Genomic DNA, 144,179 nt, shown 5'->3' with positions numbered 1-144,179 from the left:
AGAGAGCAAAGCCTAATGGGAAGGGGGACAGATATTAAATTCTTTCTATAGCTACAGTGATTTTTTAAAAGAAAACCAATCCAAAAGTACAAACTGTAAATCTTTAGAAGCCAAACATACAGTTTGAACTGCATCTATTCATTCATTTATTTATTCAACAAATATTCATTGTGCTTCTCTGGACCAGTGCTCCTCTGGGTACCAGGGTTGGCACAGATAAAAACACAGTAAGTCAATGTTCTCATGGCCTATTTTCTCCATAAAACTAGCCACTTTCAAACACACATTACAATCTATTTATTTATTATGTTTATTGATTGTTGTCTGTTTTCCCTTAACAGAATGCATCTTCCATGAGGATACAAAATTTTCTGTTTTGGTCTCTAAGGTACCCCAAGCACCTAGAACAGTGCTTGGAGCACTTTAGGGTTTTGATAAACATTTGTTGAAAAAATGAATCATGGAGTTTACTTTATATTGGAGGACAACATAGGTTTTTAAAATGAAATAATATCCAGGAATATATGCAGGGTAAAATCATAAATTTTCTATGTCTTCTTTCTCTAAATACAACAGTGATAATTCTTAATTACCACTGAACCTTACAAGGACACTCTAAGTTTTAAGCAGGATGTGCAAATACTTTGGAACCCTGGGGAGAGTGTGGACCCTTAAATAAATATAAGAAAGCTTTATAATATGTTTCTGAATTTCTTCTGTTTCAATATATTAAGGAGGTAAATCTGCATGTATATTTATCATTTTTAGTGTGACTTCAGCGTTTCAATAAAGGTTATACGTAACTCAATGATGAAGCATCCTTCCCTCACTGCCACTGAAAAACCCACACTAGCCAATATTTTCCTAAGTTTTAGTACTGTATTATTTTACATATTTTATTCCTCTGTTCCTCTTCCCTCTCTCATCAACCCTTTCATTTATGTTTAAACAACTCTATTTAGATATAATTCACAAACCATACAATTCACTCATTTAAAGTCTACACTTAAATGGTTTTTAGTGTATTCACAGATATGTGCAACCTTCACTACAGTCAATTTTATGCCATTTTTATCACATCAACAAGAAACTCCATATGGTTACAGTCTCTAGATACCACCCTCATATCCACCCATTCCCTCCTCAGTCTTAAGCAAACACTAATCCAATTTCTGTTTCCATAGATTTCCATATTCTGGGCTTTCATATGAATGGATCAACTGATGTGGTCTTTTGTAAGTGACTTCTTTCACTTGGCATGTTTTCAAGGTTTATCCAAATTATAGCATGTATTAGTCTCCATTGTATTGGCTGAAATAATATTCCATTGTATGAATATACCACATTTTGTTTATTCATTTACTGATAGACATTTGAGTTATTTCCACCTCTGGGCTATTATGAATAATGCTGCTATGCACATTTGTGTTTAAGTTTTTCCGTGGACATATGTCTTCTTTTCTCTTATATACCTAGGATTAGAATTGCTCAGGCATATGGTAACTCTATGTTTAATTATGCCAGGAACTGCCAGACTGTTTTCCAAAGCAGTGGAATCATGTTACATTCCCACTGGTGGTGTATGAGGGTTCCAATTTCTCTACATCTTCAGCAACACTTCTTGTCATTATTTACCGTTTTTATTCTAGCCATCCCAGTCAGTGTGAAGTAACATCTGCTTTTGGTTTAATTTGCATTTCCCTGATGACTAATGGTGTAAATCATCTTTCCATGTGCTTACTGGCCATCTGAATATCTTTTTAGAGAAAAGTCTATTAAGACCCTTTGCCCACTTTCTAATCAGGTTATTTTACTTTTACATTGAGTCGTAAAGAACTCACAAAGAACTTGTATCTTTACATTCTAGATACAATTTCATTATCAGATGTATGATTTGCAAATATTTTCTCCCATTCTGTGAGTTGTCTTTCACTTTCCTGATTGTGTCCTGTAATGCATTAAAGTTTTTAATTTTGACAAAGTCCAATTAATCTATTTTTTCTTTTGTTGTCCATGGTTTTGGTGCCATATATAAGAATGACATGTCAAATTCAAGGTCATGAAGATATACTATGCTTTCTTCTAACAATTTTATCATTTTAGCTCTTATATCTAGGTCTTTCATCTATTTTGAGCTGTTTTTTTTTGTTTTGTTTTGTTTTTTTTTAATGGTGTTAGGTAAGAGTCCGACCTATTCTTTCATATGTAGTTATCCAGTGGTATCAGCACTATTTGTTGAGAAGATTCTTATCTTCCCATTGAATGGTCATAACACCCTTGTCATAAATCAGTTGACCATAGGTGTATGCATCTATTTCTGGACTCTCCATTCTGTTCTATTGTCCATATATCTATTGTTTTGCCAGTCTTCATTACCATTGTTTATGGTATGTTTTGAAGTTGGGAAGTGTGAGTTCTCCTATTTTATTCTTTTTCAGGATTTTTCCAGCTATTTTTGGTTCCTTGCAATTATACATGAATTTTACAATCAGCTTGTCAATTTCTACAAAAAAAAAAAAAAAAAAAAAAAAAAATCCACAGGGATTCTGATTAGGAGTAGTGTTGAATCTGTAGATCAGTTTGTGGAATATTGCCATCTTAACAATATTAAATCTTCTGATGCATGAATATGGGTTGATTTCCATCTATCTAGGTCTTTAGTATCTATGTAGTTTCCAGGGTATAAATGCCACACTTCTTTTGCTAAATTTGTTCCTAAATATTTTAATATTTTATTCTTTTTTATGCACGGGATTGTTTCCTTTTCTTTTCTTTTTTTTTGTCTTTAGAGACAGGGTCTCCTCCTTTGTTGCCCAGGCTGGTCTTCAACTTCTGGGGTCAAGCAATCCTCCTGCCTCAGCCTCCCAAAGTGCTAAGATTGCAGGCATGAGCCACCGGACTCAGCCAGTATTGTTTTCTTAGTTTCCTTTTTGGAGCATTCATTGTCTGTGTATAAAAATACAATTAATTTGTATCCTGCAAATTTGCTGAACTTGTTCACTAGTTCTAATCATTTTGGGTGGGTTTCTTAAGATTTTCTATATACAAGACTATGTTATCTACTAATATAAATAGTTTTACTTCTTCCTTTCCAATCTGAATATCCTTTATTTCCTTTTATTGCCTAACTGCCCTGGTTAGAACCTCCAATACAATATTAAATAGAAGTGGTAAGAGTAGACATTCTTCTCTTGTTCCTGACCTTGGGGAGAAAGTCACCACTCTTTTACCATTAAGTATAATGTTAGCTATATAATAATGCCAGGTTTTTGTAGATGCCCTTTATCTGGTTGAAAAAATTTTCTTCTGTTTCTCATTGTTGATAGTTTTTACATCATGGAATGGTGTTAAATTTTGTCAAATATTCTTTCTGTATTCATTGAGATGATTGTGTTTTTTTGTGTTTTTATTCTATTAATATGTTGTATTACATTACTGTACTTATCTTGCATTCTTGGGATAAATCTCACTTGGTCATGTATATAATTTATATGTTTCCAAATTCTTTTAGTTAATATTTTGTTGAGAATTTTTGCATCTATATTCATAAGAAATTGGTCTATAGTTTTCTTGGGATGTCTTTTTCTGGTTTGGATATCAGAGCAATACAGGAAACATAAAACGAAGTGGGAAATGTTTCCTCATCTATTTTCTTGAAGAGTTTTGGAGAATTGACATTAATTCTTCTTAAAATTTTAAATGTCTGGTAGAATTGAGCAGTGATGCCATCTGGGTCTGGGCTTTTCTTTGTGGTCCTTTTTTTCCTGAACTCAATCTTTTCACTTATTATATGTCTCTTCAAATATCTATTTTTGAGTTTATTTTCAATAGTTTGAGTCTTTCTAGGAACTTGTCCATTTCATCTGTTATTTAACTTTTAGGCTGACAACTATTTATGGTATTTCTTTATAAACCTTTTCATCTCTGTAAAGTCAATACAGTAGGAATGATCCTACTTTTATTACTGATTCTAATTTCAGGCATCTCCCTTTTATCCTAGTCAATGTAGCTAAAGATTTGTACACTTTGTTGATTGTTTCGAATAATAAATTTTAGTTCTATTGATTTTTCTTTATTGTTTTTCTATTATCTATTTCATTAATTTTCACTCTGATTTTTATTATTTTCTCTCTTCTGCTTGTTTAGATTTAGTTTGCACTTCTCTTTCTATTTCCTTAAAATGGAATGTTAAGTTATTAGTTTGAGTTCCTTCTTTCTTAATCTAGTCACTTACAGCTATAAACTTCCCTCTAAGCACTGCTTTTCTGCATCTTGGCATGTTGTATCTTTATTTTTATTAATCTCAAAGTATTTTCAGATCTCCTCTTTGATTTCTTCTATGACCCATTGGTTATTTAGGTGTGTGTTAAGTTCCACATATTCATAGGTTTTCAATTTTTAAAATAAAAAAAATTTAAAATTTAAATATGTTTTCATTAGTTATTTACTTATTTATTTTAGAGACATGGTCTTGCTCTGCTGCCCAATCTGGGGTGCAGGGGTGGTACCATCATAGCTCACTGCATCCCTCGAACTCCTGGGCTCAAGCAATCCTCCCACCTCAACCTCCTAAGTAGCTGCTACCACAGATACTCACCACCATGCCTGGCTAATTTTTTAAAAAATGTTTAGAGATGAAGTTTTACTATATTGCCCAGACTGGTCTCAAACTCCCGGCTTCAGGCCATCCTCCCACCTCAGCCTCCCAAATAGTGGGATTATAGGCATGAGCCACCATGACAGGCTGAGGCTTTTTCCAGTATCGATTTCTAATCTCATTCCCTTGGTGGGAGAAGGTACTTTGTGAGATTTCAGTCCTTTTTAATTCATTGAGATTTGCTTTATGATCTAGCTTACATTCTATCTTGAAAATGTTCCCTGTGCATGTTAGAAGAATGTATATTCTGTTGTTAGGTAGAGTGTTCTATGGATGGCTAGGTCAGGTTGGCTTATCATGTTGTTCAAGTCATCTATTTTCTTTTTGATCTTCTGCATAGTTGTTCTACTCATTATTGAAAGAGGAGTATTAAAGTTTTCAATTCGTATTGTTGGTCTATTTCTCCATCCTCTGATTATTTTTGCTTCATATATTTTGGTACTCTGTTATTAGGTACATATATGTTTATAGTAGTTAAATCTTCCTAGTATATTGATCCTTTTATCATTGTAAAATATCCCTCTTTATCTCTAGTAACACTTTTTTTTTAATGTCGATTTTGTCTGATATTAATATAGCCACTACAGCTTTTTTGTGGTTGCTATTTGCATGATATATATTTTTGCATTCTTTTACTTTCAATGTATTTGTATCTAATGTGTCTCCTGTAGGCAGCTTATAGTCAGATCACATTTTTTATAGTCTACCAATCTCTGCCTTTTGATGCAATTGTTTCATTCATCCATATTTAATGCTATTATTGATACACAATCATGTGCTGCACAATGACATTTTTGGTCAATGACAGACAACATATATGACAGTTATTTCACAAGATTATAATGGAGCTAAAAAATATTCCTAACACCTACTGACATCATAGTGACTGTAATGTTGTGTGTGTTATACTTTTATATGACTGGTATCATAGTAGTTTACTCCAGCATTACCACAAACACGTAAGGAATGCCTTGTGCATTGCATGTTTTTGGTGATGCTGGAGTAAACTACTGTGATATAATAAATGACTATGTTATTGGTTACTATACGATACTTTTATTTATTTATTTTATTTTATTTGTTTATTTATTTTTGCTCTCTTGCCCAGACTGGAGTACAATGGTGTGATCTTGGCTCACTGCAACCTCTGCCTCCGGGGCTCAAGCGATTCTCCTGCCTCAGCCTCTCGAGTAACTGGGATTACAGGTGCCCGCCACCACACCCAGCTAATTTTTTGTATTTCTAGTAGAGATGGGGTTTCACCATGTTGGCCAGGCTGGTCTCAAACTCCTGGCCTCAGGTGATTCGCCCACCTTGGCCTCCCAAACTGCTGGGATTATAGGTGTGAGACACCATGCCAGCTATACTATACTTTTTAATCTTTAGAGTGTATTTCTACATATAAAAAAGTTTACTGTAAAACAGCATGTCATGTCATGCCAGTAGCAGTCTTATCCATCTCGTATTTACCTCATCTTTTGCTTGTACCATTTTCTCTTGTGCTTGATTTAATCTTGTGTTGTTTTGTTCATTATGACTCCTAAGTATACAAAAATCATGAATAATGTTGCCATTAAGAGGCCACATTGAATGACTGACCTGGAAACAAAACTAAAAGTGATTAAAGACTATGAAGGTAGAAAATCAGTGAAGATTATTTCTCACCAATCAGGCATGTCCTATTCCACCGTAGCCAACATTTTGAAGAACAAGAACAAAGCATTAAAGGCTGTTAAAGGATCTGCTTAATCAAAGCTAATGAGACTAACGAAATTTGAGATGATCCTATATCAGATATGGAGAAAGTTCTAATGTCTTAGATTAAAGATAAGATACAGAAGTATACTCCTCTCAGTACCATGATAATCATAACCAAAGCAAAAAGTTTGTCCGTGATATTGGAAGAAAAGACTGGACCCGACTATGACATTGAATTTACTGCTAGCTCGGGATTTTAAATGACTCAAGAATTATTATTCATTACATAATGTGAAAGTGAGTGGTGAGTCTGTGAGTGCGATATGAAGGCAGCTGAAGAATTTTTGGAACTCTAGATAAGCTGATTGCAGAAGAAAATTACTTGCCAGAGCAAATCTCTGATATGGATGAAATCTCCCTATTCTGCACACAAATGCCTGAAGATACTTTCATTCATAAGGAAGCCAAGTCAACGCCAGGTTCAAGTCTTTTAAGGACAGGATCATAGTCTTGTCTGGGGGCAATGTTGCAGGCTACAGATTGAAACCCTTTGTGATCTGTCATACTGAGAGCTCCAGGGCCTTCAAGTATATTAAAAAGCACACCCTGCCAGTGCACTACAGGAGCAGTAAGAGGTCACAGATGACTCAGTTCCTTTTCTAAGATGCCATCTTAAATTGCTGTGCCAGCAAAATGGAAAAGTACTGTCTGAAAAACAACATAACTTTCAAATTTTACTTACTGTTGATAATGCTTTTGCACATTCTCCTCTTATTAGTGATCTTTATTCCAATATCAAAGTAGTGTTTCTCCCTACAAACACCACCTCTTTGATCCAGTTAAAGGATTGAGAAAGTACAATGGCTTTTAAGGCTTTCTACCTGAGGAGGACCTTTACTCAGGCTATTGCTGTAACTGAAGAAGACATTGATGCAATTCTGGAATAATTACATCTATGACTGTATCAAGAACCTTGCTTCGGTTTAGGGTGATGTCACCAAGGAGTGTATAAATGGTACCTGGAAGAAGACATTCAAAAGGTTCAACCATGACATCAAAGGATTTGCAAAGGATGAGGAGGTTACAAAAATCAACAAGGCTGTGGTTGAGATGACAAATAACTTAAACATGGGTGTGTGTGAGGATGATATTGAAGGGCTCCTAGAGATGATTCATGAGGAATTGACCAACAGGAAGTTGTTGGAACTGCAAGAGGAACAGAGAGCTGAAGAAGAGGCAAGAGGAAAGATAATTACAGGAGAAGTAAAAGAACCCTCAAAAAATTTATAGTGAAAGCTTTAGCAGAAGCTTTTGCAGACCCCAACAAGCTCCTTAAAAAACTGAAAACATGAACCCCAACACTGAAAGGTTTTCATTAATAAAGCGAAATGTTCATAGTGTGTTATCTGTTTACAAGCAAATCTATGATGAAAAAAAAGAAACAAACCAAGCAAATCACCATGGCCATATTTCTGAAAAGAGTGACACCTTCTCAAGAAGAGCCTCATGAGGTCTTTCAGGATTAGAAGGCATTATCGTCATAGGAGATGGCAGTTCCATGCCTGTTATTGCCCCTGAAGACCTCCCAGTGGCACAAGATGTGGAGGTGGAAGACAATGACATTGATAATCTTGACTCTGTATAGGCCTAGGGTAATATGAATGTTTGTGTCTTAGTTTTTAACAAAAAAAATTTTTAAAGTTAAAAAAGGTTTAGTGAAAAAATTATTCCAGAGTAAGCATATAAAGAAAGAAAATATTTTTGTACAGCTATACAACATGTGTTTTAAGCTAAGTGTTATTATAAAAGTCAAAAAAATTTAAACAGTGTACAAGTTTGTAAACTCAAAAAGTTACAGTAAACTAAGTTTTATTTATTGTTAAAGAAAATTTTAAAATAAATTTAGTGTAGCCTAAGCATACAGAGTTGATAAAGTCTACAGTAATATATAGTAACGTCCCAGGCCTTCACATTCACTACCATTCACACCGTGACTCATCCAGAGCAACTTGCAATCCTGCAAGCTGTTGTGTGTAGATACACAAATGCTCATATCATGTTACAACAGCCTACAGTATTCAGTATAGTAACATGTTGTACAGGTGTGTAGCCTAATAGCAATAGGCTATGCCCTATAGCCTAGTATGTAGTAGCCATCTAGGTTTGTGTAAGTACACTCTATGACATTTGCACAATGAATCACCTAATAACAAATTTCTCAGAATGTTGCTAAGCAATGCATGACTGTAGTTGGATTTGTGTCTGCCATTTTACATTTTGCTTTCTGTGATGGTTAATTTTAGGTTTCAATTTTACTGGATTAAGGAATTCCTAGAGAGATTGTAAAGTATTCTTTGGGGTGTGTCTGTGAGACTGGCATGTGAATCTGAGTGGACACGTGGAAAAGATCCACCCCAATGTGGCAGACACCATCCAATCAACTGGCAGCCCCCATAGAACAAAAATATGAAAGGTGAATTTGTCTCTTCTGGAGCTGGGACAGACTTTCTCCTCCTGTCTTTGGACATCAGAACCCCAGGATCTTCAGTCTTGGAACTCTAGGACTTAAACCAGCACCCCACCCTGCTGCCACCCCAGGTTCTCAGGCCTTCGACTCCGATTGAGAACTGAGCCATCAACTTCCTAATTCCAAGGCTTTTGGAACTGGACTGAGCCACGCTACCAGCATCCCAGGGTCCCCAGCTTGCCCATAGCCTGTTGTGGGACTTCTCAGCCTCCATAGTTGTTTGAGCCAGTTCCCCTAATAAATCCTCTCTCATATGTCTCTATCTCTATCTATATCTCTATCTATATACTATTGGTCCTGTCTCTCTGGAGAACGCTGACTAATACACTTCTATGTGTCTTATACCTTTTTGTTCTCTTCATTGTTCACTAAATTCTATTGCATGAAATGGATATTTTCTAATGTAGCATTCTAATTTCTTTAATAATTTTTTACTATTTAGTATGCTTTATTTTAATAGTTGCTCTAGGGTTTACCAATTACATCTTAACTCATCAAAATCACCTTCAATATTAAGCTAGCTTAATTATAGTGATTACATAAAAAACTTTACTGATACATAGCTCTGTTTACTTTTTCCCTTTTTGTAGTACTATTATTATACATATTACATCTAATAATGTTACAGACCAAAAAGATACAGTGTTATAATTATTACTTTATCATCTGTACTCATTTCCTTGGCCAATAGAGCTTCGATCCCCTTCATCTCTTTGTGCTGTGATTAGCAAATATATTATGCTTATGTTACATTTCTACATGTCAGAGGCCCAGCAATACATTCTTTACATATTATTTATGCAATTGCTTTTTACATTCATTAAGAAAGGGACAAGAATGTGCATTTATACTATTTTTTGTGCTTATGTAATTACCTTTACTGGTACTCTCTGTTTTTCTATTCAAATTACCATCTGGGGTCACTTGCTTTATGCCTGAAAAACTTCCTTTAGCATGTTTTGCAAGGTAGGTATGCTGGCAACAAATTCAGTTTTCTTATCTTTGGAAGTCTGTATTTCTCCTTCACTTAAAATAGTTTGGAGGTACATGCTTATTGGTTAAAAGGGTTTTGTTTTCCCTTGAGCACTTTGAATATACCATTCCACTGTCTTCTGATCACCATTGTTTTGACTTACAAATTGAGTGTTAATCTTATTGAGCCTTTTTTTTTTTTTTTTAATAAGGAATGAGATGTTCTTTTGCTGCTTTCAAGATTTTCTCCTTGTCTTTGACTTTTATCATCTTTAGTATGATATATCTGTTTGTGTATTTCTTTGTGTTTATCCTATTTGAAGTTCATTGAGCTTCCTGGCTATATAGGTTATTGTTTTTCAATAAAATTGGGAGGTTTCCAGCCGTTATTCATTTGAATTTTTTTCCTCTCTTCTCCCTCTCTTCTCCCTCTGATATTCCCATTTTGCATATATTGGTGCATTTAATGGTGTCTTATATTTATCTAAGGCTCTGTTAATTTCTATTCATCTTTTTTCTCTCTGTTCTCCAGCTTACTTAATCTTTATTGATCTATCTTCAAATTTGAAAATTCTTCTGCCAGTTCAAATCTACTGCTCAGCCCTTGATGTTGAATTTTTTTATTTCAATCACTAAATTACTCAATTCTAGAATTTTAATTTGGTTCATTTTATTTTTAAGAGAGGTAGTCTCATTTTGTTGCCTAGGCTGGAGTGTAGTGGTGTGATCATAGCTCACTGCAGCCTCACACTCCTGGGCTCAGGCAATCCTCCCACCTCAGCCTCCCAAGTAGCTGGGACTACAGCTGCATTCCGCCATGTTGGGCTAATTTTTTTTTTTTTTTTTTTTTTTTTTGTAGAAATGGGGTTTACTGTGTTGCCCGGGCTGATACTGAACTCCTGATTTCAAGCAATCCTTCTTCCTTGTCTTCCCAAAGTGCTGGGATTATAGGCATGAGTCACCACACTCAGCCTTTGGATCTTTTTTACAATTTCTATCTCTTCTTTAATAGTCTCTATCTGATGTCATCATGTCATCATATCTTCCTTTACCTCTTTAATCATGCTTTTGTTAAGTTCTATGAACATGTTTTCTATAGGACACAATAAATTTACTCCTCCTCAAAAGTTTAGCCTGTTAACTACCTTGTTCTTTGTTCTCAAACTCAACTTTCTTGTTCTCCATGCCTCCTTGCCCCTAGTTACCGTAAACAACTTTCCAATCAGTTCTAATCAATAACTCACATCTGTTCCCTTGGTTACCTGCTCTGCACCCATTCCTCCCACCAAAACTGCAAGTCCCACCACTGTAACTCACATTCCCCTTCCCTTCCTTATTTGGGAAAATACTCAGAAATAGCCAGTCGGGTCAGTTTAAATTGTGTGGTCCGACCCCTGTCAATGGGGGAGTGGCACAGAGGTAGGGATTGCATTAGGAATAAAAACCCCTGCTTTCCTCTGTTCAGTGTGCTCTTGCGATTGTGATTGACACAAGCAGCACCCTTCTGCATTAGTAAGTTGCCTTGCTGAGAAAACTTTTGCCTGAGTGCTGGTTTCACTTTGCAGCACTGAGCATTTATCTCCAACAAACATGGGGGCTCGTCCAGGATTCCCATTCTCCCCCAGGAAGGGGGTCTCCGGTCACCTCTCGTGAGAAGACACATCCCACTGTCTTGTTGCAGTGTCCTCAGGGTGAGGGATTGGGACCCACCCAGTGCGATGAATAAACCCGGACTCTCAGCAATGCAGGGAGAAAAAGGCTTGCAACAGCACAGAGAACAGGTAACTGCACAAACTAAGGTAAGAAATGTCGCTGGAGTGACAAAGTATTTCCTTGGTGGTCAGGATACTTTGGAGGTTGAAAGTGTGTGTGAATGGTCACAAGCACTACTGCTTGTAGTGCTGCTTATGTGGATTGTACTAAGCACTATTGCTTTGCAGAGTGAGTGGTTCCTATCTGTGGTTCCGAGGTTACCTCATATGGCTTAAGGAGGATCCTGCTGTGGGGTTTATACTGGCACACCAATTCTAAGAGGGACCTAAATTCCCTTCAGGGAAGTCACCAGAGTGGACAAAGTGAAAGAAGGGTACAAGGAGGCTCCAGCAGGTGGGGCTAAAGGATAGGCAAGAAGTCTCTAATACAAGTGACCAAGCCTCAATAAGCCTCCAGAGAAGGATAGGCAAGAAATCTGTAATATGAGGGATTGAGCCTAATTAGGACTCCACATGAGAAATATCCCAAGCAAGACAGAGAGTAAAAGAGAGAAAGATAGCAATAAAGATATTCCCCCTGATAGTCCCCTAGGTCTCATGTTAAAATACTGGAAAGATAATGAGAGAACTAAACATAAGAAAAAGCAACAAATGATAAAACATTCTGTTTTATTTGGACTCAGGGACCCATCCTCAAATCCTCAATCTTCTGGCCAATGTTTAGGTCAAATGAGGATGTGGTGTGTCAACTTCTGATTTAATATGTAAATGATAAAAGTCTGGTTTCTCAAGAAGAACTGGACTATGCTCTTTGTTTGGAGTCAGGGACCTGTTCTCCTTTTTCCCTTAAAGACAACTAGGGAAAAACTCAATCTTAAATCTCAAAATGAAGAGTCAGAAAAGCCAGTTCCCATGCCTAAAGACTCCAGCACATGGGATCCCCTAGACCATCTTCCCCTACTCAGTGCCCCTAACCCTTCCTGTCAGGCAGCTGCTGCCATCCCGGATCCCACTCCAGATCCTTCCCCTGCTCATGTTATGCCTCCTCCTTATAATCCTGATTCTTAGTAATCATCCCATGAGCCTGTTACTTCTCAGCCCAAGTACCCTTCCCTAAAAGTACTCCAATGTGATATAGAACCATGGAGAAAGGCTATCCAAAATTTCCCATTTCCCTCCACACCTAAGGAGTCAGCCCCAACTGTCTTCCCCTTAAAGGAGGCACCACAAGGAGGGGGAGCTATTGGCATTGTGAATGCTCCCTTAACCAGCTTGGAGGTCCAAAGTTTTAAAAAGGAACTTAAGCTATTGTGTGATGACCCTTATGGGTGGCAGATCAAGTTGATCAATTATTGGGACCTCAATTATACACTTGTGTTGAGTTAATTTCCATCCTAGGAATCCTCTTTTGGGGGGAAGAAAGAAGTATGATCCATAGACCTGCTATAGCAATTTGAGAACGTGAACACCCTCCCAGTCAAAACGTTCCTACTGCAGATCAAAAGTTTCCCGCCCAAGACCCCCAGTGGAACAATAACAACATGGCTCACCAGGAAAATATGCAAGACCTAAGGAACACGATAATAAAGGGAATTAAGGAATCAGTACCCCAAACCCAAAAGCTCTCTAAAGCACTTGATATACAATATGAAAAAGATGAGGGGCCTATGAAATTTCTGGACAGACTAAAGGGCCAAATGAGACAATATGCAGGCCTAAATTTAGAAGATCCCATTGGACAGGGAATGTTAAAGCTCCATTTTGTCACTAAAAGTTGGCCAGATATTTCATTACAATAATTAGAAAATTGGGAAAACCAACCTCTGAGTGAACTTCTTAGGGAAGCTCCAAAAGTGTATGTAAAGAGAGACAAAGAAAAGTAAAAACAAAAGGCAAAATTCATCTTATCCACTTTCCAGCAGGTGGCTCCAAACACACACATTTCTAAACAAAGTTTCCAGGGGGCCAGAAACTATAAAGGGTCCAGACTGCTGTTTAAAGGACCCAAGCCTCCCTCTAGAGGACCCAGTCCCTCATCTACCAGACCCTCTAAAGAATATTGGGGCTGGGGGGCAAACTTAAAGAATCCCAGGACTGTGAGAGAGGAAAGACAGGATAGGTGCTACAAATGCAGAAGAACAGGCCACTTCAAGAGAGCATGTTCTGAATTGGAAAGGGAGAAAGAAGCCCTTCCACTCATGACTTTTGAGGAAGAATAGGGGAGTCAGGGGCTCTGTCTCTTTTGCTTCGAATCCCACCAGGAGCCCTTGATAAATTTAGCGGTGGGACCCAAACATGAGCTTATCACCTTTTTAGTCGATTCAGGAGTAGCTCGCTTCTCCATTTGTTTCCCTCCACCTAACATTGCTTGCTCTTCAGAAGAACTTTTAGTATCTGGGGTAAAAGGAGAAGATTTAAGGCAAGAATCTTAGAAAGTACAGAAGTTAAATACCAAGATCAATTGACTCATATCAAATTTTTATTGATTCCTGAGGCAGGACCTAATCTACTGGGAAGAGACTTAATGCTAAAATTAGGCATAGGCCTACAAGTTTGCCCTAAAGGACTTCCTACCTCATTAAACCCACTCACCACTGCAGATGAAAAATACAGTAATCCCCATGTCTGGTCAAGGGAGGGAAACCTAGGGAAACTCCGAATCCTTCCAAACCACATCAAGCTGAAAACTGCCAGGGAAGTAGTGAGGAGGAAAAATACCCCATTCCCCTAGAGGGCAGAATAGGGTTAAAGCCTATCATTGAAAGTCTTATTAAATATGGACTCCCTTATACCCTGTATGTCCCCTTATAATACTCCAATATTGCCAGTCAAGAAAGCAGATCGGTCATATCGACTGGTGCAAGATCTTAGAGCCATCAATCAAATAGTCCAGACTACCCATCCTGTTGTCCTCAACCCATACACCATTCTCAGCATAATTTCATGTAATCATCAGTGGTTTACAGTAATAGACTTAAAGGATGCCTTCTGGGCATGCCTCTTGGCTGAAGACAGCCAAGACATATTTGGAGTGGGAGGATCCTTATTTAGGGAAAAAACAACAGTATCAATAGAATTCAAGGGTTCACAGACTCCCTAAACCTTTTTTCTCCAAATCTTAGAACAAGTGTTAGAAACAGTTGTCATCCCAAAGCAGATATGCCTGCTCCAGTATGTGGATGATATTCTTATATCTGGTGAAGATGTAAAGAAAGTAGCTGGTTTCTCTACACATATTCTTAACCATCTGGAGTTTGAGGGGCTATGGATCTCAAAGGGAAAGCTTCAGTATGTGGAGCCTGAAGTTAATATTTAAGGCCATCAGTGTAGGTAAGTGAAGGATAGGGCCTGAGTGAGTTGAAGGCATTGTGTCCTTATCCCTGCCTCAAACTAAGCAAGAACTCAGAAAATTTCTAGGATTAGTTGGATATTGCCACTTATGTATTGACTCATATGCCCCAAAAAGTAAACTTTTATATGAAAAGCTTACCTACTGGAAGCCAGACCATCTTCTGTGGACTTCTAAGGAAGTTGAGCAGGTTGAAGAGCTGAAATACAGACTCATAACCACCCCTGTTTTAGCCTTACCTTCCCTAAAGAGCCATTTCATCTTTTTGTTAACGTAAATAATAGGGTAGCTTTAGGGGTGCTTACTCAAGAACACAGTGGCTGCTGGCAGCCCATAGCCTTCCTATCAAAAGTTTTACACCCAGTTACCTGTGGATGGCCTTAATGCATTCAATCTGTTGCAGCTACAGAAGTATTAGTTGAAGAAACCAGAAAATTAACCTTTGGGGGAAAATTAACTGTAAGCACACCCCACCAAGTTACAGTTACTTTAAATCAAAAAGCAGGAAGGTGGCTCACTGACCCCAGAATCTTGAAATATTGAAATTGAATCTTGAAAAATTGAAATATGAGGCTATCGTACTAGAAAAAGATGACTTAACCTTAACTACTGATAATTCACTCAACCCAGCAGGTTTCTTGACAGGAGACCCAAATCTAAAAAGAGAACACCTATGTTTAGATTCCATTGACTACCAAATGAAGGTCAGGCTAGATCTAAGAGAGACGCCTTTCAAAATGGGGTGATGCTTATTTATAGATGATTCCTCCCAAGTAATCAAAGGAGAAAGGCATAATGAGTATTCAGTAATTGATGGAGAAACTCTTGAAGAAATAGAGTCAGGAAGGTTGCCCAAAGTTGATCTGCCCAAGCTTGTGAACTATTTGCACTCAACCAGGCCTTAAAACACTTATAGAACAAGGAAGAAACTCTTTATACTGATTCTAAGTACGCCTTTGGAGTAGGACATACATTTGGAAAAATTTGGCCTGAGCAAGGTCTTATTAATATTAAAGGCCAAAATCTTGCCCATGAAGATCTAATCATCCACGTTTTAAACAATCTCCAGTTGCCAGAAGAAATAGCCATTGTACATGTACCCAGACACCAAAAAGACTTTTCCTTTACAAGTTGTAGAAATAACCTTGCAAATCAAGTAGCTAAGCAGGCTGCTGTTTCATCTGAAACACCTATCTTTCACTTAACTCCTTGTCTTCCTCCCCCTGCTGCAATCTCTATCTTCTCTGCTGCAGAAAAGGAAAAATTAATTAGAATAGGAGCCAAAGAAAACTCAGAAGGAAAATGGGTGTTACCAGACCAATGAGAAATACTATCCAAACCCATCATGAGAGAAATCCTGTCCCATCTGCATCAAGGGACCCATTGGGGACCCCAAGCTATGTGTGATGCAGTTCTCCGGGTTTATGGGTGTTTAGGAATTTATACTGTAGCCAAACAGGTAAAAGATAGTTGCTTCATATGTAAAAAAAAAACCAACAAACAAGTTTAAAGAAATCACCCCTTGTGGGGAGGGATCCAGGGCTAAGATCATTCCAAAGTGTTCAAATTGACTACACTGAAATGCCCCCAATCAGTCGCCTAAAGTACTTATTAGTAATAGTAGATCACCTCACTCATTGGGTTGAAGCCATTCCCTTTTCAAATGCAATGGCCAACAATGTAGTTAAAACATTAATTGAAAAGATAGTGTCCAGGTTTGGACTAATAGCAAATATTGATTCAGAAATGGAACCCATTTCACAGCGCATATCATTAAAAAGCTATCCCAAGCCCTAGACGTTAAATGGGAATATCATACTCCTTGGCATCCACCTTCATCAGGAAGAGTAGAAAGGATGAATCAGACCTTAAAGAACCACTTAACCAAATTAGTTCTAGAGACTCAGTTGCCATGGACCAAATGTCTTCTTATTGCCTTAGTAAGAATCCAAGCTGTTCCTTGGAAAGATATTGGCCTTTCTCCTTATGAGATGCTCTGTGGATTGCCTTATTTACACTCCGCTGCTGACATTCCTACATTTGAAACAAAAGATCAGTTCCTCAGGAATTATATACCTGGTGTCTCCTCTACTTTCTCTTTTTTTAAAACCAAAGGTCTCCTAGCACAGGCGCTGCCCCTGGAGTTCCCAGTACATCAACATCAGCCTGGGGATGGATCACGTCCTCATCAAAAGCTGGAAAGAAGATAAACTTGAGCCGGCCTGGGAAGGGCTTTACCTGGTGCTTCTAACCACTGAAACCACAGTCCCAACAGCAGAAAAAGGATGGACCCATCACATCTGAATCAAGAAAGCACCACCACCTCTGCAGTCATGGGTTATTGGCCCAGGGAAAATCCCTTCAAACTAAAGCTAAGAAAAGTTTAACTCTCTTTCATCTATTCCATTACTCTTTCTTCTTTTCTCAGTCTATTGCCAACCACCTTGTTATCAACGTAACTAAAGCGATTTCACTCCAAATTATTACATTTGATGCTTGTTTAGCCATACCCTGTAGAGATCTTCAAAGTCAAAGGCAACTCTCAGCCTCAGAAAAGTATCCCTGCCCCTTTAAATTAAGAGGCTCCCCCTACCAAGACCCTTGCTTTTTAACAAATACAGAGAAACAGGTCTGCCATAGCTGGAATGATGTTCTGCGGACAACCAAATATCAAGACTAAACCTCATTGACAGGTGGTTGTGTATCCTTAAAACCATACATTCACTTTACTAAAGAAAGCACCCCCACCCCAGTTGCTAGTGTAACCAATGTAATCCAGTGCAAATTTCTATTCTCACTTCTACCTCTACTGATCCTAGACCTACTTTGAGCCGCTTCTACGGCATGGGAGCCAACTTGGCTGGCACAGACCTCATAGGGTCTTTCAAAATCCCTCATTGTCTTCACCCCCTTCCCTCTCTTCTCCTTCTAAGCCTTCTTCTAATCAAACTGCCATCCCCTCTATACCCAATGATAAGACTAAAGTAGATATTGTAGAAGTAAATGATCTAAGGCAAACTTTAGCAATTGAAACAGGATATCAAGATGCAAATGCCTGGTTGGAATGGATCAAATATTCCATCCACATGCTAAACAAAAGCAATTGTTATGCTTGTGTGCATGGCTGGCCAGAGGCCCAGATTGTACCCTTTCCACTCAGATGGTCCCCCCAGCTGACCGCACATGGGCTGCATGAAGCTCTCTTCCAGGATTATACAGCTTGGGGCAATAAATAATGCCAAGTTCTCTCTTTCTGCTCTATCCTGAAGTCCAACACCCTTCAGGTCAGCCCCTGAAGGCCATCCAGCTTCCATCTCCCAATGTCAATTTCACTTGGTGTCTCTCACGACAAGGGGAAAACTTGGCATTCCTCGGAAGCTTAACAGGATGCAATGAGCTTAAGCCCTTCCAGAAGCTTACCCGTCAGTCCACCCTTAGCTATCCTTGAGCAGATGTACGGTGGTACTGTGGCAGACCCTTACTGGACACTTGCCAAGTAACTGGAGTGGTACTTGTGCTCTTGTCTAATTGACTACCCCTTTCACTACGGCTGCAAGACAAGTAAGCAGTGAGGCTATGATTCCTTTCCATTTACCAAACCACCTTTCTAGCCATCCTGTAAAAGGGTTATCAACTCCAGAATTTTTAGCTAATTCATTGGATAAAGAGGTATGTCCCTGTAAGGCCCTTGTTATGCTCCCATCGGGGGCAGTATTGTTTGGGATGATGGCATAACCTTGAGCTTTAATTATGACGCAAACCGCACCTTTTTCAGCTAACATCATGTCTAGGGCCATTCTTTTTTCCCAAACCATCTGGCTAGTAGGCCCTAACTAGTCAGCTATTACTTTGACAGCATCTCTAGTGTAATTAACAAATCATTGCTGGTTATAATAGATGTAATTTATCCAATTTACATTTTTATTAATAGTTACACATTAAAATATTGATTCAAATCCTGCAGCTATTTGGTCTGGGTTTTGAATTTATCAGGTACTCCCTATGGGACTCCAATTGCATCTAAATAAACTTGAGAGTCAAAAGACTCATAAGGGGGTTCTCCTATTGTACAGTGTTGTGCTTTTTCTTTTTCTGGTAGATGAAATGCCAGGGTGAAAGGGGTAGGCAGCCGTAGTAGGTGTACTAATTCTTGTTGGGTGTTGTGTCATACCATGCATCAGTGGGCTAGTACAAAGGCTTATAGAAACAGCACTTACTAAAACCTCCCTTAGCTCTCCTCCACCTTATTCAGATAAGCTTTTCCTTTTAGAGGATCAAGTTGAACAGCAAAACCAAGACATGTTAAAAAGGTTTAAAGAGGAAGGACTATAAAAATTAAGAGGGGGGAAATTGTAGGATACAATAAGTTTATTCCTCTTCAAATATTTAGCGTGTTAAATACCTTGTTCTTTGTTCTCAAACTCAACTTTCTTGTTCTCCATGCCTCCTTGCCCCTAGTTACTGTAAATAACCTTCCCCTCACTTCTAATCAATAACTCACATCTGTTCCCTTGGCTACCTGCTCTACACCCATTCCTCCCACAGAAACTGCATGTCCCACCACTGTAACTGACATCTCCCTTCCCTTCCTTATTTGGGAAAATATTCACAAATAGCCAATCAGGTCAGTTTAGATTGTGCAGTCCAACCCTAGACCATGGGGGAGTGACACAGAGGTAGGTATTGCATTAAGAATAAAAACCCCTGCTTTCCTTTATCCAGTGTGCTCTTGCAATCGTGATTGATGCGAGTAGCACCTTCTGCTAAGTAAGTTGCCTTGCTGAGAAAACTTTTGTCTGAGTGCTGGTTTCACTTTGTGGCACCAAGCATTTATCTCCACCATTTTTGGTGGCTATTTTGAAATATTTTCCTGTTAAATATGACATCTGGTTGCTCTCATAGGCAGTTTTGTGTTGCCTGCTTTTTTCCTGTGTATGGGTCAGTCACACTTTCCTGTTTCTTTGCATAATTTTTTGTTGTAAATGGGACATTTTAGATAATATATTGTATTAGCTCATTTGCGTTACTCTAAAGGAATACCTGAGGGTGGGTAATTTATAAAGAAAAGAGGTTTGTTTGGCTTACCATTCTACAGGCTGTATAAGAAGCATGGCATGAGCATCTACTTCTGCTTAGGGCCTCAGAAAGGGGAAGAAGGCATGTCACATGTGAGAAAGGAAGAGGTGAGAGAAGGAAGGGTATGGCTCTTTTCAACTATCAGTTCTTAAATGAACTAATAGAGTGATAACCCACTTATTACAAAGAGAAAGGGACCATGCCATTCATGAGGGATCTACCCCCAACACCCAAGCACCTCTTAGTAAGCCAAAATTCCAACAACACTGGGGATCAAGTTTTAACATAAGATTTGGAGGGGACAAACATCCAAACTACGTCACATTCTGTAGCAGTTCTGAGCACTAGACTTCCCTCTCCTGGGCTATTATTATTTGCTTTTTTTTTTTTTCTTTACCAGCTGGGTTATTTTACTGAAGTTTTATGTGCACACGCACACACACGTTAAGCCACTGATGTTGCTCCTCAGGGAGGCATGGCTTTGGGGATGGCTACAGTAACCCTGGGATAATAATAGGATTGGTAGGACTCTTTTTCTTTCCTTCCCTGACCACACCCACCTATTGAACTCCACTAATTGCTGGCTGATTGCTTTATTGTTTTAAAAAGTACCCTGAGGGCATAAATAGCTTTACAAACTAATTCACCCTAAATTGTGGTCCCTTTGAAGGAATGATTTTTGTGGTCAGTGCTTGATAATTGTTTTCACCCTATGAGGGCTCCTTCCAGCTGTCATATTCTGGTTCTCTCCTAGGCAACCCACAGTCTAGGCTCTATCTTCATTAACTTCACAAATGTGCCTCCAAGTGCCTTTCACCACAGTCTTCACTGCTCTTGAGAGTGCCCTTTGGCTTGTGCTCTCCACAGTGTGTTGCAAATGAAGTCAGTTTCCTTGGGAAGAGATTGAGAGTTATTTGTTTTATAGCTTGCTCTTTCCCCAGGCAAAATCTCTAAGCCAGGGTTCTAGAGCTTGGGGTGAAGACAAAGACAAGTTGCTTTCTGAGTGACAGCTGTGCTCTAGGATCTGAGTGCTTGGTGGAGGGCAGATGCCACAGCCTGAGCTTGTTTTTAGTGGCATGGAACCACCGCCTCATGAACTGCAGCAAGAGTGACTGGGGCCCCAGTGCTTTTAATGTGCCTGTCCAAGGTACAGTCTCCACTCCATAACTGGGGGATAGGAGGAAGGGAGCCCCCATTCTGACTGAACACACCCACTACTTAACCTCAGCAACAGATAGCTGTGGACAAGATGAGAAAGGCTGAAGTCCTGCTCCTCCAGGGAAGAAAGCCCTTTCCACTGGGAGCTAGAGGGAGAGGGATCCCGGTCTTCTTGGCTACAGCAACATGATGCTAAGTCTATGCCTCATTAAGCTGGGAAAGGGGAAGGAGAGTAGTCTTGGTTCAAATACCAGAGACTCTCACATTTCTTACCAAATTATTGTTGTAGGCTTTTATTTATTTATTTATTTTTTTGAGACGGAGTCGCGCTCTGTCGCTCAGGCTGGAGTGCAGTGGCCGGATCTCAGCTCACTGCAAGCTCCGCCTCCCGGGTTTACGCCATTCTCCTGCCTCAGCCTCCTGAGTATCTGGGACTACAGGCGCCCGCCACCACGCCCGGCTAATTTTTTGTATTTTTAGTAGAGATGGGTTTTCACTGTGTTAGCCAGGATGGTCTCGATCTCCTGACCTCATGATCCACCTACCTTGGCCTCCCAAAGTGCTCGGATTACAGGAGTGAGCCACCGCGCCGCACCGGCCTTTGTTTTTTGACAGTCTTACTCTGTCTCCCAGGCTGGAGTGCAGTGGCGCGATCTCAGCTCACTACAAGCTCCGCCTCCCGGATTCAAGCCATTCTACTGCCTCAGCCTCCCAAGTAGAGTAGCTGGGACTACAGATGCCCTCTACCACGCCCAGCTAATTTTCTTTGTATTTTTAGTAGTGATGGGGTTTCACCATGTTAACCAGGATGGTCTCAATCTCCTGACCTCATGATCTGCCTGCCTCGGCTTCCCAAAGTGTTGGGATTATTTCTTCATTTGCTGTTTGCCTTTAGGACCATTTCCAGAGGCTTTGAGTTAGTTTGCTTTCAATAATTTTCACTAGTTTCTCTGTGGAGCAGGCTGGCAAAGTTCCTCACACAGTAATGCAGGAAGTTCAGCAACTCTTCATTTTAATGGATTTATTCATTGCTAAATTACAGCAGAATGGCTATGGAGTATATGTCATTAATGCCAAATGGATTTGCAGCAACTAGTGGCAGAGTATGGAATCTCCAACTAATAATAACAAGATGCTTATGGTGAAATGGTGATTTGCTGTGGTGAGATCACAGGCACTAAGAGAAAACAGCCCATAGAAGGTTTGGGTTTGTCAGTAATAGGATAGACACTATACAGTAACATAAATGATTAAATATCAGAAACTCAACCTGTGGTATACAGACTTTGAAGAAGCTGTAAACCAATTAGTCTTTTTATCTTTCAGTAACAGCCTGGAAAACTGGATTTTAATTCAAACTCAGCCTGACTTCTGAGCTACGCAGAATAAGAGACGTTGGTGATATAAAATGGGAAAACAGTTGATTAAGTCTCATCTGAGTTTTAAGAGCTAAATGCTTGGAAAAGATCTAGTCATTTGCAATAATCACGTTTACATCTATCTTGATGAAAATGGGGTAATGCTGAAACTCAGAATGACGCTCAGCTCTGGAAGGTATTTCATATTGTACAAAATCTTCCGAGAGGTGCTCAGCAGAGCAACTGCTTAATCATGAATATTAAGAACACAGAATTCTTTTGTTGCAATTGTACCTTTTTTTTTTAATTGACAAAGAGAGTCAAACTCTGTAAAATATTTGAAGAGATTTATTCTGAGCCAAATATAAGTGACCATGGCCTGTGACACAGCCCTCAGGGGATCCTGAGAACATATGCCCAAGGTGGTTAGGATACAGCTTGGTTTTATATATTTCAGAGAGGCATGAGACATCAATCAAATACATTTAAGAATGACATTGGTTTGGTTCAGAAAGGTGGGACAACTCAAAGCAGGGAATTCCAGGCTATAGGTAAATTTAAACATTTGCAGTTGACAATTGGAAGAGTTTATCTGAAGACCTGGGATTAATGGAAAGGAATATTCAGGTTAAGACAAAGGATTGTAGGGATCAAGTTTTAGTGTACAGAGGAGTCTCTCAGATAGCAGACTTCAGAGAGACAGCAGGTTGTAAAATGTTTCTTATGGGACTTAAAAGGGTGCCAGCCTCTTAGCTGATTATCTCCTGGATCTGGAAAGAAAGGGAAGAAAACAAAGGGGAAAGCGGATTCTCCAGAGAATGTGGATTTTTCCCCACAAGAGACTTTGCAGGGCAATTTCAAGGTATGGCAAGGAAATATATTTTGGGGTTAAATATTTTTTCCTTGTCTCATAACGTTATGACAAAGTCAGACTGAAAAGTAAGTCACAGTATATAGGGTCAAATAAAACCTATCTGATAAGAATTTATGGTTCATAGGGCATGACTCCCTAGACCCCTTAGGTAGGAATTTGGGCAAGACAAAAAAAAAAAAAAAAAAAATCAGAGCTTAGACCTCACTTTGATGCTAAAACCCAAGAATCACCAGTGAATTTTAAATAAAAAAAGCTATGATTTCTAAAGATGTTTCAGGAGGAAGAGAAATGTAGTGTGCTCAAATACATATTCTTTGACTTTCAACACTAGGATGCTTTTCTCTCTCTTGATGTACTTAAAATCATTTCCATAATACTTTCATATCTTCTAAGCAGAATATATGAGAACAGTAGGGGATCCCAGCATTTACTTCATTGGGTTAGAACTAAGATTTCTCACCCTGGTTCCCGTGGTTACTATAGAGGCTCACTCTCCCCAGAGAATAACTCCCCCTACATCTGCGTCCAGAGCCAGCATGAAATAGTATCAACCTAGTCGGCTCCCATTTTGTAAATCACCTTTTGAGCCCTTTCTTGGGCTCAATTTATAAACACCATATTAGTTTTCCTTGCATGTACAAATCAAGTAATAATAATGTCAATGAAGTCATATACATGCTTATTATGTACTAGAATCTGTTCTAAATGCTTCATGTATATTAATACATTAATCATCACAACTACCTATGAGGTATGTGAGGCACAAAGAGGTTAATAAATTTCTCAAGGTGACACAGCTGGCAAACAGCAGAGCTGAATAAGCATAGAGTGGTTCAAACAATAAAGTCAGCATGGCTTTAGGGTGTCTCTCTCTTTCTTTTTCTCTCCCCATACCAGTTGTCCATATTCATGTACAGGCATATAAGGATGGTGTTACTACTGTGGCCAGATAAAAGTAATGCACTGAATTGATTACAAAAGATTTGCATGGGCATCTTAGCATTGCAAGATGGGCTTAAGGCTGGGATAGCTGGACCAGCAAATAGAACCAGATACTCAGATGTGTTCTGACATTTCTACTCAAAAGCAACTTTAAATCATTTACCAGGAATGATCCAAAGTCATTTATACATGACCAATAAAAACAAAAATTTGAAACTCTACCCCAACACACATACCACTCCCCAACTCCATTCAAAGTCACCAATTTCCAGTTCAGAAAAACAATCAAACCCCAAAGCAACTGTATCGGCACCAAGACCTAATCAAGAAGATTCGCTGTGTAAAGAAATGATCAATCATCTGTCAAGAATCAGTACTTATGAATGTGGGAAACATCATTTAATTGGCCATTTGGAGTTACAGTCCTGGCAGCACCTGGAATTATCCTTCATATAATTTAATTAACAATAAGCTCTTGGAGGAGCAAAGATCACATCTCACAAGTCTTTGTATATCTCTTAGTGTCTGACACACAGTAGGTAATCAAGAAAGATTTATTAACTTGAGTTGAAGCCCTAAATAATATAAAATGTTACAGAAGTACATCATGTGCCATTTGTGATTATATTCACATTGAAGATCTCATAATTGCATAATTTGGGGAAATCACTTCCTCTCTCTGCACCTTTATTTTCTCACCAGGAAAATGAAGAATTGGATTGTAGGATCTCTAGGGATTTCTTCTGGCTCTGAAAGCCTAAAATTCAGATCAGCAGTCTATGTCCCAACATGGGGAAGATTGAATGTCAAGGTCATGTTCTTATTTGTCTTAAGATCTGAGTTAAGCCTTATCTCTGAAGTAGAAGGTAGCAGGGATGTGGTAGCTGACTTATCAACAGTGAGATTTATACATTTTTCCTTATTACAAACCACAAGCCGATCAATGAGGCAATGTCTATATATATGTAGTGAAGAATGGAAACCCCTGAGCTGTGAAGCCCAATCCTGTGCAGTGTATGCTTTTTGGACCTCCAGTTAAAAAGAAAGGAGAAAAACTCATATCCTCCAGTAGAGGGAGCCAGATTTAAACATTAATCGGACCACAGTTTATTCCATGGCACTGTCTGCCGGATCTAGAAAGAGAAAACTTGTATTTTGATACGGAATCCTTATTTCTGGGTCTTACATAAGTTAAAACTCTTTATGAGACCAACACTAATTCTCCAAAAGCTTTTTCTCAGTAAGAGATATTTTTCTTTATCCTTCTCTATTCATTTCATCAGAAGTGGTAGCAGTGTTAATAAATTTTTTAGCCTATGGGTATGTGAGTTCAAATTCAAATAAAACATACAGCTCTCTGAAGGTGTTACTACAGCTTAGTTATTTCTTAAAGTGGGGATATTTTTATTAGTTCTTCATTGTGCATTGCTTACAGGTCAAGAGAAAAGTCCATTAAGAATAGCATTTTGATTGAGACCAACCTAGGCAAGATGGCGGAACCCCATCTCTACGAAAAGTACAAAATCATGCCTGGGCGAGGTGGCTCACGCCTGTAATCCCAGCACTTTGGGAGGCCGAGGCAGGCAAATCACCTGAGGCCAGGAGTTCGAGACCAGCTTGGCAAACATTGTGAAACCCCATCTCCACTAAAATACAAAAATTAGCTGGGCATGGTGGTGCATGCCTGTGGTCCCAGCTACTAGGGAGGTTTAGGTGGGAGGATCACTTGAGCCCAGGAGGCAGAGGTTACAGTGAGCCAATATCACACCCCTGCAATCCAGCCTGGGCAATGAGCAAGGTCTCTGTCTTTTAAAAAAAAAAAAAAGCATTTCGTGTTGATTATGAGAGAAAACAGCTTATGGACTGTAGGCTTCATTCCCGTGTATAAGGAAGTTTATACACTTTTAAATAATGAGGACTCATCTCTTGGGAACTCTTATGAGTTGAATTGTGTCCCCTATGTCCCCTCTAAAAGTCATATGTTGAAGTCCTAACCCCCAATGCCTTGAAATGTGACCTTATTTGGAAATAGGGTCTTGGAGATGTAACTAGGTAAAGACAAGTTCATACGAAGTGGGGAGGATCCCTAATCCAATGTGACTTGTGTCCTTACAACAAGGGGGAATTTGGGCATGGACACGCGCACAGGGAGAATGTCATGTGAAGAGGAAGGCAGAGATCAGGGTGATGCCACACACCACCAAAAGCTCAAGAGAGGCATGGAACAGAGTCAACAGAGTCTTCCTCACACCATCAGCAAAAAAACCCTGCTGACAGCTGGATCTCAAACTTCTGGCCTCCAGAACTGTGAGACAAATTTCTGTTAAGTCGCTTGCTTTGTGGCACTTTGTTATAGTAGCCGTAGCAAACTAAACCAGGAAATTATTTCATTCTTTTGTAGTGTTTAGAATAAACGTATTCTTTCTAAATGTCATTTCCAGTTTCTTTTCATTTTAATTTTTTAAACAAAAAAGACTTTTAATATTTCAAAGAAATATAAAGGCATTGTAGAAGCTAGAAAATGCAGATAAACAAGAAAATTAAAATATCATGTTCCCACAAACCAGACAGTAGCCCTTTAAAAGCTTATTACACATCCTTTCAGGTCTTCATATGTTTATAAGCAAAAATGATATTTTTGTCAAAATTCTATTGCACATAATGTTTTACATTCTGCTTTACTCACTGATGATCTACATCTTTCCACATCAATAAATTTTCATTTTGCTCATACCTAGTCCATAGTCTAATAACTTCAGTAGTCACAGAATTCTTTTACAATTGCTTTGCCAAACAACAATGTGATCCAGGCTTCCTCTTCTAATCTAGCAGAATTCCTTTTTGTCCTTCTAAACCTCACTGACTTGTTAAATAAACTGGCCAATTGTCCTACAAAATGTCCCATCTTCTCAATGTGTCTGGCTGTTTCCTTGTGGTACCTTTTAGTTTACTGTTATATCCTTAGTATTTCCTATAAACTAGAAGAACTAACAGCTTAAGGTATTCAAGTTAAACATTTAGCTAGACTATATCATAGGTGATATTACATAATCTCACATCAAACATTTTCAAGTGGTAGTCTGGTAAAATCCTCAAAATAGAATGCTGTTAATTAGAATGTAATATATTTACATATATTATGTAAATTCATTTTCTCTAAGGCAGGAAGTAGTGAAAAATGTTTTCTGAATATGATCATATCTCATGCAATAGCAATCTCCTATTAATTTGCTTTCCACAAGGGAAGATGTGAAATATGTATTCCTAAACACAAATCAAAGTCACCTATTGAAGTTTTCTAAGAATTTTCAAAGACTTCCTTGACCTCATCCATTTTATTAACTTTCAATTCAGTCTACTTCAGCAAAACATCATTCATGTATTCATTCACTGATCAACTATTTATTGAGCATCTACCACATGTCATACTCTATCCTACCTACTGGGGATACGAAAGCAGAATGCTCATGTCCTCATGGAATTTATATGCCCCATTCTATTTATAAGTCAGAACTGGCCCAGCCTAAAATCTTAAACTTGGTTTACATGCTGTCTCATCACAGGCTCACATCCTCTTGGTTTTCTCACTTCCTCACTTCTCTGAATCTCATAATTCCACCTCACTAGGACCTACAGTCCCTTGGCCACTCTACATACCCAGAGTTGACCAGGCTTTCCTTCTTATGGAGTTGGACCCATGGATAGTGAAGCACTTGAGCTACCCTCTGACAGCTCCAACTCTTCAGCACTTTATTCTACACAGCCTTGTCCACAATGATCTTCTCACTACACTTACTCCTCATTAGTAAGTAGGAGATACAGATTAGTAGGAGATACAGACCTCCCTATGTATCTACCAAGAGAACTCTCATAGCTCCAAATCATCCTACTGGGCTTCATTCCCATTATGTCCAACTACCTGCTAGATGTCCCCACCTGGATGTTCCAAAGTTAACATATTCCAAACGGAACTCTTCTTCCTTCCCATCCCCAATTTTCCTTCAGTGTTCTTTATCATTATTCATGGTACCATTGATGTCATCACAGGCACCGACCGGGCCCCTCCCCATCTAATTAGTCACTGAGACCTGCCCAGTCTTAGGCTCAAACATCTGTCTGCTGCTCTGTCTATGCTGCCGCCATCTCTCTCACACTCTTATGGTAGCATCCTTGCTGTTCTTCCTACTTCCAGCCCTCTTTCCTTCAAGTATTCCTCTACACCACCTTTGAGTTATCTTTCTAATCATAGTTCTGTCATGTTACTCAACTTCTTAAAGCTCATCACCTCCTGGGTAAGTCTTTCTGTCTTTCTTCACAGCCTTTCACAATCTGGCTCTTGCCTTCATCTATGACCTCAGCTCCCCCTACTCCCTGCCATGCTCCCAAACTTCAGGAACTTTCCAAAATGTACCCTGCCTCTGCAACCTTTCTCTAGCCATGACCTCTGTCTGCAATTCCCTCCTCATCTCCTCTTGTCCCCCTGTACCCACACCCACTTCCTTTTTGCCTAATATGTACTCTTTGTTTTTCATGTATTAACTCCAGTGTCTTTCTTTACTGAGAACGCTTCTCTGATTTTCCCCAAGAAACTGAAGCACATTTCTAGAATCCCCCTGCATCTGCACACATATGCATTGTAACAATATACCATATTACAGTTTTCGGTTTGTCGGTCTGTTTCCCATATAATCTGTTGTTTTAGAGACAGGCCAATCCTTTCCTGGTGCCAGTCCTGGGTGTTTAATAAGTACTTGTGGAATGAGGGAATAAATAAATGGACAACATACTTTTCTAATAGCAACACAGCACTGCGAGGTCCTCAACTGTGAAAAGTGTTTACTATCCAAAACCCATTTGCAGACCATACTTAAATCAATGTCAAAAAGCACATTTGTTTTCTTTTTTTGTTGTTGTTGAGGCAGAGTCTCATTCTGTCGCCCAGGCTGGAGTGCAGTGGCACAATCTCGGCTCACTGCAAGCTCTGCCTCCTGTGTTCACACCATTCTCCTGCCTCAGCCTCCCTAGTACCTGGGACTTCAGGCGCCCGCCACCACGCCCAGCTTTATTTTTTATTTTTTATTTTTTTTTTTTGTATTTTTAGTAGAGAGAGGGTTTCACCGTGTTAGCCAGGATGGTCTCGATCTCCTGACCTCGTAATCTGCCTGCCTCGGCCTCCCAAAGTGCTGGGATTATAGGTGTGAGCCACCGCGCCCGGACAAAAATCACATTTGTTTTCTTTAATAAACTATCTTTTCAAAGCATAATACACATATGGAAAAGTGAACAAATCATGAGCTTACAGTCCAATAAATTTTTACAAAATGAACATAGAGTGGTAACTACCACCTAGTCCAAGAAAAAGAGCAGTATCTCGCTGAAGCAGCCCTAGTGGCTCTCCCAGTCATACCTTCCAAAGATAATCATCATTTCAAACTCTAACATTCTAGATTAGTTTCACCTTAATCATATGCTTTGAACTTTTTTTTTTTTTTTTTTTTTTTTGAGATGGAGTTTCACTCTGTCGCCTAGGCTGGAGTGCAGTGGCAAGATCTCAGCTCACTGCAACCTCCGCCCCCCAGGTTCAAGCGATTCTCCTGCCTCAGCTTCCTGAATAGCTGGGGTTACAGGCACCTGCCACCACGCCCGGCTAATTTTTTTTGTATTTTTAGTAGAGATGGGGTTTCACCATGTTGGCCAGGATGATCTTAAACTCCTGACCTCGTGATCTGCCTACCTCAGCCTCCCAAAGTGCTGGGATTACAGGTGTGAGCCACTGTGCCCTGCTTTGAACTTTTAATAGATGAAATCACATAGTAATTTTTGCACCTGTGGACTCCAACGACCACTTGGCTTTTGTTTCCTACCAGATTTTTTTTTAGAACTGTTAATGTTACTGAATTTATATAGAAGTATATCCACCATGTAAAAAACAAGATATTTCATGCAAGTAGATTAATTTATAGAAAAACAAGTTTCACATCACAAGGTTGGGCTATCAATATCAGATATCACATCTCTGTAACAATTTCTCAGGCAAATCTTCAGGTACCAGCATTTATCACAAACATTTTTTAATGTTTAAATAAGCTTTCAATTTTAGAATGGTTTGAGATTTCCTGAACAGTTGTGAAGATAGTACAGAATTTCCATATAGCCCTCACCCAGTTTTCCCTAGGTATTCTTGAATTGCTCTTAAGAGATGCCTAAGACTGGGTAATTTACAAAGAAAAGAAGTTTAATTAGCTCACGGTTATGCAGGCTGCCCAGGAAGCTTGGTGGCATCTGCCTGGCTTCTGGGGAGGCCTCAGGAAACTTAAAATCGTAGCAGAAGGCGAAAGGCGAGCTGGCACCTCACATGACTGGAGCAGGAAGCAGAAGGGGTGGGGAGACGCTGCACACTCTTAAACAACCAGATCTCGTGAGAACTCACTCACTCAGCATTGAGAGGGGAGACAATCTGCTTATTCTCTACTCAGAAAAACTCCCCCCTACCCTAGGACTTCAGTTAAGGTAAGCCCATCTTCGGAGAAACCCAGGATTCTTTAATATGCCATCTGTTTGGCTATCTCATAAGTTTCTCCACCTGATTTCTCTGAAGTGCGAGGCATTAAATCTGCCTCCACATTCACTTCATTTTCTTTATTTGTCTTATTGTGTTTTTCACCTACCCATTTCCTTGAGTTTTTTTCTCTTCCTTCACAGCCACTTTCTTGCAATTATTCAATAAAAACCAGAAATGCCAACAGCTTCATTTTCTACCTTCCTGTTTTATAAAAGAACTTTATGTACACTCTGCTGGACTTTAAACGATGTATAGAAAGAGGCATCTTTAAAAGAAATACTTTTTACTTTTTGGTTTCCCCATGTTATTTTCTTCAGTTGGCTTCAATAGAAAAATGTTTCAGATTTCAATATTTGCTTGGGTTTTTAGAAATATTTCTTTGAGATACTTTAAATTTTAAAAAACCACTATATAGGCTGTGCAGTTTTTTTTTTAAGTCATGACTAAGGGCTTTTCTGTGATCAATTCTTGGGTTTCACAAAAACAGCCTAGTCACCTTGTTAATGATCAGTGTCATATCAACTATCTTGTCAATATACTGCCTGAATTAAGTCTATTGGGAGTTCGAATAAATTTTTAATAAAAATGTTAATCAAATGCATCCAAAGAATACAATATTGAAAAATACTTTCACTTTAATTCATTCCTTATCTCTCCTCATTTTCCAATTACAATGTAATTTTCTCCTCTTCCAAATCTCTAACTTTGCTTCAGGTGATCCCATTCTATTTGTTTTCCTACTTAGTGATTCCACCTACTTCTATAGACTTAAATTAAGTTTAATTACGTTTATGTTACATTACATAAAAATGCAAATTTTTCCTGATAGTTCTTGAGATTAAGAACCTATTGCATAGAATCTTATGTTCTCATAAATGAACACTTATTAGGCACCTATGTGAATCCAACACATTAATTATTATGGTAAAAGGTCTCTTATAAAGACTTTAGCCTACTCTTACCCTATAGAATAAAATAATTATAACCTACAAATACTCAATTCTGTCTACATTAAAATGATAGGTGAAACTATAGACCGTAAGTTCTATTGGTACTTAATGAAAGCCTTACAGGAAAATGTAACATAAGTAGCTCTGAGAATTTAAAGTAGAGGGAGTTAGCCATTCCTCTTTGTTAGAAAGATAAGGAAGAGACTATAGAATATGTAAATGCCAATCACAATAACTGTTAAGATAAATTTATACTGTATTTCATCATCATGAAGTTGGGGTTCTGTCTAAATCTGTTTACTGAAAGAGGTATTTAGAATTTTTTTTCTTATCAGTAGAACTGGGATTTTATAAAATCTACTTCACTTGTGTATGCGGTACTTAGTAGCCACTCAACAAATACTTATTTTGTCTTTCATCCTTATTTAGAAATTGCTTAGATTAATGTTTTCCCTAATGTTTTCCATGAAATACTAATATTTTGGGATATATTTATAGATATCTCCTGCAAGAAGAAATGATTCTTTGATGAAATAAGCCTGGGAAATGCTGGATTAAATAGAGTTTAACTGCTTTCTGTTCTACAGAATTTCTCAGGGTCTTTAGTATTCGAATATGCAGGGTTTGTTCTGATAGGTGCTCTGGTTGGCCAGCAATCATTACTTTAAGGAGGATTTTAGTCAGTTCCATGGATACTCTGGCAAACTCAGGTTTTCCATACAGAACATAACACTTTCTTAGGCCAATTTTGCCAACTCCTCCAATTTCACAAGATTACCATTGAAGCCCTTAGTAGGACAAATGTGCTAAATATCAGAATATTTTTAAACAAGGTCATCCCGATCATACAGATTGAATTTTTATCAATTACCCAAGCATTCACTCATATTAATATATGATTATGACAAACATATTGATACCAACCCTTCAGCATTTCTGAGTGCTCACTGTGTATTAGACATTGGTAACCCCCAGATGAGCAGATACAGTCTCTACTCTTCAAGAACTCATGTTTTGTGAAACTGCCATTTGACAAACTGGTTTCAATCGAAACAATGAAAAATAATAAATATTGGCAAGGATATGGAAAAACTGTAACCTTCATACATTGCTGGTAGAAATGTAAAATGGTGCAGCTACTTTAGAAAATAGTTTGGTAGTTCCTGAAAAAGTTAAACATAGAGTTACCATATGACACAGCAATTCTACTTCTACGTCTGTATTAGTCAGGGTTCCCTGGACTGATAGAACTAATAGGATAGATGTACGATAGATGTATATATAAAAGGGAGTTTATTAGGAGAATTGACTCACACAATCACAAGGTGACAAGGTGAAGTCCCATAATAGGCGGTCTGCAAGCTGAGGAGCAAGGAAGTCAGTCTGAATCCCAAACCCTCAAAAGTAGGGAAGCCATCAGTGCAGCCTTCAGTCTGTGATCAAAGGTCCAAGAATCCCAAAGCTGAAGGACTTGGAATCTGATATTTGAGGACAGGAAACATCCAGTATGGGAGAAAGATGTAGACCAGAAGACTAAGCCAGCCTAGTCTTTCCACATTCCTCTGCCTTTTATCCTGGCTGTGATGATAGCTGATGAGATGGTGCCCACCCAGATTGAGGGTGAGTATGGCTCTCCCAGTCCACTGACTCAAATGTTAATCTCCTTTGGCAACACCCTCACAGACACACCCAGGAACAATACTTTGCATCCTTCAATCCAATCAAGTTGACACTCAGTATTAACCATCACAACGTCCAAGAGAGATGCATGCAAAAACTCATACATGAATGTTCATAGGTGGAAAAAGCCCAAATGTCCATCAACTAATGAATGGATAAATTGTGGTATATCTAGACAATGGAATATTATTCATCCAAAAAGGAATGAAGTGCTGATACATGTTACAATATGGATGAACCTTGAAAACCCTATAGAAAGTGAAAGAAACCAGTCACAAAAGACCACATATTATAAGAGTCTACTTACAGAAAAAATCTAAACTAGGTAAATCTGCAGAGGCAGAAAGTAGTTTCTTGGTTGCTTAGGACTGTGGGAGTTGGGAGGGAATGCGGAATGACCGCCAATGGATATGGGTTTCTTTCAGGAGTGATAAAAATGTTCTAAAATTGATTGTGGTGGTAATAGCAGAATTCTGTGAATATACTAAGAACCATTGAATTATATGCTTTAATGGAGTGAATTGTATAGTATGTGAATCATATCCCAATGAAGCTGTTAAACTTTTTTTTAAAGTTATGGTCTTAATATTTGGAACAACAATTTACTGTGTTAGGTTTTGTTTGGATTTTCCGCTTTGGTTTACAATGGCTGTCTCGTGCTTGTTCTCTGCTATTTGGAGTGAGCTTTCAGCTATCTGCAAACTTCCCTGCTGCTCTCTCTGAAATAAAGTTAGCTTCTGATCCGTACATCTTTAAGAAAGAATTTTCCCGCTGTTCTGTTCTTGGCAGTGGCTGTGCCAGGCACTTCCATGGCCTCTCCCAGCCTGCCACCTACATTCTATGTCCCACAAAAAGACTTCACCATTTTTTCTTAGCGTTTTCACAAATCTGGAATTTGTCTGTACCTCTGGAGCACTGGTGTCCATGGAGTGACTTTCCTTTATAAACAAACCACTGAGCTGGCTTGGCCCTGCCTCTTGTCTTGATCTGCCAGTGTCATATCCTAGGGGTTGGGCCTGGTACCCTCACTTCTTACCTCATCTCAAATGCATTCCTAATATAAACCAGTTGAGCTGAGGTTTCTCTATTCTATATTTATAAAGCAAAGTCCTTGACCCAGTCCCCATCTCTATGTTCATGGGGAAAACTCCTGCAGTAACCTTTATTTCAGTGCATCATTTTCCTTGGCTAGTTTAAATACAATATCTCTTATTTCATTCTCCTTCTAACCCAAACCCAAACTGATTTCTAAGGTGATCCCTGATAGCAGACCCAGTCGTTTATACAAAATGTCATGTTAGTCATCGTGACAGTATAACATTTCTGCTAAAGTAAGTGAATCTTATTTTATGTTCTAGGCACTAGGCAGTGTTCAAAGGTAATGATGTGGCCATTAAAACTTCTTCTCCACAAAAAGAAATTATTAAATGATGAATGGCTTGACATCCAGATTTGCATACTTCAAATAGCTCTTTACCCCAGATATGTTAGTGTTAGGAATGATTAAACTTGGATGCATAGTATGTGGAAGGAAAGGTAATCCTAGGTAGATATCTACTAGAATAAGTACTACATATGAATTAACATTTATATAGACTATATTATACTTAATGTATATGTAATATACATAATTATGCATATATAATATACATATTTGTGTGCATATGGACACATTGTAAAGCAGTGGGAAATTATAGTAAAATTCTTCTAGCACATGCTTACCTGGTATATCACATTTTCTATATTAATTATCATTTCTCCCATAAAAAAGCTTATAGTCTTTTTCATATCTTGTGAATCCAGCATTAGAGGCAGTGTTCAATTAGCATTTATCAAGAAATGCTAGTTCATGAATTTATTTTTTAAAGAAAAATAAGTAAATGAAGCCCAAGTTGACCAAATAATTAAATACAGTCTCAGAAGAAATAAAAGTTTTCAAATGCATCTCAAAGATGCATCAGAATCTGCTACTCCTATAACCCTGGGCAACAGCAGTGAACTGAATTCTGTTCTCCCCAAATTTATATGTCAAAGCTCTTACTCCCAACGTGGCTATCTGAAGATAGGGTCTTTAGGAGGTAATTCAGGTTAAATGAGGATATAAGAGTTGGGGTCTAATCAAATAAAACTGTAGCCTTACAAGAAGAGGAAGCGAAAGAGGTCTGCCACCCCCATCCCCCTCCCGCCATGCAAGAACAGGGCAAGAAGGTAACAATCTTAGCAATTGTTTTGACTCACCTTCCTATTTTACAGAAATTTATTTTTGCATGGTTTTGGAGGGTGAAAAGTCCAAGATCAAGGTTCTGGCAGAGTTTTGTTTCTGGTGAGGGCTCTCTTCCTGGCTTGCAGACTACTATCTTCTTTGTCGTTTAAGCCACCCAGTCTATGGTATTTTGTTACGGTAGACCCAGTTGACTAATACAGCAGCCTACTTAAACATCCATGGACCTCTGTTTGCTCTGTTACTTAAACATCCATGGACCAATGTGAGGGTAAGTCAAAACAATGGCTAAGATTTCTTCCAAATCTAACACTAGATGACTAGATTTCCCATCAAACCCCTAGAGTTTCACAAAGATTCTATCTGCACCTCTGCTATCCATATATTCTAAAGGTTTTAACTTGAATATGGAAAAATGTCATGCAAAATAAATAATCCACAATGAAACTACTAGCTACCACAGATAAATAAAAATTTATAGATACTGATTTCCCCGTCAAAAAATATCACATACATACTCAACATTTTTATAGGGCCAGTGTTGCCTAAACTTTGACCATTTAAGTTTTATGTCAACCTATATATTTATTCACTTAAAATTTTGTCTTCAGTGGAATTTAAGTTGGCCTACTTTTTTATAATTTGCCATACCCTAAGCAATCATAAGCTTGATTGTGCTAGTTTTATGTGTGGTTTTTTTTTTGTTTTTTTTTTGAGATGGAGTCTCGCTCTGTCGCCCAAACTGGAGTGCAGTGGCCGGATCTCAGCCCACTGCAAGCTTCGCCTTTCGGGTTCACGCCATTCTCCTGCCTCAGCCTCCCGAGTAGCTGGGACTATAGGCGCCCGCCACCTCGCCCGGCTAGTTTTTTGTATTTTTTAGTAGAGACAGGGTTTCACCGGGTTAGCCAGGATGGTCTCGATCTCCTGACCTTGTGATCTGCCCATCTCGGCCTCCCAAAGTGCTGGGATTACAGGCTTGAGCCACCGCGCCCGGCCATTATGTGTTTTTTCTAATAATTATTAAAAGAAATACATAATCCATAAAATAATGTTTCACTAAATACCATCTAGAAATGTGTAGTGTACTCTCAGCAAGAAACACACTGAAATTTGGAAAATACCAGAGTAGCTTATGAAAATAAGGATATAAACACTGGTCCAGAAAATAAGACTTTGTGCTTAAAGGAATCTACTATACTAATACTTCCATTGCATTTATTAAGATAGAAAATCAGCAACTGCTACATCCATTTTTCATTAGTCAGAGATGCTGATTCTATACATTATTTTTAAATGGGCGTGATAGGACCACCAGTCAAGGGATAGAGTTTCCATTTTACATCTGAATTAGCATAAATCCCACTCTCATCATGCCAAGTGTTGATGCCAAATCTTTTAGAACCATTTAGATCCGTGAACTGAGAACGGCATTTTCTGTGGACTATGGAATAATCATCTCGACAGGGATAAGCCTATGGGGGGAAAAAAAGAGAAATAGTATTTAATAACCGAAATATGTAAAAAGAAGTAATCTTCAAAAGTTTATCTTTTATATATTATTCTTATGATCAAAGGTTAATTTTTAACAATTGATTAATTTGTTCTCTCAAATAGCAAATGTTTCAATTTTAAAAATGGCTATTGCATTCATAATTACTTCAAATCCCAAAAAAAGAACATAGTTCATGGTTGTTTATAAAACTAAAAAGTCACTACACATGTAAAATTTTTCTAAACCACAAATACACAGTATAAAGAACAATTTAAGTTTTATGATCATATATATAAGACCAAAACAATTATAATTTAATACAATTCAACACCTTTCAAAAAATATAACCATTGCAAAGAATAATATCTTGGGTTATATCTTTAATAATTGTTACCAAGTCTTACTTCCCATGGCAATGATAAATGCCAAGCTCTGATACATTCCGGTAAGAATTTACCTCAACATAAGCCAGTGTAGTGTTTAAGATGTTTATACTTAGGCCACTTCAGAAAAGCTTCATTGTAATAAAACAAGATATTATCATTGAGTATTTCCCAAAGGAAATATTGATTCTTTCTGATTACACCAAGGGTAATGGCAGGCATGGAACATAAAGCCTTTTAACTGATTATCTAATTTCTGCTTTAAATTGGCTCTAATTTTAAAGCACTAGGACATTATTGAAATTAAATCACGAAAGCTATAAAACAATGAAAGAACACCAAAATAGTTATAATCTTAGATTGGTTTTGTCAAAAATAATTGAAAAATGTAATCATATGTTCAACCTTAATAGTGTCCATGTATTTACTGAGTGCCTTTTGTGGGTTAGGCACAAGTATTTGAGTGTTTGTATTTTTTAATCTGTAACTGGGCTGTAAGGTATGAATTATTACACCCACTTTACACATAGAAATGATGATTTACTTAAAATTTCAGGAGAGAATTTAAAGAAAGTCAGAATAAACGACTAAGCCAGGACTACAAATTAGATCTATCTGACTATAAAACTCATTATCCCTCCAGAACCCTAACAAAACCTTTATCAATTAACAGATGAAAATAAATATAAACTATAAAATTGTAGAGCTATATAATATCTGTGTCACTGTTCTATGTAGTTTGGGCTTTTGCTTTTGTCATTCGGGCTATTTCTTCAGGTGTTATGGTTGGTTGCTTGGTGGGTAGGTCAAATAGAGGTCTTTTAAATGAGATTTGAGCATCACTGGCCCAAAATGTCCCCTCGAAGGCAGGTGAGATCTTCTCATTCCCATCCCTGCTGCAGTCAAACTGAAGAGAGCTTCAAACACAGCATCGATGTGTTCCTTTAGTATTTCATAGGCAGAGAGAAGGATTTTTATGAGGTGAGTGACAAGATGAAATGTGCTGTTCTAGGAAAGTGATTCTGGTAGCAGAAGCACTAAAGACTAGAGGAGGAAAAAACTGGATTCTGGAACTGTGATTAGAATTGGATCTCAGTCATTCAAATGTCATCAATTACATGAATAAACAAACGTAGTCTAGACATACAATGAAATATTATTTGTCAACAAAAGGAATAAAATACTGATACATGCTACAGAATTGAAAGACCCTGAAAACATATGCTAAGAAGTGAAACCACATATTGTACAATCTTTTGTATTAAGTGTGTAGAGCAAGCAAATTCACAGAGACAGAAAAGTAGACTAGTGATTGCCAGGGAGTGGCATGATGGGAAGGAATGGGGAGTGACTGTTAATAGGTATTGAGTTTCCTGCGGTACAAAAATGTGAAATTGATTGTGGTGATGATTGTACAATCCCATAAATATACTAAAAAATCACTGAATTATACACTTTAAAAGGGTGAGTGTTATAGTATGTGAAATTTTATCTCAGTGAAGCTGTTATTAAAAAAGAATGGACCAGGCACAGTGGCTCACTCCTGTAATCCCAACACTTTGGAAGGCCAAGCTGTGAGGATCACTTGAGGCCAGGGGTTTGAGACCAGCCTGGGCAACACAGTGAGACCATGTCTCTATAAAATATAAAATTAGCTGGGCATAATGACATGTTCTTGTAGTCCCAACTACGCGGAATGCTGAGGTGTGAGGATCACTTAAGCCTAGGAAGCTGAGACTGCAGTGAGCCATGATCGTGCCACTGCTCTCCAGCCTGGGCAACAGAGCAAGACCCTGTCTCAAAAGAAAAAAAAAAAAAAAGAATGCATTGGAAGTAGCAATTCTGACATTAGAAAAACTAGTTAAGAGACTGTTGCCTGTTAATCCATGTTAGTTACATTGGGTTCCTCTTACTCTCAGTGCTGTGCTGGTAAACCAGCTCTAAAAAATTAAAATTGTAATATTTGCCAATTTCTGTGGCATAAATACTCCTACTAAGGCTAACTTCAAGTTACCAGAGTGAGGTCAGTGAACACTGAAGAAGAGGTGAGCATAGTTAGCTCATGCCAACTGTTAAGAGCTGGCTCCAACTCGCCCCTGAGTCCACTTCTCCCATTTCCCAGGGTGTAGCAGGGGTGCGCTTTGAGTAGGATTGATCCCAGTCCCGGGTCTAGCAGCAGAATCTAATTGGCTAAAGACAATCAGAACAGTGGCATCTCCTTCTCAATGACAGTGATAGGTTCAGTGTTAGGCATGTGACTTAAATTGGTCCAAATAGATTAAAGCCCAAGACTTCTGTTCAATGGTTTATGTGAAAGAAGTTCTCTTCCACAATTGGACATAAATGAAGAAGCATCTATCCCAGGGTGCTGTTTGCAGCTCTCCTACAACCAATCTAGCATGAAACCAACACCATAAAACTCACATCTGATAGTCAGTAAGAAACACAATGGCATTACTATATCAATCCTTTCCTGAAGTCTGACTTTTTAGAACATGGAAGCCAGTAAGTTGCTTTTATAGTCTGACCCAGTTTGAGCTGGATTTTGTACATCTTATTAAAAGCATCCTAACATACACCTGAATAATCTACAATATTGGAACACCGAGGTATTTGGAATCAGAGCAAATAAATGGGTCAAAACCAAGGGAGCAGGGCATATATGAAAAGTAGGAGTGAAGGAAAACAGGAAATTTGTGACAAAACATACAACTAGGAATCAGAAACATGCAAACATGAAATAGGAAAACAAGGCAGGCATTCAAAAATTAGAATAACTTGCTAGAAACCTAGAGGGTATAATTATTCTAAGAAAGCAGAGCAAGTATGCTTTTCAAAGTTTAATACAAAAAGCATGGAACAGAATAGAAAAAAAAAAGGTACACCAAGAACAACCTCAAAAAACCTTAATATTGATTGCAGCTCAGAACCAAGGCAAAACTGATATCATGGGAACCCTGGACAATAAAGTTGTTTGGTATACCACTCAAGCCAATAAAGGGGGTAATAAGTGGAAAATTATTCATGTGTTTTCCTCTTTCCATGTATATAACCACTCATTCGTACTTTGTCTCAGAAAAACACCAACCAAAGAGCAAAATCATACCAGCTTCTAACATACCTAGTAGGATTTTTCAGCAAGACAATATCCTTGTAATCCAACTCACAGTTTTGAGGACTTTAGAATGTCAATGATCAAACCTGGGAGATTATAGAGTTCTCCAAATGGGTAGAGAAAATATCTTTTGCTATGAAAGCTTAGAGAAGAGCTGAAATGAAGAGAAGGAAGATAGGGAAGAACCTATCTAGGGAATTGTGAGAATTAAAAAACAAAGGGGAAAGGAGAGCAGAACGAGCCCACTTTATGTCCCAATTTTCCCATCCCTGGGCTTTAATCAGGCAAAGTCCCTTTGACCTGAATAGTGAATGGTACACTAGACAAATGAGAATGATGGCAAAAAACACACAGGAGCTTCCTTGTCCCCATTTCTGTTGGAAACTCTTGAAATAGATCAACTCTCAGATGGCCCTTTCCTTTCACTAGCATGGTCAGGTAGAGGGAACCACTAAGATTCATCAATCCTGAGCCACTTTTGTTTTCCTGTGGCATGGATGAGATCCTAAGGTAGCTGCAAGTCTGCAGAGGAGGATACTAACAGGGGCTACAGAGCCGACCACTGGAGCTGGGGCTGCGTAAGAGTCACAGAAGGTGTCTGTGGGGTGTACAGTGTCTATGGGAATGGAAATGAGGCTGAGTCATCCCAACCAAGCCCAGGGATAGAGAGAAAAAGACTGCCAGTTACAATGTCCATAAAGTTTGGCCACTAATGCTAGCAAAGTAAAGAGCAACCAGGTAGACTAGGGATATCACCTCAGAGAACAGAACAGGCAGAAAATACCACATGTAAAACCCTACTCCTCCCTTCTGGCATCAGGATGCTAAGTCACATCCTTCTCTCCATGTATCTGGATGCCATTGTAGGGAAAGCTGCATTCTTGTTGCTGCAAACAACCCACTCTGTTCATACTAGTGTAAAACAATAGCCATTTCACTATGCCTCCAGATTCTTTGGGTCAGGAATTTGGACAGGATATGGCAAAGGCAGCCCTCTGCTCTGCAATGTTCAGGGTCTCAGCTGATTCATAGAAAGAAGACAGATTCATAGAAGACATGAAAGTTGGAAGTGAGTTGAGGGTAGAGGTTGTACACATCTCATTCCTTTTGGTCACCGATGCTGGCTGGCTGCTGGGACCTTGGCTGGGGCTATTGGTTGGAACAGCTGCATGGGTCCTCTGCCTGGCTTCCTCACAGCACAGTGACTGGCTCCTGAGAATGAGCATCCCACAAAGTGAAACAAGAGGAAGGTGTATTGCTCTTTAGCACCTAGCCTTGAAAGTCACATAGCATCCATGCCACCATAGTCACAGTTCACCACAATTCTCTCTGAGGGGGTAATTTAGACTCTGCTTCTCAGTTGGAGGAGTGTCAAAATCACATTGTAAGAGCATGTGGGAGAGGAGCACATGTTGTGACCAATTTTGGAAAATACATTTTTCTCCTCTTTTCAGGGAGAAAAGAGTATGGTGTATTGGGGTCCCCAAGACCACCTCAGGTATGATGATCTAGGAGTACTCACAGTTGTGTGTGTATATGCACACACACCTATATACAGACACTACTAAACTTGCAATGCAGTTACATCTTAATAAACCCATCTAAGTAAAAAAAAATCATAAGGTGAAATGCATTTAATACCAATAAACGCATCATAAAGTCAAAAAAGTGTAAGTTGAACGATTGTAAGTCAGGGACCACCTGTATAGTTGCACTCATGGTTATGATTTATTACATAAAAATGATACAAAGCAAAATCAGCAAAGGCTATGGGCTGACATCCACAGGAAGCCAGGTGCAAATTTCCAAGAGTCCTCTCCCAGTGGAGTCACACAGGATGAGTGTAAATCCCCCAACAGTGAGTTGTGCCATGCTGTCTGCTGGGAAAGCTAATTGCAGACTCAGTGCCCAAAGTTTTTACTGGGAGCTGGGTCATGTAGGCAGCCTCTGCCTAGCATGTCCCAAAATTTCAGACTCCCAGAAGGAAACAGGTGTTCAGCATAAACCATATTTTTGCACAAACATTTTAGCCACAATGGGTCATTCTTACCCTGAAAGCCAAGTTTCTAGATGCCAATCAAGGGCCAACATTCTAAGTAGGCTTTGAAAGGATAGTAGTCTCAGTTCTGCTGTGTTAGCTCTTCTCTGCACACACAGGATGGGAGAGAGAGGATCTCTGAGAAGGTGAGCGTTTTCTTCAGGAGGGATTAAACACTTTCTATAGAAAGCAGAACTATTTAAATTATGGAATCAGACTAAGCATTAAATGGATTGAAGAGTTTATGTTTTCCCACTGGTGGTGGGCTCCAGAAGAAGGTCAATTATCAGTTAGATAAATTTCCTCTGCATATGTGAGTTACAGACAGTTATGTTTTCCACACCCTAACATAATTGGTAAATCTCTTTTCAACATTTATTTAGTGGGAATGGGAAGAAAGTGCGTATTGAAATAGATTTGTGAATTACTATATGTTGCTGTTGGCTAGGTCACTATTCGGTGCTACACACACAGAGTTGTGACAGAGTTTATTTAAGGAAGGACAAGCATTGCAAGCTTTTTCTGAGTTCTTCAAGTAGATGAGGGTAACTAGAAGAATTTGTCTAATGTGTGGAATGGGTGGGCATTAGTGCACAAAGGCTGATGCAGAATGAGAATGAAAGAGTCATTTCACAGGAAGAACGTAAAGGATTTACACAACTAACTGGGAATAAAGAACCAAAGATGATTCATAGCTTCAAGCCTGGAAGGCTGGGAGAGTTGTAATAACACTGAAAAGAATTAGAAAGACATGGGGGTGGGGATGATTTGTTTTAGGGGGAAATGATGAGTCACATTTTAGACATTTTTAATTTAAGATGACATCAGTAAAAATGTTTCTTTGGAAGGTAGTGCTGTGGGACAGATGGCCTGGAGAGAAGTCAGTGCCCTATGCACAGCAGTGATCACTGGCAGGGAAAAAATAGCTATAAAGAACATTATCGGGACCATGGATGATATTTAACATAGACTGTGGGTTATATAATGGCACTGTATCAATTTTCCTGAAATTGAAAACTGTACCATAGCTACTCGTCCTTATTTTTAGGAGATGCACATTGAACTGTTTAGGGGCAAAAGGGCACGATGTCTCCAGCCTACCTTCATATGGTAAACAGCTATCAACTCTGCAAAGAATATATGGAAGCTCCTTGTGCAATTTTTGAAACTTTCCTGTAAGTTTGAAATTATACAACAATTAAAAGTTACCCCCCAACCCCCACCCAATGATGACTGGTACAGAGACATGGCAATGGATGAATTCGCTGAGATTGCATAAAATGAGAGGTGCAGGGATCTGGGGCCCAAATGATTGGATGCCCATGATTGGGTCCGTAAAGAAGCCATGAAGGACAGAGAAGGAGAGATAAGGAGAGAGTGTTGCAATGTCATAGGCTCTGAAGAGGGAGGGAGGCTGAAGAATGTGGTGGTAACCAGCAATTGGTAAGCTCCAAAGAAGCCTAACCCAGAGTAGCACCTGACAAAACACAACAATATCAATTAACCTCTAGCCACCCTTGAGGGTGCATTTTCAGTGAAGGGTTGAGGGAGTCCCATAAAACATGCTGGTAGAAGGAGGAAAAGAAAGAGCATCAGCGAAAGGAATGCTGTAGGCAAAACAGGTCCTGCTAAAACAGGAAGCACTGGAGTTGCAGCAAAAGAATCACCATAGGGGAAAACTGGCCTTTAGAAAATTGGTTAAGAAAGCATTCTTCTTTCTTTTCTTCTTGTTCTCTTCCTTCTCTTTTTTCTTTCACAGATCATGGCAAGGCAGGTTAGGATGTTAAAGGAGGGTCCTCTTAGTGAGTGGTTCCCCCAACCCACCTTCCCTCATGGTTTTACCACTTACATCAGTAAAATGCATTAATGGATCATTTTTTTTTCTTTGTTTTTGAGACAGAGTTCATGTTGCCCAGGCTGGAGTGCAATGGCACGATCTTGGCTCACCGCAACCTCCGCCTCCCAGGTTCAAGCAATTCTCCTGCCTCAGTCTCCTGAGTAGCTGGGATTACAGGCATGCACCACCACGCCTGGCTAATTTTGTATTTTTAGTAGAGATGGGGTTTCTCCCTGTTGAGGCTGGTCTTGAACTCCTGACTTCAGGTGGTCCACCTGCCTCAGCCTCCCAAACTGTTGGGATTACAGGCGTGAGCCACCACGCCTGGCCTAATTTATCTTAAACGATGGGCTGTCCCGGTATCCACTCCACCTCCACCCCCATTGCCTCTTGTGTGCTCTATCCTTACTCTAAGCACCATTATCTCCTGCACCTTTTTTCGGAATAAAATGATACTGCTACTTCTTAGTCAACTGTACAGCCAGTCCTTAGCCAATTTTTTCCAATCTTCTGGTAGGTTATTCCCTGGTTCTATTCATTCATATAGGATTTCATCCTTTTTCTTTAGGACCTCTCATTTCTGATAGTTTTATTTTTCAAGGTCATTTTCAGTTTTAGGACTGCCTTCTGGAACATAGTAACTCTGCCTAATATAATATTACAAGATAATTTGGAAGCATAGTCTCAATTCCTTCATCCAGATCGTTCATAAAAATGCATAATGAGTTATGTTTCCTGGCCAAATTAGTCAGTGCAAACTAACCTTGCATCCACCATGAAAGATAGCTATTAGCCACCTGGCACTGGTACAGCAAAGACCATTCTTCTCTAGTATGCCTATAAGGATGCTCATTTTGAGTATTCCATTTACCCTTAAAATGCTATTTGAGTTAGTAAGCTTATTTATGTGAATGTCACATTGGATGGAATGAAAATAGATATAAAAGTAAATTGTTGTGATATTTTGTTTCATTATTTCCAGCACGCATCATGTATAAAAGTCTTTACCAATTACACGCACTTGACTGAAGACCTGCCTTTCTCTAATAGGTTGTCTTGTAAGCACACGTGCAGAATGGTGGGAGGAAAAAAAGAACTACCCTACAGTCAAACCTACCTCATCTACCCTGGGGACCAATGGGGGATGGGTATCTCAGGCAGATTCCCTCATTCATTTCCTTCACTAAATTTCAAACATTTTATTTCTCTTACTTTTTCAAAATTTTTTTTCAGAGACAGAGTTTCGCTTTTCACTCAACCTGGAGTGCAGTGGTGCGATGATAGCTTATTGCAGGTTTGAACTCTTGGCCTCAAACCATTTTCCCATCTCAAGCCTCCCAAAGCATTGGGATGACAGGTGTGAGTCACCACACCTGACCAAATTTTATTTCTATTGGATATTTTTTCCTCCAATGATTGTATCACAAACATAAGAATAATTGGTAAATGTAGCTAAATAAATATGTAACTAGTGGGATATATTCTTATGTATTTAAGAAATATTTACTACCATTTATTTGATACAGTTTCAGGAGAGAGAAGCATTTGTAACAAACAGGTATTAATAGAGCATGAGACTCTTAGCTACAGGGAAATAGTCATGGAAAGTACAAAGAAATTTAGGCTGTGGATAGAAATACAAATTTCTTTACCACTAGTGAATCCAGTCAACATAGTAAGGTATCACTACAAAAAAAAAAATGAAGATCTATGTAAATGAACACTTCACAAATAAATTGACTTTTAAAGATTAATATCACATAAATTTTAGTTATGGCCAGCATCAAAAACTAAGCAATACACAATTAAACATTAGTTATTGATATATTTGTTTCTTTCTAATGCACAAAATTGATTGGTTCTATCACTTCAATCATATAAAACACAAACATGATTTTTCTTATTCTTCTGTCTATATTATGTGAGGACATTTACCTCTGCCACTGTTTTATAATGGAATGAATTAATGGGCTGTATATCAATTTGAGGCCTAGGCTTCTCAATCTTTAAAACTTTATTTCTCCATACATATATGAACAAAAGTCATATATGTTCACTGTAGAAATTGAAGATAATCAAAAGGAAGAAAATAAAATATCTCATAATTCCAGGTTCTCTGAAGCAGAACTTAGCTTTATGGCCTAACTTCGAAATAAATGTTAGACCAGGCCAGGCGCAGCAGCTCATGCCTGTAATCCCAGCACTTTCAGAGGCTGAGGCAAGAGGATCACTTGAGCCTGGGAGGTAGAGGTTGCAGCGAGCTGAGATCATGCCACTGCACTCCAGCCTGGGTGACAGAGCAAGACTCTGTCTCAAAAAAATTAATAAATAACTTCAGAAGGCAATATAAGGCAAAAGTTAAGTTTCTGGAGACATAGGGTATCTCTCTACTAAAAGAACTGAGAATTAAGACCCCACAATTTCTCTACTGTTGGTGATACACAAGATGAGCAGGAAGTTAAAATAATTAATTAATTTATAGTTAAGTATAATTAACACTTAATTTTCAACCAACTTTGAAATAAATGTCTACCAAAAGGATACTTGGTCATAAATAAATGACTATTTCAATGGGATAAGATCATTGAGATAGAATCAAATCAAATCAAATAATAGAATTTGAGAGCCAGAGAGTTTGGAAAGATCATTGTGTCTGTATCAGTCAAGGATCTCCAGAAAAACAGAATCAATAGAATACTCACACACACACACACACACACACACAGATAGATAGATAGAGAAAGAGAGAGAGAGAGATTGATTTTAAGGAATTGGCTCACATGATTGTGGAGGCAAGTAACTCAGGCAAGATTTCTGTTACAATCTTGAGACTGAATTCCTTTTTCTCAGAAAACCTTAGTGTTTTGCACTTAAGGCTATAAACTGATTCAATGAGGCCCACTTACATTATTTGGAATAATCTTTACTAAAAGTTAACTGATTGTAAATGTTAATCACATTTACAAAAGACCTCCAGGACAACATCTAGACAAGTATTTGACTAAACAACAGGGCAAATAACCTAGTTAACACAGAAAATTAACCATCATACTGTCTAACCCTAGTCTTTTTTTTTTTTTTTTTTTGAGGCAGAGTCTCACTCTGTCACCCAGGTTGGAATGCAGTGGTGCAATCTAGGCTCACTGCCACCATACCCGGCTAATCTTTTGTATATTTAGTAGAGATGGGGTTTCACCATATTGGCCAGGCTGGCCTGGAACTCCTGAGCTCAAATGATCCACCCACCTCAGCCTCCCAAAGTACTGGGAATACAGTGATCCACCATTCCTGGTCATCTAACCCTAGTCTTAAAGTAAGGAGATCAAGGCCTAAAAAGGTTGGCATATATAAATTTTGAGTCGTGTTTTGCAAAGCAGCTACAAATATGGCACTTGGAATCAGACCCGAGTTCACTTTGAACACTTATACGGTGTGTTATTACTCATACTTAACCTCTGTGGGGCATAGATTCCTCAATATATAATTCTAATAGGTTGATATTCTGGGGCAATTGTGAGGACTAAGTGAGCTAATACATGTAAGTTAGCTAATACTAAGCCAGTGTCTGGAACATGGTAGACAATAAGTGTTACTTCATTCCTCTCTTCCTCCCTTTATTTCTTTTGTCCTCCCTCCTTTCCTTGTTTCCTGGCTTCCTTGCTTCATTCCTTCCTTTCTTCTACTCATCTACCAGCAACTGTATATTTTATTCAATAAGGCAAATTCTATTGTATCCCAGTCAACTTGGGAATCTATGGAAGTTCTATGGAGTTATATGAGCAACAACCAGCAGATCCTAAGGTTGAAGCTGGGGCCTAGGAAATGTGGTTCTTAGACCTGGCAGAATGACATAAGGCTCAGAACCAGAACTGTCTGTTTATAAAACTATATAAAACCAATCCTTCAAGTATAAATATAAGGTCAACACACATATGTATGACATACGTTGAGATCTTTCAGGCAAGATATTTAGGTTAGAAAGGCAACCATATCCTTCTGAACCCAAGTCAAAGAAGCCTGTTTCCATGGTTAACTAGAAGCAGCATTATGGAACACTCTGGCATGGATTATAAGACCCTTCCCTCTTCTCCAATTCTACCCCCTACCACTACCTCATTTGCGGAGGATTCTAAAACTCTCACTTATTTCATTTCAGTCAATAGTACATGATAAGATAAATAAGCAAATGGCAATTATTCATTTGTTAGTCAATATTGAGTCAGAAAATTAACAAGACAAAGAAAATTAAATCGTGGATATAGTCAGATGAAGTACAAATAACATAGCACTAAAATGAAAGTACTAAAGATATATTTTAAGCCTGGAACTTAGTTAAATTTCAGCCTTAATTTTCAAGGGACAAGTTTGGAAAAACCACACTTTAGAATACAAGGCTTTTATACTTGATTTTTCTATGTAGCCAGATTACCTTGAACAATTTTCCATGATACTATTTTTTAAAATAACAGAAGAAAAAGAGGAGAATGGAGAGGAGGAGGAGAAAGAGACTGTCTATGCTGAAATGAAAATGGGGAAGACAATAGGGACATGGAAGTAAAGATACAAAGAGAGGGCCTTAAAATAACTGGGATTTGAAAGCTAATGTAATTCAGACAAGTGAGGCTTTCTATAGAATCCTCACCCTGTTCTGGATTCTCTTTCTGTCCCAGCTCTTTCTGTCTTTCAGCAAGCCATTCTTTCTCTTGTCTTGTTTTTAAGGCACCTGGTGGGCAACCCTTCCTAGTAAAACGGGATAGCTCCCTTGACCCTTTCGTGGGACTCATGAGGGGGTGGCTTGCTTACTCAGCCCACAGCTCTCAACTCCTTGCAGGTAGGGGAGCACACAGGTAAGTGAGTGCAGAGGCTAGGATGAGTGCTTCTGGGAAACCAGCAGGAGCAGAAATCTGTGCGAGCCCATGGAAGCGCCTAGGGGTTGCCAACGACCCACAGTGCCCCTGAGGGTGTGTGTTAAAGTGTCCTGTCTTAGCTTTGCCATTCACGGATGGCTAAGTGTTTAACAGCTCTGTGTGACAGCCCTCTGTATCCTGAGCTCTTGTTCAGTGTCCAGGAAGAATCAGATCACACAAACAAATTGAAGATGGTGTCCAGGAAGAATCAGATCACATGAACAAATTGAAGATGGTGAATGTGGAGCATTTTATTGAGCAGTGGAAGTGGCTCTCAGTGGGATGGAGAGCTGGAAAGGGGATGGATTGGGAAGATAATCTTCCCCTAGAGTTTGGCTGTCCCTGGCTGAACTCTTCTTTGAGGTCCTCCCAACAAACTATCCCTCTGAAATCAAGCTGCTTCTCTCCAATGTCCAACTGCTTCTTTCTCTCCTCTGCTGCTCTGCTGGTGAGGCCTAGGATTTTTATACATACAGGATGGGGAATGGGGCAGGCCAGAGTGGCTTTGGAAAAGGCAACATTCAGGCAGGAAAACAGAAATGCGTATTCTCATTTTGGGCCATAGGTCCAGGCTTGAGGATGTGACCCTCACTGGGGACTTCCCTCTTCTACCCAGTATTTCCCTACCTCCTGTCTGTATCATTAGGAAATAGAAAACTGAAGGCAATTCCTCTTTGGGGAGTATCTTTGAGGTAAAAAATCCTAATTAAACAATAAAGGGCTCCTAATGGTAATTCCTCCATGACCAACTCTTGATTTTTAGTGAAGATGCATCTTTATCTGGGATGGTAAGTATTTCTCAGCCAAGCCAACTGAGTAAGTTCTAGAGGCCCCCAGTCAGTCAGGTACTGATCTGGCTTCTAGGAAGTCCAGGCTGAAACAACTTAGCTGTCAGATGCAGAAAGCACAGTGCCTAGGGCTCACAATACTTTTAGGGGCCCATGAACATATTTTAATTTATTTTAAAATCTGAATCTCTAAAAATGAATATAACAACAGGAATTACTTAATGCCATTTAATTATATGCTAAAAAGATTAAAATAATACATTTTATGTCATGTATATTTTATGTTGTGCATATTTTACCACAATAAAAAAATGCAGATGCCATTTTGAAAAAAAAAAAACTTTGTAGAAACTCAAAGCTAAGCCCGGAAATGATGCTGATAATATACTATCCATAAACATCTCAGAGCAAAGAAACTGATGACAGCTATTATACAGAAAATGTGTCTTAAAATAGGGCATAGAAGTCCAAGAGTAATTCCCAGTGGGGGAGGAAAAAAAAGAACACTGTGTGATAACAATAGTCATTGGTATGTTAGAAATAATTTCAGGAGGGTTAAGAATAACGTGGTCACATCACATGGCCATAAAATACAGTAACACAGTCAAAAATAGGCAAGGATTCAAACTGCGTAAAAGAGGGGAGAAAAGATGGGTAATTTTTATGAAATGAAAATGAGAAATATAGCCTAAAAAGATATTTCTTTTTTAAAAACTTTTATTTTAGGTTCAGAGGCATATGTGCAGGTTTGTTTATTTAGGTAAATTTCATGTCATGGAGGTTTGGTGTACAGATTATTTTGTCACTCAGGTAATAAGCATAGTATCCAATAGGTAGTTTAGATATTTCTTTAATAAGCTTTAAATCCCCCCAAAAAAGGAGAATTATTTTACTCGGATTATTTTTGTCTTTATATCAACTCAGTTGTAAACTATGTTTGTTTGTTTGTTTGTTTGTTTTAATGGAAGAAGGAGCCCATGAAGGCAAAAGGGCTTGGGGCCCAGGAAAGTCATAATGCAACCAGAAGTCCAGAGGCTAAGACATCAGGGTTCTGGGGGACTCGAGGCCACAGTTCATTTCCAAGCAGCACAGAAATCTCAATATTTTAGCTATGCCACATCCATACCAGTGCGTAGAGTCCCAGTCGTAGGACAGGCAATCCTGCCATTTCGGGGAATAACTGCTGTTAAAGGGATATAGTTTCTTCTTTACCATGAAACAATACGTGGATGCCTTGTCCACGTATTGTTAAACAATTCTCTGTTAAAAACTTTCTCAGTTTCTAACAGCCAACTTTGAACCAGTTCTCTAATGTGCCTTCTTTCCAATGTTTCCTCTGTTCTGGTTCTTTGGGAGATGATGGAGGAGCTTTCAAGAGAACGTATCTTTAATTGAAATTGAGATGAGCTGTAATAAACATCTAGTTTAAGAGGAGAAGTTCAAAAGAAACAGCTTGCAATTTTCTTCCATTTCCCTCCTTGGAAATGACTTCATGGCTTCCTAATCCTCTGTATTTCCTTACCAATGCTTAGAGCTATGGAATGATAACCTGCATTCCCTTAACTTTCTATAGTGCTGTCCCACTTTATACAAATGTGGATTAAGCAAATGTAAGGGACCATAATATAAAAATTAATCAAGTCTCAATTTATGCACAACATTTGAGGTAATATAAATCCAAATATTTTCAGATTTCTTCAAAACTTGCATAAAGCGGAAGTAGTAGACTGAATGAATGGTGACTGTGTTCATGGCAAGGCCACATGGTGAAGTCTCTAGCAAGAAAATATTCCCTCCTTTTTCAGTATGTGTGAATTATACACTTGTTTATGTGCATGACAACATCTGTTAAAGTTCAATAACTATTCTCTGTTATTTAACCATCCACTATTATTATAATTAAAAATTATTTGTATCCAACAACAATGTCATGCAAGCATTCATTAAATGTGGGTGTCAGAAGCAGTGCTAAAACATGCCTCAAAATCAATTACTTGAGGGGGCGGAGCAAGATGGCCGAATAGGAACAGCTCCAGTCTCCAACTCCCAGCGCCAGCGACACAGAAGACCGGTGATTTCTGCATTTTCAACTGAGGTACTGGGTTCATCTCACTGGGGAGTGCCGGACGATCGGTGCTGGTCAGCTGTTGCAGCCCGACCAGCGAGAGCTGAAGCAGGGCGAGGCATCGCCTCACCTGGGAAGGGCAAGGGGGAAGGGAATCCCTTTTCCTAGCCAGGGGAACTGAGACACACAACACCTGGAAAATCAGGTAACTCCCACCCCAATATTGCGCTTTAAGCAAACAGGCACACCAGGAGATCATATCCCACACCTGGCCGGGAGGGTCCCACGCCCACGGAGCCTCCCTCATTGCTAGCACAGCAGTCTGTGATCTACCGGCAAGGCAGCAGCGAGGCTGGGGGAGGGACGCCCGCCATTGCTGAGGCTTAAGTAGGTAAACAAAGCTGCTGGGAAGCTCCAACTTGGTGGAGCTCACAGCAGCTCAAGGAAACCTGCCTGTCTCTGTAGACTCCACCTCTGGGGACAGGGCACAGCTACACAACAACAACAACAACAACAACAAAGCAGCAGAAACCTCTGCAGACGCAAACGACTCTGTCTGACAGCTTTGAAGAGAGCAGTGGATCTCCCAACACGGAGGTTGAGATCTGAGAACGGACAGACTGCCTGCTCAAGTGGGTCCCTGACCCCTGAGTAGCCTAACTGGGAGACATCCCCCACTAGGGGCAGTCTGACACCCCACACCTCACAGGGTGGAGTATACCCCTGAGAGGAAGCTTCCAAAGCAAGAATCAGACAGGTACACTCGCTGTTCAGAAATATTCTATCTTCTGCAGCCTCTGCTGCTGATACCCAGGCAAACAGAGTCTGGAGTGGACCTCAAGCAATCTCCAACAGACCTACAGCTGAGGGTCCTGACTGTTAGAAGGAAAACTATCAAACAGGAAGGACACCTACACCAAAACCCCATCAGTACAACACCATCATCAAAGACCAGAGGCAGATAAAACCACAAAGATGGGGAAAAAGCAGGGCAGAAAAGCTGGAAATTCAAAAAACAAGAGCGCATCTCCCCCGGCAAAGGAGCGCAGCTCATCGCCAGCAACGGATCAAAGCTGGACAAAGAATGACTTTGACGAGATGAGAGAAGAAGGCTTCAGTCCATCAAATTTCTCAGAGCTAAAGGAGGAATTACGTACCCAGCGCAAAGAAACTAAAAATCTTGAAAAAAAAGTGGAAGAATTGACGGCTAGACTAATTAATGCAGAGAAGGTCATAAACGAAATGAAAGAGATGAAAACCATGACACAAGAAATACGTGACAAATGCACAAGCTTCAGTAACCGACTCGATCAACTGGAAGAAAGCGTATCAGCGATTGAGGATCAAATGAATGAAATGAAGCGAGAAGAGAAACCAAAAGAAAAAAGAAAAAAGAAATGAACAAAGCCTGCAAGAAGTATGGGATTATGTAAAAAGACCAAATCTACGTCTGATTGGGGTGCCTGAAAGTGAGGGGGAAAATGGAACCAAGTTGGAAAACACTCTTCAGGATATCATCCAGGAGAACTTCCCCAACCTAGTAGGGCAGGCCAACATTCAAATCCAGGAAATACAGAGAACGCCACAAAGATACTCCTCGAGAAGAGCAACTCCAAGACACATAATTGCCAGATTCACCAAAGTTGAAATGAAGGAAAAAATCTTAAGGGCAGCCAGAGAGAAAGGTCGGGTTACCCACAAAGGGAAGCCCATCAGACTCACAGCAGATCTCTCGGCAGAAACTCTCCAAGCCAGAAGAGAGTGGGGGCCAATATTCAACATTCTTAAAGAAAAGAATTTTAAACCCAGAATTTCATATCCAGCTAAACTAAGTTTCATAAGTGAAGGAGAAATAAAATCCTTTACAGATAAGCAAATGCTTAGAGATTTTGTCACCACTAGGCCTGCCTTACAAGAGACCCTGAAGGAAGCACTCAACATGGAAAGGAACAACCGGTACCAGCCATTGCAAAAACATGCCAAAATGTAAAGACCATCGAGGCTAGGAAGAAACTGCATCAACTAACGAGCAAAATAACCAGTTAATATCATAATGGCAGGATCAAGTTCACACATAACAATCTTAACCTTAAATGTAAATGGACTAAATGCTCCAATGAAAAGACACAGACTGGCAAACTGGATAAAGAGTCAAGACCCATCAGTCTGCTGTATTCAGGAGACCCATCTCACACACAGAGACATACATAGGCTCAAAATAAAGGGGTGGAGGAAGATTTACCAAGCAAATGGAGAACAAAAAAAAGCAGGGGTTGCAATCCTAGTCTCTGATAAAACAGACTTTAAACCATCAAAGATCAAAAGAGACAAAGAAGGCCATTACATAATGGTAAAGGGATCAATTCAACAGGAAGAGCTAACTATCCTAAATATATATGCACCCAATACAGGAGCACCCAGATTCATAAAGCAAGTCCTTAGAGACTTACAAAGAGACTTAGACTCCCATACAATAATAATGGGAGACTTCAACACTCCACTGTCAACATTAGACAGATCAACGAGACAGAAAGTTAACAAGGATATCCAGGAATTGAACTCATCTCTGCAGCAAGCAGACCTAATAGACATCTATAGAACTCTCCACCCCAAATCAACAGAATATACATTCTTCTCAGCACCACATCGTACTTACTCCAAAATTGACCATATAAATGGAAGTAAAGCACTCCTCAGCAAATGTACAAGAACAGAAATTATAACAAACTGTCTCTCAGACCACAGTGCAATCAAACTAGAACTCAGGACTAAGAAACTCAATCAAAACCGCTCAACTACATGGAAACTGAACAACCTGCTCCTGAATGACTACTGGGTACATAACGAAATGAAGGCAGAAATAAAGATGTTCTTTGAAACCAATGAGAACAAAGATACAACATACCAGAATCTCTGGGACACATTTAAAGCAGTGTGTAGAGGGAAATTGATAGCACTAAATGCCCACAAGAGAAAGCAGGAAAGATCAAAAATTGACACTCTAACATCGCAATTAAAAGAACTAGAGAAGCAAGAGCAAACACATTCGAAAGCTAGCAGAAGGCAAGAAATAACTAAGATCAGAGCAGAACTGAAGGAGATAGAGACACAAAAAACCCTCCAAAAAATCAATGAATCCAGGAGTTGGTTTTTTGAAAAGATCAACAAAATTGACAGACCACTAGCAAGACTAATAAAGAAGAAAAGAGAGAAGAATCAAATCGACGCAATTAAAAATGAAAAAGGGGATATCACCACCGACCCCACAGAAATACAAACTACCATCAGAGAATACTATAAACACCTCTACGCAAATAAACTGGAAAATCTAGAAGAAATGGATAATTTCCTGGACACTTACACTCTTCCAAGACTAAACCAGGAAGAAGTTGAATCCCTGAATAGACCAATAGCAGGCTCTGAAATTGAGGCAACAATTAATAGCCTACCAACCAAAAAAAGTCCAGGACCAGATGGATTCACAGCTGAATTCTACCAGAGGTATAAGGAGGAGTTGGTACCATTCCTTCTGAAACTATTCCAATCAATAGAAAAAGAGGGAATCCTCCCTAACTCATTTTATGAGGCCAACATCATCCTGATACCAAAGCCTGGCAGAGACACAACAAAAAAAGAGAATTTTAGACCAATATCCCTGATGAACATCGATGCAAAAATCCTCAATAAAATACTGGCAAACCGGATTCAGCAACACATCAAAAAGCTTATCCACCATGATCAAGTGGGCTTCATCCCTGGGATGCAAGGCTGGTTCAACATTCGCAAATCAATAAACATAATCCAGCATATAAACAGAACCAAAGACAAGAACCACATGATTATCTCAATAGATGCAGAAAAGGCTTTTGACAAAATTCAACAGCCCTTCATGCTAAAAACGCTCAATAAATTCGGTATTGATGGAACGTACCTCAAAATAATAAGAGCTATTTATGACAAACCCACAGCCAATATCATACTGAATGGGCAAAAACTGGAAAAATTCCCTTTGAAAACTGGCACAAGACAGGGATGCCCTCTCTCACCACTCCTATTCAACATAGTGTTGGAAGTTCTGGCTAGGGCAATGAGGCAAGAGAAAGAAATCAGGGGTATTCAGTTAGGAAAAGAAGAAGTCAAATTGTCCCTGTTTGCAGATGACATGATTGTATATTTAGAAAACCCCATTGTCTCAGCCCAAAATCTCCTTAAGCTGATAAGCAACTTCAGCAAAGTCTCAGGATACAAAATTAATGTGCAAAAATCACAAGCATTCTTATACACCAATAACAGACAAACACAGAGCCAAATCATGAATGAACTTCCATTCACAATTGCTTCAAAGAGAATAAAATACCTAGGAATCCAACTTACAAGGGATGTAAAGGACCTCTTCAAGGAGAACTACAAACCACTGCTCAGTGAAATAAAAGAGGACACAAACAAATGGAAGAACATACCATGCTCATGGATAGGAAGAATCAATATCGTGAAAATGGCCATACTGCCCAAGGTAATTTATAGATTCAATGCCATCCCCATCAAGCTACCAATGAGTTTCTTCACAGAATTGGAAAAAACTGCTTTAAAGTTCATATGGAACCAAAAAAGAGCCCACATCTCCAAGACAATCCTAAGTCAAAAGAACAAAGCTGGAGGCATCACGCTACCTGACTTCAAACTATACTACAAGGCTACAGTAACCAAAACAGCATGGTACTGGTACCAAAACAGAGATATAGACCAATGGAACAGAACAGAGTCCTCAGAAATAATACCACACATCTACAGCCATCTGATCTTTGACAAACCTGAGAGAAACAAGAAATGGGGAAAGGATTCCCTATTTAATAAATGGTGCTGGGAAAATTGGCTAGCCATAAGTAGAAAGCTGAAACTGGATCCTTTCCTTACTCCTTATACGAAAATTAATTCAAGATGGATTAGAGACTTAAATGTTAGACCTAATACCATAAAAATCCTAGAGGAAAACCTAGGTAGTACCATTCAGGACATAGGCATGGGCAAAGACTTCATGTCTAAAACACCAAAAGCAACGGCAGCAAAAGCTAAAATTGACAAATGGGATCTAATTAAACTAAAGAGCTTCTGCACAGCAAAAGAAACTACCATCAGAGTGAACAGGCAACCTACAGAATGGGAGAAAATTTTTGCAATCTACTCATCTGACAAAGGGCTAATATCCAGAACCTACAAAGAACTCAAACAAATTTACAAGAAAAAAACAAACAACCCCATCAAAAAGTGGGCAAAGGATATGAACAGACATTTCTCAAAAGAAGACATTCATACAGCCAACAGACATATGAAAAAATGCTCATCATCACTGGCCATCAGAGAAATGCAAATCAAAACCACAATGAGATACCATCTCACACCAGTTAGAATGGCGATCATTCAAAAGTCAGGAAACAACAGGTGCTGGAGAGGATGTGGAGAAATAGGAACACTTTTACACTGTTGGTGGGATTGTAAACTAGTTCAACCATTATGGAAAACAGTATGGCGATTCCTCAAGGATCTAGAACTAGATGTACCATATGACCCAGCCATCCCATTACTGGGGATATACCCAAAGGATTATAAATTATGCTGCTATAAAGACACATGCACACGTATGTTTATTGCAGCACTATTCACAATAGCAAAGACTTGGAATCAACCCAAATGTCCATCAGTGACAGATTGGATTAAGAAAATGTGGCACATATACACCATGGAATACTATGCAGCCATAAAAAAGGATGAGTTTGCGTCCTTTGTAGGGACATGGATGCAGCTGGAAACCATCATTCTTAGCAAACTATCATAAGAACAGAAAACCAAACACCGCATGTTCTCACTCATAGGTGGGAACTGAACAATGAGATCACTTGGACTCAGGAAGGGGAACATCACACACCGGGGCCTATCATGGGGAGGGGGGAGGGGGGAGGGATTGCATTGGGAGTTATACCTGATGTAAATGACGAGTTGATGGGTGCAGCAGACCAACATGGCACAAGTATACATATGTAACAAACCTGCACGTTATGCACATGTACCCTACAACTTAAAGTATAATAATAATAAATAAATTAAAAAAAAAAAATCAATTACTTTGGAAAACACATTAGAAGTAAATGAACAAAATTGCAAATAAAGGCAAACAACTGTCATGGTATGCTGTGCTCTTAATGTGGAAACAAATAACATGAGAAATATTAAAAATAATGCTGAAAAATTAAAAGCATAAATATATAATGCAATGGTTAATGATTTATGTGCCCTGAGAATACATCCCACATTATTTATATTTATAATATTTAGTCCTTTGAAATGTGAGTTTTTAATTAGATGTCTTTTATTTAAAGATATAGCCAAATCCCACGTAAATAAGAAAATGGACCTGAAATGCATTTTAAAATAATATGTTTCTTTCCTTGTGGTTTTTCTGATGATAAACAATCACACTTGTTACATTGGAAAATTCTAAAAAGTGTAAAGATGAAGAAAGTCACCTAGAATCTCAACATTCATTGGCCAACTGTGCTAGCATTTTGGCAGTTTCCCCAGTTTTTAAAATGTTCTCCATATTTGTATGTAGTTTGGATAAAATATACATGCAATTTTGTAACTTAATTTTTTTACCCTTAAATGAAGATTTATCAAGACACTAAGAACTATCTATGGAGATTATAAAGGCTGCACAATAACTCATCATATGCTTATAACATACTTGATTAATACTACTCCTAATGTTACAGCTCAATGGATTCTTCTTGCCTGCCGGCCCTCAAAAAACAATACTGAGAACAGCAGGTGTTTAATTATCAAGGACCAGCCAAGCAGAAGGACAGGAGAAATTTCTCAAATCTACCTTCCCAATAATTCAGAGGCTAGATATTTTAAGAATAATTTGGTGGGCTGGGACCTGGGGAACTGAAAAGATAGGCTGAGAATGAAATCACAGGAGTGTCTAAACTGTCTTTGCATAGCTGAGTCAGTTACCAGGAGAGGATCTCAGGACCAGGCAACATTTCTCTGTCTGCTGAAAAGCTAAATCTGAAAAATATCTCAAAGACCTGTTCTTTAGGTTTCACAATAGTGAAGTTATCTGTGAGTAGTTGGGGAAGTTATAAATCTTGTGACCCCTGTTACACAGCTCTGGAGCAGTAAGCAATGTATAAAGAAGCAAGTTAAGCAATGCCAGGTAATTATTTAACCATGCCTATTCTTTAGCAAAGTTCAAGCCCTCACCGTAAATCTAACCTTGTGACCTTTTGTTAGTATTTACAAATATGGTTTCCATTTACGAACGAGGATATCAGTTCAGAAAAAGAACTATTATGGCCTCCACATAAGAAGGAGCAAAAGCAGCTCAGCCTGGTAGAAGCAAGACGGACTCAATTATGTCACATTTCCCTTCTTACTGTAACTTTTGCAAAGGCAGTTTCAGTAATACTAAATATTTAGGTACTTTCCAAGTTTTGTCATCATAAATAATTCAGTGATGAATATATTTGCATATGAATTTCATTGCTAGTTCGAATTACTTTTCTTTGGGGAAGTTTCCTAGAAAAAGAATTATTAGGTCAAACAGTGTTTTTTTTGTTTGTTTTTTCCTTTTTGAGAGCGAGTCTCACTCCATCACCCAGGCTGGAATGCAGTGGCACAATCTCTGCTCACTGCAACCTCCGCCTCCCAGGTTCAAGAGATTCTCTTGCCTCAGCCTCCCAAGTAGCTGGAATTACAGACAACGTACCACCACATGTGGCTAATGTTTGTATTTTTTTTAGTAGGGACAAGGTTTCATCACATTGGCCAGGCTGGTTGCAAATGCCTGACCTCAAGTGATCCACCTGCCTTGGCCTCCCAAAGTGCTGGGATTACGGGCCTGAGCCACCACGCCCAGCCTCAAACAGTATGTTTTAAAAATATTGCCAATTTTATTCTCAAAAAGAAAAATCTTTTTGTCTTAATTCATATTGTTTATTGTTTGTAAATGGAGCATGTTCCCTATATTTACTAGTTAGTTGATTATATTTCCTACTTTGTAAACAGCCCATATATTTCCTTTGCTCATTTCTCTAGGGTCATTTACATTTCTCCTGCCAATATATTTGAGTTATATATATAAAGCATATTAAACCATAAACTACCACATTTGTTGTTTCTATGTCTTAAATATTATTTTTTTAAATAAGAAAAAAAAAATCAGAATGTAGCATATAATGAAGGTGGCGTCCTAAATCCCTTACTTCCCTAAATTGGTTTTGCTATCTTTTCAAAACATTTCTGATTATTCTCATCTGTTTGTTCTTTCAAATAATTCCTGGAATCTTAAAATTCACAAAGAAAACAAAATCCATTGGGATTTTATTATATTAAACTTATAAATTTAGTTTATAATTAGTTTAGTTTTCCAGTTCCCTAAAATGGTAGCTATTCCTTTTTATTTGAGATATCTGCCTCAGTCATGTTTTGGTTCATATTTTAAAACAAACAGATAATGGCTTCAGTTTCTTCTTGTGATTCCTCATGGGTTGCAGTCAGATGGAAGCCAGAGCTGGAGTCCAGGCTCTGCTAAACTGATTATCCATGATGGCTTCCTCACTCGTAAGTCAAGCTTGCCAGTGTTCCTCCCACGGCCTCTCCCTCCAACAGAGTAGCCTGGATTTCTTCTCTGGTGGCTCAGGGCTTAAAAGGTGGAGGCAATCTTAAAGCTAAGCTCATAACTGGCACAGTCACTTTTGCCATGTTCTACTGATCACCTCAACTCGAGATGGAGGAATCCTTACCCTAAATGGGGAGTGGCTTGTGCCAACAGGAAGCTCTGCCATCTTTGGAGATAAACTGCCACGTTATCTTTTATTGATCTTGGTGAAACTTTCCTCATTAAAGAATTTTGAATTTGTGTCGCTAATAATAATTTGTATGCTTTTTTCTTTTATAATTTATTAACTGGTTAGTGCTGATGTGAAGGAAAGCTATTGTCTTATTTATTCTAATTACTTCTCAGTTTAATATCTTGATTCTCCTCAATAGATAATTACACTATTGGAAAATAAGATGTTTTTCTCTTCTTCATCAATAGTTAAATATCTTATTTCTATTTCACGTCTACTGCCCCGGTTAAGACTTCCAGAACAAGGCTAATTGGAAGCAGCCTTGTTTTGTTTCTGTTGCATAATTTGTAAAGTACAAATACATTCAAGTTATAAACTGGACATTCTTAAATTAGCATACATATTTCCCAGAGCTATATTAAGCCACTTACTTTTATGTGTTGATGCAATACAAATGAATAGAAAGTGGGTTCTTATTCCAGATAAATTGAATTCAGGGAGGGGACAAGTAAAAAAGATGAGGAAGAAAGTGTCTAATATATTTTAGATACTGCAGTATTTTTCCTTGAAATCTATAAACATCCAAAAATAAATCATAACCATAAAACATTCTCATGACTCCAATAAACAGCTAACATCTCAAAATAAATGTAAAATATTCTCCTTCCTTCCCAAGTTTGACTATACTAGGTGCAAAGAATCACTTCAAGTACACAAATAGGTAGAAGACTATGGCTCTTGTACTCACATGTGGCTGATAACCATATGGTGGAACATAATCTTCTGAGTACGTTGTCAGTGCACACCTAAGAGGGATAAGTCAATGTCTGAGGAAAGAATCACTTCAAAAAGAAAAATATTTTAAATTGTTATTGATATACACTTTACATGAAAAAAACATTTCAGGAAGGATTGGCCCTAATCAAAATTTAAAATCCCTCAACTGCCCCAGCCTCTGTATATAGTATTACCCACCACCAGCAGGGTACCCCCAACTTCAATTTCAGCAGTCTCCCTTATTCTTAGGGAATATGTTCCAAGACCCCTAAGTGGATGTCTGAAGCCTCCGATAATACTGAATCCAATTGCTGTCAGTTAGAACACATTTCCGTTCACGTTTTCTACCCAGAAATGTAGTGCCTTTTTTTATCTTAGCTAAGGACTTATCAAACATTATGGCCTTCGCTTTTGCAGTCTGAGGTACAATAGCAAAACTAGCATGAATTTTTCTTTTCTTCTTTATAATTGCAAGGATAGAAGATTTGTTCTTAACATAGGTCTTAGATACCTCAGCATACGATTTTTTTTTTTTTTTTTGCTCTCCTTAAGTTGAGAACTTTCATCTTTAAGCACCTAAAGTGCTTAAAGGAAGCACTTGACAGCTTCTCTTTAGCATATCTGAATGCCTGCACCACCACTCTTGCATTCTAGAGCCATCATTAAGTAAAATAAGGGTTACTTGAACACAAGCACTGCAATACCATGACAATCTAATAATGAAGAAGGCTACTAAGTGACTAACAGCCAGGGACAGTAGACAGTGTGGAGACACTGGACAAAGGGAGGATTCATGTCCTGAACTGGATGAAGCCAGATGGCACAAGATTTTGTGGCACTACTCAGAGCCACATGCAATTTAAGACTTACAAATTGTTCATTTCTGAAATTTTCTGTTTAATATTTTCAGACTGCAGTTGACCTCATGTAACTGAAACTGTGGAAAACAAAACTATGAATAAGGGGAGACTACTATACCTCCAATTTAGCACCACCTACTACTCTCCTGTACTAATGATATTTGTGGCAACCCAGGCTCAAGTCCCTGAGCTCAGGAGTTCTGCATTCCAAGGATTCTCTTTATCACCAACTTCCTGCCTCTATGAGCTTTTTGACCCACATTCTTTGCCAGGTGACTGCTGAAGAATAATGGAGGACAGCCAGATAGACTGAGATTACATAGCATCCCCAACCTCCACCCCATTAAACACACAGAAATGCTGGATGAAATACATCCATGCTTATCGCCCAAGGTCTACAAGTATAGCCAAGCCCAAAAGGGAAAGGGTGCTAGAGCTGAAGAGGATAGTCACTACAATGGGAAACCATAAACTGATGTGGCGTTTGAACTACACATCTAGAGTAAGAGACTTGGCCTTAGATTCACAGGAGGCAGAGAACTAAACTCCAACGATAACCAAGAATCTGTAAAGGCTATACCTCCATATAAAATAAACCAGAGAAACCTCAGCTACCAGTCCAGAGAAACTTGCAAGAAAGTTTCTCTCTGCTTGAGTTCACGGTGGGAGAAAAATTATTCTCCTATGAGAAATTAAAACCCCACCGCCATTCCTGGCAATATTATGGGACTGGATGGCCAAAAAAAACTCCTCTGAGTATTGCATACTGAAAAACCAGGGTAAAAGGAAATTTTAAGACATTTTAATGCATGGCTGAGCTGGCGAGAAAGTCACAGAACCCAACAAGAATCCCAAAATAACAAGTTCAACTTAGACGGGCTATTGGATACCCGGGTGGTAACCACCAATTCTTGCCGGGTTCTCAGGGTGTGATTTCCCAAGTAGTAGCAGCAGCACCTGGGAATAGAAATACGAATACTTGGGTCCCACCACAAAACAACTAAATTAGAAACTCTAGGGGTGGGACCCAGCAATACATATCTTAGCAAACCCTTTAGGTGATTCTGATGTACGCTAGAGTTTGAGTACTAATAATTAAAACAACACAAATTAGAAATGTAACTTTCAACCCATCAAATGGTTTTTTTTAAAAGACAAATTTAATAGGAGTCAGGAAAGGAGAATAAAAGGAACAGGAGACATTATTTCTGCTCATAAAACAAATTAAAATCATAAAAATAAAATTAAATATCTTAGCACTTATAATAAAAATAAAGAGGTTAAACCTATCAGTGAAAATATTTTCTCAGACTTAAATTGAACATCAAACTGTATTTTTTTTTTTAAAAAAACTCTTACTTGTCATGTTCGGTGGCATGTGTCTATGGTCCCAGCTACTCAGGAGGCTGAGGCAGGAGGGTCAATTGAGCCCAGGGGTTCTGAGCTATAGTGCTGTATGCCTATGGGGTGTCCACACTAAGTTCAACATCAGTATGGTGACCTCCCAGGAGCAGGACCACCAGATTGCCTAAGGAGGGGTGAACCAGCCCAGGTCAAAAAGGAAGCAGGTCAAAACTCCTATGCTGACTGGCTTAGTAGCTTGCACCTGTACTCCCAGCTACTCAGGAAGCTGAGGCAGGAGCATCCCTTAAGGCCAGGAGTTTGAGGCTGCCGTGAGCTATAGCAGTACCAGCCCAGGTGACAGAGAGAGACCCTGTCTCTAAAACAAAAACAATTTTTAATTACCAACTACCTGCTTTTATACATAAAATGAAATTACTTTCAAAGAAGCTTGAAAGTAAAAGTATATGGGCCTTCAAGCAACAGCGACGCAAGATGGCAGCCACCACGGGCTCGGGAGTAAAAGTCCCTCGCAATTTCCGACTGTTGGAAGAACTCGAAGAAGGCCAGAAAGGAGTAGGAGATGGCACAGTTAGCTGGGGTCTAGAAGATGACGAAGACATGACACTTACAAGATGGACAGGGATGATAATTGGGCCTCCAAGAACAATTTATGAAAACCGAATATACAGCCTTAAAATAGAATGTGGACCTAAATACCCAGAAGCACCCCCCTTTGTAAGATTTGTAACAAAAATTAATATGAATGGAGTAAATAGTTCTAATGGAGTGGTGGACCCAAGAGCCATATCAGTGCTAGCAAAATGGCAGAATTCATATAGCATCAAAGTTGTCCTGCAAGAGCTTCGGCGCCTAATGATGTCTAAAGAAAATATGAAACTCCCTCAGCCGCCCGAAGGACAGTGTTACAGCAATTAATCAAAAAGAAAAACCACAGGCCCTTCCCCTTCCCCCCCATTCGATTTAAGCAGTCTTCATTTTCCACAGTAGTAAATTTTCTAGATACGTCTTGTAGACCTCAAAGTACTGGAAAGGAAGCTCCCATTCAAAGGAAATTTATCTTAAGATACTGTAAATGATACTAATTTTTTGTCCATTTGAAATATATAAGTTGTGCTATAACAAATCATCCTGTCAAGTGTAACCACTGTCCACGTAGTTGAACTTCTGGGATCAAGAAAGTCTATTTAAATTGATTCCCATCATAACTGGTGGGGCACATCTAACTTAACTGTGAAAAGACACATCACACAATCACCTTGCTGCTGATTACACGGCCTGGGGTCTCTGCCTTCTCCCCTTACCCTCCCGCCTCCCACCCTCCCTGCAACAACAGCCCTCTAGCCTGGGGGGCTTGTTAGAGTAGATGTGAAGGTTTCAGGTCGCAGCCTGTGGGACTACTGCTAGGTGTGTGGGGTGCTTCGCCTGCACCCCTGGTTTCTTTAAGTCTTAAATGATGTCCCTTCCAAGCCATCATCCTATTCCCACACTCCTCCACTCCCACCCTTGGCCGAAGCATAGATTGTAACCCCTCCGCTCCCCTCTGAGATTGGCCTTCGGTGAGGAATTCAGGGCTTTCCCCATATCTTCTCTCCCCCACCTTTATCGAGGGGTGCTGCTTTTTCTCCCTCCTCCTCAAGTTCCTTTTTGCACCGTCACCACTCAACACCTTCCATGACACTTCCTTGCTTTGGCCAGAAGCCATCAGGTAAGGTTGGAAAGAGTCTCTGACCTCCCTTGTTTAGTTTTGGAACCGTACTCACTCACTGTCCACCAGCCTGGGAAATGAATAATGGGGCCTCAGCCCTGCCACCCTCTGCTGTCATCAGCTGATGCATTGTTTTTAGCTCAGGTTTTGATAAGGTGAAAAGAATAGTCACCAGGGTTACTCAGACCTGCCAGCTCTTGGAGTCCTTGGTGGTTGAACTTGGAGAAAGACCACATGAAGACACTTGTAAGCACACATGATCCCTCTGAATTGTTTTACTTTCCTATAATTGTTTTGCTTTTAAAAATTGAAGAAGTTTTAAACAGGGCTTTCATTTGGTCATCCTTGCAATCCATTGGGGTCTAGTTTGGAATCTGACAACTGGAACAAAAAGAACCTTGAATCCGGTGCATGCCTTGGTTTTGGTGCTGCTGCTGCTTCCCAAGATCCTCAGCAGGGATTAAGAAGGAACCCGGTGTGCACAGCAGAACCCCGAAATTGGTGGGCTTGACCTCCTAGCAAATTGCTGCATCTTTCCACTTGCTGTTCAGGACCACTAAATGCTGAAATGTGGATGCATACCGAAATAAAAGCAATTCATTGTGGAAAAAAAAAAAAAAAAAGAAAGTAAAAGTATATAAAAATATATACCAATGCATGGAAATTAAAAAATATACTTCTCAGTGACCAGTGGTTTAATGAAAAAATTAAGAAGGAAATTGAAAAATTTCTTAAAACAAATGACAATGAAAATACAACATACCAAAACTTAAGGGATACAGTGAAAGCAGTACTAAGAGAGAAATTTATAGCTAAGTGCCTATATCAAAAAAGAAGAAAACCTCAAATAAATAACCTATTGATGCATCTTAAAGAACTAGAAAAGCAAGAGCAAACTGAATCCAAAATTAATAGAAGAAATGAAATAATAAGAGTAGAAATAAATGAATTTGAAATGAAGAAAACAATACAAAAGAATGATTTTTTAAAATTGTTTTTTAAAAGATAAACAAAATTGACAAACCTTTAGCCAGACTAAGAAAAAAAGAGAGAAGACCCAAATAAATAAAATCAAAGATGAAAAAGGAGATATTACAACTGATAGGGCAGAAATTCAAAGGATCATTAGTGGCTACTACAGGAAACTATATGCCAATAAATTAGAAAATCTAGAAGAAATGGGCAAATTCCTAGACACAACCTACCAAGACTGAACCATGAAGAAATCCAAAACCTGAACAGACTAGTTGACAGAGCAGGAGCATCGCCATCTGAGACAAACACCGCCATTTTAAAGTTCACTTTGATCAAAAACTGCCTAAATCCAAAGGGCATCAGCCTAATGGCTAAGGTCAGCATGATCATAAACCACAAATGACATCTCCAACCAGAAACATTCCAACCTTAAGATAAACCCCTCCCCAACCAGAGAGATGTCAGCCCCAAGATAACCTCCCCTCCGACCAGAGACATTCCAACCCTGCAATAAACTTCTTCCCAACACAGAAATATTCCAAGCCTATGATAAGTTTTCTAGCTCTGAACCTTTAAATACTCTTAGTCTGTAAGAGAGGAATGCTCCTAACTGAAATCGTCCAGAAGCCCCTCTCAGCTTTATTCTCCAAAATCAACCTGTCTTTGACTGTTGAGCCACTTTTTGTGTTTCTTTCCTCTTTAACTCTTACACCAACAACAAGTAATGAGATCAAAGATAAAAAATTCTCCCAGTAAGGAAAAGCCCAGGACATGAGGGCTTCACTGCTGAATTCTACCAAACATTTAAAGAACTAATACCAATCCTACTCAAACTATTCTGAAAAATACAGGCAGAGGGAATACTTCCAAAGTCATTCTAAGAGGCCAGTATTACCCTGATTCCAAAACCAGACAAAGACATATCAAAAAAAGAAAACTATAGGCCAGTATCTCTAATGAATATTGATGCAAAAATACTTGATAAAATACTAGCAAACCAAATTCAACAACATGTTAAAAAAATCATTCATCATGATCAAGTGGGATTTATCCCAGAGATACAAGGATGGTTCAACATATGCAAATCTATCAGTGTGATACATCATATCAACAGAATGAAGGATAAAAATTATACAGTCATTTCAATTGATATGGAAAAAGTATTTGATAAAAGTTCAACATCCCTTTATGACAAACATCCTCAAAAAATTGATTAAAGAAAGAATATACTTCAACTAATGAAAGCTATATATGACAGACCCACAGCTAGTGTCATATTGAATGGGGAAAAACCGAAAGCCTTTCCTCTAAAATCTGAAATACAACAAGGATGCCCACTTTCACCACTGTTATTCAACATAGTACTGGAAATATTAGCTAGAGCAATTAGACAAGAAAAAGAAATAAAGGGCATCCAAATTGGAAAGGGAGAAGTCGAATTATCCTTGTTTGTACATGACATGATCTTATATTTAGAAAATCCTAAAGACCACCAAAAAAGTATACTGATAAACAAATTCAGTAAATTTAGAACTGATAAATTCAGTAAAGTTGCAGGATACAAAATTAACATACAAAAATCAGTGGCAGATCGAGCGTGGTGGCTCAAGCCCCCAGTATTTTAGGAGGCCAGGTGGGTGGATCACTTGAGACCAGGAGTTCAAGACCAACCTGGGCAACATGGTGAAACCCAGCCTCTACAAAAATACAAAAATTAGCCAGGTGTGGTGGCACACACCTGTAATCCCAGCTATTCAGGTAGCTGAGGCAGGAGAATTGCTTGAACTTGGGAGGCAGAGGTTGCAGTGAGCCATGATCACACTGTTGCACTCCAGCCTGGGTGACAAAGAAAGACTGTCTCAAAAAAGAAAAAAAAAATCAGTGACATTTCTATTTGTTAACAGTGAACAATCTAAAAAAAAAATTTCAAAAAACTTAATCCTATTTACAATAGTCACAAATAAAATTAGATACCTAGGAATTAACAAAAGAAGCGAAAGATCTCTACAACAAAAACTATAAAACATAGATGAGAGAAATTGAAGAGAACACCACAAAATGGAAAAATATTTTATGTTCATGGCTTGGAAAACTCAATATTGTTAAAATGTCCATATTACCCAGAGCAATCTACAGATTAAATGCAACCCCTATCAAAATACCAATGACATCTTTTACAGAAATAGAAGAAACAATTCTAAAATTTATATGGAATAACAAAAGACACAGAATAGCCAAAAAAACAAAACTGGAAGAGTCACATTATTTGACTTCAAATTATGCTACAGAGCTATAGTAACCAAAACAGCATGGTACTGGCATAAAAACAGACACATAGACCAATGGAACAGAATACAGAACCCAGAAACAAATCCACACACCTACAGTGAATTCATTTTTAAGAAAGGTGCCAATAACATACACTGGAGAAAAGACAGTCTCTTTAACAAATGGTGCTGGGGAAACTGGATTTCCACATGCAGAAAATGAAACTAGACCCCTATCTCTCATCATATACAGAAATCAAATCAAAATGGATTAAAGACTTAAATTGATTACCTCAAACTATTAAACTACTACAACAAAACATTGGGAAAGATCTCCAGGACATTGATCTGGGCAAAGATTTCTTGAGCAATACTCCACAAGCACAGGTAATGAAAGCAAAAGCAGACAAATGGTATCATATCAAGTTAAAAAGCTTCTACATGGCAAAGGATACAATCAACAAAGTGAAGGGATCACCCACAGAATTGGAGAAAATTCTGACAAGGGATTAGTAACAAGAATATATAAAGAGCTCAAACAACTCTATAGGAAAAAAATCTAATAATCCCATCAAAAAATGGGCCAATGATTCAAATAGACATTTCTCAAAAGAAGACATACACGTGGCAAACAGGCATATGAAAAGGTACTCAACATCATTGATCATTAGAGAAATGCAAATCAAAACTACAATGAGGTATTATTTCATGCCAGTTAAAATGGCTTATATCCACAAGACAGGCAATAACAAATGCTGGCAAGGATGTGGAGAAAAGGGAATCCTTATATATTGTTGTAAGAATGTAAATTAGTACAACCACTATGGAGAACAGTTTAGAGGTGCCTCAAAAAGCTAACAATTGAGCTATCATATGATTCAGCAATCCCACTGCTGGGTATATATGCAAAAGAAAGGAAATCAGTATATCAAAGAAATATCTGCACTCCCAAGTTTGTTGCAGCACTGTTCACAGTAACCAAGATTTGGAAGCAACCTAAGAATTCATCAACACGTGAATGGATAGAGAAAACGTGGTACTTCTAGACAATGAAGTACTATTCAGCCATTAAAAAGAATGAGATTTTGTCTTTTGCAACAACATTGATAGAACAGGAGATCACTATGTTAAGTGAAATAAGCCAGGCACAAAAAGACAAATATCACATATTCTCACGTATTTGTGGGATCTACAAACCAAAACAACTGAACTCATGGACATAGGGAGTAGAATGATGGTTACCAGAGGATGGGAAGGGTAGTCGGGGCAGGGAGGGGGTGGTACACTGGGGAGGTGGGGATGGTGAATGGGTACAAAAAATAATAGAATGAGTAAGACTTAGTATTTAATAGCACAATGTGGGGACTATAGTCAATAATAATTTAATTGTACATTTTAAAATAACTACAAGAGTATAACTGGATTGTTTGTAACACAAAGGATAAATGCTTGAGAGGATGGATATCCAGTTTTTCACGATGTGATTATTATGCATTGCATGCCTATACCAAAATATCTCATGTATTCTATAAATACATACAGCTACTATGTACCCACAAAAATTAAACATAAAATAATAAAAAACCAAAACAAAAATATATAAAAGTATACACAGTGCGATCTGAGAGACCAAAATAGATACCCCTTTATCAACTAAGACAGAACCTAAGGTTAAAAAAAAAACAAAAAGTTACCTATGGTTTGGGGATTCAGGGACAGTTTGGCATTGCAAATTTCTAAATTCTCACTAAATATCCTAACAATAGGAGATGTCAGGCCAATTGTCCTAATTCTGACTTACAATCCAAACCACTGTGACTCTAATTGGATAGAGGACTGGCCTTACAAACTTTCTTCTCTGATAAGTGATTGCAGACCTTTAACCAGTTCCTGCCAACTGATTGAGGCTGTGCATAAACTGTCTTTGTGTCCTAAAGCTCACCTTTTGATAGGAAGAGCCAAATTCCACCTCATTTTAATGTTAAAACCCAGTCCCAAAGTGAACATAGGATGTATGTCATATACATATTTATCCATTACACACTCACACAGCTCCCTCATAAATATGTATAGCTTTTCCCTCAAGTCTCCTGAATATGCATGATTCAGGCCCTGTGAGGCATAAAACCCAACCTGTGCTTCCCCTTGTCCATGCTGGAGACTTTCTCTTCCCAGCTTCCAAACCAATATCTCCAATAAAGCTCTCCTTTCTACTATTTAGCCATCCTGGTGGTCTTTTGGTCAACAACAGCAAATATTAACCAAAGGAAATTGAATTCTTAAATTAATACCCTATGTAAGAGACTTTGAGCAAAAATTACTAGTTATAAAGATCATTATCTACTGATTAAAACAGCAAGTCATCAAGAAAGTATATAACAATCTTATGTCAACAAACCTAACAACGTATAGAATATTGACACTGTTTGGATATTTGTCCCTGCCCCAATCTCATGTTGAATTGTAATTCCCAATACTGGAGGTGAGGCCTGGTGGGAGGTGGTTGGGTCATGGAGGAAGATCCTTTGTGGCCTGGTACCATCTTCATAATAGTGAGTGAGTTCTCACACTATCTGGTCATATAAAAGTGTGTAGCTCCTGCCCCCCAACTCTCTTGCTTGCTCCTGCTTTCGCCATGTAACGTGCCTGCTCCCCCTTCACCTTCTGCCATGAGTAAAAGCTCCCTGAGGACTCCCTAGAAGCTAAGCAGATGCCAGCACCATGTTTCCTGTAAAGCCTGTAGAACTGTGAGCCAGTTAAACCTCTTTTCTTTATAAATTACCCAGTCTCAGGGATTTCTTTATTTCAATGCAAAAACAGGCTAATACAAATATGTAAGGCAAAAAAAGACCAGAATCACAGAAATAAAATGGCAAATCCAGTTATGCAGGAAGGTTGCAACACACATTTCTCAACCCTTTGGTTCCTTAAATCCACCTATCTACATACATCCTCCAAAACTATACGGGTCAACAGTAAAGCAAATAAAACTACACAATTGCCCACAGGTAGAGCATAGTTAAGGATAGGGAATACCACAAACTTCAATTTACGTGTAGGTAGAACAGTCCAGAATCAGTAGAGTCAAATCAGAGCCCACGCTGAAACAGAATCAGGCAGGGATTACATGGAAGACAGGAGAGGTGGCAAGTCTCTAGCAGAGGTGGAACACAGAGGACAGCACCCACAGAAAGAGAATGCCCTTTTCTGATGAGGAAATCATGAGAACAGGTCTGAGACCAGAAGATCTGAAGCATGACTTTTCAAGGAAGTATCCAGGACCACAGTTATAGTCTTGGGAAGACAATGTTTCTGGAGAGGAGGGGGGCAACTAGAAGGTAAAGAAAAATAAGAAATAAAACACAAGAAAATAAGGATCCTAGGGCTATAAGAGAGTATCACGATATCAGTAAACATCACTCCCTCCTACATTTTACCACCCTGGAAACGTGTCATTAATTAAACAAGCCTCACTTCACTGTTAGAACTGAAGAGGGCACTCTTGAACTAAGATATTGAGCAAACTGCTGAAAGTTTTCATTCCTCTGGGGTAGAATGACCTATGATTGCTGCTAGTCCAGGAAAATCCATCATACTTTAAATGAACAGAACAAGGCAACATTACTAAGAGAAGAACACAAAAAATAAGAATAAAAACTAAGCTCATGAAAATTCTCCCCTGAAATATTCCTAGTCACAGAAGTCCTCCATTAGCACTTCTATTCAATAATGCACTAGAGAGCCTAGAAAACACAGTAAAACAAGAAAAACCAGCAAAATCAACATCAGCAAATAGCATAATCGGAATAAAAAAAACAAAATCGTCATCCTCCATGGATGACAAAGTTGTTTACATTTTACAAAATGCTAGAGAATCTACAAATTATAACAATAGGCAAGTTTCAGCAAGGTTGTCGGATAAAAGATCAATATACAAAAATAGCATAGCCATATACCTGCAACAAGAAATTAGAAAGCATAATCAAAGTAGGAAAATCCCATTTATACTTGGCAACAAAATATCTAAGTTTCCTATAAGAATACATATAACAGAAGAGATATATGATTTATGGGGAAAATACAAAATGTTGTTGAAAAACGTAAAATAATTTATGTATGTGTGGAATGGTGGATATAATGATAGCAATTATTCCATCCAGAAAATTTAAAGCACTTCCAATCTAAACACCAATAAGGTGTTTTGTAGAACTTGACAAACAAATCCTAATAGTCATATGACTCCATGAAGTGCCAAAGAGAGTCAATATAAAAATAGACCAATTGAGAAAATGTAAAGAAAGCCTGGAAGCAGATCTGCTTAAATGTAGGAATTTGGTGTATGACAGAAATGACCTTACAAATCAGTAGGGAAAGAGTGAGTCACATAATAACCTTTAGTCTTATAAAAATATTACATATATGCATCTATATTACATGTATGTTACATATACATTTCTGTATGTGAATATATATGTAATTTCTAAAATTTTAGAGTTTGACATTTCATATATAGGTCTTGACTAAATTGTAATTTAAAACTTCTGTTCATCAAAAGATACTATAAACAAAGTTTTCAGAAAAGTCAAAGACTAGAAGAACATATTTATTATGAATCTAACCAAAAGGCCGGGTGCAGTAGCTCACACCTGTAACCCCAACACTTTGGGAGGCCGAGGCAGGTGGATCATCTGAGGTCAGGAGTTTGAGACCAGCCTGGCCAACATGGTGTAACCCCGTCTCAACTAAAAATACAAACATTAGCCGGGCGTGGTGGCGGGGGCCTGTAGTCTCAGCTACTCGGGAGGCTGAGGCGGGGGAATCACTTGAACCCAGGAGGTGGAGGTTGCAGTGAGCCGAGACCGCGCCATTACACTCCAGCCTGGGAGACAGTGCAAGACTCCATCTCAAAAAAACAGTAAAATAAAATGAAATAAATCTAACCAAAAGAGGATTAATAACATAAATCTAATCAAAAGAGGATTAATAACACAATTAATTTTTTAAAACCCTTTTTTTTCTTTTTAGACAAAATCTCACTGTGTCATCCCCAGACTGGAGTGCAGTGGCACAATCATGGCTCATTGCAACCTCCTCCTCCCGGGTTCAAGCAATTCTCCTGCCTTAACCTCTCAAGTAGCTGGAACTACAGGCACGCACCACCAAGCCTGGGTAATTTTTGTATGTTTAGTAGAGATGGGGTTTTGTCATGTTGGCCAGGCTGGTCTTGAACTCCTGGCCTCAAGAGATCCACTTGCCTTGGTCTCCCAAAGTTCTGGGATTACAGGCGTAAGCCACTGTGCCCAGCCTTTAAAACTCTTGCAAGTCAAATTTAGTAATTAGTGAAATGCAAAGTAAAACAACAATGAAATGCCATGTAATATCTATTAGATTGATAAAAATTAAAAATCCCTATTTATGAGACTATGAAACAATAAATATGTACAAACAAAACTAGTGGCAATATCTTGCAAAATTGAAGGTGCATATGTCTTATTACCCAGCAATTCTGAATATAAAGAAAACTCTTTTTTAAAAAATGTTACTGTGAATTGATGATTTATAATTGTAATATTTATGGGGTATAAAGAAACTCTTACATATATATTCAAGGAGGCGTGTATAATGATAGTTACTGTGGCCTTATTTGTAATAGTGACAATTTGGAAGCTAATGTCCTGCAAGAAAATGGATATATTGAATGGCTATATAAATCATGATAAACCATTTCTTTAAAAACTTACATTACAACTGGGTAATGAGTAGATGGGTGTTTGAAGAGTATTTTAGAAAACGAAAATATTCCATAATCTTAAAATATGTTTGTGTTAATAGATAACAGTGAACTTGCTTCCCTACCCTCTTCTCACTCAAAGTTATGACTCAAATGATACGCTTATCAGGAACCCCAGTAGAACACTGGACAGTTGCTTTGGGCTGAACTATCCTGCAGGTCAGTATCTGGGTATCTCTCTACTCATGTAAAGCAGACAGAAACCTGTCCCTCCTAATTGAGCCCTTCTCCCTCTCCTTATTATCACCTCCCAGCGCAGAGTCTGATACAAAGTAGGCAATGAGAAACATTCATTGAATAACTAAATCATTAAAATAAAATTAGAATATAAAGAGATATAGATTAACTACAATGAGTATGCAAAGTAAATACAGGTGAAAGATCAAAACATTCAGTTATCTTTCTAGAAAGGGATTGCGGAACAAAATGGAAACTTTTATAATATTGAATGATGACTTTCAGCCAATTACTCACCAACTCTTTGTGATTGCCTCCTCCCTCCCTCGCCCCCTTAAAAAAAAATCCGAAGAACAGGACAACAATCAATCTTCAAGTGATAGAGAGTACATTACGTGCTCCCCAAATTTGAAATAAGGAGGTCTTTTGAGAATAAAAATATGGGAAATCAACATGGATCTTCCTCTAGATATTAGCTGTAGCAGAAAGAACAGGTCCATTAAAAGAGAAATGCCTTTCAGAGAAACTCCAGGAAGCAAGAGGTCAGAAAGACAAGGGAGGCATTATTTCTAGGCATTGTCTTGGGGAAGAGGTATCCTGGTTCACAAACAGATCCCCCTGGTTCTGGAAGCAGAGCTGGACTACATCAATGTCAGTCCACCAAACCGGACTTACTGACAGCCAACGGTGACTTTAAGTCATTATCTGGAACCAGCAGAAACAAGTGTGTGCCAGGTGGCTCTGCTTTACCGCTCCCGTCCCTACTCATGGCTGTTAGGTCAGGGCCCTCTTTGGGATTTCCTTTTCTTAATAGTAACCAATGGAAAAGGGCCACTCACTCTCCCATGACAGTAACTGAGGGATGTAACATCCTCCAGCCAGTGGAAGAAGTTGATCCTCAGAGGGAGGGAATAAAGCCAACAGGAAGAGAATCCCAAGTTTTTTCTAGTCCCGATTCCAGTAATCTCTGAAGCCAGGTTCTTCAAAGGACTTTCCCAAAGTTCCATGAGGCACTCCAGTATTCTTTTAATAAACTGTCCTTCTTGCCCAAGAAAATTTTAATTGTGTTTTTGTTCCTTACCACCAAAAGAATCCTATTACAATCAGGCCACCGAAGTCTAAGGCCATTAATCATTGTAATCATGTAACCAGCTCCCCTTGCTCTGATTTTAAAGAGTGAACAACATTCTGATTATTGTTTGGCTTCCCCTATGGTTTTTCACAGAGAGAGAATGCCTTTTATTAGGCTGACATGACCTTCTGGTGTGCTTGAAATTTCTATTTCTCATAAATTAACTAATTAGAATTCTGATGTTTCTCGTGAATTTAATGAGCACGAGTTGATCTCCATGTGTCATAAATTCTGAAGTACTGATAAAAACAGGCTTTCCGGAAATGTAAAACTGAAGACCAGAAACCAGTAAATTCACTAGGATATGCCACACTGTAAGGATGCCGGGAAGTTAGGTGGCCGGCTTTCACCCTGCACCACACACAATTTGCTATGTTTGCCCTCTTTTGTCTTTAACGGTTGTAGTTATGATATACTTTGTAAGGTAGAGTACAACGAAAGATGTTTTGTAAGATAAGAAAAGAAACGGTGTCTGATATTGGAGTTATCATAAAATTCATGGTATGAGTTAAAAAACATCGACAGCTGCCCTAACACCAGTGGTAACATGTGCGACTCGATGACAAGATGATGTACCCAAGCCCACAGAATCACAGCTTCTTAAGCTCAAAGGAACCTTAAAGATCAACTATTTCTGTTTCTTTTCTGTTTTGTCTAGATGGGTGGCAGATATTTTATCACCCAGCTTCCTGGCAGCCAGAACAAGGGCATGTGACATGTATTCACCAAATCAGACAGGTCCCATCTAGGAGTCTGAATGTGAGTACGTGACTTAAAGAAGCAGGGAATTAATTTGAAGTTAATCTCATCACTGGCAGCAGTAGAAGCAGTATTCATTACTTAAGACAAACGTAGCCACAGCCGGTCATGGAGTCTACCTGACCCTGTGTTAAGGTGAGGGGTGCATTGTGCAGGTGAGACTGCAACTTACAACCACTCTGGAAATCTCTGTCTCATTCTTAACAGCAACCATCCTTCAAAAAAAAAAAAAAACTTATATTGAGCTGATACAGACATCCCTGTCATTTCCTCCTACTTCTATCTGCTGAATTAGCCACAGAACAAATCCACAGCTGCTGAATTCCAGGCCTATTTTTAAAATTTTATTTCTTTATTTTTGAGACAAGGTCTCACTCCATCACCCTAGCTGGAGTGCAGTGGCCACAAGGAGAGAAGAGTGACTTTATTTTAAATGCCAATCCACCATGTAACTTCTAACTAACCCCAAGTTCAAGAATGCCTCCCAAATGTCTGACTGATGTATTACTCTTTCTGTAGGAAGACCTACTCATTGTAAGTTTCCTCCAAAACGACCCTTGTTGTTCTGGAAATCATAGGCTTTGACATCCATAGCCACCTACACGTTCCTTCCAGAGCAATGATACTTTCCCTAAGATTTAAGCCCTGGGTCTGGGGATTTGCGATGTGGAGATCTACCTGTATTGTGGCCTCCCAAGACCATTCTTCTGTAAGTCTCCCTGCTTTTAAGTTCCCTTAAACTACCCAAAACCTATGACCTGGATTTGTCTGCCTCTTTCTTATTCCTTCAGCATTTGGGGGTCGCTTTGTATATACAGTTCTTTCACAGAACAGGTGATTCAAACTCACTGCAGACTTGAACTTCTAGGCTCAACTGATCCTCCCACCTCAACCTCTCAACATGCTGGGACCACAGGTATGAGCCATGTGCCCAGGCCCCAGGCCTACTTTTTAGAGATCAACCTCTAAGAAGCTAGTGGGTAAGAGATGGAGAGGAAAAATGAAATGGAGGACAATTTGAATCTGATTTTAATCCTGATCCAAGCCCAGCATTTGCTAAGATCCCTAGATATGGCATGTAAAGCCCTTATCTCAGTGCCATACACATAGTAAATGCTCATTAAGGTAGAAGAGAAAACTATACTGTAATGATATTAAACAGTGGGAGGGTTACGTTTTAAAGGGATTATTCAAGCTGCAGGTTGGAGAATAGATTGACAGGAAAAGATGAGGCAAAGGAATCAGCTAGGATACCTATATTAGCAGTTGGGACTGGATCAGTAATCTCTCTTGTGCCCCAGTCTCAAATATCCACATGCTATCTGATACTTGCTCTTCCTCCTGACTTCACTGCCTCAGTGAATGGCCCCACCACCCTCCAGTTGCCTAAGCCAGAAGCCTAGGAATCAATCTCAAGTCTGCTTTACCCCCATAATTAATCAATCTTTAAGTAGATGTCAATGCCTCTTTTTTCTTTTTTCTTTTTTCTTTTTTTTTTAGATAGATCTAAAATCTGCACCCTTCTCCGCCTCCACACCACCATCGCTTAAGGTCAGGTTTTTTTTACGTCTTGCCTTTGTACGTTCGAGACTGCAATCTCAGTTGCCTACCAATCTGTTCTCTGTTTTCTAAATACAAATCTGATTATTCCCACTCTATGCTCAAAAACCTTTAATACCACCTACATGATAAAGTCCGAGCTCAGCATGGCTTTCAGGTCCTGCTTTCTTAGCCCCAGCATTTCTCTCCAACTTTACCTGTCATCACTGCAAATTCTTGCTCTATGAGCCAAGGATGCCTCCCGTCGGTCCTGCTCCTCCCTGCTTTTTATTATTATTATTATTTTATTTTTATTTGAGACGGAGTCTCACTCTGTCTCCCAGGCTGGAATGCAGTGTTGGCAATCTCAGCTCACTGCAACCTCTACCTCCCTGGTTCAAGCGATTCTCATGCCTCAGCCTCCCGAGTAGCTGGGATTACAGGTGCATGCCACCTTGCTGGCTAACTTTTGTATTTTTAGTAGAGACGGGGTTTCACCATGTTGGCCAGGCTGGTCTTGAACTCCTGGCCTCAGGTGATCCTCCTGCCTCAGCCTCCCAAAGTGCTGGGATTACAAGTGTGAGCCACCACACCCAGCCTCCCTGCCTTTTTTGTACATCCTTCATCCTCTGCCTAGGGTGCCCTTCTCTCCTGTTGATCTGGCTGACTCCAACTCAGACTTTGTGACTCAGCTCAGGTGTTGCTTCTACCTAGAAGCCTTTCCTGACCTCCCAAATCTGATGCAGTGCTCCCTTGCATCATGTTCACCCCCAGTGTGTTGTGGCAAGTAGTCTGGCCCAATCAACACTTATTCCAAATTCCCTTCTCCCTTGTCTTTCTCTACTTAGAAGCTGAAAACAATCATGTAGCCATGGGTGGCCAAGCCACAGTTCGTGAAATAGATGTAGGATGAAGATCCTGGGGAGGGTTTCCCTTTACCTCTTTACTTTTTCACTTCTTTCTTTCTGGAACAGAATGGGGATTGGAGGCATAGCAACCATCTTGAGATTGCAAGGACAAAAGCTACTTAATAAGACTTATAAAGAAGAAAGACAAAAAGATCCAAATTCTTGATGACATTGTTTAAGTGCCATACCAGTTTTGGACTCCTTGCCTTTATATTTCATGCCAGGTGACCAAATAAATGTCTTAATTATTCAAGCTGCTATTAGTTAGGTTTCCTGTTACTTTCAGCCAAGCATATTCCTTGGCTGATATACATAAGTATTAATTGGTTGTTTTTCCATCTCATACATTGGACAAATGAGCTGATGTCTTTTTCTATATTCCCAGCGCCTAACTCTTCTTAGTAAATAGTATGCACTCATTAAATGGTTATATTGAAAGAATTAACTCAGATATGTGGGACAAATGTAATTTCCTCAGGCCTAATACTTTTAAAATGCCATTTGAAAGAACAATATAAGATTTAAATGTTTGGGTAATAATTTAACTCTGTAACTGTCAAATACAGAATCAAATTAAATACAGACAGCAGCAAAGATTTCTGAAATTCTGGAAAACTCTCATTCCTGTGAAACCACCTCTGTAGCTCAAAGATGCATAGTACACTACTATTCACAGACATCAACTGAAGTCTTCATTTTAAGTAATTATAACTAATGATTTTCTATGACAACTACATAAACTTTAAATATTATGAAGAGTAATACTAGTTATACTGGCTCTTTATTAATACACGTGAGATTAAAGGAAATGTCAGGTTTAAATATAAATTCCACAGCCCTAATGTTTAAAAAATCTTTGCCACTCACTTTGGGCTTTTTAAATTATTTTAAATCAAGACTGTACATGTATAAAGTGCATGATATAATGTTTTGATACATATTTACATATTAAACTGTTTTTACTACAGTCAAGTTAATTAACATATCCATCTCCTCACATAGTTACCTTTCTTTTCAATGAGAACACTTCAGATCTACTTTTCTAGCAAATTTCAAGTATATGACACATGATTGTCAACTATAATCCTCATGCTGTACATTGGATCTCTAGCACTTATTCATCTTGCATGACTGAAGCTTTGCACCCTTGGACCAACATCTCTCTATTTCTCCCACCCCTCAGGTCCTGGCAACCACCATTCTACTCTCAGCTTCTATAAATTCAACATTTTAGATTCCATGTAAAAGTGAGATTATGCAGTATTTTTCTTTCTGGGTCTGTATTCACTTAGCATCATATCCTCTAGGTTCATCCATGTTGTCACAAATTGCAGGGTTTCCTTCTTTTTTTAAGGTGAAATAATATCCATCAAGATACTTAGGTTGAGTCTGTATCTTGGCAATTATGAATAATGCTGTAATGAAGATGGGGGTACAGATACCTTTACAAGATACTGGTTTCATTTCCTCTGGATGTGTACCCAGAAGCATGACTGATAAATCATATTGTAGTTCTACTTTTTATTTTTAAGGAACTTCTATACTTTCTTCCATAATGGCTGTACCGTTTTACACACCCACCAACAGTGTTCAAGGTTTCCAATTTCTCCTCATGCTTGCCCACACTTATCTTTTGTCTTTTTGATAATAGTCATCCCAACAGGCATGAGGTGATATCTCATTGTGGTTATGATTTATATTTGCCTGGTAATTAGTGATGTTGAACACCTTTTAAAATACCTATTGGCCATTTGTGTGTCTTCTTTGGAAAAATGCCTATTTAAGTCCTTTGCTCATTTTATCAGGCTATTTTTTTTTTTTTTTTTTACTAATAAGTTGTATGAGTTCCTTGTAAATTTTGGATATGAAGCTCTTTTCAGATATATGCTTACAAATATTTTCTCCTCATCCATAGGTTGGCTTTTCATTTTTTGTTTCTTTTTCTTTTTTTCTTTTTTTTGACGGAGTCTCACTCACTCTGTCGCTAAGGCTGGAGTGCAATGGCATGATCTCGGCTCACTCCAACCTCTGCCTCCCAGGTTCAAGTTATTCTCCTGCCTTAGCCTCCCAAGTAGCTGGGATTACAGGCACATGCCACCATGCCCAGCTAATTTTTGTATTTTTAGTGGAGATGGGGTTTCACCGTGTTGGCTAGGCTGATCTCAAACTCTCGGCCTCAAGTGATCCACTGCCCTTGGCCTCCCAAAGTGCTGGGGACGCCACGCCCTGCCTCATTTTTGTTTCTTTTGCAGTGAAGAAGCTTTTTTTTGTTTGTTTGATGTAGTCTCATTTTTGTTTTTGTTTGTTTGCTTTGTTTTTGCTGCCTGTACCTTTGATGTCTGTCCAAAAAATCATTTCATTTCCAAGACCAATGTCAAGAAGGTTTCTCTCTATGTTTTATTCTAGGAGATTTATGGTTTCAGGTCTTCCACTAAAATCTTTAGTCTATTTTGAGTTGATTATTGTGCACATTGTTTTATTAGCTCATCAGTCCCCACAATTTGAACTTCTTGCATCTCTGATAGATTAAAAATGGCAAAAACTATACCTATAGGCTTAATATCAGAAGAAATGACCATATAAGATGGTATTAAGAGATATGAAGGTTGTTTCAATTACCTATTGTTATGACTTAAAAGTAACTTAAAATAACAACTATTTTATTATCTCTGATTATTCTGTGGAATGATTAGCTCAGGCGGGTGGTTTATCTGTTCCATGTGATGTTAGTTAGAGCTACAGTTGTCCAGAGGTTTGATTGGGCTGGATGATCCAAGACAGTTCATTCACATGGCTCCAGTTTGTTTTGTCTATTGTCTGGGAGCTTCACTGGAGCTGTCAAACACAAGCCTTGATTCTCCTCCATGTGGCTTCTCCATGTGTCTTGGGCTTCTCACAGCATTTCAGCTAGGATCTGAGAATCAGAAAGTAGAAACTACTATTTTTCTTAATGTCTGTACTCAGAAATCCAGGATATCATTTCTGCCGCATTCTATTAATCAAAACCAGTCACCAGGCCAGCCCGGGTGCAGAGGGCAGGCAAATAACCTCAGCCTCTTCCTGGGAGCAGCAGCATGCATGTTCAGGGAGGGAACAAAGCGCTGTGGCCATCTCTGCAAACTAGTGACCACAAGATAAATCATATAAGCCTATCTTCATAATGCTAGTTTTAGAGCCTCACTGAGCACACTCAAAACTACAAAGAAACCTGACTTTCCACTTGGCAGATATAACTTGAATGGCTACTGTAATAAAGTTAGACTCAATAAAGACCTACAGGAAACAAAGGATGGTCTGAGTCAGCCATCAGCCCATCGGGATGCCAAAACTTCAGATCTGACAGGTACTATATCATGTGCTTTCACATATATTTTCTTATCAAATTATTTGAATTACAATGCAAGGATAGTGATAGAATCGTTTATTGTTACCTGCTGTCAAAATATCCTTTGCCAAGGCACACAATCCAAATTCCAAACCAAACTCATCAGGACCTGAGTCACAACCCCAAATACTAACACCAATATCCCACCTCCTCGGTCATTTGACTTCAACATACATCAGCTAAGGAGAGATATCCTATATGCAAGGATGACGCAAAGAAAAATTGCATTTAGGTTGACTCTGAAATTAATTCAGCAAACTTGCCAACTAGTAAGCCATCACCACTCAGTACCAGCCAAGCCATCCATTCCAGGAAATTCAGGTTGGTGATATGCACTCAGGTAGCATTGCCGCCTCACAGGGCAAAAATGTCAAGCCAGGGCCTAGGCATGTCTAAGGAACCAGGAGCCCAGGTAGTTTAAGAAATGGAACATTTGATTTGAGAAATTTCAAAATGGATAAATAACTTTTCACCAGTATTTCCTTTATAAGCTTAGTGCTTGTCATGGCTAATTTTATGTGTCAACATGACTGGGCCAAAGAATGCCCAGATAGTGGGTAAGACATTATTTCTGTCTGTTTCTGTCCATCTATTTTGCTAATAGAAAATAGAGTAGCTTTTGAATCAGTGACTGAGTAAAGAAGATCTGCCCTCACCAATGCACGTAGACGTCATCCAATTCATGAAGAGCCTAAACAGAACAAAAAGAGGAAGGGTTCATTTTCTCTCTTCTTGAGCTAGAATATCCATTTTCTCTTGACCTTGGACATCTGAGCTCCTAGTTATCTGGCATTTGAACTCTGGGATTTACATCATCAGTCCCACTAGTTCTCAGGCTTTCAGAGTTGAACCAGGAGTTACACCATCATCTCCCCTGGCTCTCTAGCCTTCAGACTTTAAGTGAATTGTGCCACTGGCTTTCTCAGCCCTGCAGCTTACAGAAGACAGATGGTAGGACTTCTTGGCTTCCATAACCACGTAAGCACATAATAAATCTCCTCATATATATCATATTGATTTTGTTTCTCGGAGCATACTGACTAATCCAGTGCTCAAGGCCTGGCCTGCCTAAATATAGCAATTATTCTCTCCATGTTTACAGAGGTAAGTGATGTTCAGGAAACTTAAGTGTGTGCCAGAGGTCTCTTAGTTGGCCTGTTAATCAGAGAAGCAGCATAGAAGAGGCTGTGAGCTTTGGCATTAAACTATCTCAGCTCAAATACTGGCCATTATCCCTGGCCAGCTGTGAGAGTTTGGACATGTTATTTACTTCTCTGTGCTTCTGTATTTCCCATCACAGAATGCAGATAATGATGAAACCAATTCATAGAGTTTTTGTAGGGAGCACTGAGTTAACATACATAAACCACTTAGAATAGTGCCTGGTACATAATAAGCATCATGTAAGTGTTTGCTTTTATCAGTATTAGTATAAGTTATAGAAACCCAACTCAAACTTAATAGGTTAAAATTAAAGGAAAATATCAGCTCATATAAGAAGAATATAATCAGAACTGTCTTTTCCCATACCTCTGCTTAACTTTATTTTTACACAGATACTCCCACAGAAGCGGGATGTCCTCTGTAACTTGCAACTGGAGAAGAAGAGGGCATCTTCTCTAGAACTCTAATAACTATCCTCTGAACAGCCTGGTCTGGATCTTGTGCCCAATACTTAGGCTTGTGGGGAGGTAGAAATGGGGAACAGAGTCAGCCATCCGTAATATGGCCTAGTCAAATTACACTGAATAGGTGAGAAGATGTTGTCCAAAAGAAGAAAGCCGGCCAGACAAAAATGAAAGGTCCTACAATGAATAAGTTGGAGAATCAATAACTGAATTCAAGCCTGTCTCACCTTCATGGCCTTTCATCACCCAACTCTCCTCTTTGCTTATTTTTGTTGTTACCCTCCTCCTCATCTGTATTAGTTCATTCTCTCAGTGCTATAAAGAACTGTCCAAGACTGGGTAATTTGTCAAGAAAAGAGGTTTAATTGACTCACAGTTCAACATGGCTGGGGAGGCCTCAGGAAACTTACAATGATGGTGGAAGGCACCTCTTTACAGGGCAGCAGGAGAGAGAAGAGTCAGCGAAGGGGGAAATGGCCCTTATAAAACCATCGGATCTGGTGACAACTCACTCACTATCAAGAGAACAGCATGGAGGAAACTGCCCCCATGATCCAGTTGTCTCCACCCAGTCTCTGCCTTGACATGTGGGGATTATGGGGATTATAATTCAAGATGAGATTTGGGTGGGGACACAAATCATACCATATCATCATCACCATAGGGTAACTTTTTAAACTTTTTTCATCTGGCAAAATGTTCAACAACTGAGTAATATTTTACCAGGAGACAAACCACAGCACAAATGCATAAGTAGAAAAGAAAATAAATTTCCTGTACTATACTTTGAGAAAAGAAAAAATCCTTCTTACTATTTATATGTAGTCCCTTTCCTCTGAAGAGTGCCAAAGATTTTATAGATGCTAATGTCTCAGAGCGAGGAATAAAAGGGAAGAATTTAAACTGTGGCCCAGGCTTGCTACTGCTACTGTGAAGTGACCACTCCACACACATATGGATAAGTGCTCTATCCCAACAATGAACACTTAACTGCCTGAACTACTTTTGGGCCTCATTTAACTTGCCCATTTATGCAACTATAGAAACTATAGATGCCTTTCTCCTAGAGCCATAAAATTTTAGAGTGGGAAAGGACTTTACAGATCATTTGGTTCAATCCCCTCATTTTGCAAATGGAAACAACTGGAGTCCAGAGAGGGCTATTAGGCAGCACACGGTCACGTAGCAGGTTTATTGCAGGCCCAGAAGTAGAACCCAGGTTTTCTATCCTATTTTTCTATACCATGTTCTTTCTGAAAAAAGCAAACACCCTCCCCGCCCGGCCACGACCACACGCAATTTCTAAAAGCTACTCAGTGATCCCAAACACTATTAATTTCTTTCTTCTCCCATTATGTGGATTACATAAATGTTTGGATGAATTGTGGAATCATTTATTATGAAATTTCAACAATATGCACTAATTACTACCACCAGGAGGCAATCAAATTTGGTGAAAACAACAAGGTACAGTAGTTAGGGCTGACTTTGTATGAGTTCTACCTCGGGTGCTTCTCCAGCCTCCAGTAGGAACTCAGTACTCCTGAGGAGCCCTCAAACTCAGGACCCCACGGACCTACTTCTCACATAGCAAATACGCTACCTGAACTGATTTTTCCCTATCAAAAAAAAAAAAAAAACAAAAAAACTGACTTCTTCTGTGGACCATTATCCTGGGACCACACATGTTTATATGTGTATATATATTTTTTCCTTTCTTTTTTTTAAAGAGAGAAAAAAAAGTGAAGTCAAGTGAAACAGTGGGAATAGAGAAGGAACTCTATGTGTATATTTAAATGAGGACTTCTGAGAAATAAGATCGTAACACAAAATTATATCTATTACTACATCTCCCTTTCAAAATTGGATCTGCTTGATACAGTTCTGGTTGTTGTTTGTTTTGCTGGTTTGGTGTCTGACTGCTTGTTTAATAGTTGTAGACACAGCCCAGATATTTGTACATGGAAAACCTTACTTCCTAGAATGAATTAGCTACAATCATCTGGTTCTGTGAACAAATCATAAAATGATTTTATATTAAATAATCAGATATACGGGGCCTTTTGATAATTAGTGAATTTGTTTTCCATGCCTCGTAAAATGTACTTTCTTTTTTTTTTTCTTTTCTTTTTTTTTTTTTATTATTATACTTTAAGTTCTAGGGTACATGTGCATAACGTGCAGGTTTGTTACATATGTATACTTGTGCCATGTTGGCGTGCTGCATCCATCAACTCGTCAGTTATACCTGATGTAAAGTGTACTTTCAAATTAAGTAAAAGTTACTTGAGAATGCCCAAGAATCAGGTAGGAAGGCAAATAAAAACTCTTAAATTGACTTGCTTACTATATTCACATTCCCATCCACTTTTCCTATATGCCATAAAGGAAACGTGCCTCTTGTTACGTTTCTATTCCTCTACTGTCTCTATCCATGTCGCATAAGTTATCCATGTTAGAGACTCCCTACACATGCATTTGTATTATTAATAGTTTGAGACCAAACAGGCATTGTTGATGTCTGAGAGGTCTTTGAACCTCCTTGACTCTCACTCTGCCCATCACTGGCCACTGTCAGTTCCTTGGAGACTCACTGATGGGACTGAGACCAGCTCTCAAGGAAACCAATAGCTTTAGTTCTAGATAAGCTCTATCCAGACTCAAAGTCTATAAATTTCATTTTTAAAGTTTAAGTCTCTGATAATCACTTTAGTGTCATCCTAACTGTTCCCTATATTGAAATTTATTTTTCATCCATCTCCTCCATCTGTGATGCATGTGGAAGGAATTATTCACCGAGCCCTTTTCTTAGTTAAGGTCAGGAGTGACAAGTTCTGGTGGTGTCAAACATTCTAGCTGTTCTGATTTTCAATTAGTGTCATTGAGATGTTTGCTACCCACTGATGGGGGAAAGGTGTTATGTCTTCTTCACACTGGTCCAAAATAAAGTAGGTGGGACATAGGTTGAGTTATGAGAAAGAGAGTCAGTCAAATGCCATTTCAGCATAATGGACATTATCTAAAAATTAAGATAAGTCCATCAACCTAATGTCTCCTTAATAACAAAGCTATACCTTATTCTAATTTTTCTCCCTTAAGAGGTAACCTAAACCTTAAATTTACCTTATGATTACAGTCTTTCTTTTATAAGTTGAAGCATATTTTGGTCCATTGAGCAAACTCATTCTTATTCATTGCCTTTTAAAGTTGACATTTAACTTGCAGAGCTGTAGAGTTGGCAAGAAGCAAAAGATTATTTAATATTCAAGAGAGCAGATTCTAAAACACCACAGCATTCTACTGTATGAAACATTCTATAATTAGTGTATATTAACTGAAAGAAAGAATTACATATGGAATTAGTAGGGGCTGTTTGAAGGTGTTCATGTATTTATCTCCTTGTTAATACTCATGAATCACATAAAACAAATGAGTAATTCTAGCAATTCAAACTAATGAGGGCTGATTTTCTAAAAGAAACTATGTCTTCAAATGCATTTACCAAAAAGAATTGAGAACAACTTTTGGCTCTAAAGGCCTTGAACCCCTAAATCAAATAAAATAGGAATTAGCCAAACCCCCTTCTATTATAATTTGCTGTTCAATGTCAGAAATAATTAATCTATTAACTCAGGAGATAATTGTGGTGTATTTGCTGCAGGTTAGGCTCTCTTTAGGCACTGGGGACAGAGTTGTGATAGTCTTTCCCTTCAGAGCATTGAATTGAGCAAGAACGAGAAGAATGCAAACAATTGCAACAAATATTAATAGTGTTTGCATAAAAGAAGCATACAGTGCTATGGGCACCCACAGTGAGGGACCTAACCAAGTTATTGGGGATGGGGCGGCAGTAGGTATGGGAAGGTCCTCTGGAGGAGGTGGCAAATCAGGTGAGACTTGATAACATCAGAGTTAAGATGAGCATCGAATCTTGCTTCCTCAAAAAGCTCCACTAAAACCACAGTAAAGAGACTTAAGAAAGTGTTTTTTGTTTTAAACCCACAATATGGAGAATAGGAGAAAGGACAAGAGAAACAAATTTTGGAAACTCAAGAGAAGATGGACAAGTGGTTCCTGACTTAGAAGAAAGCTGAATGAATCCTAAGTCAGCAAAGGCCTGTGGGGAGAGCTATCTGAAAAGCAGGTGATGCTCCCAAGCTCTTCCCCCACTGCCAGGTAACTGCCCCTCCCCTTCCTTAGCAGAAAGCTAGAAATTTATTCATCTGTAGGGTAAGAAAGTCCTTAATCAAAAACACGATTCAATTCAGTGACCATAACATTATGCAGTATTCATATTGATGTCCCTGTCCAATTGTCTTGCTCACTCTAAGAACACAGGCACCAACCCACTCTTCACCCTTCAGAAGGGAGATTGAAGAGGCTTGTCTGGGAATACGACCAGCCCAAAAGGAGAGACTAAAATAGAGTCATGCCAAATAATGCTATTTCAGTCAACAACAGGCTGGACAGTAGGTACTATGAAGACTCCATAAGATTATAATGGAACTGAAAAATTTCTATTGACATTGTTGCCTTTGTAATATCCTAGCACAATGCATTACTCTCATATTTGTGGAGATGCTAGTGTAAACAAGCGTACGTGCTGTTAGCTATATAAAAGTGGAGCACATACAATTATGTACAGTATATAATGATACTTGATAACAATAATAAACAACTATTACTGGTTTATGCACTTACTATACTATGGTTTTTATCACTATTTTAGAGTATATTTCTTCTATTTATTAAAAAAAATGTGAACCGTAAAACAGCCTCAGGCAGGTCCTTCAGGAGGTATTCCAGAAGAAGGCATTGTTATCACAAGAGATGACAATTCCATGCATGGTATTGCCCCTGAAGGCTTATCAGTAGCTCAAGATGTGGAGGTGGACACAGTGATATTGACGATCTGGACCCTGTGTAAGCCTAGGCTAAGGTGTGTGTTTGTGTCTTCATTTTTAAGAAAAAAGTTGTAAAAGTTAAAAAAAATTGTTTAATAATAAAAAGCTTACAGAATAGGGATATAAAGAAAGAAAATATTTTATACAGCTATACAATGTGTTTGCGTTTTAAGCTAAGTGTTGCTAAAAGAGTCCAAAAGTTAAAAAAAAAGCTATAAAGTAAAAAAGGTGCAATAAGCTAAAGTAAATGTCTTTTTGAAGAAAGGCAAATATTGTTGATGTATTTTTGATGTTTGACCTATCCAAATCTCATACTGAAATGTGATCCCCAGTGTTGGAGGTGGGGATCGGATGAGTGGTGTCTGGGTCATGAGGGTAGATACCTCATGAGTGGGTTGGTGCCCTCCTTGCAGTAAGGAGAGTTCACATGAGATCTGGTAGTTAAAAAGACCCTGGCATCTCCTCCCCTCTCTCTTGCTCCCTCTGTTGCCATGTGACATTCCCACCTCCCCTTCACCTTCTGCCATGAGTAAAAGCTTCCTGAGGCCTCACCAGAAGCCAAGCAGATGATGGTGCCATGCTTATACAGCCTGTGGAACTGTGAGCCAAATAAACCTCTTTTCTTTATAAACTACCCAGTCTCAGGTATTCCTTTACAACAATGCAAAATAGACAAACAAAATTGTTTTATACATTTAGTGTAGCCTAAGTATACAGTGTTTATAAAGTCTACAGTAGTATTTAGTAATGTCCTAGGCCTTCACATTCATAGACTCACTGCTCACTCATGGACTCACCCAGAGCAACTTCCAGTCTTGCAGGGTACATGCATGGCATGTGCCCTATACAGGTGTACCATTTTTTATCTTTCATTCTGTATTTTTACTGCACCTTTTTTTATGTTTAGATATGTTTAGATACATAAATACTTAACGCTGTGTTATAATAGCCTACACTGTTCAGTACAGTAATATGCTATACAGGTTGAAGGTCTAGGAGCAATGGATTTTACCATCTAGCCTCAGTGTGTAGTAGGCTAGACCATCTTGTTTGTGTAAGTACACTCTATGATGTTCACACAACGATGAAATCACCTAACAACACATTTCTTGGAACATATCCCTGACATTACACAATGCATGACTGTACTGGTACTAGGGTTTCTTTGAAATAATGACCCACCTAGATTCCTCCAGGGAATCTCCAAGGCAGTAAGCCTCACTCACAGGCTCGGAGCCCCATCTCTTAATCATGAGCAGAGGACTGATTAGCAGGTGCCTAAGGAAAATGCCTCTAGCGTGGAAGATGGATACCATACCAACAAATAAAAAACAGAAAAAAAGACATCTTGGAGAAAACAGAGAGTATGCATGGGGAAGAAAAAAAAAATTTTAAGCTATCATTAAAACTTTCACTAACATCTTCAGATAGAAAAGGGAAGATACTGAAGTCATGAAACAACAACAACAACAAAAAAATCCTACAAAAACAAAAGGATTCAGAAAACAAAAAGATAATTCAAGGGTAGAGTTGAAGAAACAGAGAGGAAAGTAGATCGTAAAGACCAAAAAGAAAGGCTGAAAAAAGACAGGAAAGTTTTAGGATCAGGAAAAGAAATCCAACATTCAAATAAAGGATTTCCAAAAGAGAGAACAGAGAAAACACAGTAGGCCAAGAATAAAATAAATCAAGAAAATTTCTCTGAACTGATATGAGTTTATAAACTGAAAGGTTCACCATGTCCAGCAAAGAATTTAGTATGCATGCATCAATTACTGCTCTAATTGTTTGATGTCTATTAACTTGCTTAATCTTCATAACAACCCCATAATGCACAATGCGATCCTTAGAATTTTGTCATACTTATAAATGTATTTCCACATCACTTACTGTACATAATGAAAGTTTATATTTAGAAGGATGAGTAGATAAGATTTTTTTCTTTTTTAGTAAGAATTCATGCTTCCCTGCCAAAACAGACTTATCTCTTATATCAGTAAAAATAGTCTCTTGCTGTAAAGTCAGTTCTCTTTGTTCATAGTAATGTTCTATGAAGTTGCTGAAACACTGAATTAGCAAATATTGAACCACTGATCTTAGGGGAAATGTAGGGTTAGGTTCCTGCAAGCCTCTGGTCACATTTTCACCACTCGATCAATATAAAACTTTGTTTAATGTCTGTTTCTGCTTAAAGACATCTTATTTTTTGATTTATCACCTTTGAACTTATGACCAACAACACTGCAACTCATGCCTGAATCAAGCTTGTCTAACACATGTGTTTTCTCTGAAAGGCACATCACAGCCTTCTTGCTCTAAGGAACATGGCAGCACTTCAGCACCACGCTTGAGGGATGTCTTAAACGAGATCACCAACAAAAAGCATAAGAGTTTGAAAAATGTGACACTGAATAGACTGTGGAAAGAACACGTTTATAGAATGAGAGCTGAAACAAGAAGGCAGGGAATCACCCTGTTCGACCTCAGCTGGGATTGTACATATCTGGTGCCTTCCCTTTTTTACCACTCTGCATATGTCCACAAATGACCATGACAGAACCACGAGTATTGACTTGGGGGATGCAAATAGGTAAATTTTACAGAGAAAAAAGATTTACAAATACAGAATCTGCAAATAGTGAGGATTTACTGTTGTATTATTATTGTTATTAATGCTATGCATGTGAATGGAGAAAATATTTGGTTAAAGGCAAATTGAAGATGTCATGTAAAGGGCATTTTGTTGACCTTGGCTCACCCTCTCATACCTTCACCCCTGCAAACAAACCTTCTGAATCAGGAAACATTGTGTACAATTGTAGCAGTTTAGGGACTACTAACATTTTGTTCCGATCTGGTGGATGTCTAGGAAAGACAGCTCCAAAACCTGTGGCAGGCAATCCGGTGACCCTAAAACAAGATAACATTTTTTAGAAAACTTATTAGAGTGTAATGTGTAAACTTTCAAACCCATGTAAAACTAATTTAGGGGCTGGGCACAGTGGCTCATGCCTGTAATCCCAGCACTTTGGGAGGCCGAGACAGGCAGATTTCCTGAGCTCAGGAGTTCAAGACCAGCCTGGGCAATATGGTGAAGCCCCATCTCTACTAAAAATAAAAAAAAAATTAGCCGGACGTGGCGGCATGCGCCTGTAGTCCTAGCTACTCAGGAGGCTGAGGCAGGAGAATTGCTCGAACCCGGGAGGCGGGAGGTTGCAGTGAGCCGAGATCATGCCACTGCACTCCAGCCTGGGCGGCAGAGCAAGGGTCCATGTCAAAAAAAACAAAACAAAAACTAATTTAGGGTTGGATTTTTATGGTGATTACTTTTTAAAGAGTTTTCATGTTTGCAACTTTCATGAACTTTATAAAACAAAATGTCTCAACAAGTCAATGGAAATTTTAGCATTTTTGTCATTATTTTGACTGCCTTTTTCAACAATTACAGTATAAGACAAAGGCTATGTGTCATACACTTCCATGGGGAGGCACTGTGCCAGGATGCAGGATGACAGCTATGACGAAGAAAGAGCTTCTATCCTCAAAGAACTCTCTATTCCTGAGGAAATGCCTCCATATAAATAACTAGAATGCAAGTCCAACTGTCATGTAGGACATAAAATACTCAGAGGACAAAAATAGAAAAGGAATTAATTCTGATTAATGACAGCTTACCTAATTCTTACTGCATGTCAGGCAACACTTCTATGCACACTTCATACCTTATTTCATCTAAATTTCATAACAACCCTACGAAGTAGATGCTTTTGTAATTCTCATTTTACAGGTGAACAAGCTGGGTTATAAACACCAAAAAACTTTTACAGTAAATTGTAGAGCTGGGGTTCAAACCTGGATAGTCAGAACCCTGGGCCAGGAAAAAAAAAAAAAAAAACAAAAAACAAAAAAACAAAAAAAAACCCACATATAAAGAAGAAACGGCATTTTAGCTGGACCCAGAATAAGTAGAGAGTTGATTGGTAAAAAATTGAGGAAAAGAAACTCCCAGACAGAGAGAGATCAGCATGAGCAGAAAGCATGGAAGCTTGAGACAAATGTGCTTGATGTGTTCCTTTAGTGTGGAACTGGGGTCACTATACTTTTTTGCTACTTATACAAGTCCTTTCTGCATGTCCATATTCTATAAGTAAAGAAAAGTATTAAGAATACCTTTCGATAATCCCAGAGCTCACTGTTTCCTCATTCAATAAGGCCTTGCTCTTCATTTCAGCCCATTCTGTGTTTAAACACACTTGTGACAACTTTTCATGTGTTTCTGATACCCACATCTGGAAACATAGAAGCCACATCTAAGAAAAATGAATTCTCACTAAAAATGGTCAATTACTAAAACATGTGTTTATTGAAGTACATTCTGATTTTAATTGTTGACTCTAGTTGACATTAAAAATAGGTGATAGCTCATAGCTGTCAACTGTTTCATCATAAATATGTAAAAATAGCAATTACTGTATGCTATTGGGAAATAAAAAGCAAATTAGTATTTCTACGAAACAGAAAGAACTGCATTCAATTAAATATACTAACTCTACCTACTTTCTATTTCCTTCTTTATCCTTCTCAGGGTTGGTATATTTTAAAAACCCTAAGAAGGAAAATGTTTGTAGCAATCCCTTTGTAAATTACAAGGACTTCAGATATCATCATCATCGTCATCATTATTATTCATTCTCTAGCATAGAGCATAATTCAATTAATTACTAAGCAATTATTGCTATGTGGAAAATCTGCCAACTGTAAGATGTACTCAAACCAATTGCAGAAACATCAAGGGTAGCATCTCAGGGATCTTAGGAACAAAATTGGATGTCAGGGATTCAATATTTTCTCCATACAAAACTCTAGAAGATCATGAAGCTGGAGGTTCAGAGCCAAGAACCAGAACTCATCACCAAGAAAATCCATTACTTTATGTGAAAGACTAGATTCCCCAAGATATTCATGAAGTCTCAGAACACATTACTACTACTAGATTTTCTGTTTCTTGTTTGTTTGTTTGTTTGCTTGTTTGTTTGTTTTTAAAGAGAGACCACTCTTTAGAAAACCAGAGCCTTCAACTGCAAGAGTATCATGGCTATAGTCTGACACTTTGGGTCCATTTTGCTTTAGTAAAAAGGCTTTGCTGTAACTGGGAGTCCAGCCTAGTCAAAATCATTTTGATTAAGTCTCTGGTGCTGGTTCCCTGGTCTACTCCATGGCTCTCTAGATCCTTGGCTTCTCAGAGCACTGCTCTCTAAGACCTCAACCTCCTGAATTACTATCCTCCCAGCAAATTTCCCAGCTTTGATCCATATACACTCAGCTCAACTACTCTTTTTCTTAGATGTTCAGACTCCAAAGTCAATGGTAGATGACACTACATTGGGTCTTATTTATTTTAACAGCAAAAAAAATCTTTTGAGAAAAAATTAGTAGCCACCACTTTGTTTGAAGGTATAAGATAAACCAAAAAATTAAGCTTAGATTGCTTCTCAGCCTTTTGGCTAAGATCAAGTGTAAAAATTAAGCTTAGATATGCTCTGATGATTTTTAACAGTAAAATATTTCAGCAAATCAACCAACTCTTTGAAAATCATATGAAACAAAGATATTGCCAAACATAAAATAGAGAAGTAAAAGGAAACAGATAATCATAGCATTAGTGGAGCAGAATGAGTGCTTATTCTGTGCCAGACAATGTACTAAGCACTTTAAATGCATTATTTTAATACCTTCTCAAAGCAACCCTCTGAGTGTTATGTATTAATATCAGTCATGGTCTCAGAAGGGAAAAACAATCAAATTGGGAACTGAGGAGAACTCTTTATAAAAGTGTGGGAACCATTAAGCAAATCAACACTACTGAAGAACCCTGAGGATAGCAATAGTGGAGAACCTTGGGGGTGGAACAGTTACTGTAACTCAGAACAACCTACAGCTATAAAGTGAGGGTCACCTGATAGTTGTATCTTTCAGAACAGAAACCCAGCCACTGCCAAACCATGGTCCTACAGGGAGGAAATCACAGGAATAAGTGTCCAAGCTCCCTCTCTTCCCACCTCTGGTCACCTGCCAGTGCCTCCCACGGGCTCATCCCAGTGGAAAGCCAGAAGGCAAGGAGCTCATTGCAGCGAACCCTAGAGGTCAGTCTCCTTGGCACAAAACAGGGTGAGAAGAGTGGAGAGCAGACCTGGAGGTGCAAATGAAGAACACTTGGTATAATTTATTTCTGTTTAAAAAAAGGGAAAACTAAGGCTGGAAGGGATTAAGTAATGCCCAGGCAAATCAGCCAAAAAGTAGAACCTCCACAATTTAAGACTCATGCAGTCTGCCTCATTCATTCATCCATCTATCCACATCTATTAAGTACCAGGCATCATACTAGGTTCTACGACTAGATTTGCAAACAAACACCAGAGGCTATACTAGCTATAGCATAGTAGGTTATAGTAAATCATGGGGATAATGGTAATAACAGCACATGGCCAGAAACCATTCTAAATGTCTTCACATTAAATGCTTGTGACAACTCTACAATTCTCACTTTACACATAAGGAAATAAAGACATGAAAAGTTTGAGACTCTTGACTTAAGTTACAACCCTGTAAGTGGTAGAACCAAGAATTAAAGAGAAGCCATCCGACTCCAAAGACAACTCTTAACTTCCGTCTCCTGTATCAGTGGCAAATGTTATCTCCCAATATTAGACATTCCTTCTTCATCATCAATAGAATCCCCAAACTTTAGCTGGGTTCCTGGTGTTGCAGACCACATTTTTCAGATTATTTTACTCTTAGATATGATCAGTGACTAGTTCTGGACAATTGAGCATAAGTGGAAATAGTTGTTTCCTGGAAAGAACTTCCAGGAAAAGTCCTTCTGTTCTTTTCCTTCTTGCTGCCTGGAATGCGGACATAATGACTGGTTTCCAGCAGCCATCTTGAGTCCTACCCAAGGATGACAGAGCAGAAAACTGGAAGGAATTGGTCTCTGACAATACATAGAACTTTCATACCAGTCCTGCTATCCTCCAGACCCTTTACATGAAATAATACAACCCTATATGAACAGCCTCTGTTGATTTTCAGTGTCTGTTGCATGTAGGCAAACCTAATCCTACACCATCTCAATGTGAAAAAATCACTTTGGTGCAGAAATGTTCATAACCTGACATAAGGATGGTACTTCATAAAAGCACTTCCATATGTTTAAAAGTCTTTTGGGCTTTGTATATATGTATATCACAGACTGGAGATTGGCAATTTGGTATGTGAGATAGCTAAATTAGCACAGCACAAACTCGTAGGATAATCACTAAAATTTCCATTTAATTTACATAATAAAATCTAGCTTGAGACAAATGATAATATAGAAAATATCTAATGTATAAAGGAAGCTCATTTCATAATGTCATTCATATTCCCTGTTTTCCTGAGTATGAATTATTTTTAAATCCCAATTTCTATTCTTCTAGAACGAACTCTTCCCATATGTGCTGCACTTACGGGAAGAAAATTCAGTAGATACATAACCTGGGTGACTGGTACAGGGAATGAGGAGAACACTTATGACTTCTCCTCAGGTTATATATTTCAGGTTGACCAGACTGTTCCTCTGGCAAGATTCATTTTAGATAATCCCCAACTGACAATTCTTTCCTGGGTTGTTTACAGGCACCCAGAAAGTATATTCCTCTGACCCACAGTGAAGGAAGCTGTGTTGGTCCGTTTTCATGCTGCTGATAAATACATACCCAAGACTGGGCAATTTACAAAAGAAAGAGGTTTAATGGATTTACAGCTCCACTAGGCTGGGGAGGCCTCACAATCATGGCAGAAGGCAATGAGGAGCAAGTCACATCTTACACGGATGGCAGCAGGCAAAGAGAGAGAGCGCACGCACTTGTGCAGGGGAACTCCAGTTTTTAAAACCATTAGATCTCATAAGACTTATGCACTATCATGAGAACAGCATGGGAAAGACTTGCCACCATGATTCAATTATCTCCCACTGGGTCCCTCCCACAACACATGGGAATTATAGGAGCTACAAGATGAGATTTGGGTGAGGACACAGAGCCAAACCATATGAGAAGCTCAGGTACTTCTCACATCAAGCTTTTCCCTCTGATGCCACAGGCTGCTTCTGGAACCCTCTCGTCTGTAGCCTTTTGTCAAGCATGAGTGAGACCCCAGTGCATCAAGTTCCCTGGGTGGTATCATTGAGGCCCCACTCTCAGGGTAGAAATTGAGGGGATACACTTCCCATCCCTACCCCTTAGAAGATTAGAGGGGTTGGATTCACAGCATGTACTCTTTCTCGAGACAACTCCTCCAACTTCTAAATTCTTTTGACCAGATCTCTTCGATTTCAACCTTTTTTGTTTGTTTTTAAATCATCAAGGTGAAAGAGACACCAAGAAGCTCAAAACTCAGTTACCGCCCAAATAATTTGCATGTTTGGCATGAGTGGGTTGGCATCTTACTTACTTAGAATAAAGGAGGAGTTGGCATCTATTATCTTAGATCTTCAGTCATAACAAAGGAACAGTCTTATTTTAGTCTGTTAAGCAGCATTCCCCCTACCAACTGTAGCTTTTCTGCACCATTGCCAAAAAAAAACAAAAACAAAAAAAAAACAAAAGTTTGATTATCTATTAAAATAATCACAAAGACCATACTTATTTCTCAGAAGTTTTGTCCTTGGAAATCCTCACTGTTTCACATCTAGGTTAACTCAGCAGTGCCATGTAAAGATTCTAAAGGATCCAAGAGAGGCCTCTGAAAATGTAACCGCTATTATTTTGAACAACTGAGACTCATAGGGTGCAATCAGAAAAATAATTGTATTGTTTTCCACAACTACTCTTCAAGAAAGCTTTTGTGAACTTATTCCTTCTTCTTCTTCTTTTTTTTAATTTTTATTTTTTAGAAATAGAGTCTCACTGTTATCCATGCTGAAGTGTAGTGGCACATTCATAGCTTACTGCAGCCTCAAACTCATGGGCTCAAGCAATCCTGCTGCCTCAGCCTCCCAAGTAGCTAGGACTACAAGCGTGCACCACCACACCTGGCTTAGGGGATGCTCCTTTTCCTGTCTCTAGCAGAAATAAATTTATAACAAGTCTCATTTTTTCCTGATCACTCTGAGATAACAAAACCACTTCTTGTCACAAAATAGTCTTAATTAAATATTTAATATTAGTAAAATAAGCACAAAAGACTCTTCTAATTGTCTGGGGAAAAGGAAAAGCAGAGCAGGTGGAGAAATAATAAATTTTCCAACCCGGCCTACCCCTCACACCCACTTCCCACTAGGCTATAGCTGGAGGAAGAGAAAAGCTTTAACTCTAAATGAAATCCATCATTTTGATGAGATATTTTAATTATTGAAATGTGACCAATAGGCTTTTTATTATCTGAGATTGACCGTAAAACCTAAGGAAGCTGCATAGGATTTTGTCCAGGCATAAAGGAAGAACTGACTCCATAAAGCAGGGTAAATAGGCAGTGGAGGCAAAAAATATGGATGTGTGTGTCTCTGCATGTTTGTGCGTGCGGGTCTGTGTGTACGTACGTGCACGTGATTGCCCAATTTAAGCCTCATTTGTTCAACATAACAGTTACACCTGCTTAAGCAGACTAATATACATGAAAAATTAAAGTCTAATTTCTGTAAGAGTTAAATTAGGGCATGATTACTGATGTAGAAAAGGAGCAGCAAATGCAAGTGATGGGATCAAAATGCTGGGTGGCCCGCTTTCATTCCCATCCCAAATGTCTGGAAGTGACAGAGAAGATACTTGCTAGAATAAATAGACTCAGAGATGCAGCAGAAAACTGGGGAAGTACACTCAGTGGGCCAAAAGTGATACAGAATTCCTAACACAGGAAAGCCAGATGTGATTGTGGTGATATTGGAAAAGCTGATCCAAAGTTGTTCCAGGAGAGAATGCTGAAACCTGTGACATCAACCGCAAGCTCCAAGATTATGGAGACAGGAAGCAAGAGGAGACCCTAGCTCAACAGCCTACTATCCCCAAACATCTTCCTTTCCTCTGCAGTGGCATTTAAAATTATTGCATTTATAAACATTTGATCCGTACACCCCTTTCAGGTGCTTAGATATGAATGCAAGAAGCATCTATAAGATTATAAGATTATACTGGTCAAAATACTATCCTACAATGTCAAAGAAAAAAATACTTGAACCAGTTAAGTAAATAATTGAATTTCCCATATCTGGTATAATTATATCCTTTGTATCCCTTTTGGGAACATTAGTTTTCAAATGTGAAATTTTTATTCACTAAAACAGCTCATATTTAGGCTTATTTGGCTAGTCTTAATCTGTTCATAAAACGAATGCTAATATACTTTTGTACTATTCATTTATTTGCCATTTTTAAATCCACACTGTCTGTGATGCTGTTAATATTAGCCTAATTTGCTCAACAATGTTGTCCTGTTAGTTCCAAAAATGCCTTGGCATTGAGCCACTAGCTGTATAAGAAAAATCTGTTTAATGAATTGTTTATGTATTTCTTTGTTCATTTATGTCTGACAAGTTCTCAGCTTCTATGACACAGCATCATATGTGCTCTGTACTTAATCCTTCTAAATTTATGGGATTCAACATGCACCCCTTTCTCAGAAGTGGTCTTTGTCCTCCCAGTGGCTCTCACTTTAGTATCAGCCTCACATGCTAGGAAGGTAACATAAGTGATTGTGATAGGGCCTTTGGTAGTGTTGTGAGGATCCTTGGGTGAGAGGCTTTACAAGTTGAAGCAACGATAGTAGACATACTCTTGATGATTTTAGTTTGCGTGGAATTTACCCTGGTAGAGATATGTAGCACCTGAATAAAGTCCAGGTAAAAGACCACAGTTTAGAATGCTATTACCCACTAAGCTTAGAATAAGACAATCAGGGCAAGCCCAGTGGCTTGAATTACTGTTCTCTTGTGAATCTATTTCCCCAATGGCCTTACTTGGCCTCCTGAAACCTGAGGGACCATTGAAGTAGGAAATCAATTATCCCACCATTGAAACCTGAATGGTACGTTTCCAGATTCTGCCAAGAGATGGTTCCTTTAGGATTCAGCTCCAGAGCTTCAAAGGAAACCATACCCAAACCTCCTCCAACCCATTTCAGTTCAGGTGCACCTCACAGCATCCTGATGTTCTTAGCATCCATCATACCCTTTGCCACCATGGTTATGTGTTCCCATTTCCCCTAGGAACCTATGAGCTCCTTATATACGAGGACCAATTTTTGAATTATGTTTCCTACCCTAGCACTTAGCATTATGTGTGGCAAAGTAATGGGGCCTCAAAAAATGTTTGTTGAATGTAGAACTTCTTCCTTTTATCCTTTTCCCTTTCTCTCTCCTCCTCTTCCTTCCTACCTTCTTTCTTTGTTTCCTTCCTTCATCCCTTCCTCTCTCCCTTACTTCCTTTCTTGCTTCTTCCCTTTCTTCCATAAATACTTATTGAGCATCCACTATGTTCTAGGCACTGTTCTCGGAACTGGAGATAAAACAGGGAACAAAACAGCTCAAAGTCCCCACTTTCATAGAGCTTGTATTCTAACAGGAGGTGACAAATGATTAACAACTAAATAAGTCTGAAATATGTCCAGCAATGTAAGTATCATGAAGAAAACTAAAGTAAGGAAAGGGGATAGGGAGATATGATAAGAATGGACTGCTCTTTTACATACAAAAGGGTAACTGGCTCATTGAACAAGTAGGTACAATCAGAAAACAAACCTACTTTTCCTCCATCACTGCCCATCCGCAGTCATTTGGAGGGACTAGTTCTTTCTCACGCTCCTTGATGAAATATAAGACAGGTCCCAGGGCATTGCTTGTTACTCTCAGATAATACAGAACTTCTCTGGCTACTTTTGTCCCAAGAGGATTTTCACTGAGGTAAGTAAAATGCCAGTCCCATATAATAGTCAAAACTTCACACGTCATGGAAAGATTCTCATTCCTCCACCTTGGGGCTGCTTCGGCCTGGCCTACTATATTGGGAACAGGGGGCACAGTTGGCTTCTTCTCAATTATCCCACTTGGACTTCTTCCCTATTCCCCACCTCCCTCTATCTCCTTGGGGACTGATACCAAGGATGTGTGAAGATGAGGAAGACAGAGAGGTAAATGCAGGAATGGCAGAATGTAATCTTGCTTTGGTTTCCCCTGGACATGTTTATCTTTGACCCTCTCTGGCACTGGTGAATGTTCAAAGATGACTTTCTTGGGATGTTCTGGTAGACTTTGGGATCACCTCTGGGAACACTGAATGGCATGTCCCATGATAGAAGATGCCTCTGGCTAGACTTAAATGTCTTGCCTTGGCTCCTGGAAACCCAGCTAGGCCCCACCCATCTCTCCCTTTTTTCCTTCTACAAATATTTATTGGGCACCCACTATGAGGTGCTCTTTCACAGGCTCTGAAATGATGCCATGTCATTTTCTTCTTCCCCGTGGTCCACACTGGATCCACAAGAGGCACATCTGGGCCCGAGGATTCATACATCCTTGCTCCACCTCTAAGGGAGCTGGCTCCCTCTTTTCTGCTCTGCTTCCTCTCACCAGTCACCAGAGCCTTATGTCTAACTTCGTGAGGCACACAAGGGTCCTTGAGATGAGACTTAGAGCACACTCTTTCCAAAACCCTCTCTGTACTAACAAACTCCTCTTTAGGCTTCTTGCATTTCAATTATCTTATATCCCTCACGTGAGTGGGAGCAAATTAGCACCATCTTCTTTGAGGATCTTGCTTAAGTGACCTAATTATTTACTTTGGCACATGAGGCTATTGTTCTGTTCTTAGACTTTTAGAGCCTTAGCCAAAATGTAGACAAAAGTAAGTCCCATTTTAAACTCTGCTACAAATAAATGATGCTCACATTAGCTCCTGCAGCAGCATTTAAGGACAAGGACACCTTCAATCAGGTAAATGAAAATGTGGTGGATGGACAAAGCAGCCATTCAGCATCAATCTTGCAAAAAAAAACCCAAAAATGTTAAGAAGGCATTCAGAAGGGGAAACAGATGGGAATAGGGCTAGCCAGCATGTGTGTGGACATAATTCAGGAAATAGTACAGAAGTTACGGCTAAGATGTAAGAAATCAAAGCCCCAACACATATGCAGTGAGATATACAATATCCAAGCCAGAGCAAAAATAATCAGGTCTATTTTCTACAAGGAAGGTGCAGTATAGTGGGGTAAAAAGGCCAGCACACTAGACGTGGAAAAGTTTGGTACTCCAAGAGGCAGTTTGGAAAAGTCTCTAAGATCTTAGCGTTTAAAGCCAGAGAAGAACAACGGATTTTAATTTGTAATACACTTTCTAGTTGTTTGACTTTTCACCAGTGATTAAGCTTCACTTGTTCTCAGTCCCCTCATCTGTCCAATGTGGATCACGTATGAGCCTGAAGAGCTGTCCAGAGGATGAAATGAAACGTTTTTAATGGAACCATCTTGTTGAATTGATCCTATTGCATCAATAGGATGCAATCATAAAGGAATTTCATTTTAATCAGACTGCCCCTTCCCTCCCACAGCAAGTTATTTCCTTTTGTTTAATAAAAGTATTAGGCAAGTCTCTTCTTGGCCACTGCTGTCCCTGCCCCAAGGGCAGTGTACTCCCTCTTTCTGCTGTGCCATATCAGGCATGACTTCTAACATTTAAGTTTTTAAGCATGTGCCTGGACCCCATGTCCTCTAAATTCCAGGACATACATATTAATCTCTCTGAGTGGTTCCCTTGAAACTCCTCTCAACTGGAGAAAGAGGGGCACAGGACCCACAACTACATGAATCCTTTTTTAATTCTTCAGTCCCTTGTCTTCAAGGACATAACTACTCATATTGGTTTAATCTAATTTAGTCTCTTAGTAGGTCCTGCCTAGATGGCCTGGATTCTTGCTTTAAGGCATGTGGTTCCTGCCAACTATCAAGAGTGTCTTTAGGCCCTTATCAAAACTCTGTGACAACAGGAAGACGGACTTGCCTATCCTCTTGCTACATCCAGCCTCATACCTGGCATGTGAAGGTGTGGGGGCTCGGTGCCAGTATCCCCTCCTTCTCTTTACACTTGGGACCTTGGGTGAGTCATTTAAGATCTGCAAGTCTAGGTTTAGAACTAGAATAATAATATATTTCTTGACAGCTTTATAGCTTTGTTGTGAAGAATGAAAAACAAGATTGATGAGCCAATGCTTTATACACAGGAAGTCTATAGGGAAAAATGTAAATTGCTATTAAGATAGAGAATAGCAGTTCCATCAGAAATAGTGATTCCTCAGTCTATTTTCTTTTCTATTGAATACACATTCCAGATCTGGCAGGTGAAGGACAGGGTTTCAATGGCCATCAACAAAAAGACATACAGACAGTAAATACTACTATTTATTTACACATTCTCATTAAACCTGAGGCTCGACCACTGTAATGCATGTAATATTGGGGAAGGAATGTTTGTGGTTCCTATACCTCATACCCCACTTCATCTCACGTCCTTTGTGATATGAGGTATAGGAATACCCAGAGACCAAGAGCATTTTTATATAGGAATCAAATATATGAGGTATAGGAATACCCAGAGACCAAGAGCATTTTTACATAGGAATCAAAAATGAATGTTTTTAAGGACCAAAAGTTCTTTAAAAACATTTTTTATATAGGAATCAAAAATAAATGTTTTTTAAGGACCAAAGTCTCTAAGTGCATGCCAAGCAATGCCTGTCTTGCCCAACTTACTCTTGTCCTGACCACAGCCCCATGCTGAAGAAAGCAAGGTTAAGCTGGGTTTGTGGGGGAATGGAGCAAGGTGGATGCTGACTGAGTTGGGCATCACACTGCAGAGCCCCATCCACATGCCGGCTGATGACCCATGAGGCAGCCTGATGCAAAGGGAAGAGGGTTGGGTGGAAACTGAGGAAATCATCAGATTCCCCTGAGATCTGGGCTATGGAGCAAGAGGTAAACCTGAGCAGAGAGAAATGGAGATGCCAAAGAGACTCTGTGTGTGCATGTGACACAGAGAGGTTGGGGTGGTGATGGGGATGCCTTGCTTTAGAGCTGTGTTAGTTCCTGCAAGTTTCCTCATTCCATATCCAGGCAGCTGTCACTTTACAATAAATCTCCATTCTCCAGGTGATCCTTATTACTCTCTGTCCACTGCAACTATAAGAGGAAAGGAGGAAATGGCGCTGCCATGCTAAGCTAATTTGTCCTCATTACCTTGTAGAATGGAGAATCTTCTAGAACAATTTCCAATGCGGAATTATGCATCTTTTTACACTTGCCTCATTTTAAATGCTGGTCTAAAACTAGTCCAGCTTTGGGGGGCAGAATGTGACACAAACCCAATCTTTTCATCACTTGTACAACCACCCTCATCAAATCACCAGCTCTTCATGCCCAAGGCCATCCTCTAAGGCTAAATTGTCTTCAGCTAGCCCCAAAGTTCCTGACATTGTAGGACCCAATTTGCAGGTCTCCTAGGAGTTGAGCTCTTGCCTTATGCTGACTGGACAGACACCTATGTAGCCAAGTAGTAACCTGCTCACCTCAATTCAAACAGGAATTACTTATGCCATAAATATTCTGCTTGTAACTGGATTGCACAAACATTATGAGACTGTTAATAGCACGTTTTAGTTACTCACAACTCCACCAGCTTAAGGTAAGTACAAAAGACTTGAAACCAAAGACCTAGGTATAAACTCTCCCTCTTCCACTCCCTAGCTGTGTGACTTTGAGTAAGTCGCTTAGTCTTTAGGAGGCTCTTTCCTCTCCTCTGTGAATTAGAGATGGTAATACCCACTTCGCAGGGTTATTATGGAGGTGAAAGGAGACATCTAACAGGATATTGTCACTGTAGTGACAACAGCATTATAGCAACAGGAACAATTTCCTAGGCACTTTTTTGTGCCAGGCACCGTGCCACGTACTCAACTTGCTCCATCTCATTTAATTCACCCAATCACTTTATAAGATAGGCACATTTTACAGGTAATGTAGCTTCAGCACACAGTGACTAAGTCATCTAAGTAACTAGCACTGTTAACGAGGGATGGTGCTGCACAAAACACTCCTCCTTTAACTTTTTCATGTTTCACTATGACAAAGATTTCCGACTTAAAACAAAGTAATAGCAATTACTTACTGGGGATTCATCGGTTCCAAGTCGCCGATATGTTGAATTACACAGCTTTTTAACTTTCTCAGGACCCTCTATATCATAATCTTTGGGAAAAGCTTCTCTGTCACGGTGCCTTAAGAAAAAATTAGGAGTACATTAAGAGATGAAGTTTATTTATTCTATATTGCATTCAGATTTTTAAAAACTATCCAATGAAAATTTTCTATATTTGCAGCATTATTTTAACTATAAATTTATTAGATTTGTGACATATAAAGTATTTTCCATCTCTTTTCAAGTAATGCTGAGGCTAATTCCTAAAAGCAACCTAGCATAAGTGACAAAACTAATAATATCACCCAAACAATACTTCTCGAACATAGTAATAGTAATTACTCAGTGATTCCAATGAAGTGAATCTTATTTAATAATGTAGATTAGTTTACCAACAGTAAATTCTAAAATAAGACATGGTAATATCTTGGAAAGGCAACCTTCCACTTTAGAAATTCTTTCTACCATGAATTTTAATTACAATTTTTTTCAAAACAAGACAGCAAAGTATTTGCCCATATTGATTTATAACCCGTGCTTCCTGCTTCTAAAGAGGCAATAAAGGAAGCTGATAAACATGAGGTAGAAGAAAACAGTTCTTAAAAATGTAGATGGAAGAAGGAAAAAATATACCAAACATCCTGATTAAAAGAGTGATTAAGAATAATAAGAGACAGGGCACAGTAACACATGCCTGTAATCTCAGCACTTTGGGAGGCAGGCAGATCTCTTGAGCCTAGAAGTTCAAGACCAGCCTGGGAAACATGGCAAGACCCCATCTCTACAAAAAAACACAACAATCAGCTGGGCTTGGTGGCATGTGCCTGTAGTCCCAGCTACTTGGGAGGCTGGGCTAGGAGGATCACCTCAGGGAGGTCAAGGCTGCACTGAGCCATGATTGTGCCACTGCACTCCAGCCTGGGCAAAGAATAAGACCCTGTCTCAAAAAAGAAAAAGAAGAAGAAGGAAGAAGGAAGAAGAAGGTGGAGGAGTATGAGAAGAAGGAGAAGGAGGGGGAGGGGGAGGGGAGAGGGAGGGGAGGGGAGGGGAAGTAGTGGGGAAGAAGGAAGAAGGGGATTTGGGGCTAGAGAAGGAAAAAGCAGAAGTGGCTGGCAACTGAATAAGCTATTTTTAATAGAACTTTCTTGAGTGAAATACAGGAAGCTAAGACTAAGCACCCCTCAGAAAGTACCTTGCTTTAAGGGATACAGGGCTAGAATTCTTTAGAGGACACTCAAGTACCCAATAATTCAATCATTCAGCTATTTGTTTATTCCGCAAATGTTTTAAAATTCCTACTATATGCCAGGCACTTTGGTAGGTTTGGGGGATGCAGTGGGGAGCGAGTCTGATGGAGCCCCTGCCTTCAGTTGCTTGCAGTCTAGATAGAGAGACATAAAAATAAGAAAAATCTACAACATGGTAAGTGTGGGTAAAAACCTAGGGAAACAGAATCACTTCCCTTAACCTAGATTGGGCACCCAATCCAAAGGGCATCCAAGTCATGAGGCCCTTTAGGACCTGACCCCCTTCCCCATTCCCACTGGACTGGGACTCAGCCCCTGCACTACATTCCCATTAACACCCCTGCCTCCCCACCTCTGAGCATGATAGCAGAGCTCTGTAGTAGAACCCAGCAGCAAGGGAGCCCAGGGTGGGGTGGCAGGCAAAACACCACACCTGAACCCTCTTCTCTCCTCACATCTGAGCATCAAAGTGCAAAACACTAAATGCTTTTTGGTAACCTACCAGCATTTTATGAGAGCCTAACAGGAAGCTTTCACTTAAGTCGTCAGGGGGGATATTGGACAACACAGGCTCAACCAGGTCCTAGCTGTTTGGCCTTGGGCAAGTCACTTAACCTTTCTGTGCTTCCATTTTCACATATATAACATGAGGACAGAAATAATAACAATACCTTTTAAGATCTTAATATGAATTAAAATTTTTTTAAAAAGCAGAAAACCCTTCATATGCTGTAAAGCATCACAAACATCTATGTATAGTGAATACTAATTGGGCTTCAAAATCTGGTATACACTGGAACTTAGTTTTGCCATAATTGAACTTAATTTTTCTTCCAAGCTCTCATTTTACCAAGTGGAAAAACCTGCATATTGGTCAATCCTGGATTTCTTCCAGTTCTGAGGGGTTTGTCTGGTGCCACAATGCCAAAAACCCATCTTTGTTGCCATCCTTTCTCCTTGCTTACATCTGCAGAAATACTCTCCTTCCCCTGTGGTCTTCCCTTACAGATCCATGCAGGTCTCCATCCTCCTGGCCTTGCCACACAGCCTTGTAGGTAGACTGGTGCTCTGCTGCAAGGGTGCCACTCTCTAGCCCACCAGACATCTTCCAGTGTCTCTCTCCACCTGGGTTCCTGGAAACCCAGGCACCATCCCTGGGTTACGTGCCTGACCCACCAAACAGATAGTGTTTCACCTCTCCAGCACTCTGGGCTTGGGGACACATGGGAGCCCCAATCTTCAACAGTTCTGAAAACATTACCCTGGGAATAGGGGGTGATGGGGAGAGGCAATGACAGGTCCTGATATGGTTTGGCTGTGTCCCCACACAAATCTCATCTTGAATTGTAGCACCCATAATTTCCACGTGTCATGGGAGACACCCTGTGGGAGGTAATTGAATCATGAGGGCGGGTCTTTCCCATGCTGTTCTCATGATAGTGAACAAGTCTGACAAGATCTGATGGTTTTATAAAGGAGAGTTTCCCTACACAAGCTCTCTCTTGCCTGCTGCCATGTAAGACATGACTTTGCTCATCATTTGCCTTCCACCATGATTGTGAGGCCTCCCCAGTCATGTTGAACTATGAGTCAATTAAACCTCTTTCCTTTCTAAATTACCCAGTCTAGTGTATGTCTTTATTAGCATCATGAGAACAGACTATTACAGGTCCCATCTGGCTCCAGGATTTCCAAAATCTGAACTCAAATTCAGGATCCCAGACAAATTCAAACATTCTCAGCTTTTTCTCTGGCCTTCTCCTTTGTGTGTCTATGAATTCTTCATTTGCTGTGGAACAGGGTGGCTTGGCTCTTCATGCTCCCAAATCTATCGGGCTTATGCTGAGACCCAAGTTTTTGAAATCCAAATCCAATAATTTGGCTCTTTCGTTACCTGCTGGGTCATTCTTCCCTGAGGCAATAAAACCGGAGTACGTCCCTACAGCAGCACACAAATGAAGGGGAAATATACCAGTAATATTTCAGCGTATTTGCCCCAGGGCCCACCTCTTTATTAGACACGGAAGAAGGCACAGAACCCATACTAGTAGAGGCCTACAAAATAACTACTTTTAAATCAGAAATATATATATATATATATATATATATATATATATAATCCAGCTTGGATTATACCTGTCTTCACACCATCAGTCAATCTATCATTTTAAACTTTTTTTTTTAATGGAAGAATGGGCCTAAGAAAGCAAAGATATTTATGGTCTGTGAAAGTCAGTATGTGGCCCTAATGATCCTACCATATACTTTAGCTTTCATGATAACTAAATTCTTACAAAAGATGCAGATATGTTCTTTTTCCATATAGCAACCTTAGATAGCAGCCAAAAGCCTAACATTAAAACCATGAATCTATGATGAGGGTGTTTCTTTGGGGGACTGAGCTAATGTAACTGGCATTTCCTCGTGCCTGCTGGCTGCCCACGGATGCTGTGCCCACAGCCTGTGGGGCTCTGAGAGATTCACAGCCCAAAATCTGCCCCTACTCCCAAGAGGCTGCCAGCCTAGCAGAGAGAAATATACATGTTTAAAAATTATAAAATGTATAAAATACACTGTATGAAACATAGTAAAATATATAGATCCAAATAAAATATAAGATATACCTTTACTATATACTCTCTCTATAATACATATTTACCATATATAAAATGATTAAGGCTTTCTAAAGGAAACAGGAGACTGAATTAATTCTCTGACTTTATTACGTTAGGGGAACAGTGGCCTGTGCCTTGGATTTCCTGAGATGAACTGAGAATCATAAGCTGAGGAACTAAATGAATCAACAGATTGAGAGTCTCAAATGAAAGGTGACATATAAGTGTAAAATATTATTAAGTGTAATGATAATATCTACAATAGGCTTTAGTTGGGTATTTTTAAGCACTTCGTCAAAACCAAGCCTTATAACCTTTCTGTGATTAAAATATAATATATACATACATAAAAATAATCACGGTGCAATAATATATATTTCTTCTAGCTTCATTCTTCTTGCTACCTGCATTTGTTTAGTCATCAAATGACTTGCCATGATTTTTTATTTGTTGCAATGAAAAATTCTGCATGAGAAAAATAAATAAATGTACTAAAATAGAATTTAGAATGCCTCTAGAGTAGTAACTTTCAAACTCTTCAACTACAGTCCCCAGTAAGAAAAATGATGCATCTTTTTTTTTTTTTTTTATATGAAGTTTTGCTTTTATTGCCCAGGCTGGAGTGCAATGGTATGATGTCAGCTCACTACAACCTCTGTCTCCCGGGTTCAAGTGATTCTCCTGCCTCAGCCCTCTGAGTAGCTGGGATTACAGGCAAGTACCACCATGCCCAGCTAATTTTCTGTATTTTTAGTAGAGACAGGGTTTCACCATGTTGGCCAGGCTGGTCTCGAACTCCAGGCTTCATGCCTCATGTGATTCACCCACCTTGGCCTCCCAGAGTGCTGGGATTACAGGCATGAGCCACTGCATATGGCCAAAAAAGTGATATATCTTAATCCAGAATACATACATGCATTTCCATGCATAAAATTGAAATCAAAATTTGTCCAGACACGGTGGCTCATGCCTGTAATCCCAGCACTTCGGGAGGCCAAGGCAGGTGGATCACTTGAGGTCAGGAGTTCAGACCAGCCTGGCCAACACAGTGAAACCCCATCTCTAGCAAAAATACAGAAAATTAGCTGGGCACGATGGTGCATGCCTGTAATCCCAGCTACTCGGAGGGCTGAGGCATGAGAATCACTTGAACCCAGGAAGCAGAGGTTGCAGTGAGCTAAGATCGCGCCACTACACTGTAGCCTGGGTGACAAAGTGAGACTCTGTCTAAAAAAAAAAAAAAAAAAAAGGAGAAAAAAAATTGAAGCCAAAATCTGACAGTCTTTACCATCATAGGAATTTGGATACTTTTCATTCCTTATATTTTATTTTTTTAAATGTCATTATTAATCCACTGAATTCAGTTCACAATGCATTAACGGGTCATGAAAAATATTGCTCTAGACCAGTGGTTTTCAATCTGGTTGGAGAAGGGGATCAATCTGTGGCCTCCACTCCCACCCCAGAGACAATGCAGACATTTGGCAATGCCTGGAGACATTGATGGGTATTACTTCTAAGGAGGAGAGCACTACCAGCGTCTAGCAGGTAAAGGACAGCAATGCTGCTAAACATGCCACAATGCACAGGACAGCCCCCATCCACAGAGAAGTATCTTGCTCAAAATGTCCATAGTACCAAGGTTGAGAACCCCCTAGAGAACAGCTGCACCCCAGACTCTCAGTGGTTCCCAAACCTAAGTGCTTCATGGAGCAGCCAAACTTTCCCCCAAAAAGGATGGGGCCAACATAAGGCTGCCAACTTTTTGTTTTGACAAGAACATTCAAAATAAAATAATCATCTATCACCTTTCATAAGAAGGCCTGTAACATCAACAATCAGTAAAAACAACCTCACAGTCCTTCAAACTGAATAGATTCAGCTATCTGAAAATCTTGCTACATTGAGTTGCAGGACTGAACAAACTGGAGTCCAGAGCTACAGGTCAGGAAGGTCCCGCAGCTCCCAGAGGCTGCCCCGGGCCAGAGGGCCCAGCTCCCCATCAGCAGAGGAGAGGGTGGGGTTTGGTCATAGGATTATTCTTACAGGAAAGGAAACAGGTTACACTTTAGGTTTCTGTGGTTGTATGTTTATGTGAGGCAAGGGAAGTGGGAGGTTGCAAAGAAACCAGCATCTTTGTCACTGCCTCACCTTTCACATTGTTTTATAATTATCCATTCACGTATCAGCCTTCTCATTTGACAGAAAGCTTCTTAGACACAGGAATTATTTTTTATTCATCTTTGTGATCTTGGTGTGACACATTGTAAATGCTCATTAAATCTTAAATGATTGACTGATTGATTGATTAAATGAATGTTCTTACATTTTGTTACTGTCACCTCAATATAAATGCGGAAAGCAAAGACTTTCAAACGTGTCCATAAAAATGAAGAGTATCCTGGCTCAGTCTGCAAAAGCACATGTAAAGAGGGAGTAATTATGCATATAGAGATGCTAGTCCTTTGCAATGCTAACTTGTCTCCAGAGGAATTATAAATCTACTTGCTGAATGAGAAAACTTTCAACATACATATGCATAACACTGATTGCAAAGGGGTTTGAATCTGAGCAATAACTGACATGAGAACAATGAAAATCTGAGCTGAATTCTAGCTTCTGGTAACTTGACAAGAGACGTACTTTTCTTTGCAGATTTCAAAGATGTTTAAAATGTTTAGTTAAGACTCCAGATGGCAGAATATATTAATTTTAAATTTTAGAAATATTAATGTAGTTCACAACCATGCCGTCAGCTATTGTATTTTCTGATGTAAATCTAGCCCAAATAAGAAGCGAAAGATACCTTTTCTATTAGATTTTTATAATCATCTGCTATCTAGAACTTTAAAAGAAAATTACCCTTCAGAGTCAGCTATATTCCCTAACACATTAGAAACATAAAACTGATAGAATCAAAGACTGCAACGAGACATTTGACAATCCTCTTTGAAGATTTCATGGGCAAATGATTTACATGCCAAGGCAGTGTTATTCGGTGGCATAGCCCTCAAACTGACAAATGAAGACTTCCAGATGTATTTGCAGAATCATAAAGAAAATCTTATGTTCTTGGGAAAAATTGTGACATTTCAGACTTATAAAGAAAGACTTTGTTTTTCTTTGTATCTCATGCTGTATGTGATCTGTGCATCTATAACCATGAAACCACAGAATTTGAAACTTAACTGCACTCAAAAGGAAACCATCTGATGGAGGCAGATAAGTGAAGTCATCTCCTTCACTCAGCATATATTGAGTGGCATGTAAATAAGACCTATCATTATTATAAATTTTCTTCATAGAAAATCTTCAGAACAGGAGGCCCTATGGAGAATATTGGAAGGAAACAAAAGGAATACAACAGTTGAAGGCTTTGTCTAGCATAACAGTTTAAATGTTAAATAAATGTGGTCAGTCTGATTAACTGCCAAACACATGACTTTGAAAACAGCTGAAGGGACATGTATAAAATAGGGCAACACTACAATTGGTAATCCCACCTGGGATACTTTTAGAGGGAAATAAGATGCTAAGTACACCAGGAGTGGTGAAAAAACGGACTATCATGGTGAAACGAGGGCAAGTACGTTCTGTCACCCTATGTTTAGACAACTGGATCTCAATTATCTTCAAATCCTAGGACACTTCTGAGTTTCCTTGATCCTCTCCTCCAGAAACAACTTGGAATAACTGGCTGAAGACACTGGGTGGTGGAAAAGTAGGGCTAAAGGGGGAGTTTTTAAGGGGCACTGTACATTAGTAATTACTGTAGTCTGAAAACACTTTGCAGATTTCCGGCATGGAGTGACATGGAGATCAGCCTGCCTCCCTCCAAAACAAAAAGCAAAGAAACACTCAATTACCTGTGTAAGCTCCTATTCCAATAGTCTTAATCTACTGGCTTAAATAATTTGAATTATTCCAGAAAAACATCAAAAGATTACATTATGTCACCTTAAGATCTATTTTAAATCACACTTAGTGATTCCATGAGCTGTGCATATTGAGTAGATAATACAAAGTCTTTTGGTTTCAGGACAAATTTGTTTCATTTACTTTAGAAAACAAATAAGTTTTTCTTCAGGAATAAAATCTAGAATTCAAACAGACTTCCATAATGAACGTAACTACACAAATACACATTTTTCCCTTTCCTCCTAGAATTCATTCAAAAACAGCAAAGGAAATGAAACAATTAAAAGCAAATAAATGTTTGGCAAAATCACAAGTTATGATCCCCAGATTATAATATGTACAAGGGCTATTAAAAGCAGCCAGACTCCAGCTGAGGCCAAGTAGAAGAAGTGCTGAGAAGAGATCAACAAGATTGCACAGAGGTGGGCCTCTTGGAGTGCAAACCAAGTTACATTTCCCACGGCTGCACAGATAAACTCTTTCTCCGGAAACAATGGAAAATGTTAGATTAAATATTATTATATTTTGACCAGGTGCAGTAGCTCACACCTGTAATACCAGCACTTTGGGAGACAGAGGCAGGTAGATTGCTTGAGGCCAGGAGTTTGAGACCAGCCTGGCCAACATGGCAAAAACCCGTCTCTACTAAAATACAAAAAGTTAGCCAGGCTAGTGGTGTACACCTGTAAATCCCAGCTACTAGGCAGGCTTGAACCCAGAAAGCAGAGGTTGCAGTGAACTGAGATTGCACCACTGCACTCCAGCCTGGGCAATGAAGTGAGACTCAGTCTCACAAATACATATGTGTGTGTGTGTGTGTGTGTGTGTGTGTATGTGTGTGTGTGTGTGTGTGTAGAGAGACAGAAAGAGCGGCATGTAAATAAGAGTATTACATACTTTTAATGTGTTGGACATTAATGGAGAATTTTCAGACCAATTTTTTGGGTGAAAGCTAGAACCAGAGGAGTAATTAGAACTTCAAAACACCAAACCCACTCCCTTAGGGTGTTTACCAATGTTATATAAGGGTAATGGCTTTAGGTCCAGAGGTTCAATAATGTTAGGGCTACAGGGAGCTCCAGAGCCCATCCTAGGAAGGGAGTTTTACAAGAAGGTCTTCTAGATGTGATAGACATTGTGTTCACCAATATATTTTATCCTTCTTTTCTGGGAATGCAGGAGGTGAAAATTCCCAGCATTTGCAGTTAGTAAGGCCATTTGACTAGTTCTGGCCGATAAAATGAATATACACAGAAATGATATGTGTCATTTCTGGGCTACGACAGTGGAAGCTCTTCTACAATATTCAACTCTTTCTTTCCCTGAAATGACTTTCTGAAATGTCATTTCTTTCTGAAATGACTTTTCAGATGATGGAGCTTCAATCAAGCTGATTCTCGGCATGTCTATGTGGAAGAGTGCCCACCTTCCACCAAAAACCTACAGCAGACATTGTATGAACAGAAAATCAACCTTCATGTAATACTCACTGGAATCTGGGCTGGAGGGTGGGGGGATGCTGTTTGTTATCATAGATTAAGCTTAGCCTAATCTCACATAGGAATTAGTATCAAAAGTGCAAAAGTGGGCTATGGGTGCTGCTATCACAAAAATAAAAAAATATATATGGCATTGGCTAAAAGCCAGGCAGAATAAAATAGGAAACTGGAAAGGCCAAACTTTATAGCTAGAGAAAGTGAGAAGTCAAATCATATACCTCCTGAGATTGAAAAAAAAATTGGAAAACTGTTAGTTTTGTGTGTGAATTGCTATTGGTTGTGTTTTCCAGGTATTTACAAAAGAGAATGAGATGAATTCAGGAAATAATTGGCTGGGCTTCAAGAAGAAATTAAACAGAAATGAGAAATTCCAAAAATCTGGGGCCTTGAAATATTAAAAGAGCCAACAACTTTTAGATCCCAAACAGTAAGAGAGAAAACTGACAAAGACTCTTTTGAGACAAAGGTCCACTAAGGCTCTGCTTTGCAGCAAAGTTCATCCTATTGTGAGGCCTTCCAAGTAAATTCAGATAAATTAGAGTTGTCAAAAGATAAAATTACAACAAGTTTAAAGATTGACTTGGCTTTTATTAATGATTCTAGCATCTGGCAATACCTCATTCTGGAAAACAGAATGAGTTGAGCAGAGGAGGTTGGTTTTATAGATAGAAAACGGCTGAAAAAAGCAGAAACAGAGAACAAAAAATGGATTGGCTGCTTCAAAATTCCTTTCCTGATAAGGTTAAAACAAAGGGGACTTCCTTACTAGGCTGACTAAGGTAGACTGCAGTCTCCTGGTTTTTCCGAAAACTGGTCTGTTTCAAAATTCACTTTGATTATGTGGCACTTAGCACAAGTGACTCCATTCCGGCTTGGTCTGGTCTTCTGGGGCCTGGTGCAGGAAGCTGGTTCAAAACTATGGCCTCCTATAAACTTTGTTTAACAGAGCAAATATCTAATTAAGGAAATGGCCAAACAGAAAATTCCAAGGTGTCTGATTTCTGTGACTACATCAGTTTCAAAGTGAAATTCAAGGTGTTCTAAAGAGAAAAGGTAAAGAAATACAGCAAGTCTGAGAACTCTATCTAGTTTATATAGAAAGAGTTGAGGGTGAGATTACTAGCATTTGGAACAAACTGAATTCAAATAAATAAAAAAGTACTGTTTTTGAGAATTGTACTTCCAAATAAGCCAGAAGTCTACATTTGTAAATCCTTTGACTGTTCAATATTTAAAATATCCTTTGGTTCCCCAACATCCGGAAACAGAAAAGGAACCAATTGAGTTGAACACAGGAGATGCAGGGAGTCCAATATCCACTGCAGGCATAGAATAATGGAAAAGCAAAGATCACACCAGGGTGGAGCCAAGACCACAGAGAACAGTGGGAAAGAGAAGCTGCTCCCTGAGAGCCGAATCAGGGTCTCATCAAAGAGTATTCCTGACACCAGGGTAGAGCTTTCTAACAATGTCTGCTTGCCGCGGACAAATGACAACTCTGTCACTGTCATCCTTCTTCTTTCTGAGTAGGTGTCCCTATTATACTCATCCTTTCTCTGTCCCAGCACTGCACAGCTGACCCTTGAACAACATAGTTTGAACTATGCAGGTCCACTTACACATGGGTTTTTTCAATGAAAGTTACACTGGGTGTGACTGCTTCTCCGGCCTCTCCTTCCACTTCCTCCACCTCTTCCTTGCTGCCTCATCTGCCACCTGAGACAAGAGACCAACTCCTCCTCTTTCTCCTCCTCCTCAGCCTACACAACCTAGTCAATGTGATGACTTTATAATGATCCATTTCCACTAAATGCATAAATATATTTTCTCTTCCTTATGACTTTTTAGTAATGTTTTATTTTCTCTAGCTTATTTTATTGTGAGAATACGGTATATAATACCTATAACATACAAAATATGTGTTAATTGACTGTTTATGCTGCCAGTGAGGATTCCGGTCAACAGTAGGCTATTAGTAGTTAAGTTTTGTGGGAGTCGAAAGTTATATGCAGATTTTCAACTGCACATCTGGCCAGCACTCCGACCCCCATGTTGTTCAAGAGCTAACTGTATATTGGGTATATCAAGTGGGGAGGACAAAAATCTGGATTTTTTTTCCCACAGGTTTTTGAACCAAGAAGAATCACAGTTAGTCTTGGTAGAGAAACTATGGCATAACATGAGCAGATCCTGGATTTTGACCTACGACTAGATGGAATTTGGGTCATTTTTCTTGGGTAAACATTTGGGTAAAGGGGTGAACATAGACTGCGTGTGGAAAGAAGAGTGAAAGCAATACTTATGACTTGCCTACAGAATACAACTTCCAGTGCACATGGGACTTTTATAAAAAATTAAGATAAAATATTTCAATATATTCAAAAAATATAAATCATAGCTCCTGACCACCATGCAATAAAACTAGAAATTAACAACATTTTTAAAAATACCCTTCTTTGATCTGAAAATTTTTAAACACTTAATCAAACAACTCTTGAGTCAAAAGATCAATGCAAATTAAATTGCTTAATTTCTCAAAAGTGCAGACAAATTAAAACACCACTTATAAGAATCCATAGGATATAGCTAAAGCAGTACCCAGGGAAAAATCCAAAGCTTTAAGTATTTAGATCACTAAACATGAAAGAAGGAAAGCAAATAAATGAAACATCTAATGCAAAAGCATAATAAAAGAACAAGCAAAACAAAAGAAGTAAGAAGAGCAGAGTAATTCAAGATAAAAGCACAATTAAGTAAATTAGAAAACAGAAGAGAGGCCAAGAAAAAAATCAGTAAGTAAACAAAATAGACAAGCTCCTAACAAACCAAGAAAACAAAATAGAGAGATATAATATCCATACAATGACACATTATTAAGAAATAAAAAGAAATGAAGTATTGATAAAAACTACAACACAGATGAACCTTGAAAACATTATGTAGGTCACCAAGGACCATATGTTGTATAATTCCATTTATGTGAAATGCCCAGAATAGGCAAATCCATAGAGGCAGAAAATCAATTATTGGTTGCTTGTGGCTCGAGGGCTGAGGGCTAGAAGAGGTTTGGGGTGAGGTATAAAGGGAGTAGGATTTATTTTGGCAGGGGGTAACAAAATGTTCTAAAATTGATTGTGGTGATGGATGCACAACTTGGTGAATACTAAAAGCCATTGAATTAAATACACTTTAAAAGGGTGATTTCTATGGCATGTGAATTCCATCTTAATAAAATTGTTAAAAATAGGATATAACCATCAAAATAGAAGAAAAACACCTTAATCATTAAAGATTACTTTCCATAACTCTATGCAAATATACATGGAAAGCTAGATGACTTACATGACTTTCTAAGAAAAACTATTTCCTAACACTGCTCCCAATAGAAGCAAGAAGTCGAAATAGACTATTTCCAAAGAAGAAATAGAGACAATTATCACAGAGCTGAGAGTTATTCCCCAAAACAGTACTAGTAGGGAAAAAAATTGGTATTTGTGCCTGAAAGTCCAGCAGGACATTTGGTATGCCTTGACCTGCTCATTTGTCAGAGTTATATGGGCAAGGACTGAGACAAGGAGCAAGACTTAACACATTACATTTGCCACACTGACTTTGACATGCATGGAAACCAACCAGTAGTGGTTCCAAATTACTTAAGTTTATTATAAAATTGTTTTACACAAAAAGAAAAATTCAAATTAAAAAACCATGCAGTCTTTCCAGGCTAAATTTTTGTAATAATTGACATAACAACTAATCATTTGTTAGAGGTCTGGGTGGGAGGTCACAGTATCTTAACCTCTGAGAGACTGCCTGCAGTGGCCCATTGTTGCCTATTGACATGCATCCCCTACAAGGAGAGCAGGTGCCACTGATCTCTGACAGCTCGGGGTTCTTATACAATCCTGAGTGGGGAATTCCCTTTCTGTGACTGGATCTATTATGAGTGTTGCTGTTCACACCCTTGCTATAAATGGCCATATGCAAACTAGCTAGCCTTAATGTGTTGATGGTAGATACGTGTTAGCTCTGCTGTTCTCACCCATCTGGCTGTTATTATAGTTTATGGATATGTAAATTAGGCTTCATATAGATAGATGGATAAATGCTGTTAAGATGCTATGGCCACCTCCAGGACTAAGAGTCACAATTCTTACAATCACACATTCTGCATCACAAGATACCAGTCATTACACAACAAAAAATGCCCACACATATTTCCAAAGACTCTTGGGGAAAGGGTAGCACTGCCCTTGGTTGGAAACTAATGCACTATACCTTAGTTCTCCTTGGGGATCCTAGGGACTAGGTGAACCTCCTCTGGAAAGCTTCCCTTGTCCAACAGGCCTACGTTAAATGCTCCTCTTGGATGCTCCCTGAGCAACCTGCTTACTGCTAATCATAACACATATCACAGTACATTGTAATTGCTAGGGTAGCCCTCCCCACTCCTGTCCCACAGTAACCTCTAACATCCTAAAGGCAGGTGGGATGTCTTAGTCACGGTCAAATTCTTAACGCAGCAAAGTGCCTGCAACAGAGCAATGGATTCATAAATACACTTTTAATAAATGCCGTTCAAAAAAGAGTCCTTCATCTAGGAAGAAGATAGTGAATAAAAGCTTAGTGCTTTTTTAAAAAAAAGCTTATTTAATGCTTCTGGATCCTTACTGAGCAATTCAGTTTTTCCAAATGTTTAAAAAATTGTGACAAGTTATTTATTCCTATATTTTAATTTCAAAATAGTTTTTCCTATCACTATCTATAAAAGGAGGCTAAATTATTTGCAATGAAATTTACTTTGCAATAGATAAATGGTATTATGTTAATTCTTCCATTTAATTGAACCTGGAACAATCTGATTGGATATTTAGTAGCTTACCAAAGAAACATATTATAATATTTCTGCCAATTAATTCTCTTTGTTAATGCATCACAACTTAGTTAAATATAAAAAGAAAATACATAGTGTGACTAATAACAATTAAAACATAATTGTATTTCAAGTGAAATAAAGGAAACAGTAATAAAGATTAATGTCTATCAAAACCAGTAAGAAGGCTGGGTGCAATGGCACACATCTGTAATCCCAGCACTTTGCGAGACCAAGGTGGGGGGATTGCTTGAGGCCAGGAGTGCAAGACCAGCCTGGCTATTAAAGGAAGACTATCATCTCTACCAAAGAAAAAAAAATGTTTTTAAAAATTAGTCAGGCATGGTGGTGCATGCCTATAGTCCCAGCTGCTTGGAAGGCTGGGGCAGGAGAATCACTTGAGCCCAGATGTTTGAAGTTACCACAAGCTATGACTGAGCCACTGCACTCCACCCTGGGTGACAAAGCGAGACCCTGCCTTTAAAAAAATAAAATAAGAATATTTAAATGTATTCATAACTTTTGTAAAGCACTCCAAAGATATGTTTCATCTAATCTCTACACAGGATTTCTGTTTTCAGCCCATTACATCTAAGATAAATTTTTAAAAATTGCATTGAGTAGGTACAAGTTGGCTGGGGAGGGAGAGTTTAAAGTCAAAATAGCATCAATTGTAGGAAGTCTCCCAATATATTAATGGGTTATGTTCTAGACGTTTGCTGTAAAACTGAGGGTTTGGAATTTGCTATTCCTTCTCCACCACAGTAACTTTCTCTAGGACTGCCAGCCCAGCACTCTTTCCTTCTCCTGGGTGCGTCCTCCTTTTTCGTGGCTCTTGGAGAGCTACCATATTTCCATTTGCCCTTGCCCAGCCAGATGACTTCAAACAGGTACTTGGCCCAGGGAAAGACATATGGCCTGAAATTTGTTGACCCAGAACTGAAAATACCTTAAAGCCAATCTTTCTTTGTGGGATGAAGATGTAAGTTATACATTCCAGAACTGCAGCAGCCATGTTTCCCATACTCTTCCACAACAAGATGAAGCAAATTCACAAAGAGAGAAGGGAAACACAGACCTGGTGCATTTTCATCCTTCGTTCCAGTTGTTCCTAAGGCCCAGCTGTCCCCTGCCCTTCTCACCTGGTAATCAATCATCCAGGAATATCCTGAGTTAATTCATTCTGTTTTCTTAGGCTAGAGCAAGCTGACCATCTGTCACTTGCAACGAAAAGAGTTCTGACCAGTACCCACAGAAAATGGTGCCAATGGGGATGAGTTCCCAGGGAAACTCAGAGAAGTGTATCTAACAATACTAGTTATAGTGCCACAAAACCTCCTGAGCCCCGAGTTTGGGCTTCTCAGTGTGAACCTCTCCTTATCAAAATGTCACTAAGCCGCACATTCTTCTAACTTCCTCCCCCAACCACAACACTCTTACCTAGAAAGAGATAGTCGGTAAGGTAAATGAAAGCAAGCTTGGTGAAAAAGTACTTCGGACTATCTGTGAGAGGAAAGACTACAGCAGCATTACAATAAGGAGAGGACTCTAATGGCTCCCACAGCCCAGTTATGAGTTGGGTATAAGGGTAGGGGTTTGGCTTGAGGCAGAGGTACTTCTGTACAGCAAGGATCTTTCCTAATCCAAGTTTGCCTGTGTGGTGAAATGCCTCTTCTGTATACTTTGCCTTACCAGGGCTCATCTTGCATGTAAAACAATTTTATTTTTGTAAATGCCAGTTAAGTTGAGCAAACTTTCACACAAAGGTCATGGCACAATCATTCTATAACTATCGGTTTTCAGAAAAAGAATTTGACTGGAATTTCTTAAAAGAAAATAGCACTGAAAGAAAAATGTAGTCAGGGCAAAAGGAGGCAGAGTCTCCTGGATTTCGTCTTGAAAAATAAAAAAATATAGTGCTTTCCCCAAAAACTACTATATCCAAAAGCATTTGTAGGTGATATGCGTATGTTGAGGAATGAGAATGTAGGACTAGATTAAAAATAACGATGGCGTAGGATCCACCGTTGTAGAACACAGACGAGAATGAAAGGGTGGTTAAACCAAATGAATGTGAATAACATCATGCTTTTTACCCAACATAAACTAGCAATTAAAAAGATATTTTTAAAAGGCTCATAATAAACCATGGAGGGTGACTCAGATGCTGAAAGAAATGAAGTATTGTGTCTAAATTCTGATCCTTTAGAAAATGTTTGCATCCAGGTAAAAGCTGTAGAAAGTGATATCACAAATTTTAAGTAATTTTACTTTATTCTTATTATGAAAATACATGTTTGTTATGGAAAATGTAGAAGTAGCAAAGAGAAAAAAGAAAAGGAAAAATAACCCATAAATCCACCATCCAGTAATAAATATCATGTTACATGGTGAATATTTTTTCACTCTCTTTTCAGTGAATATAGACTCATTTATTTTATTTTATTTTATTTTATTTTATTTTATTTTATTTTATTTTATTTTATTTTATTTTATTTTTTGGAAACAGGGTCTGTCACCCAGCTCTGTCACCCAGGCTGGAGTGCAGTAGCTCAATCTCAGCTCACTGCAACCTCTGCCTCCCAGGCTCCAGCGATCCTCCCGCCTCAGCCTCCCAAGTAGCTTAGACCACAGGGGTGTATCACCACACCCGGCTAATTCTTGGTGTTTTTTTGGTAGAGATTGGGTTTTGCCATGTTGCCCAGGCTGGTCTCAAGCTCCTGGCTCAAGTAATCCTCTCACCTTGGCTTCCCGAAGTGTTGGGATTACAAGCGTGAGCTACTGTGCCCGGCCTAGACACATATTTTTAACCAAAGAGAGAATTCCAGTACATATTGCTTTTTTATACTTAAAGAGATTAATTTTTCAAATATTAATCTTTGTACTTTACTGAGCCACCCTTTAAAATAACTTTTGCTCTAATAAATCAGAGATACCCACTTTTGCTTTGGGAAGAATTAGGACTGTTTCACCAGAAATCTGAAGAAAAAATGGAGTATTATTGATTAACTTCTGACTGACAAAATGAAATTTTTGAGTTCTGAGTGAGATGTTTTCTTGAAAGTCAGGCATTATTGAGAAACAAAAGGACTTCTAAATTCCTTAAGCTTCTGTTAACAACAAGAACCAGAAGCTCCCATACATACCACAGGGAGGATGACTTTGTCATTAATCTTCTGAAGAACACTTTAGAAACTAAAAGAGGAGCTTTGGTAAGTCTCAAGCCAATGGGAGTAAACCATCCTGGGCAAACCATGGCATCCTCTCGCCCTCTCTCCAGGGCATTGAGAGGGAAGTTGAGTTGAGTGTCACTGGGCCAGCTGCAGGCCACCATGTTGAGGGTAGAGGTGCCCCACCTCTACCTGTGGCTGCAGGGTGACCAGCCTAAGTCAGGGGCTGTGCGAGGACAAGCCTGATAGGTATCTGCAGTCCCCTGCAAGAGACCAAGTGGGACTGAATCTGGAGGCAGAGACACCAAGTTCTCAACAAACCAACAGGATCAGCCACAAATTCGGCAGCAGCATGCACAGCAGTTGGACCACGATGAGGCGAGCAAGGACAAGGACCTACAATAGATCCGGAGGCCTCACTCCTCCACCCCCACCCAAACGTCACATAACCTCAGCCTCTTGTACACATACAGATGGTGTTGGGGGAAGGAGAAGGTGGAGGAGGAAGGACTCAAGGAGTGGGCACTGTTCTGAACGAGACTATTTTAACCTAAAACAAGCTGTTAAACTAAAAGAGACACAGATAAGCTTTAATTGGCATGTTTGAATTTTTCTCTAGTAACCAACAGTTGAAAAGTTTGAGGATTGGTTTTAGAAAATAAATTTTATATATGCATCTGAGTTGTGTGCATATTTCTAATTCTGCTACCCGCTAGAGTGAATATATTTCCATGTTCTTAGCCTACTGTTACATCATCTTAAATGCCTGCATGATATTATAATTTGGAATTTTTTAAAGTATAAGTTGAGAAATAAAAGTATCTCTTTAAAGTGTAAATATCATTCATCCCCACATTAACTCAAAACCTCATTAGTACCTATCAGTTCTTGATGGTATGACACACACTGCAACGAGGAACAGCACAAACTTAGCTCCCATTTAAAAATTCTTTACTATTTTAACAGAAGTATATGTTATACCCTTCTAAGGTCATTTCTACAGAGGTGTCCAAACATACTTCCATGTTATGTTATTGCATCAAGAGCATGGCTGTGAAAATCAGCCCTGGTTTGAGTGAGGATTTTGTACGACACTGTGGTCTTTTACCTCAAAGCCTCATTAAAATATAAATATAGGGCCTCAGCGTGCAGTACATTTTGGGTTTCTGTCTTTATTCTTTCTGCCTGCTCATTTGCTCATTTATTTGAGAAACATTAATTGAGCACCTACTGCATTCTTATCCCTTGTCCTGAGGCTTGCCCTTCTTTCCGCCTTCTAACTATAGATCCAAAAAAGCCCCTTTAAAGCCTCTTCTCTCCCCCGTCAAATTTTGTGTTGTTTGCATGGAAACCACAGAACCAAACTTAAAAATGTGTACAAATTAAGAGTTAATAAGCTTCTGATTGAGGGCCTGAGTCTATGTTAAAGGCAGAAAGATGAAGGCTTGATAGAAAAGAAGCCCTTGTGGATTTCAGCAAAAGGACAGGCTGCAGCATGTGGTTACCAAGGGGCCTTATTATTTTTTTTTCTTTGCTTTTTATCATAGTTGTCGAATGTGTGTTGGAAATGTAGAAAGATGGGATTGCTGGCTAGCAAAGCTCTGTGTAGCGCAAGCTTGGTCTCCAGTGACAGGAGGAACTCTAAATGCTTCCAGGTTAGTACCTGAGAAAATCATTCATTAAATACAAGAAGAATGACACAGCAAATTAGAAAATTCAGACACTCTCTTTTCTATTTAAGTGCACTCATGATATCCAGGTGTCTTGGAATTGGGTGCTCCTGTGAACGTGAAGTACCTTAAATACATATAAACTTCCTGTTCAAACAGTGCAGTAGGGTAGGGGGAAGTCTGAAGAGCTTCATGGAAAGATTCCCCCCTTTAATTCTAATTTATTGCCCCAGCCCAAATGATTTTGTGTAAAAGTATTTAAAGCTACAAAATTCTCTACTCCACAATTATCACCATATTTCTCTTCCCTTTTTTTCTGTTTATCTTTCGGGTTTCTTCCTATAGGGGACAGGAAGTGAAACTCCCAGGCTCTTTAATTTGGGGCTTAGGCAGGGAAGAAAAGTAATTAAAATCACAAATACATAAAATTAACCTGAGTCCTTAAAACTAAATGTCACCATGGAGACCAGAGCAAGAACTGTCTCCATGGAGATCCCAATGCATTTGTTTTGCTTTAAATTATTATCACTTGTTCCCAGATGTCAATTTGGGCAAGGAAAAGATAAATATGAATGAATGAATATAAGAATTAGCCTCACATGAGAGATTTTGTTAAGGGTAACTCTAAATTGTTGTGATTCTTAGTATTTCATCATTCCAATGAGTGGGAAGATATCCTAACAGAAAATATTTCCCCTTAGTTCAGTTCTAATGGAATCACCTGATGATATGGCTCCATAAATGCTACAGGAATTAGTGGGGTAAAATAATTCCTAGAAAAGGCATCTCTCACTCAGAAGCATCAAGGTGTGATGAGGGTGATATGACTCTATCAACCACTTCAGTTGCAAGGCAGAGGTGGCTCTTTGGTAATGTTTCATCCCAGTAACAGATGAAAGGTATCCCCTAACAAGGATTCTGGATATAGTACTTTATCACGTCTATTATACACAACTGTTTTTAATATGAGTAATGAGGTCAAATAGCTCTGTATCACATGCCAGATAAAGAGAAACACAGGGAAAAAATCTAAATGTTTGAACTGTTTAATCAGAGGAAAGTCAGAATTTCTCCCAGATACAGATTTTGTTTTGTACATATGTGTACAGTCACTTAACTGATTGAATACTCTGTTGAGAAGCCATGCAAATGGTGTGTTTATAGATACTAAGTGTTTATCAGTTAAATAAGAAATCACTAATAAAAGCTATTAAAATTTAATAAAAATTTAATCTATCATAAAACAAATCAATAGAAAGCTAACAATTATGACCAAAATGCATAAAAATAAGTCAATGACATCATTCAATTTAGAATTTTACACAACCTGAATTTTTTTCAGCTTTGTAGGACAGATCTTGGTGACTGGCTAGATGTGGAAGAACAAGTATGCCAGCAATACAGTCAGCACAGAAAATGCTAGTGCTTCTCACATTTCACAGTTAATTCTTGCTATCTTTATATTCTATAAAGTTGCCTCGAACACTCAATTAGCAAATACAGAAATACAAGGTTAGGTTCCTGTGAGCCTCTGGTCACAATATTTTTGTCAGTCAATCAAGACATAACCTTGTATTATATGTGTTTCAGTTTAAAAACACCTTACGTAACGTGTATTGTTGATTCATTCACATTGAAATCACTGCCAACTGCACTATAATGTTTTTTTGGAGATAGACTATAAAATGTATTGTCACAACTCAGAGTTAAATAAAACAGGTTTTCATTAAAAATCTAATGTAACAGTTATAAAACTTAAAATCTTAATAGGGATAATTATAAAAGCTATCACAGATACTCAACAGGAAACTTCAGAAATTATAATTATTTTGCCATTTATGTTTTACTATTAAGTATAATTATTGTGTTTCTTTTTTTTGTTATACTTTAAGTTCTAGGGTACATGTGCACAACATGCAGGTTTGTTACATATGTATACACGAACTGCACTATAATTTAAATCTGAATGAAGCTTTCTAATACATGCATTTCCTCTGTAAGGGGTGTTACAGTCTTCCTGTGCTTAGCATGATGCTTGGGGCCGTTTTACCATATAGCTAACAAAAAGCACAAAATGCAAAAAAAAAAAAAAAAAAAAAAGTCGCATTAAATAGAACATGAAAAGGATACTTGTTTACAGTATGAGAGCTGAAACAAAAAGGCAGAGCATTGCTTTGACCTCAGGTGGGAACATGCACGTTGGGCAACTCATTTTTTTTTGGTCTTTTTTGCTGCTCTGAGAATGTCTACAAATGACCACAAAAGTGCATCAAGTATTAATTTTGACTTACAAATAAACTGTAGCACATAGGTGAATTTACAAACACAGAATTCAGAAATAATAAGGATCAACTGTATTTGTCCACTATTGAAAAAGAATTCTGTTTCCTGAGGGGCTGTTCTTTACTATTCCACTGCACTTGCCTATTCTTTTTTGTCCCCTATCCTTAGTTGAAAACCTTGCTCAGGAACCACCCTCCCCACTGCACCATTACCTTTGTTTCTTATAATCATCTTTTTTGCAAAAATCAGATGATAATGAATTTATTGATATTATTCTCCTTTACTGCTGTCTGGAGCTCCTTGAGGTCAATGGCCATGTCGTAATACATATAACTAACTTCTACTGTGCTTAATATGTGGCAGGCCATGTGTTAAAACGTGTTTCACATATCATACCTCATTTAATGTTACAATAACCCTGTCATCCTCATTTTACAGTTGCAGAAACAGGCCCAGAGCAGTCAAGTCACTTGCCACAACACACAGCAAGAGAGTTAGTTTTCAAACCTAGAGCCCGAGTTTTAACCATTATGCTATGCTAAATCAATAGTGTTAGCTACTGATATGGTTTGACTCTGTATCCCCACTCAAATCTCATCTTGATTTGTAATCCCCACATTGGGAGGGACCTGTAGTCCCAATGTGTCAGGAGAGGGAGGTGATTGGATCATGAGAAAATTTTCCCCATGCTGTTCTCATGATAGTGAGTGAGTTCTCACAAGATTTGATGGTTTTATCAGTGTTTGGAAGTTCCTCTTTCACCCTTCTCTCTCCTGCTGCCTTGTGAAGAAGGTGCTTGCTTTCCCTTTGCCTTCCACTGTGGCTGTAAGTTTCCTGAGGCTTCCCAAGACCTGATGAACTGTAAGTCAATTAAACTTCTTTCCTTTATAAATCACCCAGTCTCAGGTTTTTCTTTATAGCAGTGTGAAAACGGACTCATACAGCTACCCTACATTATTGACAACTTATGATTTTCCAGGAACGATGCTAAATGCTTTACAACAATTATCTAATCGAATCCGTTTCTCTATCTCTATGTCCCCAACATGTAGCAAAGTGCATGACACACAAATGTTATGTTGGGTTGAATTTAAGTCTTCCTGTTCCCCAGCCTTCCTTCCAAAACCAATGCATGATATCCCTCTATATTTTCAGCAGTGGCTGGAATGACTTACAGTGTTCCACTACCCTTTTCTCCTCACCAGGTTCCTCACCTTCTTCTCATTTATGTTCTTCTGTGGTTTTGCTATTGATATCTGTAACTTTCAAAATGGAATTTTCAAAGTAATAGTGGTGCAGCAGAGAGCAGAAGCACTGTCCCTTTGCAAAAGGTCTTTCTCTTTAACAGTAACTTCTAGTGGTGATTTATATTATGACTCAAATCTCTGTAGGGTAACAGAATCACAGAAGAGCTAAGTGTTTTGCTTGAGAGCTATGAGGTAAGCCCTATATGAGGCTAAAAGAGGATTTTCTGTTTCCCAGTGTAGCTTTGGATTCCAAATCTGTATAACCTCTCACACTAAGTTCAAAGGAGGAAGAGAGACAGTTTCAGGGTTGAGAAGGAAAAGCAGAAAAGTAAACTTGTTGGAAAGCAGGGAGTTAATTTGAGGGAAAGAATTTGAAAAGTCCTAAAAGTTTCCACTATTCTTCCAGTTTCTCTTTAAGAGAAAGTGAATTTCCAGGTCAAGGTCTAAAGCACAAGAAGTAAACCAAATGCTTCTTGGGGCCAAGCAAGAACTTACATGAGGGAAGTTCCTAAAGACAGAACAACACTCATCTTAAGGCGTAGCCAGTGCTCAGCTCTGGTGCATTCATAGTTTCCCAGAGAAATAAAATCCTCCCTGGCCAGGACTTTCAAATTTTCAAATATATAACCCTGGATTTATTGTGAATCTCCTAGTTTTAAATGTGGCCAACTAATTAAAATGAAAAAAATAAAAAAGTAAACAGAGATTATGCGAAGCAATGTCTTTTGGTCTTAACCAGTGTGAGATGCCAGTTTGCAGTCTCTGGCCAGAAAAGTCCTTGTATGTAGCCTAGAAAATATGAGGAGCCTCGTTCAAATCACTCAATGTATGCCCTACCCCCAGAAAATGGCAGCCCTGGAGGCTGGTCCTCTAAACAGGCATCTCCCTCCTGCTGTGCCCCTGGCCTCCAATTCCTTTTATGAGTAAGTGCCTGTTTCAGAAATGTGATTTCCAGGCCTCTGATAGCACCCGCTTTTCACCCCCTATTTATACACACCCGCTCTGTGCGAATGAGCTAAAACCTCAGGTGGCCGGGGATTTGGCTGCTGCATGGCCCAGTGTGTGTGTGGCTGGGAGCTGCCCCTGGAAGGCTCTTCTATTTCCTCCTGCCTGCTCCAACCCTCTCTCCCACTCTCCCCATCTCTCCTTTGAAAATACTTCTTTCACTTTTTTTTTCTCTCTTTTCCGCCTTCCCACTCCTCTCTCGTCTCACCTTTTCCTCACCTTTATTCTCATTTCCTTCTTTCTCTACCTTTCTCCCCCATTTTTCTCATTCTTTTTTCTGTTTCTTCTCTCTTCTCCACTCCTGTCCCGTCTCTCTGACTCTCCTTTCCTTTCCTGTTCTAGCCTTTCCCCTCTCTTTCCTTCCCCCAATACCCGGGATCTTGGGAGGGGAACCTCGCTCACCAGGAATACACCAACACCGGTTTCGAATATTTCTTGTGATGGGAGCGAAGGGTCAGGGAGCCCTTGCGCTCCACCAAGTCCAGGGGTCCGATCTCCAACCAGTGTTGCTTGCTGTCGCACCAGTCCTGACAGAATCTGTCAAGGCTTTCCATGGCAGCCCTCGAGGTATAGACCTCTGAGGAGTTCTCTATGCACCTGTCCTGCCCTACTAGACCGGAAGTACCAAGATTTGGCGTCTCTTATCTCCTAAGCAACCTGGGGCGGGGCCAATGGAGGGGCGGATCCAACCTGACGGCCAAACGTTTCCTAGACGTTGTCGTTACTGATAAGAAACTACGTTTCCCAGAATGCAGCGAGGGTAGCGACCGGGCTACATAGGTGATAAAAGGCGGAACTGCATCCTGGGATCTGCCGTTTCGCCTGTCCACCCGCCAAATCTTAAGAGTGACTGGGCGCAGTTATGGGGGAGTGGTGGGTCAGTTAAATACCAAGGGAAGAGCAAATTCCCTGAGCCCCGAGTGGGTCTGTTTGGGCTGTTTTTAGAGAAGTTCTTTTTCTTTTTTTTTTTTTTTTGAGACAGAGTCTCACTCTGTCACCCAGGTAGGCTGGAGTGCAGTGGCGCGATCTCGGCTCACTGCAACCTCCGCCTCCCAGGTTCAAGCGATTCTCCTGCCTCAGCCTCCTGTAGCTGGGATTACAGGGGCCCGCCACCAGGCCGGCTAATTTTTTGTATTTTTAGTAGAGACAGGTTTTCACCATGTTGGCCATGCTGGTCTCGAATTCTGACCTCAAGTGATCCGCCCGCCTCGGTCTTTCAAACTGCTGGGATTACAGGCTGAGTCACCGCGCCCAGCCTTTACAGAAGTTCTTTCTACCGTCCATCATCCATTGCCACCACATCTTCTGCTTACAAGTTATTTATAATAAGTTTGACTAAAAGAGAACAAGAGAGCATCCCCTGAAACCCAAAGTATGTCATTCTATACAGCTTTCTCACCTGCGAAAGAGGAGGAGCAGACTCATGCAGCAAATCACCTAAAAAGTTTGAGGATCAAAAAGTCTAGCTCCAGTTTCAGATCCTCTCTCGACCTTTCTGAACACTAGTTTCTTCCTCTGAAAAACGAAAAGAGGGAATGGGACCGTAGAGTGGAGTGGGCACAAGAATCGCAAGTTCCTTCAGGCTATGATGCTGCAAGACTCTAGGTACAGTTTAGGACTCTGGGCATTCAGATCCCCAGGACTTGTCAAGTTCTCCTCATTGAAATTTTTGATACTTTGTGACAACAGAAATTCATCACATTTTTGTGCTGTGTGTTATATGTGGGAAGGAGATTTCAAAAAGATTGCCTTTTGAAGTTATTGGATAGCTGTGTTACAGAAGAAAAGACATTTTATTTCATTTTTGACTTTCCAAGAAAAGAATATGTAACACATCAGAATTCTTCTCTCCTCCCTGGCCTTAGTCGAGTACTTGAGGGGCATTAAAGGGCTTCATCCTTGCAATCACTTACCCAGCATAGTCCTTAATACAGATATCTTCAGTGTTGACTGAATGAATAAATGTTCATTATGTTTGATTACCTTAGATTTACTTTCCAAAAGTGTCTTACTTGAAGAAGACCACATGTACACAAAGAATCAAACTTTAAAACAGAGTAAGAGACCATTCACACTACAAATAGAGTCTTTGGTTTATAAAAGATGTGTCATAGTGCTCCCATAAATAATGAGGCACTCTTCTGTATCAGATGGCACAAATTTGATTACATATAGCTACTAAGTGGTTTTCCGTGGTCTGTGGTGCATAATGTGGGTGCCTGTGGTATGCTATGGTCTCTATTTTACTGACAGCTACAGTTAAAACATATTTCTTAAAACCAAATAAACAGTCCACCATCACCAGCCAAGTGCTAGGAGAGGGCTGACTGCTATTTTAGCCCATTTCTTCTAGGCAGAATGAAAAGAAAAATATAAGTTAACTTTAAAAGGGGAAATATGATCCCCGTCAAGCTCAATTCTGTCCAATCAAAGCACAGCATATTGATGTTGCTCCAAAAATATTATCATCATTGCTGTCATCTGTTCATGTGTTCATTTTACTTACGTTTAGAGTGGCGGTAACATAATATATGTGCAACCAATATGTCAGATCTCTGCAGACAATTTCACTCAAAGATGGAAGCTGCCCAAGGCCAAGCTCTTTCCACAGTGCATGAGTGCCGCAGAGATTTAAAAGCTTTTCAGCACACCAAGAAGCAATAAGTTAAGAAAACATGCAAAACAAACATAGCTTGTTATTTCAGAGTTCCTTAACCCAAGCCGACCACCTATTTGAGTGTGTGACTATGTTTTTTGTTATACTCACTTTTCTGTTTGTATCAAATTTATAAACTTCATTGTCTTCTGTGTCTACTGAATACTTTTCAACATCCTTGTCCTAGGATTTAGGATATTAATTATGTGATATCCTCGAGTTTATGGGCATTTCATTTTCTTTGTATACACCAATACATACTGTAGAATTTTGGTTTCTTGATTCTTTAGCAATAAAACAGGAATAGAACAGCACTTATCGCAGAGGTTTCTTAATAGAACTATATAATATAATAAATACATTAAAAGCAGGTAGCACAGTGCCTAATAGATGCTCAGTCCTCACTTAAATTTAAACTTCTGCTGCTAGTATTACTACATCCTGACTTTGTCTTTATCATTTGTAAGCGTATCTTAAAATGTGGTGGGGCTTTTTGTGCGGCGTTTCCTATACTCACTGTTTTCAACCTTTGTTTACTAGCTCTTTTTAATGAATATCTTTTTTGTTCTAGTTTAATATGAAATTTAATAGCCAGGATCAGAAAAATGTAGGCAAGAAATTTGGATATGGTACCACTGATAACGATAACTTTGCATTTCCTATATTATTTCTCTTCAAGACTATAAATAAGTTTTATACTTTATAAATGTTAAATCACTGATCCTCAACATACTTGAGTTGTCCCTGTTTTCTTCAAACTTTAGCAAACCACTGAAGTACAGAGCTTAAAGCAATGCCTTCTATTTGTATTAATCCCTTTGTGCTGTAATATCTTTATGGTGAGAAAATTAGAGCTCAGGTGGGGGAGGAACTGGGACTTTTCTGTAAGATAAGTGTAGGCAGGTCAACTCAGGAAGTGAGCTTATGCTAATAAATTTCCTTATTAGCTTTATCAGATTCCTGAAGAGATTGCCAAGGACTGAACAGGACAGCAAACCTAAAACAGATGTAAACCAACCAGATGTAAACGTCTATGGGGGCAAACCTCTTTGCCATCTCCTTTCCCTTCCTGTCTTGATCTGTGCTCAATTCCTGGAAAAGCCCCTACTCAGGATCTCCTAAAGTCTCCAGTAGCTCCAGTAGCATGTTTCCCTTCCGCCCCCATTAAATTTACTTCTCTCTATCAAATGTCTTTCAATTATGCTGAGAGACAAGAATTTAACATTGCTTAAGAAAACTGATTTGTACTATCTCTATGTCAAATCCAGTTTAAATATGTTAAAAACTCCTGTTTAAATTGTATAGCACTCAGAAACTTAAAACTCAGCAGTGATGTCCTAATCAAGGATTGTATAGTATTTTTTTTTAACTACTCCAGGAATAGGGAATTCCTGTTACTCACCTACATATACATCTATGGTTTCCCTTTTGAGTATTCTTTACAAAAAGTTGGAGTCCACCTGCTATGTCAAAATGAATAAGAGGTTCTCGCTCAGAAAAGGGGGATTGGGAGAAACTGGGGATGGTGAGGAACCAGACCTCCCCATCTCCAGCTCCCCACATCCCTATTTTCTTTCCCCTCTTCCTCTCCCTTCTTCTTTTGCTTTTTCCCACTTTCCCCTTTATCCCTTACTTTTCCATGTCTTACTCCTTTTCTTCTTTCTTCCCTTATTTCTCTCTCTCCTCCTCCTCTCTGTCTCTCTGTTTCCTTCCTCTCTTCTTACAACTTTGAGAAGTAGTATGCATTTTGGAGTCAGAATCTATCACTGAGAACCCAGGTACAAATCAAATGAAAGAAAAATAATCAGACCTAGAAACCAAAGCCAAAATTTATATGAATAAGTTTATGTCTCACAACTCTCAAAGGAATCAACTTGAGCAAAACTTCAATCTTCTTTCCTTTCCTGTAACTGTAACTACCAAAAGTCTTTTTTAGAATGATTTTAACCTTGAGTATGATTCCTCTGTGCTTCTAATTTGGACTGTGAATCAATTCGGTATCTACTTGTCCTTAAGCCATTATCACTAACTAGCATTGATTAAGTGCTGACATGCAACAGGCATTATTTCTGGAACTCCTACTGCCAGCATGGGGGATTAATTTATTAAATATTCAGTGTATACTATAATTCAGCATTTCCTTCATTTTAATATCTAATCCAGCCAATAAGTGAAATATCTTGACAGAGTTATTCACAATTATTATGATAAATTTTAATGCCCAAGATTAGTAATGACATACTCTAGCATAAAGGTAGCTGAGGGACTTTGAAAATATCCTATAAGTTGGAAATCCTTAATTATTCCAAGACTGAATATACATTTTCATAAAATATTCTCATCAGTTTCTCCCCAGTGCTGCTTTGCTTTTTGAAACCTTCATTGTTGTTATTGTTGTTGTTGTTGTTGCTGTTGTTGTTGAGATGGAGTTTGGCTCTTGTTGCCCAGGCTGGAGTGCAATGGTGCGATCTCGACTCACTGCAACCTCCACCTCCCAGGTTTCAGCGATTCTTCTGCCTCAGCCTCTCTAGTAGCTGGGATTACAGGTGCGCGCCACCACGCCTGGCTAATTTTTTTGTGTTTTCAGTACAGATGAGGTTTCACCATATTGGCCAACCTTCATTGTTTATTAGCAGCAAGAATGAGACAATTTAGCTACCAGTTAAGAGTTCTTATGAAAGGAGTGGTACTTGAAATTAAATTCAGTATGGTTGTGGCTTTCTTTGTTCTTTGTGGTCTTTAGTTTGGTTGAAGGAACCTCATCTCTCAGGGAAAAAGCTCAGAGAAAATCAGGGGGTGGGGCAGGGGATCTTTTCCACTCTGAGAGTGATGGACATTTGCCCATATCCCTGACAAGCCCTGCCACCAGCCATGTGGTGAGCAAGCTGGTAAGGAACTGACCGAGAGGCTTTCCCCAGAGGGTCAGGTGTGAGCAGACAGTTCCGGTTTGCTGCATGCAACAGAGGCTTTTCTAGGATGAGGACACCTAGTCACCAATCTGGGGGTAATGGAAGGTTCAGGGAAGAAGCTGGAAAATTTATTGACCTTGTCTGAAAAAGAAAAAAGAACAAAAGGAAGTGAAATGTTATCTGCTTTTAGGGTTGAATTTTAAGTAGTCATCTAATTGCTTTAATATAAATGAGGTCCAGAGAGTTTCCAAGTAAAAAGATAATTTCCAGTTAAAGTTTCTATAATAGTAGTGACTCAGCTTTGTTTTTTTAAGAGATGGAGTCTTGTTATGTTGCCGAGGCTGCACCTGAACTCCTGGGCTCAAGTGATCCTCCTGCCTCAGCCTTTCCAGTAGCCGGCACTGTAGGCTCAAACCACTATGCCCAGAATTGAGCTAGTATACTCTTGATGACAAATGAGAGAAAGTTAAAGTAATTAGGTCAAAAAGAGGAATTTTTGGACTTACATAACTGGGAATTCCAGGGGTGTGTCTGGTTTAAGCATATCTGAATCCCAGGGCTTAATAATGTCTTTGGAATGCTGTTTCTCTATTTCCTGGTTCTGCTTTACTTTTTGGGTTAGCTTATTCTCAACCAAGCCCTCTCCAAGATGGCCATTGACTTACATTATTCCCTAACTCCCCACAACATAAAGCACTCCTCTTCCTTCAAGCTCCAGCAGAAGTCTTGGTCACTCGTTGACCTGACTTGGCTCGTGTGATCTACTCTGAAAATGTCACTAGAGTCAGGCCCAGAGGTAATGTGGTACTTTCCCCAGCTGGGTCTGTGTCATGAGGTTCTCTTTGAAGGATGATGCCCACTCTGTCTAAACAATCTGGACTGAAAGTATGGAATTGGACTACAGGGAAAAATAGGTTGCTACTTCCAAAGTAAGGGAAAGTGTGCCTGACAGGCAAAAATAATAGATACCCACTGCAGATAGTAACAATAAGACATCCCATCCACATATCACCTGATAGAATACTTTCACATACACAGCAGGTCCTTGAGTAACATCATTTTCATTTCATTCAATGCCATCTCATCATAATGTTGATGAGAAAAACAATTGCTTGCCAGCTGGGGCCATATCTGTGTGGAGTCTGCATGTTCTTGCCATGTCAGCGTGCGTTTTCTCCGGGTACTCTGGTTTCCTCCCACATCTGAAAGCTGTGCAGATTAGGTTCATCGGCATATCAACACAGCCTCATTGTAGGTGAGTTCAGATGGGTTCCAGCCTTGGCCTTGAGCTGCTGAGATAGGCTCTGGCCTTCTACAGCTATGAACTGGAATAATCGGGTAAATAATTATCATACTTGCTTGCTTGTTTGTATTAATCTTTTTTAAATGTATATCTAGCTCACTTTTATATTAATGTTTAATATTACAGTGTTTATGGTCTTTATTAAGAAGTTTGGTGATGTTTTTGTGACCTGAAATATGCCATAAGAATGTAACTCATTTGTATAGATTCACTTTTGGTAAAGTTGGTTTCATCACAGCTCCTTTTCACTTAAAGTCACAGTTTTCAAGAACCTGGTGACAATGTTGAGTGAAGGCTTACCGTATTCTCTTACTTGACCCTCACAAAAACTATGCATTGTATTAGGTTCTCCAGAACCAATAGGACATATATAGATATATAAAGGGAGATTAAAATGGGAGTTGACTCACATGATTATGGAGGCCGAGAAGTCCCACCATCTGCTGTTGGCAGCTGGAGTTCCCGAAAGCCAGTGGGAAAATTCAATTCAAGTCTGAAGGCCTGAGAACCAGTGGAGCCAATGGTGCAACTCCCAGCATGAGTCCAAAGGCCAGAGGATCCGGGGAGTTGCCAGTGTAAGTCTTGGAATTCACAGGCCTGAAAACCAGGAGCTCAGATAACTGAGGGCACAGGAAGACAGAGAGAGAGAATTTGCTTTTCCTCTGCCTCTTGGTTCTATTTGGGTGTTCATTGGATTGGGTGATGCTGGTCTGCAATGGCGAGGGCAGATATTTACTCAGTCTACTGAGTAAATGATAATTTCTTCCAGAAACACCCTCACAAACACACTCAGAAACAATGTTTTACTGAGTATCTGAGTACCCCTTAGCCCAGTCAGGATGACACATAAAATTACCCATCACAGATACACAGTTGACCCTTGAACAACATGGGTTTGAATTGCACAGATCCACTTATACATGGATTTCTTTTCAGTAAGTTACACTGAGTGTGCCAGACTCTCCCCTTCCACCTCCTCCACTTCTTCTACCTCTGCTGACCCTGAGATAGCAAGATCAACCCCTCCTCTTCCTCCTCTTCCTCAGCCTACTCAAGTGAAGACAAGGAAGATGAAGACTTATGACAATGCATTTCCACTCAATAAATAGTAAATGTATTTTCTCTTCCTTGTAATTTTCTTGATAACATTTTCTTTTCTCTAGCTTACTTTGTTGTGAGACTAATACATATGACATACAATATATGGGTTAAGTGACTGTTTATGTTATTGGTGAGGCTTCCAGTCAACAGTAGGTTATTAGCAGTTAAATTTTGGGGGAATCAAAAGCTATACATGGATTTTTGACAGCACAGAGGGCTGGCACCCCTAACCCCACATTGTTCAAGGCTCCACTGTACATTGTCATTTCTATTTCTAAGGTGAGTAAACTGAACTGCATCTAGTAAGCCAGTCCCACATTCTTATCTTTGGACTTCAAGGAATTTCTCATTCTACTACAGAAACCACACTTAATTACAGAAACACACACACACACATAATATATATGATCTGTGTAGAAGTCTGTACATAAGATTATTTCCTCATAGCCATTACCTCTACGACTTTTGTCTCTTGTGCGTATGTGATTACTTACCACCTAAGGCATTGGTCGCTGGTCAATTAGCAGAATGTTTCTAAAGTTCTTACCTTGTTAATTGCCTCTAAAATGATAGAATTCAACTTTCCCAAGGCTTTCAAAAAATATGGTCGAATAGCTTGAGTCTTGTCCTTTGGCCTTGTTACTTGGTATCAGATTTCCTTTTTGTCCTGAAGAACACCTGACCTACAATCTGCCATTCTTTGCTCTAATCCTGTTTGTGTCTAGATTGATTTTTCTTCTCTGGATAATTTCACCCCCCTGTGGTGTGTCCATTGTCCCTCACAGGACTAGAGACTCAATTCTTTCTTTCTCAGGATTCTATTGTCTCTCTAGAATTTAAAGATGGTAAAGGGTAGCTGAATTTCTAAAACATTTCAATCCGACATTTTTATACCACAGTGGAAGATTGTATGCTTTGTTTTCTCCAAAGCTATGATTTTAAAACAAGTATGATTTCATTTTCATACAAAATTCTAAGGAAAAATATTACTGAGATCTCAATGTCCTCTGCAAGAATATTCAAATGCCTTATCCAATTGTATCAAGAATTTGTTTTAATATTAAAGGAAATGACCCTGAAATATATTTTAAGTTTTATTATGTAGCTCATGCCATGCCATCTCATCTCATTTACCAGTGTTCTATTTAGTTTAAAATGAACTAAACTCTTACTCCTGACTGAACCTTATTATTATTAAAAAATGCATCATATTTTCTCCCAGTGTGGATATGCATGAAGACAGTATTTTGCATAAAATTAATTGCCTTTTTTCTTGACATATTACAAGGATGACTATTTTGGAAGTAAAATATATTAACAATTACTCTGATTCACAAATTTGAAAGGTTTCTTCAATATTGACACAAAGTTTTCTTTTACTATAGTCAGAATGTGGGATAAATACTTTTTCTAGATGGCTTCAATGTCTTATTTTTTTTCATCTAAATATAGAGAGAGTCATGGGAAACTAGCCTAGAATCTGAGCACTGGGAAAGTAAAGGTTATTTGATACAGCATCTTAGCCAAAGTATAATGGTTGAGGATACGTATTCCGCATCCATATGAGTGTAGGGAGGACACATTTCACTCACAAAGGCAGCCTATGTCAATTTATACAAGTTCCATCTTTTATTGAGCTAAAATGAACCTTCTTGGTAGATCCACCTGTTTATTCTACTTTTGGAAGGCTAAAGATAAGTCTTATTTCTCTCTCGTGAGGTCCTTTTAGATATGTGAAGAAGAGTTCACATGCTTTCTCTTTTTTTCCAGGTCAAGTAAGCAAACCTACCTGCTCTTCGTCTTTATGATGACAGGCACCTCTGGATGTGCATCACTTTGGCTAAGATCCCCTTCAAAAGTGTTTATCAGAAACACTTTTGTGTTTCTGAAAAGTATGGGGCTACTGCCTTCCATGCACTTGATTCTGTACTTTTACTAGCATTGACTAAGCAAGAAGGAAGGAAGAAAAGATGGAGGAAAGGAATAAAGAGAGGAATGGGGCAACGGAAGGTAAGGGAAGACAGACAAACTGAAATCAGAGCACAGAAAAATGAACAAATTCAAAATAAATAAGACTTATTTAAAATAAATGTATTCTCCAAGGCTAATACTAGGATCAGACCCACCTCCCGGAGACTAAGCTCTGGACTTCTGGCAAGCTTGGAAAACTTATACGAAGTCCTCCAGCTTGAAGCCAGGGACATTTTGATACGGGACGGGGGCAAGGGAGGGCTGGGAGGAGAAGGGCACCGTCCTTGGTGAGGGCTCCACCCCTGGGCCTATGCCTACCGACCTAGGTGAGGACACGCATTTCTGTTTTCATGCCCAAATGCTGCATTTTCCAAGACCGCCCTGGTCCGCCATACCACATCCTGTGCATATAAAAACCACAAGACCCTAGCGGGCAGAGACACAAGTGACTGGACATTGAGAGGAACACACCAGCAGAAGAACACAGAAGTGGTTGGATGTCAAGAGGAGCAGAGGAGCAGAGGAGCACACTAACAGGCACCGACAGATGGCAGGTCATCGACTTCTGAGCAGCCCAACTCTAGGGGAAAACCATCTTCCCACTCCACTCGCCTTCTGGCTCCCCATCTATCTGCTGAACACTTCCACTCAATAAAACCTTGCACTCATTCTCCAAACCCATGTGTGATCTGATTCTTCCGGTACACCAAGGCAAGAATCCTGGGATGCAGAAAGCCCTCCGTCCTTGCAATAAGGCAGAGGGTCTAATCGAGCTGATAAACAGAAGCCACCTACGGAGGGCTAAACTGAAAGAGCACCCTGTAACACACGCCCACTGGGGCTTCTGCTGTAAACATTCACCCCTAGACACTGCCATGGGGTCGAAGCCCCACAGCCTGCCCCTCTGCATGCTCCCCTAGAGGTCTGAGCAGCAGGGAACCAAAGAGGTGAGCCACGCCCCCATCGTGCGCCCTGCATGGGGGACAAGGGAAATTTCCCTGGTTTATTTTGAAGGGGTCTATGAAGATACAAATCCTCTCTGAAGCCATGTACCCCCAATCTAGGCCCTCAGGAGTCCCCCAGATTAAATTCAACAAACGTGAGCTCACAAGAAAACGTTGCTAGACTTAGAGGGAAATAAACTAGGATGAGCAAAACAATAACAACAGAGGTACGTTCCCCTCCTTCCCCCAGTTCAGATGTATGAATTATTAGATGCAGAACGTGAGATAAATCTGAATGGAAACTCTAAAGAAACAAATCTTGGAATAATAAAATAATTTTATCAAGCAATAAGACACTATCAAAAATGGTCAGAATTTTCAATATTTTGGTAGTTTCTTTCTCTCATCATGGAAATCCTCTGAAGTCGTAGAAAACTGAGAAAACAAAAATTCAGATTTTGGTAAAATTAAAAGAGACTCAAAAACATTTGTAAAGGCTACTGAGTAATTGTGTTCCTTTGGGAATCATGTGGCAGTAAATAGAGAGAAGCCTAAGAATGATGTAAAAGCCACACCACTCCCCCTAAGATTTCCTGCCCTAAACCAAGGGATAGGAATATGTTGCATACTACGTCACCGCTGTGATTATGTCACAGTACATGACAAAGAGGGTTTTGCAAATGTAATTAAGAGTACTATCGAGATGATTTTGAGCTAACTAAAAGAGAAATTATCCTACTGATTCTAATCTAATCATATGAGCTCTTTGAAAGCAGAGTTTTCTCTGTCTGGTGGCAGAAGGGAAAGTTAGAGAGGTTTGAAACACAGAAGGGTTCAAAGTGCCATTTCTAGCTTTGAAGATGGGAGGGTCATGTGAAGGACAGGAGAGAGGCCTCTAGAACCAAAGAGTAAACTTCAGCTGAAGGCTGGCAGGAAAACGGAGACCTCAGGTCCACAGCTGTAAGGAACTAAATTCTGTCAGCAACTGAAATGAGCGTAGAAGTGGATTCCTCCCCAGAGCTTCCAGATAAAAGCCCAGTCCAACTAAAAGCTGCATTTCGGCCTTGTGAGACCCTAAGCAGAGAACCCAATGAAGCCTTTCCAGACTTCTGTCCTATAGAATTGTGAGCTAATAAATGCGTGTTGTTTTAAGCCATTTCATTTGTGGTTATTTTTAATGCAGCAATAGAAAACCAAAATGATATTTCGGAAAGTAGGGTTGGTTTAAAAACTGTTTTTGAAGATGATGAGTAACATCTTGAGGTACAGAAACTATCCCTAATGAGCAGAAAATGGATTAGGAAAAGAGGTAAATATTATCAGATGGCCCCCTTGTGATTGACATAGCAGAAGAGGAGGGCTGTCAAGAATTGACTAGTGCTGGCCGGGTGCGGTGGCTCACGCCTGTAATCCCAGCACTTTGGGAGGCCAAGGCGGGCGGATCACGAGGTCAGGAGATCGAGACCATCCTGGCTAACATGGTGAAACCCCGTCACTACTAAAAATACAAAAAAATTAGCCTGGCGTGGTGGCGGGCGCCTGTGGTCCCAGCTACTTCGGAGGCTGAGGCAGGAGAATGGCGTAAACCCGGGAGGCGGAGCTTGCAGTGAGACCAGATCATGGCACTGCACTCCAGCCTGGGAGACAGAGCGAGACTCCGTCTCAAAAAAAAAAAAAAAAGAATTGACTAGTGTATATACTCTAGCAGCACGAATGAGCCTATGTCTTGTACTCTTTGCCAAAAGATAATATTTGTATTATTTTCATCAAGATAAAATTATATCCTTTGTGCTATTTTAATTATTTTGACCTTGAATTATCCTTGTTTGATATTAATGTTGCAACATCAACATTTTGATTATTGGTGATTTTTCCTAGCGCATCTTGGCTTATCTTTTTATACTAAGCCATCTAGGATTATTAGGATGGGTTTCATTTATAGAGAGAGTATAATTAATCTTTGCTTATAGAAAAATGTTCAAACCATTTCTTTTGGTTGTGATAATTTATTTTTTGTCTAATGACATCTTTTTCTTGTTTTTCAATGTTTTCTTACTTTTATTTCTCTGTAGTTTATAGACAAGCCTTTAATTGCTATTATATTTTCATTACTCTTAAAAGCACACATTCTATTTTTATTTTTCTAGTAGTTCCTATGAAGCTTTTCACTTTCTTTAATCTGTACTTCTCTATATTAAGATCAGGAATGAAATGTTACCTTTTGACATTATGTAAGATGGCAGTGCTGAGAACAAGGTATGACATCAACAAATGCTCATTCTATTAGACAGAGTTGAAATTAGTTTTTCTCAATCTCATTGGAAATTATTTGAAACATGGGATTTGTACAACATCTCAGACAGCTCAGAGAAAAAAATAAGCAATATAGTCTCTGATAATGCAAAGAGAAATATTTCTAAATTAATAGTAAGAAAACACTGCCAAAGTTTCATTATTTTTACTTACTATTCTTTGTTGAGAGCCATCAAAGTACTACATTTTTTAAGGTATGTACAAAAATAAGTTTGGTAGTTGACAATCAATCTCTCTTCCTGTTCAAACAAAACCCAAAACAGAACTATTAGTTCATTTACCTTCAAGTGCCTTTTGCTTTTTTCTAATCTAAACTCGCACACATTGAATGTAGCAGTACCTCCACAATTCCCAGAAAGTTTCTAAGCACCTGCATGTGGCATCCTGTCCAAGGTCAATTTAACTGTCAGAATATATTATCTCATCAAGCCGTTCAGCAAGTTGTGCACCTCATCACTATGGCTCCACAAATAGTTTTATTTGAGCGATACAGTCCTAAATCACCTAAATCTGAGAGTAATAAAAAACAGTTTCAAAGATTCACACAGTAGTTTCATTAAGGTTTCTAGATTAAACATGATGGCCATGAAGGTGGTTTGGGAGAAAAAACAGTTGTCACTTCTGTTTGCCTTTCATTTCTTGCCCATGTTCCTTTTTGAACTGCAGGATAAGCTGTATAGCTGACCTAAGGCTTTCTTACCATGAGTCTCAGAGGCTACAGGGAAACTGACCCTATTCTGGCTCTGTAGTGTTAAATTTAAGAGTATGTGTACTTGGACCAGAATCCAGTAGTCTGGAGAGACCAAAGGTGATAAATGAGGACTGTTCATGCCTAGGTTTACTGTACTGTATTGTATTGTCTCTCATAATCATTTTTTTTGTGTGGTATTGACAGATTCAATATAAAAATGAAAGATGACCAGACCACACATAAAAACAGACCCACAACCTGTAACAACCTGCTCAGGAACTCAACCAGCCCAGAAAGCCAGCCTGCTGTAAGTCAGACCTGTAGAAAGTCAGACTACTATCTCCACTGACAGTCTTGAAAGTCAGACAATGCTTCCCAGAACAGTCAACCCCAAAAGGCCAGGACTTCGATGTAGGAGATCAGCAGGACTTGTCCTCTAAGCACAGTCATGACCCTGCTGATAAAACAAGATGTAGCAAAGAAACGGACCCAAACCAACCAGTACTAGGAACTATAATACGTTTACATAAGACCCGCCAGTGCCTTGACAGTTTACAAATGATGCCATGGTAATGACCCACAAGTTGCCTTATATGGTTCTTGGAACTTGTCGCCCCTTTTCCAGAAAGTTTGTAAATAACATACAATTAAGAGTGGGTATAAATGTAGTTAGCCAGGAATTCACAAGTGCTAGTCTGGTCCACTGTACCTATAGGGTAGCCCTTCTCTGTCTATGGAGCAGCCATTGAGGTGTACACTGTTTCTCTAATAAATTTGCTTTCTTTCCCTGTTGGCTCACTCTTGAATTCCTTCCTGAGAAAAGCCAAGAACCTTCCCAGGCTAAGCCTCAATTTGGGGCTACACCGGCATCAGCCTAGTGACCATGAAGGGATGAAGGAACAAACACAAACAAGACAAATGAGACAAAGGGACTCAGTACAGGTGAGAGCTGTAAGTCTATAGGGCTTTAATGCTATAGAGCTGTGCAGCAGTAGCCAAAGGGTCTTTTCAGAGCCATTAACTTTCCTGGTGACTAACAGGCTGAGGGAACCTGAGGGAAATCTTCACCCATAACCCAAATTAAAACTGATAGGCACCAACTGGCTTCCACGGATGGCTGAGTCGCTCTTTTGTTCCCTGTTGATATCGACCTTTCTGGGTGAATGAGG

At 39.1% G+C, this 144,179-nt stretch overlaps 2 protein-coding genes and 1 long non-coding RNA gene across 5 annotated transcripts; 2 read left to right on the top strand and 1 right to left on the bottom strand.

The window, feature by feature from the left end:
- Window positions 1-36,926: 36,926 nt before the first annotated feature.
- On the bottom strand, window positions 36,927-129,745 carry C15H9orf135 (chromosome 15 C9orf135 homolog). Of its 2 annotated transcripts, XM_025359251.1 has the most exons (6): window positions 129,525-129,745; window positions 105,566-105,674; window positions 93,553-93,671; window positions 92,224-92,292; window positions 61,959-62,016; window positions 36,927-37,208 (listed from the first exon to the last, which is right to left on the bottom strand). In XM_025359251.1, the coding sequence occupies exons 1-6, from the start codon at window positions 129,674-129,676 to the stop codon at window positions 37,026-37,028; spliced, it is 690 nt and encodes a 229-aa protein (XP_025215036.1). In that variant the 5' UTR covers window positions 129,677-129,745; the 3' UTR covers window positions 36,927-37,025. The 2 variants fall into 2 exon arrangements, with proteins under 2 accessions (XP_025215036.1, XP_025215037.1); XM_025359252.1 differs by lacking the exon at window positions 61,959-62,016.
- LOC112607914 (ubiquitin-conjugating enzyme E2 variant 1) lies at window positions 64,662-66,522 on the top strand. Of its 2 annotated transcripts, XM_025359254.1 has the most exons (2): window positions 64,664-64,853; window positions 64,980-66,522. In XM_025359254.1, exons 1-2 carry the CDS (start codon window positions 64,684-64,686, stop codon window positions 65,125-65,127), a joined length of 318 nt encoding a protein of 105 aa, XP_025215039.1. In that variant the 5' UTR covers window positions 64,664-64,683; the 3' UTR covers window positions 65,128-66,522. The 2 variants fall into 2 exon arrangements, with proteins under 2 accessions (XP_025215038.1, XP_025215039.1); XM_025359253.1 differs by having other exon boundaries at window positions 64,662-66,522.
- Window positions 129,746-129,796: 51 nt separating the features above from the next.
- On the top strand, window positions 129,797-131,081 carry LOC112608247. Its single transcript, XR_003115961.1, has 2 exons — window positions 129,797-129,902; window positions 130,264-131,081. It is a non-coding gene; the product is annotated as an uncharacterized LOC112608247 (long non-coding RNA).
- The last annotated feature ends 13,098 nt before the right edge of the window (window positions 131,082-144,179 follow it).

Source organism: Theropithecus gelada, chromosome 15 (assembly GCF_003255815.1).
Source record: "Theropithecus gelada isolate Dixy chromosome 15, Tgel_1.0, whole genome shotgun sequence".
NCBI classification, from domain to species: domain Eukaryota; kingdom Metazoa; phylum Chordata; class Mammalia; order Primates; family Cercopithecidae; genus Theropithecus; species Theropithecus gelada.
The sequence above is the reverse complement of the archived record's forward strand: the minus strand, read 5'-3'. Positions and strand labels throughout refer to the sequence as shown.

Bases quoted from the DNA above. Each gene is read 5' to 3' on its own strand.
- LOC112607914 (XM_025359253.1), top strand. From the start codon at position 64,684: ATGGCAGCCACCACGGGCTCGGGAGTAAAAGTCCCTCGCAATTTCCGA.
- C15H9orf135 (XM_025359251.1), bottom strand. From the start codon at position 129,676: ATGGAAAGCCTTGACAGATTCTGTCAGGACTGGTGCGACAGCAAGCAA. The intron at 62,017-92,223 runs GTTAGTAGTCCC...TATCCCTCTTAG, and splicing joins CCACCAGATCGGAACAAAAT to GTGTGCACTGACAACGTACT. The intron at 37,209-61,958 runs GTGAGTACAAGA...TTCCCCCCATAG, and splicing joins CATATGGTTATCAGCCACAT to GCTTATCCCTGTCGAGATGA.